Consider the following 144,179-nt stretch of genomic DNA (forward strand, 5'->3'; position numbering starts at 1 on the left):
GGGACACAGATCGGTCTCCTCTCCAGAGACAGCACCGCTGTCTCTGTGTAAAACGGCAATGAGAGATGATCTCATATGTTTACATATGAGATCATCTCTCATTGGCCGCACAGATCGCATCGCAAACGGCCACTCTGATTGGCCGTTTGCGGCGATCTGTAATTGGCTGTGTCCAAGGGACACGGCCAACACAGAGTTTCCCCGCTGCGCGATCTGGAGCACGCGCAGGGAACGCCCAAAGGGGCGGACGTCAATTGACGTCCTGTTGGATTTTGGGATCCACGCTGTAGCCATCATTTGACTATAGGGCGGGTCCCAGGAGGTTAAAAGCTGAAAAAACGCTCCAAAAACGCCCCTCTCCATTGAAATGAATTGAAAATGCGGTAAAATCGTGGTAAAAACGCTGTAAAATCACGGTAAAATCGCTGTGTTTTACCGCTATTTTAACGCTCCGCTATAGGAGTTTCCAGTGTGAAAGGGCTCTAATATACTATATAATTATACCAAGAATATAAACACAGCATTCAGCATGCACAGCAGTCAGTCCGCTTCAAGCCCAATGTGGATTGGTTGAGTGGTGTCACATGACCTGAGGTCACATGTTTAGACATGTGATGTCTTATAAAAAAAAAAAAAAAAAAAGATATTCAGAATGCTCAGCAGCCAATCAGCTTCAAGCTTGATGCTTATTGGTTGAGTGTTGTGAGCAGATGATGTCATAGCGGTGTCCCATGTCTTGGCAGTTGGTATAAGGCAGTGCAGAGCTGAGATCAGTCAGTGTTCTCTGAGTGTGATTAGTGAACAGATCTCTCTGCGATACTCTGCGACATACGCCATCTTTACTTCGATTAATCATAGCAAAGTATGTACTGATTTATCTATATACTTCTATATCTTATATACTAGGATAATATACATTATATACTATGTGTGTGTGTGTATATAAAGATATATATATATATATATATATATATATATATATAAATAAATAAAATGTATGATTAACCCTCCATCACCATCCCATAATAATCAATAACATCCCCCCTCCCCCCCAATACAATATATAATTAACCCTCCATCACCATCCCATAATAATCAATAACATCCCCCCTACCCCCCAATAAAATGTATAATTAACCCTCCATCACCATCCCATAATAATCAATAACATCCCCCCTCCCCCCCCAATACACTGTATAATTAACCCTCCATCACCATCCCATAATAATCAATAACATCCCCCCTCCCCCCCAATACAATGTATAATTAACCCTCCATCACCATCCCATAATAATCAATAACATCCCCCCTCCCCCCCCAATACACTGTATAATTAACCCTCCATCACCATCCCATAATAATCAATAACATCCCCCCTACTCCCCAATAAAATGTATAATTAACCCTCCATCACCATCCCATAATAATCAATAACATCCTCCTCCCCCTTTGTTATATCCTTCATATCTGTTGCCGGGACACAATTACAGTGGGCAGAGCCAGTTACCAGCAGTAATCTGCTCTGATTATTTATTTATTTCTTATAAACTCACCAATCAGAGCGTTTCCTGTCACTTGGCTTCTAATATTATACTATAACCTCTTGACCACCGCCCCATGTCAAAAAGACGTCCTCTTTTTAAAGTTGAATATCTCGATAACGGCAGCAGCTGCTGCCACAACCGAGATATTCATCTTTTCAGGGGGCGGTGGTGTACACGATAACGGCGGTCTCCGCGCCGGATTCGCCGCGAGATCGCCGTTATCGGTGGCGGGAGAGGGGCCCCCCCCCTCCCGCCGCTCTCCCGCGCCCTCCGCCGCTTACCGGAGCCGTCGGTAGCAGCGGAGGGGATCGGATGTGTCCGGCAGCTGAGCGGGGACGGGACTGAAGGAGAAATCTCCTTCACCCGTCCTCATAGCTCTGCTGGGCGGAAGTGACGTCAAAACGTCAGTCCCGCCCAGCCTCTTAAAGAAACATTTTTTTTTTTGTCATTTGAAAAAATGACATTTTTTTTTTTTTTTTTTTTTTTTTTTGCATTTAAGTCTAATTATGAGATCTGAGGTCTTTTTGACCCCAGATCTCATATTTAAGAGGACCTGTCATGCTTTTTTCTATTACAAGGGATGTTTACCTTCCTTGTAATAGGAATAAAAGTGATCAATTTTTTTTTTTTTTTTTCAGTGTAAAAAATTATAAAACTAAATAAAAATAAATAAGAAAACCCCCAAAAATTTTTTTAAAGCGCCCCGTCCCGACGAGCTCGCGCGCAGAAGCAAACGCATACGCGAGTAGCGCCCGCATATGAAAACGGTATTCAAACCACACAAGTGAGGTATCGCCGCGATCGTTAGAGTGAGAGCAATAATTCTAGCCCTAGACCTACTCTGCAACTCAAAAAATGCAACCTGTAGAATTTTTTAAACGTCGCCTATCGAGATTTTTAAGGGTAAAAGTTTGACGCCATGCCACGAGCGGGCATAATATTTTTAAGCGTGACATGTTGGGTATCATTTTACTCGGCGTAACATTATCTTTCACAATATATAAAAAAATTGGGCAAAATGTATTGTTGTCTTATTTTTTAATTCAAAAAAGTGATTTTTATCCAAAAAAAGTGCGCTTGTAAGACCGCTGCGCAAATACGGTGTGACAAAAAGTATTGCAATGACTGCCATTTTATTCCCTAGGATGTCTGCTAAAAAAAAATATATAATGTTTGGGGGTTCTGATTAATTTTCTAGCAAAAAAATTGTGATTTTCACATGAAGGAGAGAAGTGCCAGAATTAACCCGGTGGGCAAGTGGATAATATCTATATAATGATATACTATTTCTACTACACTAATATACTATAAAATTATACCAAGAACATAAACACAGCATTCAGCATGCACAGCAGTCAGTCCGCTTCAAGCCCAATGTGGATTGGTTGAGTGGTGTCACATGACCTGAGGTCACATGTTTAGACATGTGATGTCTTACAAACCAAAAAAAAAAAAAGATATTCAGAATGCTCAGCAGCCAATCAGCTTCAAGCTTGATGCTTATTGGTTGAGTGTTGTGAGCAGATGATGTCATAGCGGTGTCCCATGTCTTGGCAGTTGGTATAAGGCAGTGCAGAGCTGAGATCAGTCAGTGTTCTCTGAGTGTGATTAGTGAACAGATCTCTCTGCGATACTCTGCGACATACGCCATCTTTACTTCGATTAATCATAGCAAAGTACGTACTGATTTATCTATATACTTCTATATTGTATATACTAGGATAATACACATTATATACTATGTGTGTGTGTGTGTATATATATACACACACACAGAGTTGATATATACAAATATATACACTTCTAGTATGTATATTATTATATGCTAGTATAATATATATTTTTATATATATATATATATATATATATATATATATATATATATATACACACGCACATACATACACTTGGTATATATATACACACACACACACACATACATATATATACATATATATATATATATATATATATATATATATATATATATATATATATATATTTAATATACACACTCAGTAGGTCCACTTCACCCCACCCCCAGGCTTTTTTTGGGGGGCACTTTTTGTTTACATGTAACGGATTATTTTTTGCTAGAAAATTTCTTAGAACCCCCAAACATTATAATATATATATATATATTTAAAGCAGAAGCCCTAGAGAACAAATTGGTGGGTTTTTCAAACACCTCACAACTGCATACTTCCAAGGGGGCCAAGAGGTTAAAGCAGGTGGTGAGGAGGCAATACAACCACCTGTTTTAACCCATTGGTTGCTGTACTACTGCACAAGGTTGCAGGGCTCCTCATTCACTCGAATGGGTCATGGTTGGCGGGTACTACACCCACCTACCATGACAGGGCGTATGACTACTGCTGCTCCTGTGACATGTATACACCCCTCCCCCCGACCTCTGCAGCTAATGTGGGAGCGGTTGGCGCAGGGGTAAGCGTAAATATGCAGCCTAAGATCCGACGGTGTAAGACACTTACGCCGGTCGGATCTTAGGGAAATCTATGCGTAACTGATTCTATGAATCAGCCGCATAAATACGACGCCGCACACTCAGATACGACGGCGTATCCGGAGATATGCCATCGTATCTCCTTTCTGAATCTGGGCCTGAGAGTGCAGGGGAGCCATTTTTCAGGCGCTTTACAGGCAATATTTTTAGCCCAAAAGCTCCTAAAAAAAACGCCTCAGTGTGAAAGGGGTCTGATATATATACTCAGTAGTACATTGATTCACCACAGATTTGGAATTGTGGCAGATTTAGTTAACCACTTCCTTACTGGGCACATATACCCCCTTAGGAAAAGTGATTGTCACCGGCGCAAAAATAAGTTCTAAATAATACTATATTGACCTGCTGCAGTGCTGTATAAACCTTCTATGAGGTTTAGGTGAAAAAATTAAAAAGGTGTTGGTACTGCGCTGGTATAATAATGTGATATCAAAAAAAAATTTTTTTTTTTTTAGAATTTTTTTTTTTTTTTTTTTAGTTTACCCAAAATTTTTTTTTTTCTATTTGACCCCTATAGTGATATAGTGCTAGATCCAGTACAGTGATGTACGTGATGGGTCACTATAGAAACAGCTCTTGTGAACATATGTACTAGCGTGATGCTATGTGCATATGCTGTGCCATCAAAAATAAATAAATGAATAAATAAATAAATAGATAAATATGGCTACCCCAAATGATGTGCTTGTGGAACAATATTCCAAAGTGCTATAAGTGAGTCTATAAACTATTATGAATATACATGCACAAGTGTGCGAACATATAAATAATGAATAATATTATTAATATATAAAAATAATAATAAGGTGCGTTGGTGCCAAAAATTAGTTTTTCACAATTCATGTGCGTTCATGCTGCAACACGCCAGTTCACAAATTCCAGTCCAAACAGAAAGTGTTGCTGAGTTTAAATCCTGGTGCTATATTTCATGCATACAGGGTGCTGTCACTTCTTCCACCCGACAAAGATAAGTGCTACCACCACCAACTGCTGAAATGCAAACTCACCAGACCCCAGCTGGTAATGTGCCTCAAAAACGTATTCCGTTAAAGTTGGTGAGTCCTCTCAGGATGTTCCTCAATGCCTCAAAGAAACCAAGGGGCTCATCATGGTGAAATACGTTTAAAAATATATTTATTTAAAATTCATAATAAAAAACTACTCACAAGAGAGGTGCTTTAAAACCAGCACCTGGTGTCTTTGGCAGTGTCAGTCTTTTAGACAGCCGCTGACCAGCTTATCGTACGGGTGCGTTCTTGGCTCCTGCTGTACCTGTGGTCTCACTGGTTAAAATTACACTCCCCCTTGCGCTGTCCACATAGCTTCTTACGCGTTTCGCAAGGGGGAGTGTAAAAAATTTTAATTTTTTTTTCTCAGTCTAGGTCGATACGTATTCTACATATTTTTGGTAAAAAAAAAAAAAAAATCGCAATAAGCTACTGGTTTGCGCAAAAGTTTTAGCGCCTACAAAATAGGGGACAGATTTTTTTTTTTTTTTTACTAGTAATGGCGGCGATCTGCGATTTTTATCGGTACTGCGACATTATGGCGGACACATCGGACACTTTTGACACATTTTTGGCACCATTCACATTTATACTGCGATCAGTGCTATAAATATGCACTAATTACTGTATAAATGTGACTGGCATTGAAGGGGTTAACACTAGGGGGTGAGGGAGGGGTTAAATGTGTACCTAAGTGAGTGTTACTAACTGTGGGGGAAGGGGGGTGACTGGGGGAGGTGACCGATCTGTGTCCCTATGTACAAGAGACACAGCATCGGTCTCCTCTCTCCCTGACAGGACATGGATCTGTGTGTTTACACACAGAGCTCCACGTCCTTGTCTCTGTAACCGCCGATCGCGGGAGCCTGGCGGGCATCGCGGCCGCCAGGCACGCGCATCGGCATTCCAGTGATGCGGCGAGCATGCTCGCGCGCCCCCCAGTGGCCAGGAGGAGCGGATGCCGTACAAACACGGCGGCTCAGAGATTTAGAACCACCCTGCGACCGTATAAAGTCGTACGGCCGTCGGGAAGTGGTTAAAGAAAACTTAAATAAGAATAAGTAGAGATCTTCCAGAAGGTTTCTTAAAGAGTACTAACGTCTATTTTTTTTTTATTTTTTTTTTTCAGTTGTGAAAGTGAAAATGACTACCCTGCAAAAGAGACAGACCACTTTATGCCGGAACTTGGACATCTTCTCCAATGAAGGAACCCGCAGTTGGCTGAGCTCATTTTTCCAAAGGAAAGATGACAAAATGCCTTTGCCAACTAACCAGAATTTAGACGTCTCCTCCAATAAAGGGTTCAGCAGCTGGCTGAGCTCATTTTTCCAAAGGGACAAAAAAATGGATTCCCCAACTAACCAGAGCCAAGAACTGGTGGGGATCGAGACCGACGATGACAAAGTCGAGAGAAAAGAATTACGTGACCAGGCCATTGTAAAACTTCAGTCGCTCATCAGAGGCTATGTGGCCCGGAAACACTATAAATCGTTAATGAAAGACAAGAATCCTCCTCTGAGAGCGATCAGATACTTTTCCCGGCTCCTGGACCCCGTTGACCCAAGCTTTGTTCAGCAGGTTCAGCTGAATGCGTTAAGGGATGAATTTGCCTCTAAACTGAAAACCATCTATGAACAGGAGGAGGAGGTGAAATCCCTAGAAAATGACATTGCCTCGTTAGTAAAGCACAAAGCTGCTCAGCAGGATCTTCTATCCAAATACAAAAAACTGACGAGCAAAAACAAGAATCAAATCAAAGAGGCGATCACCATGGAGAGGCAGGTGGTTTGTGAGACCATAAAGAACAGAGATAGGGTGAATTCCTACAAACACCTCTTCTATTATCTCCAGACCGACCCGACTTACCTGACTAGGCTCATTAGCCAGATGTCTGTCCCTCATGATATGACGATGATTGTAGACAGATTGCTTCACAGTCTGTATAATTACGCTTCCACGCCACGAAAAGAATACCTTTTCGTGAAGTTGATGGAAGCCGCTCTGCGTGAGGAAGTGGAGACAAGACTTGATGCCATTGAGGATTTACTGAATGGGAAATCAATGATTTTAAAGCTAATCGTGAAATTTTACACACACCAAGCCAACTACAATGGCCTAGTGAAGGCGCTGACACCAGCAATAAGTGAGATACTCAGCGTCACATATGATCTTACCACTTCTCAAAACTTGCCTTCCAATAAAAACAAAAAAAAGATAATACTAATGGAAAGAATACTAGGACTAACCTCTCCTGAGACCCCTGCAACAATCAATGATTTCTCTATATACAACATGGCAGACAAACTCTTAGAGTCCATAGTCTCCTCTGTGGACAGCATTCCTTATGGGCTGAGATACCTAACAAAGGTCCTTCAAAAATCTCTGCAAACAAAGTTTCCAGAGGAAACTGAAGATGTTGTGTTGAGGACTGTTAGCCAGTTCCTATCTCAGTACCTCCAGCCAGCCATAGAGAGACCAGATCTCTTTGGTCTCATAGCACCAGGCATGCACTTGGGTTCAATCCAGAGAGAGAACCTCATGTGTGTGTCTAGGATCATCTACCAGACCATGCAATCCCTCGCTGCCAAAACCGTGTATGAACCTGATCTGCTAGTCCATATCTGCAGACCCTTCCCAAGGTTCAGGAGCTTCTTTCCTAATGTTCTGAACGTTCCAGAGCCAGAGGGAAAATTCAACTTTAACAATTTCTTTGAGATTCCTGTGGTGAAGATCCCTGCAGAAGATATCATCTTTACACATTCTCTGCTTTCTAGATATGAGAATGTTGTGTTTTGCGACCCCATGGACATTGCCTGCCAAGTGTTCAAAGATATTGGACCAGTTCCTCACGTGAACGATCTTCTTGCCACGGATGCAGCTGAATATGACGAAACAGAGCAAAGATTTAAAATCTGTCTGTATTTAAGCAGCAAATTTCCTCAACTGCAAGACTTTAATACTGAAATGAACAACCTTATTATTTCCACCAAAAAATTGGCCTTGGATGTGATTCGTCTGGTGCCTGGAGAAACTCTCCAAGACGTTCTGATAACACCTATTTCACTGGCACAAGAAGAGCAGCATAGGACTCTAATAGAAGGCACATCTTCCACCAGGAATAATGATCCACAGGACATCACAGAGTCCTCCTTAATGAAAGATCATGCTCTCCCCCTGCACATTAAAAGTTACAAGATCAGTGCAAACCTGGACACTTTACAAAAACTTTGTGTATTCTCAGAGGTGAGGAACCACCAAGACTTTCTTAACCTAATCGCCCAGGAGATCAAAGAGAAGCACATACTGTGTCTGGAGAGAGAATCTGAGACGAGAACCATCCAGGAGACATTAGCTGTACTTTGCAAAATGTCTGACCATATGCAGAGGCTCAAAGACCTATACACGAGGTACTGGATAAAGTGTGTCGACAACATTCTTTACCGCAAGACATGTCCTGGCGATGAGATCCGGAAGGTCCCATTTGAAGACGATGAGGTGATTACGTACACTGCAAAAAAACTATTGAGAAAAGGAGTCATTGTAGACACACGGAGGGAATTCAGGCAACTGAAAGATGAAGTCCTCTGTATAAAACTCACGCGTGATGTCTTTGATATCAGTTTAGGCATCAAACGTGTCCTCCTTCCAGTTGTCGATGTGCTGCTCCTTCATCATAGCAGCGATCCAATGTTGAAGCTTTTCCATTATGACGTCGATGTTGGCATGTTTTTATTTCTGGTGACCGAGCTTTTTGAGAAAAAACCCAATCCATCACGTTCTTTTCTGAATGTCTGTCTTCCAGCTGAGAGCCGCTCCTACAGACAAAGGTAGCACCTCTCACCTGTCCCTTCTGCCCTCTTTTGAAGGCACCATGTGGACTCTCAGATCCTTGGTGTGATCCATTGCTAGTCTTCATTAACTTCTTCAGCTCCATTTACCTATACTTCACTCCACCAACTTCTGTTATGGATTGTGACTATGCATGGCCTTGCATAGAATTATACCTGGTGGTTTACCACAAGAACCTACAGGATTGTGATGTCTTCTAAGAGACGTTTAGAGGATATCCCATTACATCAGGAGATGTGGAGAAAGCCTATCAGATCAGACTCCCAATCCCCAGCCAAACTCCACATCGGCAAAGAGGGAGTTCATTAGGGCGTGTTTTGTGTTTTGATGTGTATATATTGTGTGGTGTGTTTTGATGTGTATTTACTGTGTAGTGTTTTTGATGTGTATTTACTATATGTGTGTGTTTTGATGTGTATGAGTAGGAGTAGGAAGGCATGGGAGAAAGGGGGGCGGGAGAGAGAGAAAGAGAGGGGAGGGGAGAGGAGGAAGATAGGGGAGAGGAGGAAGATAGGGGAGAGGAGGAAGATAGGGGAGAGAAGAGGGATGGAGAGAGAGAGAGAGAGGAGGGCAGAGGAAAAAGAGGGAGGGGAGAGAGAAAGAGAGGGGAGAGGAGGAAGATAGGGGAGAGGAGGAAGATAGGGGAGAGGAGGAAGATAGGGGAGAGAAGAGGGATGGAGAGAGAGAGAGAGGAGGGCAGAGGAAAAAGAGGGAGGGGAGAGAGAAAGAGAGGGGAGAGGAGGAAGATAGGGGATGGAAGGGGAGAGGAGGAAAGGGGAGAGGAGGAAGATAGGGGAAGGGAGAGGAGGAAGATAGAGGAATGGAGGGGAAGGGAGAGGAGGAAGATAGGGGAGGGGAGAAGAGTAAAATAGGGGAGGGGAGAGGAGGAAGATAGGAGAGGGGAAGGGAGAGGAGGAAGATAGGAGAGGGGAGGGGAGGAAGATAGGAGAGGGGAGGGGAGAGGAGGAAGATAGGGGAGGGGAGGGGAGAGGAGGAAAATAGGGGAGGGGAGAGGAGGAAAATAGGGGAGGGGAGAGAAGGAAAATAGAGGAGGGGAGGGGAGAGGAGAGGAGGAAGATAGGGGAGAGAAGGGGGAAATAGGGAAGGCAGAGGGAGGGGAGGGGGAAAGAGGGAAGGCAGAGGGAGCGAAGAGAGGAGGATGGGGGGAGGGAGTGAAAAAGAGGAGGGGGAGAGAAATAGGGGGAAAGGGAGAGGAGGAAAGTAGGGGAGAGTGGGGGGAAGGCAAGAGGAAGGGAAGGAGAGAGGAGGAAGGGAGGGGGAGAAAGGGGGGAGAGGAGAGGGGGTGGGGTGGGGAGGGAGAAAAAAGGGAGAGGAGAGAGGGGAGGGGAGAATGAGGGGATGCGGGGGTCTCTTCTCTCCTTTTATATCACTAGAGGGGTCACCAGCAGGAGGAAGGAGGTCCGGTTCCTCTATACAGATCTTTATATCACTAGAGGGGTCACCAGCAGGAGGAAGAAGGTTCGGTTCCTCTATACAGATTTTTATATCACTAGAAGGGTCACCAGCAGGAGGAAGGAGGTCCTGATTCCTCTATATAGATCTTTATATCACTAGAGGGATAACCGGTAGGAGAGGGGGGGTGGGGAGTGAGAAGAAAGGGAGAGAGGGAAGGGGAGGGGAGAAATAGGGAAAGTGGGGGTCTCTTCTCTCCTTTTATATCACTAGAGGGGTCACCAGCTGGAGCACATTGGATCATGCTTTGCTGGGGTTGCTGGATCAACTGCCTCACAAGCCAATACACCCACTCATCTACCACCAAGAGGGGACGCTACCACCCTGGGTATGGGGTGAGTGTGGCCAGTGGAACTTCCCCCCAAGTTTCATCTGCCCTCACTCCCCCACGCCCAGCATACTGATAATATCACCTGCCCTCACCTATATGCACTCATCTACCACCAAGCGGGTACGCTACCACCCTGAGTATAGGGTGAGTGTGGCCAGTGGAACTTCCCCCCAAGTTTCATCTTTCCACACTCCCCCACGCCCAGCATACTGGTAATACCACCTGCCCTCACCTATATGCACTCATCTACCACCAAGCGTGTACGCTACCACCCTTAGTATAGGGTGAGTGTGGCCAGTGGAACTTCCCCCCAAGTTTCATCTTTCCACACTCCCCCACGCCCAGCATACTGGTAATACCACCTGCCCTCACCTATATGCACTCATCTACCACCAAGCGTGTACGCTACCACCCTGAGTATAGGGTGAGTGTGGCCAGTGGAACTTCCCCCCAAGTTTCATCTGCCCTCACTCCCCCACGCCCAGCATACTGGTAATACCACCTGCCCTCACCTATATGCATTAATCTACCACCAAGAGGAGATGCTACCACCCTGAGTATAGGGTGAGTGTGGCCAGTGGAACTTCCCCCCAAGTTTCATTTTCCACACTCCCCCACGCCCAGCGTAATGGTACTACCCCCTGCCCTCACCTATATACACTCATCTACCACCAAGAGGGGATGCTACCACCCTGAGTATAGGGTGAGTGTGGCCAGTGGAACTTCCCCCCAAGTTTCATCTTTCCACACTCCCCCACGCCTAGCCTAATGGTACTACTCCCTGGCCCCACCTATATGCACTCATCTACCACCAAGAAGAGACGCTACCACCCTGGGTATGGGGTGAGTGTGGCCAGTGGAACTTCCCCCCAAGTTTCATCTTTCCACACTCCCCTACGCCCAGCGTAATGGTACTACCCCCTGGCCCCACCTATATGCACTCATCTACCACCAAGAGGGGATGCTACCACCCTGAGTATAGGGTGAGTGTGGCCAGTGGAACTTCCCCCCAAGTTTCATCTTTCCACACTCCCCCACGCCCAGCATACTGGTAATACCACCTGCCCTCACCTATATGCACTCATCTACCACCAAGCGGGTACGCTACCACCCTGAGTATAGGGTGAGTGTGGCCAGTGGAACTTCCCCCCAAGTTTTATCTGCCCTCACTCCCCCACGCCCAGCATACTGGTAATACCACCTGCCCTCACCTATATGCACTCATCTACCACCAAGAGGGGACGCTACCACCCTGAGTATGGTGTGAGTGTGGCCAGTGGAACTTCCCCCCAAGTTTCATCTGCCCTCACTCCCCCACGCCCAGCATACTGATAATACCACCTGCCCTCACCTATATGCACTCATCTACCACCAAGCGGGTACGCTACCACCCTGAGTATAGGGTGAGTGTGGCCAGTGGAACTTCCCCCCAAGTTTCATCTGTCCACACTCCCCCACGCCCAGCATACTGGTAATACCAACTGGCCCCACCTATATACACTTATCTACCACCAAGAGGGTACGCTACCACCCTGAGTATAGGGTGAGTGTGGCCAGTGGAACTTCCCCCCAAGTTTCATCTTTCCACACTCCCCCACGCCCAGCATACTGGTAATACCACCTGCCCTCACCTATATGCACTCATCTACCACCAAGCGGGTACGCTACCACCCTTAGTATAGGGTGAGTGTGGCCAGTGGAACTTCCCCCCAAGTTTCATCTGTCCACACTCCCCCACGCCCAGCATACTGATAATATCACCTGCCCTCATCTATATGCACTCATCTACCACCAAGAGGGGACACTACCACCCTGAGTATAGGGTGAGTGTGGCCAGTGGAACTTCCCCCCAAGTTTCATCTTTCCACACTCCCCCACGCCCAGCATACTGGTAATACCACCTGCCCTCACCTATATGCACTCATCTACCACCAAGTGGGTACGCTACCACCCTTAGTATAGGGTGAGTGTGGCCAGTGGAACTTCCCCCCAAGTTTTATCTGCCCTCACTCCCCCACGCCCAGCATACTGGTAATACCACCTGCCCTCACCTATATGCACTCATCTACCACCAAGTGGGGACGCTACCACCCTGAGTATAGGGTGAGTGTGGCCAGTGGAACTTCCCCCCAAGTTTCATCTGCCCTCACTCCCCCACGCCCAGCATACTGGTAATACCACCTGCCCTCACCTATATGCATTAATCTACCACCAAGAGGAGATGCTACCACCCTGAGTATAGGGTGAGTGTGGCCAGTGGAACTTCCCCCCAAGTTTCGTCTTTCCACACTCCCCCACGCTCAGCGTAATGGTACTACCCCCTGCCCTCACCTATATGCACTCATCTACCACCAAGAGGGGATGCTACCACCCTGAGTATAGGGTGAGTGTGGCCAGTGGAACTTCCCCCCAAGTTTCATTTTCCACACTCCCCCACGCCCAGCGTAATGGTACTACCCCCTGCCCTCACCTATATACACTCATCTACCACCAAGAGGGGATGCTACCACCCTGAGTATAGGGTGAGTGTGGCCAGTGGAACTTCCCCCCAAGTTTCATCTTTCCACACTCCCCCATGCCCAGCGTAATGGTACTACCCCCTGCCCTCACCTATATACACTCATCTACCACCAAGAGGGGATGCTACCACCCTGAGTATAGGGTGAGTGTGGCCAGTGGAACTTCCCCCCAAGTTTCATCTTTCCACACTCCCCCACGCCTAGCCTAATGGTACTACTCCCTGGCCCCACCTATATGCACTCATCTACCACCAAGAAGAGACGCTACCACCCTGGGTATGGGGTGAGTGTGGCCAGTGGAACTTCCCCCCAAGTTTCATCTTTCCACACTCCCCTACGCCCAGCGTAATGGTACTACCCCCTGGCCCCACCTATATGCACTCATCTACCACCAAGAGGGGATGCTACCACCCTGAGTATAGGGTGAGTGTGGCCAGTGGAACTTCCCCCCAAGTTTCATCTTTCCACACTCCCCCACGCCCAGCATACTGGTAATACCACCTGCCCTCACCTATATGCACTCATCTACCACCAAGCGGGTACGCTACCACCCTGAGTATAGGGTGAGTGTGGCCAGTGGAACTTCCCCCCAAGTTTTATCTGCCCTCACTCCCCCACGCCCAGCATACTGGTAATACCACCTGCCCTCACCTATATGCACTCATCTACCACCAAGAGGGGACGCTACCACCCTGAGTATGGTGTGAGTGTGGCCAGTGGAACTTCCCCCCAAGTTTCATCTGCCCTCACTCCCCCACGCCCAGCATACTGATAATATCACCTGCCCTCACCTATATGCACTCATCTACCACCAAGCGGGTACGCTACCACCCTGAGTATAGGGTGAGTGTGGCCAGTGGAACTTCCCCCCAAGTTTCATCTGTCCACACTCCCCCACGCCCAGCATACTGGTAATACCAACTGGCCCCACCTATATACACTTATCTACCACCAAGAGGGTACGCTACCACCCTGAGTATAGGGTGAGTGTGGCCAGTGGAACTTCCCCCCAAGTTTCATCTTTCCACACTCCCCCACGCCCAGCATACTGGTAATACCACCTGCCCTCACCTATATGCACTCATCTACCACCAAGCGGGTACGCTACCACCCTTAGTATAGGGTGAGTGTGGCCAGTGGAACTTCCCCCCAAGTTTCATCTGTCCACACTCCCCCACGCCCAGCATACTGATAATATCACCTGCCCTCATCTATATGCACTCATCTACCACCAAGAGGGGACACTACCACCCTGAGTATAGGGTGAGTGTGGCCAGTGGAACTTCCCCCCAAGTTTCATCTTTCCACACTCCCCCACGCCCAGCATACTGGTAATACCACCTGCCCTCACCTATATGCACTCATCTACCACCAAGTGGGGACGCTACCACCCTGAGTATAGGGTGAGTGTGGCCAGTGGAACTTCCCCCCAAGTTTCATCTGCCCTCACTCCCCCACGCCCAGCATACTGGTAATACCACCTGCCCTCACCTATATGCATTAATCTACCACCAAGAGGAGATGCTACCACCCTGAGTATAGGGTGAGTGTGGCCAGTGGAACTTCCCCCCAAGTTTCGTCTTTCCACACTCCCCCACGCCCAGCGTAATGGTACTACCCCCTGCCCTCACCTATATGCACTCATCTACCACCAAGAGGGGATGCTACCACCCTGAGTATAGGGTGAGTGTGACCAGTGGAACTTTCCCCCAAGTTTCATCTTTCCACACTCCCCTACGCCCAGCGTAATGGTACTACCCCCTGGCCCCACCTATATGCACTCATCTACCACCAAGAGGGGATGCTACCATCCTGAGTATAGGGTGAGTGTGGCCAGTGGAACTTCCCCCCAAGTTTCATCTTTCTACACTCCCCCACGCCCAGCATACTGGTAATACCACCTGCCCTCACCTATATGCACTCATCTACCACCAAGCGGGTACGCTACCACCCTTAGTATAGGGTGAGTGTGGCCAGTGGAACTTCCCCCCAAGTTTTATCTGCCCTCACTCCCCCACGCCCAGCATACTGGTAATACCACCTGCCCTCACCCATATGCACTCATCTACCACCAAGAGGGGACGCTACCACCCTGAGTATAGGGTGAGTGTGGCCAGTGGAACTTCCCCCCAAGTTTCATCTGCCCTCACTCCCCCACGCCCAGCATACTGGTAATACCACCTGCCCTCACCTATATGCATTAATCTACCACCAAGAGGAGATGCTACCACCCTGAGTATAGGGTGAGTGTGGCCAGTGGAACTTCCCCCCAAGTTTCATCTTTCCACACTCCCCCACGCCCAGCGTAATGGTACTACCCCCTGCCCCCACCTATATGCACTCATCTACCACCAAGAGGGGATGCTACCACCCTGAGTATAGGGTGAGTGTGGCCAGTGGAACTTCCCCCCAAGTTTCATCTTTCCACACTCCCCCACGCCTAGCCTAATGGTACTACTCCCTGGCCCCACCTATATGCACTCATCTACCACCAAGAGGGGACGCTACCACCCTGGGTATGGGGTGAGTGTGGCCAGTGGAACTTCCCCCCAAGTTTCATCTTTCCACACTCCGCTACGCCCAGCGTAATGGTACTACCCCCTGGCCCCACCTATATGCACTCATCTACCACCAAGAGGGGATGCTACCACCCTGAGTATAGGGTGAGTGTGGCCAGTGGAACTTCCCCCCAAGTTTCATCTTTCCACACTCCCCCACGCCCAGCATACTGGTAATACCACCTGCCCTCACCTATATGCACTCATCTACCACCAAGCGGGTACGCTACCACCCTTAGTATAGGGTCAGTGTGGCCAGTGGAACTTCCCCCCAAGTTTTATCTGCCCTCACTCCCCCACGCCCAGCATACTGGTAATACCACCTGCCCTCACCTATATGCACTCATCTACCACCAGGAGGGGACGCTACCACCCTGAGTATAGGGTGAGTGTGGCCAGTGGAACTTCCCTCCAAGTTTCATCTGCCCTCACTCCCCCACGCCCAGCATACTGGTAATACCACCTGCCCTCACCTATATGCATTAATCTACCACCAAGAGGAGATGCTACCACCCTGAGTATAGGGTGAGTGTGGCCAGTGGAACTTCCCCCCAAGTTTCATCTTTCCACACTCCCCCACGCCCAGCGTAATGGTACTACCCCCTGCCCTCACCTATATGCACTCATCTACCACCAAGAGGGGATGCTACCACCCTGAGTATAGGGTGAGTGTGGCCAGTGGAACTTCCCCCCAAGTTTCATCTTTCCACACTCCCCCACGCCTAGCCTAATGGTACTACTCCCTGCCCTCACCTATATGCACTCATCTACCACCAAGCGGGTACGCTACCACCCTTAGTATAGGGTGAGTGTGGCCAGTGGAACTTCCCCCCAAGTTTCATCTGTCCACACTCCCCCACGCCCAGCATACTGATAATATCACCTGCCCTCATCTATATGCACTCATCTACCACCAAGAGGGGACACTACCACCCTGAGTATAGGGTGAGTGTGGCCAGTGGAACTTCCCCCCAAGTTTCATCTTTCCACACTCCCCCACGCCCAGCATACTGGTAATACCACCTGCCCTCACCTATATGCACTCATCTACCACCAAGTGGGGACGCTACCACCCTGAGTATAGGGTGAGTGTGGCCAGTGGAACTTCCCCCCAAGTTTCATCTGCCCTCACTCCCCCACGCCCAGCATACTGGTAATACCACCTGCCCTCACCTATATGCATTAATCTACCACCAAGAGGAGATGCTACCACCCTGAGTATAGGGTGAGTGTGGCCAGTGGAACTTCCCCCCAAGTTTCGTCTTTCCACACTCCCCCACGCTCAGCGTAATGGTACTACCCCCTGCCCTCACCTATATGCACTCATCTACCACCAAGAGGGGATGCTACCACCCTGAGTATAGGGTGAGTGTGACCAGTGGAACTTTCCCCCAAGTTTCATCTTTCCACACTCCCCTACGCCCAGCGTAATGGTACTACCCCCTGGCCCCACCTATATGCACTCATCTACCACCAAGAGGGGATGCTACCACCCTGAGTATAGGGTGAGTGTGGCCAGTGGAACTTCCCCCCAAGTTTCATCTTTCTACACTCCCCCACGCCCAGCATACTGGTAATACCACCTGCCCTCACCTATATGCACTCATCTACCACCAAGCGGGTACGCTACCACCCTTAGTATAGGGTGAGTGTGGCCAGTGGAACTTCCCCCCAAGTTTTATCTGCCCTCACTCCCCCACGCCCAGCATACTGGTAATACCACCTGCCCTCACCCATATGCACTCATCTACCACCAAGAGGGGACGCTACCACCCTGAGTATAGGGTGAGTGTGGCCAGTGGAACTTCCCCCCAAGTTTCATCTGCCCTCACTCCCCCACGCCCAGCATACTGGTAATACCACCTGCCCTCACCTATATGCATTAATCTACCACCAAGAGGAGATGCTACCACCCTGAGTATAGGGTGAGTGTGGCCAGTGGAACTTCCCCCCAAGTTTCATCTTTCCACACTCCCCCACGCCCAGCGTAATGGTACTACCCCCTGCCCTCACCTATATGCACTCATCTACCACCAAGAGGGGATGCTACCACCCTGAGTATAGGGTGAGTGTGGCCAGTGGAACTTCCCCCCAAGTTTCATCTTTCCACACTCCCCCACGCCTAGCCTAATGGTACTACTCCCTGGCCCCACCTATATGCACTCATCTACCACCAAGAGGGGACGCTACCACCCTGGGTATGGGGTGAGTGTGGCCAGTGGAACTTCCCCCCAAGTTTCATCTTTCCACACTCCGCTACGCCCAGCGTAATGGTACTACCCCCTGGCCCCACCTATATGCACTCATCTACCACCAAGAGGGGATGCTACCACCCTGAGTATAGGGTGAGTGTGGCCAGTGGAACTTCCCCCCAAGTTTCATCTTTCCACACTCCCCCACGCCCAGCATACTGGTAATACCACCTGCCCTCACCTATATGCACTCATCTACCACCAAGCGGGTACGCTACCACCCTTAGTATAGGGTCAGTGTGGCCAGTGGAACTTCCCCCCAAGTTTTATCTGCCCTCACTCCCCCACGCCCAGCATACTGGTAATACCACCTGCCCTCACCTATATGCACTCATCTACCACCAGGAGGGGACGCTACCACCCTGAGTATAGGGTGAGTGTGGCCAGTGGAACTTCCCTCCAAGTTTCATCTGCCCTCACTCCCCCACGCCCAGCATACTGGTAATACCACCTGCCCTCACCTATATGCATTAATCTACCACCAAGAGGAGATGCTACCACCCTGAGTATAGGGTGAGTGTGGCCAGTGGAACTTCCCCCCAAGTTTCATCTTTCCACACTCCCCCACGCCCAGCGTAATGGTACTACCCCCTGCCCTCACCTATATGCACTCATCTACCACCAAGAGGGGATGCTACCACCCTGAGTATAGGGTGAGTGTGGCCAGTGGAACTTCCCCCCAAGTTTCATCTTTCCACACTCCCCCACGCCTAGCCTAATGGTACTACTCCCTGGCCCCACCTATATGCACTCATCTACCACCAAGAGGGGACGCTACCACCCTGGGTATGGGGTGAGTGTGGCCAGTGGAACTTCCCCCCAAGTTTCATCTTTCCACACTCCCCTACGCCCAGCGTAATGGTACTACCCCCTGGCCCCACCTATATGCACTCATCTACCACCAAGAGGGGATGCTACCACCCTGAGTATAGGGTGAGTGTGGCCAGTGGAACTTCCCCCCAAGTTTCATCTTTCTACACTCCCCCACGCCCAGCATACTGGTAATACCACCTGCCCTCACCTATATGCACTCATCTACCACCAAGAGGAGATGCTACCACCCTGGGTATAGGGTGAGTGTGGCCAGTGGAACTTCCCCCCAAGTTTCATCTTTCTACACTCCCCCACGCCCAGCATACTGGTAATACCACCTGCCCTCACCTATATGCACTCATCTACCACCAAGCGGGTACGCTACCACCCTTAGTATAGGGTGAGTGTGGCCAGTGGAACTTCCCCCCAAGTTTTATCTGCCCTCACTCCCCCACACCCAGCATACTGGTAATACCACCTGCCCTCACCCATATGCACTCATCTACCACCAAGAGGGGACGCTACCACCCTGAGTATAGGGTGAGTGTGGCCAGTGGAACTTCCCCCCAAGTTTCATCTGCCCTCACTCCCCCACGCCCAGCATACTGGTAATACCACCTGCCCTTACCTATATGCAATAATCTACCACCAAGAGGAGATGCTACCACCCTGAGTATAGGGTGAGTGTGGCCAGTGGAACTTCCCCCCAAGTTTCATCTTTCCACACTCCCCCACGCCCAGCGTAATGGTACTACCCCCTGGCCCCACCTATATGCACTCATCTACCACCAAGAGGGGATGCTACCACCCTGAGTATAGGGTGAGTGTGGCCAGTGGAACTTCCCCCCAAGTTTCATCTTTCCACACTCCCCCACGCCCAGCATACTGGTAATACCACCTGCCCTCACCTATATGCACTCATCTACCACCAAGCGGGTACGCTACCACCCTGAGTATAGGGTGAGTGTGGCCAGTGGAACTTCCCCCCAAGTTTTATCTGCCCTCACTCCCCCACGCCCAGCATACTGGTAATACCACCTGCCCTCACCTATATGCACTCATCTACCACCAAGACGGGACGCTACCACCCTGAGTATAGGGTGAGTGTGGCCAGTGGAACTTCCCCCCAAGTTTCATCTGCCCTCACTCCCCCACGCCCAGCAAACTGGTAATACCACCTGCCCTCACCTATATGCATTAATATACCACCAAGAGGAGATGCTACCACCCTGAGTATAGGGTGAGTGTGGCCAGTGGAACTTCCCCCCAAGTTTCATCTTTCCACACTCCCCTACGCCCAGCGTAATGGTACTACCCCCTGGCCCCACCTATATGCACTCATCTACCACCAAGAGGGTCCAGAGAAAATGAGGTGCCTTGCAGATACGTTGGGCTACATGCCCAGGTAAAAACAGAACTAACATTTATTTACTAACACGCTGGTCAACATACAATGACTGGCATGCACTGACCTACACTAACAGAGGACGTTCAGATGTACATAAACTGACCGCTCCATGCTTTAGATAGATGCACACAGACAGACAACCAAATTAGGAGAGAGTAGATCGCACACACAGATTATAGGATGAGGCCTACTACAAACATACACCCAACATTAGAAAAAGGATGATTAGCATCCAGTAGGGTAGCTCAGTGTAGTTAGTGTAGGTCCTGCCCTAGAAGAGTCTACCTTGCCGTGGTGGGCAGGCTTGGAATCTCTTGGTCAACAGTGTGCCAGCAAACGGGCGAGAGGATCACTAGATCTTCACTTCTGGCCAATTGATTTTACCAAAGGACTCTTGGTTTAATCAGAGTATATATAGTAGGAAAAGGAAAAAAATTTGTATAGGTCCAGGGCTGGACTGGGACAGAAATTTGGCCCTGGACTTCATCCAGACCGGCCCACTTTAATTTGAAGTGTCCCCCTTGCATTAGAGTCCCCCTTACATCAGTGTCCCCCCATCAGAGCCCCCCTTGCATCAGAAAGTCCCCCTTGCATCAGAGCCCCCCTTGTATCAGAGTATCCCCCATCAGAGTCTCCCTTGCATTAGAGTGTCCCCATCAGAGTTTTTCCTGCATCAAAGTGTTCCCCATTAGAGTCCCCATTGCATCAGAGTGTCCCCCCTTGCATCAGAGATCCCCCTTGCATTAGTGTTCCCCTTCAGTGTCCCCCCTTGCATCAGAGAGTCCCCCTTACATCAGAGTGCCCCCCTTGCATCAGAGTGCCCCCCCTTGCATCAAAGTGCCCCCCCTTGCACCAGAGAGCCCCCTTTGCATTAGAGTGTCCCCGCTTACATCAGAGTGTTCCCCTTGCATCAGTGTCCCCCCTTGTACCAGAGAGCCCCCTTTGCATTAGAGTGTCCCCCCCCCTTACATCAGAGTGTTCCCCCTTGCATCAGAGTGCCCCCTTGCATTAGAGTGTCCCCCCTTGCATCAGTGTCCCCCCTTGTACCAGAGAGCCCCCTTTGCATTAGAGTGTCTCCCCTTACATCAGAGTGTTCCCCCTTGCATCAGAGTGCCCCCCTTGCTTTAGAGTGTGCCCCCCTTGCATCAGTGTCCCCCCTTGTACCAGAGAGCCCCCTTTGCATTAGAGTGTCCCCCCTTACATCAGCGTGTCCCCCATTGCATCAGCGAGCCCCCCTTGCATCAGAGTGTCCCCCATTGCATTTGAGTGTCCCTCATAAGTTTCCCCCTTGCATCAGAGTGTCCCCCATTGCACCAGGGTGTCCCCCATCAAAGTGTCCCCCATCAGTGTGTCCCCCCCTTGAATCAGAGTGCCCCCATTTCCTCCCCCTCCCACATGTACTCATTCACAGCTCTCCAGAAAGGCAGCATTGTTCCTCTCTCCAGTCATGTGATAAGTGACACGTGATAAGGGGAGAGAGGAAGGAAAGTCTGCCGGCTGTCTATCTCCCCCTATAGGGCGGGAGGGAGCAGAAAGGCTAATACTCACTCCAGCAAGTGACGGTTGCTGCTTTTCTTGACAGGAGTGAAAGCGCGATTACTCACTGTCAGAGAGGAGCGGCTCAAGAACTGCACCTGATCAGCCCACCGGGAAACTCCTGGTAGTCCCAATGGCCAGTCCGTGCCTGTATAGGTCCATAATTACAATTTCATAAAAACACAATACAAATTTGGTATATTTACATTTGAATTGCTTCCTCTTTTATTTATTCCTTTCATGACCGGGGGTCATTACCACTTGGATGCACAGGCCACATTTGCAAGGCTGGAAGGGGCTCTATGGCTACTTCTTCCACTTCTGGTGAGTATAGGGATGTGTAATAGGTGTTTATGTATTAACATGTGTCCTAACCATGTATATACTGTATGTACCATATTTATCGGCGTATACCGCGCCCTTTTTTGCCCTGAAAATCAGGGCAAAATCGTGGGTGCGCGGTATACGCCGATACCCGCTTTCCCGTGCCGAGTTTGAATACTGCGCCGGCATATACCGAGCGCAGTACACTCGTGTATAGTCGGGCAGGCTCGGCTCCTCTCGTGCTCACGTCCTGGACGTACAGGACGTGAGCGCGAGAGTAGCCGAGCCTGCCCGACTATACACGATGTGTACTGCGCTCGGTATATGCCGGCGCAGTATTCAAACTCGGCACGGGAAAGCGGGGATCGAGCGGGGAGGACACCACAGAAGGACACCGGACCCGACGAAGAGGACACTCGAAGCCGCAGACGGACACCGGAGCCGACGAGGCCGCCGATGGACGCCGCGCAAGACACCAAAACTGTAAGTACAAAAATCTTTTTTTACAGAATTGTCGGGTCCACTTTAGGGGTGCGCGCTATAGGCCGGAGCGCGCAATACCCCGATAAATACGGTATGTACTGACAAGCCCCTTATGTGACAGTAGTGACAAGGTCCTCTTAATGGAGACATCAGGGGTCTTCTAGCTTCACCCCAAGAATAGGATATACGATTAAATCCTGTAATGAAACATTCCCCTTTACTAGGAAAAGATATCAAGTTCTCAGGGAATTTTATATTATTTTTTTATTTATTTTATATTCCTACACATTCCACTCACAAAATATATAGGGAATTCTTTCCTGTTATCCAGGGCTAGAGGATCTGCTCTATTCCGAAAATGTGTTTTTCTGCCCTCTCAATCTATACTTTAGACTTTAGGCAATCTAAGCCTTTCTCTAGTCTCCAAAATAATTGTAAAATTCTCAATTTTAAAAAGTGACCGTGAGGCCTGGTTCACACTTGTGCGATGCCAGACATCGCTTGTGATTCGCAGTGCACTGCTGTTTACATTACATGCGATGTCAGTGCGATGCGATTTCAGCCATACAGATAGTATGGCTGATATCGCACCGCATTCGGTCCAAACACACACAGGACCCTTTTTTCTGTTCGGACCAGAATCGGATCGCATGGGTGTTCACACATATGTGATCCGATTCATGTCCGAACAGTCAGTTCGCAGTGCGATACGCGAGCTGAAATGGGGGTGTCTTTAATATTTAATGACACTCCCCAGCAGTTCGCATATGGCAGTGTGAACTGTCGTGCAAGTGTCTTGGCAGTGAAGGGGTTAACCACTGGGTGGCACTGAAGGGGTTAAGTGTGTCCTAGGGAGTGATTCTCACTGTTAGGGGGAGGAGCTACCAGTGACACGTCACTGATCACTGTTCCCGATCACAGGGAACAGTAGATCAGTGACATGTCACTAGGCGGAACAAGGTAATGCCTTGCTTAGGCCGGATTCACACTAGCGAATTTCAGCTCTCTTTTCTCTGCAGAGGGATAAGAGAACTGTTCAGCAGATCATCTCCGTTTTAGCTGCGAATTTGGAGACCTGGGAGAAGGGAGGGGGGAAGTGTATTGAGGTGAATGAGAAAAAGCCTGAAGAGAAATGAACACATCTGCGAATCAGATGCGTGCCCATAGAAGATAATGGGCCTGAATTCACACCTGAGCCGCACCGTAATGCCTAGAAAACGCACACATTTTAGGCAATGTGCAGTGCGAATGCATCACACATATGTGAACCAGCCACAGTGAAATAAATGTATTTTATAATGTTATACGAATTGGATGCAGTTTAAGCCGCAACCAATTTGCATAGGTGTGAACCCGGCCTTACAAAGACATCCCGCTGTTCTGCCTTTGCCGACCGCAATCGCAGGCCGCCCGAGAACATCGAGAACACTCGCGAGGCACGCTGGGTGGCAAATTTGAAGGGACGTACAGGCAGTGGTGTATTTAGGTTTTGTGCTGCCCTAGGCCTGACTAAACTCGTGCACCCCTAATTTAAATATGACCCAACCCTTCCTGTCAATGCCACACCCCTTTATTTTTAAGACCTGCCCTGAAATTTTCGAGTGGGGACACTAGTTCTGAGGGCCTGGGGGGTCAATGGATTCCCTAGACTTGCATAGATTTCCTCTCACTTCCTGTTTGGCTATTGGGCAGGAAGTGAAGGGAAATCTCTGCAATGGGACAGGGATGGTAAAAAATAAACTGACAGGGGCTATAACCCTCCCTTACTCTATCCAAAATGAAAAAAAAAGTGTTGCCTATAGTTCCACTTTTAGCACAAATTTCTGATAATTTTATGGAGAGGACTAAGAAGATATAACTATGCCAATGGTGCAGCAGAAAACATATAGCACAGTGAGGAAGGTTTGTTGTCCAGGATGATAGGACAGTCAAAATTAGAAGCAGCGCCCCATCCACCCGGCCACCCGAATACTGTAAACAGTGCGGCCACTTTATTGGAGCGCTAGACTCAGTTGCCTCTCAGCCCAGTCCACCCCATAAGACTGGCACTACACTAACAGTGTAGCACAAGCCGGCGGGGACTCTTTCTGTGCTGCCCCCCTGCAAAGTGCTGCCCTAGGCCTGGGCCTTGTTGGCCTAGGCCAGGATACAGCTCTGCGTACAGGTACGCCCATTTGGCTTCCCGTGCCATTGTGTTGACATATATGTGTGTGTGGCGGTCGGTATGTGGTTAAATACATTAACACCCAAAGAAATGTCACTATAGCTGGTTGGGTGCGCTGTCTCTTTTAAATTGTTACATGGATATAAAAAGCTTTATTGACAATGACAGAATGACAGTGGGACTAGGCCCTGCCCCCAGGCTGTGCTCAAAGCTTTTGACTGACAGCAGCTGAAGCCAATGGCTCCCAATGCTCTAATCCAAGCCTGTGATAGCGGGGAGAGGGGAGAAGAGCTGCTTCAGATGTGCATATCGCTGGATCTAAATCGGGCTCAGTTGAGTATTAAGGGGGGGCTGGGCACTTTTAAAAGGTTTTTACCTTAATGCACTTTCTTTAGAAAAAAAAAACTCCAATAGTACAATGGTAACCAATAGCATTTTGCTTCTCAGGTTAAAGCGGGAGTTCACCCTCAATTTTTTTTTTTTTACATTAGATTGATGCTCATTTTGTCAAGGGGAATCGGGTAGTTTTTTTTAAATCGAAGCAGTACTTACCGTTTTAGAGAGCGATCTTCTCCGCCGCTTCCGGGTATGGTCTTCGGGACTGAGCGTTCCTATTTGATTGACAGGCTTCCGACAGTCGCATACATCGCGTCACGAGTAGCCGAAAGAAGCCGAACGTCGGTGCGGCTCTATACGGCGCCTGCGTACCGACGTTCGGCTACTTTCGGAAAATCGCGAGGCGATGTATGCGACCGTCGGAAGCCTGTCAATCAAATAGGAACGCCCAGTCCCGCAGCCCATACCCGGAAGCGGCGGAGAAGATCGCTCTCTAAAACGGTAAGTACTGCTTTGGTTTAAAAAAAAATACCCGATTCCCCTTGACAAAATGAGCATCAATGTAATATTAAAAATTAACTTTTCGGGTGAACCTCCACTTTAACAACTCATGTTATCTACTTTTATCTATATCATATACAGTATGTCCTCGGTCTCTTTGTCATTCAACTTTTATCAGAGAGGAGTCAAGCATTACAGCCAGAAATATTTTTTCTATTTGCCAGGACTGAGCATTTACTGCTTTCACACGGAAGCATCAGAAATATTTCTGTTGGGCTTGACTTATTTCCCTGATCACCGTTCTTTATTAGAAGGGACTTCTCCATCCTGGTTAGCATATGTGGTGTGACTAAATGGGGTTCTGAACTAAGCTTTTCCTTAACCACTTGCCTACTGTGCACATACACCCCCTTCCTGCCCAGACGAGATTTTAGCTTCCGGCACTGCGTCGCTTTAACTGACAATTGCGCAGTCATGCGACGTGGCTCCCAAACAAAATTGACGTCCTTTTTTTTCCTACAAATTGAGCTTTCTTTTGGTGGTATTTGATCGCCTGTGCGGTTTTTATTTTTTGGGCTATAAACAAAAAAAGAGCATAAATTTAGAAAAAAAACACAATATTTTTTACTTTTTGCTATAATAAATATCCATTTTTTTTTAAAATATATATTTTTTCTCAGTTTAGGCCGATACGTATTCTTCTACATATTTTTGGTAAAAAAAAAAAATCGCAATAACCTGGTTTGCGCAAAAGTTATATTGCCTACAAAATAGGGGACATAATGATTTTTTTTTTTTTTACTAGTAATGGCGGGGATCTGCGTTTTTTTTCAGGACTGCGACATTATAGCGGACACATCGGACACTTTTGACACATTTTTGGGACCATTCACATTTATACAGTGAACAGTGCTATAAATATGCATTGATTACTGTATAAATGTGAGTGGCAGGGAAGGGGTTAACCACTAGGGGGCGGGGAAGGGGTTAAATGTGTATCCTGGGTGTGTTCTAACTGTGGGGGGAGGGGGTGACTGGGGGAGGTGACCGCTCTGTGTCCCTATGTACAAGAGACACAGATCGGTCTCCTCTCTCCCTGACAGGACGTGGAGCTCTGTGTTTACACACGGAGCTCCAGGTCCCTGCACAGTTACTGGGCAATCGCGGGTGCCCAGTGACGCGACGGGTGCACGCGCGCGAGCCCTAGAGGCTTTAAAAGACAGGACCTCGGAAACAATAGAGCATTCCGACCGCCGTCATTTGACGGCGGGCGGATGTTAAGTGGTTAAAGTGGTTCTAAAGTCTTAACGTCATTGTAAAAAAATTTTTTTTAAATTTAATAACAAACATCTCTATACTTACCTGCTCTGTGCAACAGAATTGCACAAAGCGCTGGTGAACCTCCTCTTTTTGGGTCCCTGTCAGCGCTCCTGGCCCCTCCTCTCTGTCCAGTGCCCCCATAGGAATCCGCTTCCCATGGGGACACTCGTACATGCTTAAATCCGAGTCTGCGTCCATTGACACAGACAGCGGGACACGGCCCTGCTCCCCGCTCCCTCGTCACGGGTATGGATTGACAGCACTGGAATCCAAGGGCACAGCAAAGCCAGCGAGACTCAGAATTGAGGGGAGAGAAGAGCAGCAGGCATGCACGGCGCTGGATCGAATGAGGATATCATCTTGGCATCATTCTTTTCAGCCATCGGTCGGCTTTTGTGTAAAAAAAAAATCCTAGCGGCTAATTAGCCTTAGACTACTTTTACAAGCAGTGGGAGGGAACACCCCCCCCCCCAACGTCTTCCATTGTTTTCTCAGGGAGTCTGAGAATGCAGCTGGTGGTTCCACCAGCTGACCATAGAGCTGATCAGAGACCGATAAACGAAAATTCTCGTACGACAAAGGCTTACAAAATGAAACCTCGGCAAGGCAAGGAAGAGAAATGCAGTTGCTATGGGTAACCAAGTGAAGGAACAAGCAACCAGTCCTTAGACGTGGTACCGTGGTACCTGGTAAGGTAGCAGGTCTCCAGTAGTGAGGGGGTCAGTGTTCTGGCTCCTGTCCTAGCAATCCGTTTCCCATGGCAACCGGAAAGCAGACTAGTGCCACAGAGCTCTATAGCCTGGTCAAGGTACGGAAAGGAAGGATTTAGGTGAGAGCACGCATGAGGTCCAGGAGGGACCATATTCTGTTACTGGGAGTGAGATAACAGAGGTACACTGGATTGGTGGAGTGGGTGCAGGCTCAGCACATCCCTTCCAATGCAAACATTCAAGTTGCAGTGTGTAGTGACAGATTATTACTAAAGTCCCCACCTGGTCATGGGCATTGATGAGTGCGTCCGTGAGACTACAAGGAAGCAGGTAGAGGCAGTGGCATAGCGTTTGGGGGGCCAGGGGGGGTGATTGACCTGGGGGCCAAACTTAGAGGGGCGGCAGGTTACCTGCAGCGCTTCTCTTGCGCTGTGCAGTCTAGGAGACTGTGAGCTCTTCCGCTTCGCTATGAGAAATAAGTTGCGGTGCAGTCCCGGCTTAGGCTCCAGCGGTGACACTGACACAGCAGTGAGTAAATGTACACTGAAGACCATCCATGATGATCTCAGGGATTGTGACCGTGCGGAGACTGGGGGGAAGGAGGAGGGCAGTTTAGTATAGGAATCAGGTAGGTCAGTGTAGTGGTCAGTATAGCAATCAGATAGGTCAGTTTAGTGGTCAGTGTAGGAATCAGGCAGGTTAGTATAGTGATCAGGTAGGTCGGTGTAGGAATCAGGTTGGTCAGTACTACTGTACTAGTGGAAGGGAGTGCTAAAAAATCTATGGGTTAGGGGGCGCAAATTTCTTGCCCTGCCCCGGGCATTGACAACCCACTGATTTAGGGTTCCCAAAAACGCATTGTTAGCGGGATCAGCCCAGATACCTGCTAGAACCTGCGTTTAGCCCCTTCGCCCAGCTCAGCCCAGCCCACCCAAGTGCAGTATCGATCGATCACTGTCACAAAACACATAACTGCAGTGTTCGCAGAGTCAGGCCTGATCTCTGCGATCGCTAACAGTTTTTTGGTAGCGTTTGACTCAGTCGCTGACAGTCCGGTGCTTTTTTACCTTTGAATCTTACTAGTCTACCACTAAATTTAGAGCCCAAAATGGCAAATCGAAGGTATACTAGTGAAGAGGCCTACACATTTCTGAGCCTGACAGATAGTGAAGAGGAGGTCACTCATCTGTCAGATTCTAGCTCAGAATACGATCCTGTAGACGACAGCGGCTCCCTGACAGATAGTTCTGACAATGGAGTTGTGGTCCCTGCTAGGGTCAGGCGTACCAGACCCCGATCTTCTTCTGCTGTCGTTAAGGTGCAAGAACCACAGGGCTCTCGTATGGAGCAGAGAAGTACTAGCGCCGCTATTCCTTCTGGTGAACTGGCAAGCACCAGCGGCCTAGTACACCCTGGTCGTACATCCAGCACTCCAGTATCACGTGGTAACGTGGCGAGTCCCATAAGTGCAGTTCAAGCTGGCGAGGTGGCAAGCACAAGTAGTGTCCCGCTGCCACCAAGAAGAAGACAAAGACAGGCCCGTCGTGCCCATAGTGCTTCTGCAACACCCGTACTTCCCCCATTCACTGGCCAACCCACAATTTAGGTGGAAACAGTTGATTTTACATCACTTGATTTTTATTCGCTGTCTTTCACCGAAGATCTCTATATATCTATTGTGGACCAAAGCAATTTGTATGCTGGTCAATTTATCGCCACTAATCCCCAGATGACCCTTGCCAGAGATTGGAAACCAATTAAAACCTTGCTGGGCCTATCCCTCCTCATGGGCATTACTAAAAAAAAATGAGTTGCGGTCATATTGGTCCACTGACCCAATTCAGCATATGGCCGTGTTCTCTGCCTCCATGGCCAGGGCACGATACGAGCAGATCTTGCGGTTCATGCATTTCAATGACAATGAACTCTCTGAGACCGTGGATACGATCGACTCTACAAAATTCGGCCCCTCGTAAACCACTTCAACTAACGTTTTGCAGCCTTGTTTACTCCCGATCAAGTTGTCTGCGTTGATGAGTCCCCGATTAAGTTTTCTGGCCGCTTGTCTATCAAACAGTACCTTCCCAGCAAGCGTGCCAGATACGGGGTCAAGATGTATAAGCCCTGTGACATGGCAACAGGCTATACATCTAGTTTTATGGTTTACGACGGAAAAGATAGTCACGTAGAGCTGGAGAACTGCTCAGATTACATAGGGAGCGCTTCGCCAGAGTCCGGAGGAACATATTGATCTTATCCAAAGAAAAAGGAGGAGTGGGCCTACCAGACCCTATGGGGTATTACGAGGCTTCTCATCTTGCACGAGTTGTGGACTGGTGTTCACACCAGACAAACAAACCCTGGGTGAACCTGGAACAAGAAGTTAGCAATATCCCCATAGAAGGAATGGCGTGGCTGGATATGAATAAGATATCTCAGTCTGCAAAGAAACATCCCATGATAAATGCCACACTTAGAGTTATCAGAAGGATAGGTATGAAATCGAATCTGGTGAAGTGTATTGGCCCTATGACACCTATTCTGGGAAACCCGAGCTTTGAGCCAGGTATAAGAGACCGACAGTTTAAAAACTTAAGACGGAAGGGAGCCAGTAGGCTGATACACTTCATGAGAGAAAACCATGTAATGCAGAGTGAAGATTTAGAGATGGCATACGGAGAAGATATAGACAGTTGGAGACGAAATCAATTAAGAACGTTTCTAGGCTCTCTGAAGATCCATGAGGCAGAAATAGGAAGCCTCTCCAAATTTGAGGAAATCTGTTTAAAAAAAGAACCAATGAGACATACGCTGTCTTATATGTATAATATATTGACTGAAGTTAACGCCCCACAAGAGCTCGTCTTTATGCAGGCATGGGAAAAGGATCTGGGCATCAAGTTTACTGAGACACAGAAAAATAAGATTTTTGCATTCACACATAAGGCCTCAATTGCATCTAGGTATCAGGAGGGGGGATACAAAGTCCTGACAAGGTGGTATAGGACACCATCAATACTAAACCGGCTCTTCCCTAATACGTCCAAAGTCTGTTGGAGATGCCAGAAGGAAGAGGGCACTATGGTACACATATTTTGGGACTGTCGGGTGATAAGAGAATTCTTGGAGATGGTCTCGGAGACGGTCCTGGAAATTTCCGGGATTGACCTGGGACACAGACCCGCGGCGTTCTTGTTACTCGACATTCCCATAGCAATGGAAAAATATAAACAATCCCTAATACGCCATTTGATAACAGCTGCGAAGGCCTGTATACCAATCTTATGGAAGAACACCTCGTCCCCAACCAAATCGCAATGGCTAAGTAGAATAAACGAGATACAGATGATGGAGAACCTCACAATGGGAATACAGGAACGAGAGGAGACCTACTGGAGGGTATGGACTCCATATAGGGAATACAGGGAGCGGAGCGGATAGGGGGGGAAGAGGGGAGAGACTACGGCCGACTTTTTTTTTTTATATATATATATATTTTTTTTTTTTTTGTCTTCTATTTTTATTTTAGTTGTGGGAAGGGGGGGGGGAGGGTAGGGAGGGTGATTAATAATAATTTTGGAGGCACAGGACACCTCTCTGAGGATGGTATAAGAAGACCGTGGGTATATACAAGAGAGGAGACCGGGGCTGTAGAAGGGGGATCAGAAGGGGTACAGGAGGTCGCAATATAAAGCATAAGAAATGTTAAGATAAGGAGTGCAATGTATGATGTAAAGATGAAGCTGTACCTAGTCTGACTTGTATGTAGAAAATATATATAAAATAAAGAATTATAAAAAAAAAAAGATGTATAAGCCCTGTGACATGGCAACAGGCTATACATCTAGTTTTATGGTTTACGACGGAAAAGATAGTCACGTAGAGCTGGAGAACTGCTCAGATTACATAGGGAGCGCTTCGCCAATTAACAGATACTAATACATATTTATCATTAAAATCAGACCCTACTATCCCTTTTTCTAAAGAATTGACCATGCTCCTAGACCGTGCTGTACAATCAGGCATCTTTACTAGCAAGGAAAGAGATCTTTTCATCCCTGTTAACCCCATAATGCTAATTTTTCACCATCTGCCAAAAATTCATAAGGGCTTAGACCCGCTGGTTGGGAGGCCTATAGTCGCAGGAATCGTCTCCCTAAATGAGCGTTTAGGTGAATGGATTGACGGCCAACTACAACCATTAGTTGTGGAACTTCCTGGTCATCTTCGTGACACTAAAGATCTGCTTACCAAACTCCATGGCTTTATATGGTCAGACAAACACAGATGGATAACATGTGATGTCACAAGTTTATACTCCAGCATCTCCCACCATTTAGGGCTAATAGCAGTCAGTTTCTTCCTCAAAGAGTCGGGAAAATTTTCCCTGGTACTTCAGGAATTCATTCTACAGGCCCTTGAATATCTTTTGACCCATAATTTTTTTATGTTTGACGGGGACTACTACCTTCAGAGATGCGAGGCCTCCATGGGAGCCAAATTTTCTCCCTCCCTTGCCAATCTATACATGGGTTGGTGGGTGACACCTCTTTTTATTGTCGCTACATTGACGACTTACTGTTCATTGTATCTGACAGCACAGTTGATCTGGATGATTGGCTTTCTTATCTCAAGGACAATGACCTTAACCTTCATTTTACAGGTAATTTACAAGCTGTCACTATTGAGTTCCTGTATGTTAAACTCTCAGGACTCGGTGGGCAGATTGTCACTGGATTACATAGGAAAAAAACAGCAGGAAACGCCCTCCTTCGGGCAGATTCATCCCATCCTGGACACACCATTAACCTCCCTGGCGGTATGATTCTTTCAGAAAAAACATGCTAAAAGCGGTACCATTATTTGCAAGGAAATTTGGCGTTTTATATTGTAGGTCTGTAATTTTTAGAAATAACTCACTTAAATCTGACCAAACAAGATTCTAATAGGCATCCCGTGTATTACATTTTTTTAAAAACAAAATTATAAATTATAATATAATAAATAATTATAAATAATTATAACAAATAATAATATAATTATAATAAAAATTATTCAATAATGTAATCAAATCAAAATCACTGAAATTTGCTCAGTTGCAGAATTGTCGCTGTCATTACTTTTATTTTTTTATGACGAATTTCCCCACAAATCGCTATCGCACAATTCTGCAAGTGATTATAATTTATTATCGCTGTTTTTTAGCTGATCTAAAACTATTTTTGACATAAAGGGACACTTTTGGTTGCTATGGACAATCTACAGTTTGCAGGGAGAAAAAAAGGTTTTTATTATATAAAATGACATGCAGGACACTGGGCAGACCACTAGGGACAAGGGGGGTGTGTTTTTTTTTACATACAGTACTGTAATCTATAAGATTACAGTATACTGTGTGTATAGTGTTTGTTTACGTTTTTGAATTTGGCGCCGTTCTCCGTCCCCGTGCGTCGTAACGTCGCAGGGAACGGAGATCGGCGTCACACGGAGGCACTGTGTGAATCGAGCGAGGTCCCGCTCGCTCACACAGCGCGGTGGCATCGCTGGATCCAGGGACAAGGTAAGTAAAAAGTGCCTGTGGATCTAGCGAGGCAAGCCCGTGACTGACACGGGGTTACCGATAGTAGCAAGAAAATCTAACCCCGTGTCAGTCTCGGGAAGACCGCCAGGGAGGTTAATGGAGTGCCCTATGGCCAATTTTTAAGGCTTAAACGCCTTTGTAGTTCTTCAGAAGACTTTACTCATGAGGCCATCAACATGTCAAAAAGATTCAAAGAGAGAGGTTACCCAAATAAAATCATTAATAGAGCTCTGTCTAAAGCCAGTGTGGTCCCCAGAGAGTCTCTCTTAAGTAAAAATGCCCCCACCAGCAAAAAATCTTCTGCATCATTTAATGATATTCCAGTCTTTTCTACACCATACAGTCTGGAATTCAAATATATAAAAAACACTATCGACAAATATCTCCCGATTTTTATATAATGATGCGGTTTATCAGAACATTTTGAAAAAGGTCATAAAAACAGTGTCCCGGCGGGCACCAACCCTGGGAAGCACCCTCTCACCTAGCCTATTTTTGAGCACGCCAGCCAGCACTAATTGGCTACAATTTCAGGGCACCTACAAGTGTGGGACTAGAGGATGCAGATACTGTGACCACATAAAAACGGGACAGTTTGTCCACTCCTATACCTGTTAGAAAATCTTTAAAATCAAAGAGTTCATAAATTGTAACACAAAATGTATAGTATATGTCATTAGTTGTAATGCATGTCAAATACAGTACGTGGGTCGCACGATTCGCAGGCTAAGAGACAGGCTCTCTGACCATCTATATGACATTGATAAAAATCATAATACGAATGTGGCTCACCACTGGAACACTGTGCATTCCAAGGATGTAACTAGCTAATCCATACAAGGTATAGAGAAAATTACTACGTCCATTAGATGGTGACAGATTCAAAAAACTATGCAGGCAGGAGGTTTTTTGGATATTTTCTCTCCAAACTAGAATTCCGAAGGGGTTAAACTTCAAATGGGATGTTTCCCATTTCTATGACTATTAAGAGCTATCCCCAGCCTGCCTTCTCTGTTCATGTATACCTTTATTTTACATACATTCCTCTTGTTTGTGTTATTGCTGTCCAGATTCCATCTTCATTTCATGGCTTAAGCACATTTACATGCATTTTTATGTATTTAAATGAACTTTGTGGACTTTCTTGCAGTCGCTACGTTATTTACACATCATACTTATCTATTGAGGGTCCTACTACAACAAAAACAGAAGTATTGGTATGTTCGTTCAGTGAGTTGTCTATTCTAGACCTCAGACTTATGTCTTTTGCTGGGCTATTAACACTAGAAATACCAGACAATTCAGATATCAATCAACACAATTTCCAGCACACATGAGAGAGACCATATTATAGATGCCACCGCAATCATATCTCAAAGGTCTCGTAACACTCCTCTACTTATGTACACAATTTTTTACTTTTCTTTTCCCTTCTTTATACTCATCCCACCTACAAACATATAGTTCAGCGCAAACTGTCTTCTTATATTATTTTGATTATACTCTCATATGCATTTGTGACACTATGCGCTGAGATAACTACATTTCCACATATTGTATCCAGTACAGTCATTATTTACCATCCCTTCTCGACGTTGGTTTCATGAAGTTCTGGAGGGCTTTTTTACTAAGGACCACTCATGTATAGGATCGGCCGATTTATCGAGCCTTTTCTACACAGCATCTATTTTTGGGTGCACATGCTTACTCTATTTTATTATATTATATTATATATATATATATATATATATATATATATATATATATATATATATATATATATATATATCTCAATTATTGCTTATAACAATCCTCTGTTATATGTGGACATACTTTAGTTTTTATATTGGCAGATGTTTATTGTTCAGAGAGTTTCTTGCATGTTGCCCCTGTTCTTCTATATGATGCCTAGTCCACTTACACACTAAGGCCCCTTTGGCCCCGTACACACGACGGGATCTATCCGCTGGGATTTATCCGCGGATCAGTTCCAGCGGATAGATCCGGTCGTGTGTAGGCCCGAGCGGACAATTTTCGGCGGACATTTGTCCAGCCGACGGATTCCCAGCGGATAAAAATTTCTTGTATTTGGACTTATCCGGTCGTCTGTACAGACTCACTGGACAAGTCCATCCGATCCCCATCCCTCGCATGCGTCAGAATGATTCGACGCATTCGTGGAAGTATTTACCTTCCAGCGTTGCGTACGTCGCTGGAAAGCCCGAGGGTACTGTAGGAATCCCTGCAAGAGGGAGCTTGAGAGCACAGACTGTTTACCTTAGTTTAGATCAGGGATAAGCAATTAGCGGACCTCCAGATGTTGCAGAACTACAATTCCCATGAGGCATAGCAAGACTCTGACAGCCACAAGCATGAACCCAGAGGCAGAGGCATGATGGGACTTGTAGTTTTGCAACAGCTGGAGGTCCGCTAATTGCTTATCCCTGGTTTAGATGAATGGTACCATTCCTAGTTTAAGCTATATCCTCTTTATATCAGTTGCTGATCCCAACAAGGGCCCTTGTGGGAATCATTGCCCGGTGTTTGATTGTGATTTTACCTCATGCTTGTTTGTTAAGTCAGCCTGAAGTAAATTTATATCTTTTGATTCAAATATATTTTCACTGTGTGGAGTGTGTTTCTCACCTGGAGGGATTGGTCGTGAAGCAGGTAATACCATTATACTGTTTATCTACATACCTATGTATATATTGCTTGCTATTGTGACTTCAGCCAAACAGGGGTCACAATACCTTACCCATCAGCCTTCTGATGTGTCAAGGAGGGGTTCGAGCTAGTTAAAAAAGGGGTGAGTCAAACCAAAAGAGAGTAGATCCCAAATCATTCAGCGGCTCCTCCGGGGGTAGCGCTACATTTGCATTTAATGACATTGCTCTGTATCACGTATTGTACTTTAGTCATATTTGTATATTTATTGTCACCAGATTTTATTTATGATTTTTTGTTTAATTGAAGGTTCGTGTCTGTTTTATATACATCTTGCACTTGGCTTGTTCACCGTTTTTTAACTTTTCCATCTTATTGCTTACTGTAGCTTTGGGTTCTTTTTACATATATGTGTGTTATACTTCACCACTGATGTGATCCAGCCTCTCAGGTGATCACCATCGATTGTTTTTTACCATCCCTCCTCATTAGCGATGGTTGGCCACAGGTGAATCACATGACTGGTTCAGGTTTGGTTTAGGTGTGTATATATTTGAGTTGTGTATCATTTTTGTTTTAGCTATGACTAAGTGCTGATACCCCAGTGCGAAATGCGTCAGCTATCCACCCCACTGTCTGCTGTGACTTGTAGTGCTGTTTCCATTTTTTACTATTAAAGGCAACATTTTAAGAATTTCGTGGAAGTGCGGCTGTCCAGTCTTTTTCTCCAGTCTTCGCTCCATGCATTGCCTGCACCCACGCTTCTGAGAGGACACTGATTGCTGAGTGCACTCACCTGGAGCGGCAGTTTCCCTTTTCAGTACCCAGTCTATAGGGACACAGCCACTGTTCCAATGTCACATCCATGTGGGTGCAGGGGAGAAGGTCCCCAAACACACCCAGGGTGCATTCAGAGCCATGCACCCGCACAAAATCATATTGGAAGCAGCGGCTCTGTCCGTGCAGCTGCTGCATCCCAACAGATAACAATGGGACTGCCGGCATGGAGATGCACGCAATACGACCCTGCACAGGGCATGCATGTAATCGCCCTGTGTGCTTTAGATATCACCCCTAAATTTTTCAGATTGGTGCTTCAATTAATTTTTTTTTTTTTTTTTTTATAAATACACTGGCCCGGATTCAGAAACATCTGCCTATCTTTAGGCGGGCGTAGCGTATCTCATATACGCTACACCGCCGTAACTTTGAGAGGCAAGTCCTGCATTCAGAAACAACTTGCGCCTAAAGTTACGGCGGCGTAGCGTATATTGGTCGGCGTAAGCCCGCGTAATTCAAAATAGGCTGGTAGGGGGCGTGTTATATGCTAATTAGCCGTGACCCCACGTAAATGACGTTCTTAACGAACGGCGCATGCGCCGTCCGTGAAAATATCCCAGTGCGCATGCTCCAAATTACGCCGCAAATAGTCAATGCTTTAGACGTGAACGTAACTTACGCACAGCCCTATTCGCGTACGACTTACGCAAACGACGTAAACTACGCAAAATTCGACGCTGGCCCGACGTCCATACCTAACATTGGCTACGCCTCATAGAGCAGGGGTAACTATACGCCGTAAAAAGCCTTACGTAAACGACGTAAAAAAATGCGCCGGGCGCACGTACGTTTCTGAATCGGCGTATCTAGCTCATTACCATATTCGACGCATAAATCTACGGAAGCGCCACCTAGCGGCCAGCGTAAATATGCAACTTAGATACGACGGCGTAAGAGACTTACGCCGCTCGTATCTAGGCAACTGTGAGGCGTATCTGATGCTATGATTTAGGCGCAGAGATGCGACGGCCCGCATTCGGAGTTACGACGGCGTATCTGGAGATACGCCGTCGTAACTTCTTTCTGAATCCGGGCCACTTTTTTATTTTCTTAGGTCCAACTCATTGTGAAGAAGGCGCTCTTCTCACCAGTTCCAAAGCATCCAGCACCACAGCAGACCGAAACAGGACAGGAATTATACAGCTTTAATACTCGTTAATACAATGTCATTATAGCCCCTGCAAATCCCAAGGTGTGAACAGGCCTCAAGGCTTAAAGTGAATGTAAACCCGAAATTAATTTTTTTGGCTGTAACAATGTATAGTATAAGGCCCCATACACACCATAGAATCCATCCGCAGATAAATCCCAGCAAATGGGTTTCAGCGGATAGATCCTATGGTGTGTACACGCCAGCGGATCTTTATCCGCGGATATATCTCCCCTGGGATGGATTCCAGCAGATCGAATATTTGCTGACATGCAGAACAAATCCATCTGCTGGAATCCATCCCAACGGATGGATCCGCTGGTCTGTACAGACTCACCGAATCCATCCGTCCGAAGGGATCCCCCGCATGCGTCGCAATGATTCAACGCATGCGTGGAATTCCTTATATGACAGCGTCGCGCACGTCGCCGCGTCATAATCGCGGCGACGGCGCGACACGTCATCGCCAGAGGATTTCGGCGCGGATTTCAATGCGATGGTGAGTACACTCCATCGCATTAAAATCTGCTGAAATCCTCGAGAGGATCCGTATCCGCGGATAAATACTCCCGTGTGTATGGGGCCTAAGATTTCCTATCATCTGTGCCCAGTCTTGCCACACAGAGTTAATCCAGCTCTGAGCAATCCTCTTTTATTGTTCAGTGAAATAAAACGGACTTACAGAGAAAAACCTTAGTCCGTTCCGCCCCCTTGCTGTGAAAGACAGGTTATTTACATATCTCATGCACTAGCCTGAAGACAGGCATTATTTTTTAATTCCCACCCCACTCCTTTTTCTGAAGTCATGTGGTTACTTTTCTGGGTTTTGACTGGATGTTAGTGATCATAGCAGAATTTAGTGTAAGGAACACACACAGGAAAAAATGCATGTTGACAAGGGGAATGTAGAGGAGGGCGGGGAGTCTACTGACATCACGACTCCACCCACAGAGCTCCAGACAACAGACCCACCCACAGAATCTGCAGTTTTTCATTTCTTATAATAGACAGAGGGAAGACATTTGACAGGTAAGGATACACGCAGGAGGCATCTATATCCTTATAGATCAGCACTATGACAATAGTTTAGAAAGGATGAGAGGGGGTTTACATCCACTTTAAGTAAAATACTTGATTACTGTGTCACAAGTCTGGTGTCTGTGTACTTGTATCGCCATATTGAAATAGGATCATACATTGGATACTTATAATCAAGAAAATGAAGAGTCCTTTTTACCAACCAAAGTCTGACTATGTCAACATAAGAAAACACTGAATACAATTCCAAAAATGTTTTTATTGAAGTATTATTTGAACAATTAAATAGATCATGTAAAATAATGAAAATCCATTCTTCATAAGTTACAACAAATTAATTGGGAAGATCATTAACTCCAGACACAAAGTTCATGGTTTTTCAAGCTGTGCCACTCTTGCCTCCTGCAAAATGTCAAAGAAGTAGAGGTGAGTGAGTAGCTGTGATTCTTCATTTTACAATTTACTATTACAGGATTAGTAAAGTTTTCTTTCCCTCATTGAGAGACGCAACTGTTGATTGAAGATCAATCAGGTTAAGCTGCTTGTGACAGACTCACCCGGGACATCCCCAGACCCTCTTATGTCTAAAATCATTCTATGTCCACTAGGGGCATAGGATGACTGATAAATGATATCTTGGACTACCTGAGATGGGATTATTATGTAATTATTATCCACAATATATTCCAGGATATCTGTAAAGAACTATTTACTGTTTGTTGATTCTGATTGTAATTGTAAGAGTGGCTCATTCATAATGTTGGGACACATACTGTTAGATGCTAATGCCATCACCTCCAGCCATCTGTCTGTTCTCTGTGCTAATTGACCATGCTATTGTGTGAAGATGTCCTGTGTTTACACTTATGATAATGTGTATTGTATAGCAGGTGATCGGAGACGTGACGTCTACCCTGAAAGGTCATATCTATGAGTCGCCTAGTCTGGGTAAATGATTAGTTAATTAGCTCATGTTAATTTATGTTCTGGTTACCTCCTCTTTAAACTGTATATAAGGTTGTATTCTTGGTTCTATTAAACACTCCATGTCCAGCAGACAAACAAGTCTTGTCTCGTTGTGTGCTTGTGAGCAGCTGGAATATCTGATATCTATATCCAGACTGATAGGAAGCGGTATGTGACGGAAGCACTCAAACGGAGTGTGGGACGTTCCGTTACACTGCTTATTTCTGCTTCTGACTGATCTTTTGTCATCAGGTGTGTCTCTCGATGAACCATTATTTACCATAATTTTCCTTTTCTGGTGCCTTTCCATGGAAGCATATAAAGCATAGGTATGCTGCCATGTAGGCACCAGGAGATTAATTTTACAAAAGAAAAATTATTTTTTTAAGTTTTGGATAGAATAGAGAATGAAGATTTGTAAGCTGTATATTACAAAATGTTATATTTGTCACAAAAGTTGAGGGTAAATCTTCGAATGGAGATACCTGTTTTGCTGTGAGCTGTCCAAGAGGAGAACTCCACACACTTTATAACTTTTTTTTTCTCTCTCACTTCCTGTTACATCTCCGAGACAGGAAATAAAAAAAAACTTTCCAAGGGGACGCAGACAGCGTAAAAATTATTATACAGGATTTATATAGCGCCAACAGTTTGCGCAGCGCTTTACAACATTAGGAAAGACAGTAGAGTTACAATACAATTCAATACAGGAGGGATCAGAGGGCCCTGCTCGTTAGATCTTACAATCTAGAAGGGAGGGTCAAGTGGAACAAAGGGTAGTATCTGTGGGGGATGATCAGATGGACAAAATGAAAAAACAGTTAGATATGGGTAGGATAGGCTTCTCTGAATAGGAGGGTTTTCAGGGATCGTCTAAAAAAATAATAAAGAAGGAGATAGACAGATTGGGGTAAGGAGTTCCATAGGCTTGGAGAGGCTCTGGAAAAGTCCTGTAGACTAGCATGGGAGGAGGTGATGAGAGAGCTAGAGAGCAGATGGTCTTGAGAAGAACAAAGATAACGATTAGGTTGGTATTTTGAGACTAGGTCAGTGATGTAGTTGCAGGCAGAGTTGTGGATGGCCTTGTAGGTAGGTGTTAGTATTTTGAATTAATTTTGTTGGGTGAGCGGAAGCCAGTGGAGGGATTGACAAAGAGGAGTGGTAGACACTGAGCGGTTGGTAAGGTGGATGAGTCTGGCAGCAGCACTCATGATGGATTGAAGGGGGGATAGAGTATGCAGAGGTAAGCCAATGAGGAGGGAGTTGCAGTAATTGAGGCGAAAGATGACCAGGGAGTGATTCAAGAGCTTTGTTGTGTCATTGGTTAGAAAGGGGTGTATTTTTGAGATGTTGCAGAGGTTGAGGCAGCAAGATTTGGACAGTGATTGGATGTGGGGCTTAAAGGAGAGTTCAGGACTACTCCTAGGACCTTGACATGTGGGGGATGGGCTGATAGTTGTGCCATCAATCTTGACAGAGAGATCAAGGGAAGCGGCACGTGGGAGAAGACAATTATAAGTTTGGTTTTGGATAGATTGAGTTTGGAAGTGGTGTGACAATAATTGTAAAATAACTGGTAAAATAAACTGAAGTTGGTTGTAACCCTTCTATACTCTAGCCCAGTGGTCTCCAAACTGCGGCCCGAGGGCCGGATGTGGCCCTTTGCTTGCCTTTATCCGGCCCTTGGTGCACTATCCCTCCACTGATACGAGACACTATTCTGCCATCTGACACCAACAATGGAGCACCATTTCTCCCACTGACACAACCAATAGAGCACTATTACTCCCTATGATACCAGCAATGGGGCACTATTCCTCCCCCTAATACCAGATGTTTACTAACAATGATGCCAGGAAAAATCCCACTCCCGCTGGCCAAAGTCCGGCCCTTCAAGTGTCTGAAGGACAATAAAACGGCCCTTTGTTTAGAATGTTTGGAGACCCCTGCTCTAGCCAAAACTGAAGAAAAGTATTGAACCTTATTTGTCATGTAGATGGCCAACCCCTTATTTGATCAAGACTTCCAGTAAAGGTGCTATATCCTTTATATCCTAATTCTGTATCAACCAAAAAAGTTGAGCTATAAAGGGGGTTGTAAACCCTCGTGTTTTTTCACCTTAATGCATCCTTAATCTCCCCGTTTTACTCACCTGAGCCCGTTCGTTCCCTCGGCGGAGACGTGCTCTTCTTCTCTGCCCGGGGGTTCTCCGCTCTTGATTTGGATAGATTGATATCAGCGCAGCCATTGGCTCCCACTGCTGTCAATCAAATCCAATGACGCAGGCGCTGGGGGGCGGAGCCGAGTCTTGAATTCTGTGTGAATGTACACAGATGCAGGACTCGGGAGCGCGCCCGCATGGGTGTCCACCTTAAGAGAGCCTTCTCAAATGTGGACACTCGATGTGGGAGTTGCTACCAGCTCCGCTGGGGGACACCAGAAAGTAAGTATGACATGTTTGTTATTAAAAAAAGAGGGTTTACAACCCCTTTAATTTCAACCTCTATATGATGGATAAACAAATTGAACCGCTTTGGCCCCAAGGCAGGACCCTGGGGCACACCACTCACAACTTTAGTCCATTCAGAGAATGTGTCATTTATTACTGCTCTCTGGACCCATTCATGTAATCAGTTCCCTATCCCTGTACATACAATTTCATCAACTTGGTGTATACATGCATTCCATGTCCAATAAAGACCAATTCTTGATGTAAAGGATTTCCTCAAGCATTCTTTTACATGCAAGCACCTTATGTGATCTATGAATCCAACCACCTTCCCAGCACAGGATCATCCAAAAAGTAAACCAGACAAGCATCGAGAGTAACCTATATCTGCATGGAAACAGAAATATTCTCTGCAGGCCTGACTATCCAGTTGCTTGACCTTCTCCAAAATTGGTGTCTTGCAACTCTATCAATATGAGTAATTTGTTCCATATTACTTTTTAAATGTATACAACTCAATACGAAAACCAAATACTACACTCAGAAGGATCTCCATTGGGACTGTATATTCCCCTTTTCTCTTGTTCACTCTCTACTCTAGTTTCCTGATATGCAGCTTGACTATAACTGAGCTAAGTTCCCCAAGAACTCAAGGGTGGAAGGCACCTTGTCCTGGTAATTTTTTTACATTAAGTTTGTCTGGTCTCTTTTGTACCTGGCCTTCTGTCTGCAGCAGATGTGCCTTTGTTGAAATGTCATTAGTAAAATGCCACCCCAGTTATGTTGTTAGGTACATTTTTGTTTTTGGGCTTCTGTTGTAATAACAGGAGCAGGGATTGTGTAGTTTGGTCTGTTCAAGGCTTCACAGGCTAGTTTGATTGCTTCTCCCTGCCTCTAGGAGAAGCTTCTAGAGCTTGGGAAAGGAGAATTGAAATAAGCATCCATAATATTTAGCAGAACCTGTCCAATCCCTGGGTAGGTGTACCCAGATGGTGGTTGGAGATGCTGTTAAAAAGTCTGCAGCCCTGAGGAGATTTTTTCTCCCACCATGGGGATGGAGACTGGTTATCCCTGGACCCTCCTCTCTGGGCTGGAGACTGGACTACCTTGTTTGAGGCACATGTACCTCTGGACTGTCTTTTTGCCAGGATCTTGTGAGTAGAGCCTCTTTATCTGCACAAAAGCTAGTTCATGTTCCTCATTCGTGAACTATATCCTACCCAAACCCATCCTCATGTTATTCTGCTTCATGGTCACCAGCCTTGAGCCACAAAATATTTAAGTGTGCCTATGTTAGTGCTACTACTGCCTAGTGAAGGATGTTGTCTACCATTGCTACTTCTCGTTTGGAGTATCCTACATCACCCCAGATCCCTCCTCCCAAGTTCTATTAGAAAAGAAACTTCCAAAAAAGAAAAAAAAAAACATGACTAATTTTTGAGCCAGAATGGATGGACTAATGTTGGGTGCCTGGCTGCTTTGCACTGTTTTTGGGGAAATAACCTGTCTAATCGGGGCTAGCGCTTCCTTAGTATTACTGTTATGACTATCAGAGACAAATGTTTTACCTGTAAATACTGAAAATAAATGATTCAATAAGCTGCCTTTTTCCAGTCATGCGTGACCACCTTCATCTGCTATGAGGCCTATCTGTTTTTTCTGTTTACTTTTGCTGACCTAAACTTCAGCCTGAATCAACAGTCAGACAAGTAGCATTTTCAGAAGGAAAGCTCAGTAATTGCAGCTTCAATGTCTATCTCAGTACTATAGGAGCATATGGTTACAACTGAATTGCTGCATTTTATAAACTCTCCATAGGAGGTCACTATAGCACTTTGGAACAGAATAGCAAACTGATATTTAAAGTATCGGCATTTGGAGGAAAAAAAAACAGTTGGGAAGAGGTAGGACTGTACTTCTTCATTTATCTTAAAGAAGAACTCCATCTCTCCACAGACTTTACAAGCTGGACCAAATGGTCCCTCACTAACCTGTTCAGGTAGAAGAGAGCAGCCAGACCAAGGGGTAGGGTAAGTAATAAACCTTATCCCTGCACCCACTCACTCTGGGTGCAGCCAGTGGCATCACCGACGCATGCGCTGTGAAGGTCCGGCATACTTTGCCGGAACTTCAGAGCTTCGTGCCGGAACCGAGCGTGACATCATCGCGGCTCCGGCCAATTACACAGCCGGAGCATGCAAACCCTGAAGAAAGACCAGGGGAAGATGTTAGCCCTCTTGGCAGTGACAGCCCGGCGCTGGAGGGCTTTGTTGTAAGGTAAGTATTTCATACTTTGTAAAAATGGGGGGAACCAGTGCTTTAACTGGGCCGGAACGCGGCGTTACTCAGTACCGCCACTTCCAAAAATGGCCCTGGAGAGTACCAGCACCTCTCCGTGCGCCCAGTACGTGGGTTTCCCGTACCGGAACGCACTGGCGCATCGCACCGGGCGCAACATTGGGGGGGGGGGACACAAAATACCGGCGTCCGTGCCACCTTTTTTAAATCAGTAAAATGTTAATACTGTGTCACTGTTCCGAGCACGGCCACCATTTTGCGGCAGCTGGCACCCTGTGATTGGGCGTATGTGGTCATGTGCTGGTGGGGCTGGCCAATCCATGAACGTGGGCGGGCGCATGCCCAAAGGCTGCCCCTGGAGGAGTCCTGCCCGCGTTTCTGTATCCGCTGCCATCTTCTCCTCCACCCTGACAGCGCCGGTTCGGATGTGTGCAGTGGACTTCATCTGGGAGGGACAGCCGGCCAACTCAGTCTTGACACGACAGGTGAGCCTGACGATACATATGGGAGTAGGACTCGGCAGTCGGCACCAGCACCTAGTTGGGGAGACTCAGACTCACGCCACCGCCATGCCACGTGTTAATGCATTGCCCGACCAGGCCAGCCACTCACTCGCTTGAGTAACAACATGCCTGTCTGCCTGATGCCATTGCCAAAAGCCCCCTCCTGCTGCGGCCTGCAATAATTTGATCAATAACAGAGCTTCATGATCTATACCCTCAGGGCTTTCAGCATGTAAGGGGTTAAATGATTAATCCAGTGTAATGCATCCTTCAGGGCTTTCAGCATGTAAGGGGTTAAATGATTAATCCAGTGTAATGCATCCTTCAGGGCTTTCAGCATGTAAGGGGTTAAATGATTGCAAGATTAATCATTTAATCCCTTACAGTAAGGGGTTAAATTATTAATCCTGCAATAATTTAACCCCTTACATGCTGAAAGCCCTGAAGGATGCATTACACTGGATTAATCATTTAACCCCCTACATGCTGAAAGCCCTGAGAGGGATACATTACATAGGATTAAGGATGAGCTCCAGAGTGTTCGCACAGTGCACGTGCAGAGCCCATTTTGTTCAATACCCTTTTGCACATTTTATTTATGTTCAGTAGCTCTTTCTACAGTAGCTCTTTTTCAGGGTACTTTCTAAGGGTATTTTCATGTTCAGTATTGGGGGGGGGGGGGGGGAGCACCGGCGCCTAATAGAGTACCGGCACCTCTTTTGGCCCACTTAAAGCACTGGGGGGAACTAATGCGCAAACCATACAACAGGGACTATGAAATCTAATGTCTAAAACGTGAAAATGAGAAAGCAGCTGCCTCAACCAAAAAAGTGTTCACACACCAAAGATAAAATGAAGATGAGGGGTGTTGAGGCGCTTACTAAAATATGCAACAATACTAATAAAGTGCTGAGTGAAAACAATTGTGCAAATATAAATAAAGTTAGTACAGGAGGTACTAACAACAGTGATGGTCCACTTAAAAAAATATTGAATGAATCCACAGGTGCAGTCCTACAATCCAAGTGAATAATGAAAAAATAAAAAAATATATAAATGTGCTAAACTTCATGTGAAACAATTCAAAATGCGTTTAAGTGTAGCAAAGCAATAATGCAAAAATGGTGCAAAAATACAAATGCAATACTATAAAAAATCCTGACAGTGATGGATAAGCTGACCAATAAAATATATATAAATACTTTGAAATAATAAATATTATAATACAGTCAATGCAATAAAAATAAACATGCAAAACGAATCATGCATGCAGAAAAAAACTAAAATTTGAAAATGTGAGTCTCTGTGCACAATCCACAAAAAAATACACAATATCGTGCAAATAAATCCAGTGGAGGAGAGCCATTGGTGACGTCACACCGCTCGCGGCCGAGAGCGGAGAGATTTAGGGCTGGATTCAGAAAGATGAGCGGATCTTTCTGCGGGCGTAATGTATCTCAAATTTGGGCTCAAGTTCCTAAGTTATGGCGGCGTAATGTATGTGGGCCGGCGTAAGCCTGCCTAATTCAAATGGGGATTTTGTGGGCGTCTTTTATTCAAATTTAAGATGACCCCACGTATTTTACGTTTTTTGTGAACGGCGCATGCGCCGTTCGTGAAAAAATCCCAGTGCGCATGCTCGAAATTATGCCACAAGTCGTCATTGCTTTAGACGTGAACGTAACTTACGTACAGCCCTATTCACGAACGACTTACGCAAACGACGTACAATTTCAAAACTCGGTGCGGGAACGACGTACATACTTAACATTAGCTACGCCTCATATAGCAGGGGTAACTTTACGCCGAAAAAAGCCTAAAGTGAACGACGTAAAAAAATGTGCCGGCCGTACTTACGTTTCTGAATCGGCATAAATACCTAATTAGCATATTCCTCGCGTAACTATACGGAAGCGCCACCTAGCGGCCAGCGTAAATATGCAGCCTAAGATACGACAGTGTAAGACACTTACGCCGGTCGGATCTTAGGGAAATCTATGAATCCTATGAATCAGGCGCATAGATACGACGGCCCGCACTCAGAGATACGACGGCGTATCTGGAGATACGCCGTCGTATCTCGTTTCTGAATCTAGCCCTTATTGTTTACATGCTGGAATACATCTGTCTTAATGTAAGTGTATCCGCTTTGTGTTATTAAAGCTTATTTGACGTTATTACACTATGGAGTTCCCTTTGTTCTGATTGTGTTTGAGAGCCATCCACCCCTGGTAAATTGCTGGTACTTAGAAGTCACTGGTTGATGTGGAGCTAGAAAGGCATGTGTGGAAGCCAGCCAGGAGCCGCTCGTCCATATTAGAAGTTGCAGTGCCATTTAGGAGCCATTGCCATTGGAGATTCTTATAGGCTTATTTGCAAAGCCAGTGGAGGTGAGAGGTTGGGGGAAACAGGGCACCCGGAACACTCTGCACTTGGGAACTGTTGTGGATTTAAGCACTTTATATTGAAGATTATTGTGGACACTGGATTTATTTGCACGATATTGTGTATTTGTTTTGTGGATTGTGCACAGAGACTCACATTTTTGTTTTTTCTTCATGCATGATTCGTTTTGCATGTTTATTTTTATTGCATTGACTGTATTATAATATTTATTATTTATGTCTTTCAGGTGTTTTTTTTTTTTAAACCAGATGCAGTTTACTACTGATTTAATCACCTGCAACTCTGGTTCTGTGGTGCTGCGTACACACGATCTTTTTTCGGGTTGTAAAAAATTACGTTTTTTTTTATGTCATTAAAAACGATCGTGTGTGGGCTTCAGAGCATTTTTCGGGTTCTGAAAAACGGGCAAAAAAAAATTCGAACATGCTTTTTTCATAACGTTTTTAACGTTGTCGTTTTTAGGGTTGTAAAAAATGATCGTGTGTGGGCTTTAACGACGTCAAAAATTTGCGCATGCTCAGAAGCAAGTTATGAGACGGGAGCGCTCGTTCTGGTAAAACTACCGTTCGTAATGGAGATGGCACATTCATCACGCTGTAACAGACAGAAAAGCGCGAATCATCTTTTACAAAATCAGCTAAAGCAGCCCCAAGGGTGGCGCCATCCGAATGGAACTTCCCCTCTATAGTGCCGTCGTACGTGTTGTACGTCACTGCCCTTTGCTAGAGCATTTTTTTTTTCACGATCGTGTGTAGGCAAGGCCGATTTAATGATCACGTTGAAGGAAACGTCGTTTTTTCTAGAGCCTGAAAACCGTTGTTTTCTACAACCCAAAAAATGATCGTGTGTACGCGGCATTACACTTGACTCCACAATCAACAAAGAAATAACTGTCAGACATGGAGTCTAGTACACCAGTTTTACCTGTTACTGCTATGTGAACAAGGGAAATACATTCAAACTGGCCATATTTCATAAAAAAAACAATATTACATAGAATGGGGGGGGGGGGGTTTAAAGTCGTCTGTTTGTGCGAAAATTCAAGAGTCCAATTATAAACTTCTAACAAGATGGAACCTCACCTCCCACCTCCTACACCGATTTTTACCCTGATACTACAGATCGTTGTTGGAGATGTCAAGGGGATAGGGGAACGTTACTCCACATATTTTGGTCATGCCCTAAATTGACTAATTTCTAGACAAGAGTCAGGGAAATAACTCGAAAGTTCACGAAATACAAGACCCTTGGTGATCCGGCCTTTTTCTTTCTACGCGTATCTAATATCTTGGCCAAATGTTATCAAAAATCTATTTTAAGACACCTCCTCAATGCTGAGAAGTCCTGCATTCCACTCCACTAGAAGCAACAGTTACTGCCAACTGCGGCTAATTGGTTGCGTAGGGTAGAGGACGTCAGTAGAATAGAAGACTTAATGTCGACCACACAAAATCAACAGGAAAATAACACCTTCGACTTGGAAACTTTGGAAAACGTTTATTCTGTCCACAGAGGGCCTGGCCCTCCTTAAGCACGATGACCAAACATGAACTCTGCCCCAGCTGTCCGAAGCCAACAATAACCAGTCCTTCCCACCTTTCCCCCCAGATCCCCTCCCCCCTCTACCTATTCTCCTACACTCTCTTCCCTCTTCTTCTTTGTCTCCATTTTTCTTTGTTTCTGTTATTCTTTACTTGTTTGAAAATAGGAAAAAAGTAACGGGTGACTTCGGGTCTTATGCTTGAGTTCTCCATATACATCTCTTTTTGTAGAAAACAAGCGGAAGCATCAGATTGAAACTAGTTATATAATCAATACGTTACTCTGAGATGATTGTAACATTTCAATTGCAAATTATTGTATTTATTGAATGTATTGACCTGATTTCGCCCATTGTGGGTGGTAATAAAGATTATATTTGAAGATAAGGTTAAAAAAGACACAAGTCCATCAATTTCAACCTATGTGTGTGACTAATATTGCAAGTATTAATATCTCAAGGGGTGCGGACGTTACCTTTAACCTGTGGAGTGAAGCACCATGGGTCATTAGGACTGCTGGAGTCGAAGCAGCAGCCTTTGGAATGGCATGCGTTCATAGTGATCCCTGGGTAGCCACAGTCTTGCCTCTGACTGGGAGCCACTGAGCATTGAGCATTATCTGGTAGATAAATTACATTAGACAATAGATCAGACAGATCTCATTTTTTTACTGCCTATATATCCATAAACTGTACACTTCACAACATAGACAAAATGCACGGACAATCAAATACAAGTTATTAGGCCCCATTCTCACCACATGTATATGCATTTTTAAAGCTTGTGACCAATTGTATTATATAGACTTTTTCTAAAGCCTCCACATCTAAGCTAAACTACACTAACCTCCTTCCCCTTCACAGCTGCATACTTACCCTGGTTCTAGACCGGCCTTTTTCAACCCAAAGATTGTATAGAAGGCAGTGGGTGGATGAAGCCTGCCTTTCTAATTACACAAAGCCACAGGTTTTTATTGTTCACCGTTACGACCTTCTAGCTGTCAACCTGCTAACGACCAGTTGATAAGGAGGATGTCAGTCGCCCACATAGCATGCTTGTTTGACCCTCCTCTGCCTCTCTCCATCAGTTTTGGGGTCACATTAGCCGAGTGATGGAGAAGAAGAAGAGAAACATGGGAATACTAGTCAGTACCAACTTGCACCTCTCAGGCCTCGTACACACCACCGAACATGTCTGCTGAAACTGGTCCGCAGACCAGTTTCAGCGGACAGAGTCGACCGTGTGTACAGCCTAGCAGACAGGTTTCCAGCAGACAAAAGTTTTAAAGCAGGCTTTAAAACTTGTCGGCTGGAAACCCGTCCGTCCGACATGTCCGCTGGTTAGTACACCTAACCAGCGGACAGAAATCTCCCGCATGCGTCGAATGGATTCGACGCATGCGTGGAAGTATTTTACTTCCTGGTTTGCGGACGTGGCGGCGTCAACGTCACCATTTTCATCGGACATGTCCCCTCGTCTGTACGGGGCCTAAGGCTTCGCACACACTACCGAGAATCTCGTCGTAAATGAAACGTCATTTTCCTCGACGAGTTTCTTGTCAGGCTTGTCGAGAATCTTGTCAAGCTTTCTTTGCATACAAGGCATACTGTCAAGACAAAATCTTGTCGTTCTCAAGCGCGGTGACGTACAACACGTATGGCGGCACTATAAAGGGGAAGTTCGATTCCACTGGCACAACCCTTGGGGCTTTTGCTAATCTCATGTTACTGCGTGGTAAGTAAAAGTTTGGTAAGAGACGATTTGCGCTTTTCAGTCTGTTACAGAGTGACAAATGTGCGATTTCCATTACGAAAGCTTCTTTTACCGAAGGTGTGCTCCTGTCTCATACTTTATTTTGAGCATGCGCGGGTTTCTAAGCATACACACGAACGTGTTTCTCGTCGTAAACCAGCCTGATGAGAAACATGACGAGGAAATTGAGACTCCCGACGAGAAAAAAGAGAACATGTTCTCTTTTTTTCTCGTTGAGATCCATTTTCTTGATGGAGTTTGTCGAGGAAAACGGTCGTGTGTACGAGGCCTAACTTTGGTTGTCTTAGGTGAGTGGATTTTGCTGCATTAGGTAAAACTATTAGAATCGTTTTTACATTTTAGGATGGGGTGCCTGAAGACTGTCCCTAATTTTGGAGGGTGCCTCAAGATTGTTGATGATTTTAAAGGGTGCCCTGGCTGTAAAAAAAAGGTTAAGAAACACTGTTCTAGACTATGGCTCTTCTATTGTTTACAAGCCATCCAACGAAAATCTCTTTACCAATGACCAAGCTCCCGTAACCTTTAATGGAATCATATACCAAGCTTTTAAACTAAAAAACAGCCTTTCACAACCTGTTTACCCCAGAGAAACCCCTAAAATAATTTTTATTATTTTAATAATAAGTCACAGGGGGAACCCTTATTAAAACCCATACATTGGGAGTGTTGGCACTCAATAGGAATATCAGGAGCATGTGCTGTAAATGTTCCTGTTCTTTGACAGCAGCTGAGCTGATACCAGCATTCTGGTTTTGGCTGTGTCTGAATGTCCATCTGCAAAGTGATTGCTGTGGTCAGTCTCTGGGTGGAGATCAAACCTGATTTAATCCAGCCAAGCCTGCAGTCTCATGCTTGTGATAGCACTGGTTACATGTGCTCAAGCTGCCTGTTAGTCTGTCCTGTTCTGCTGTTTGGATTCCCTTGCTGATGACCTTGGATTGGATATCTGACTCTGCTTGCCTTTTGACTACAGATTGACCCTGACTATTCTGAACCTTGCCTGCCTTGTAGCTGGGCTGCATTGAACCACTCTGCCTGTGTGCCAACCTCAAGTACCTGTTTGCTTTGCTCAGTTCGAGCCTGCCCCGGCGTGTTGGCCAGGCACCATAGCATTGTGTGTAAGTCCTGGAGGCAACTGAGTACATGTAGGCTAGACATGTGCAGATTGGGAAAAATTGTTTAGTTTCGGATCGATTCATTATTTTAAGAATTTTGTTTCGTTATGGAATTAGTTTTGTTTGGTTTTGGAATTTGTTTAGTTTCGTCTTTGTTAACTTTAATTTAGTTTTCGTTAAAATTTGTTTCATTTATACATTTTCTAATTAATTCCAACTTTTCAGAATGATAAGAAATCGGATCGATGTGACGTGACGTCAGAAAGGGGCGGTGCCACTGGGTGATGTAGCCGGGTGGCCCCGCCCTTGCCTATATAAGAACTGTCAAAGCGAAAAGTGAGCAGCCGACAGGTAGCCTCTCAGGATTTTTTCTATTTTTTGGGTCTGGCGGGCGTCGTGATGAACACATCGATTTTTTTTTAATAAAGGGCTTGTCAAAAACTTGTGGTTCTTACTTTCTGAAAAAATTTCTGGTAAATGGGTAGGTGTACGATGTACCTGATACCCATTTCCATAGGAGGGGCGGGATCTGGGGGCTTCCAGATTCCGATAACCCCCACCCGCAGACCCCAACAACCACAACCCAGGGTTGTCAAGAAGAGCCCCCCTGCCCCAAAGCACCCACCCCCAAAAGGGCCTGGTATGGACTGGGGGGGAACCTATGCCGTTTTTTTTTTTTACATTTTTATATTGCCGGGAAATTGTCGGCATTCTTTATCTTAACATTCATCTCTCATTTGTGAAGCCAGCTGACAGATGATGACTCATGGTTGTTAAGGACTTCTTAACAATCAGCTATTTATTCACACAGAATTTGAATCAATCAATCATTTTTCGACCAATCCGTATTCTAATCGTTCTGAAAAGTTGAATTTTTTAATTTTTTATACGGATTTCAACAAAATTCATTACTATTTCATGTGAGATTCGAATACATCCAAATCTCTGAATAACCAATTTTTTTTCCAAATTTGTATTGGTATTAAAACTAATTGCACATGTCTAATGTACGCCCGCTTGCCTTATGGGAAAGAGGGCTGCCTTTAGGTGCAGAACACAGAAGCTAGCTATTGTGTCTGACCACCTGCGTAAAGGGTAAGCGTGACACGGAAGAATGCAACCCTTACAATGGTGGTCAGAATTCCACACTTACAGATAGATAAAAAAGATTATTGGTGTAATTTCGCTTTTCAAGTGGCGTTAGCCCTGGAACTACAAATGCACCATTCGATGGGAGGTCAATCATTCACAGCTCAAGGAACCTCTAGAGCAGCCTTTTTTAAGCCAGTGGGTCAATGGGGAAAATGCTCCTTACATTGGTGGTCGGGGGAAAAATGTAACCCTTAAAGACAGCTAAAAAGATCATTGGTGTCATTCAGTTAGCTCTTTCAAATTGGCATTGGCCTTGGAACTAACCAGACATCAGACCAGACACATTAGTGTCCTCAGTCCTCCGCACATCAAAGTCCCCCACTTCCAGTGTTGCCAACCTACCAGATTGAAATTAACTAGCACAACACCCAAAATTTACTGGCACAGGCAAATTTTTACGGACATTTTACAAAAGTTACAAAATTACAGATTTAAGTGCAAATTTCAGTATTTAGGCTACAAACAAGTACACAATGCAAATAGCAATACGATTTAATGTACATATTAAGGTACAAAAAATGACACTCTTTGGCTCGTGCAGTGCACTCGCCATAGGCAGAGGACAGAGCCGTGATAGCCCAGCGGCCATCTTTTTTTTACGGGCACCCGATGCCCATAACAGAATTTACGGACACCCCGAAAAGGGGGTTACATTTATACGCTGTCCGTAAATTAACGGACGGTTTGCAACACAGCCCACTTCACAGGTTTCCCTTCAAAGTAGTGTTCTCAGGCCCCCTTCACATCACCCCCACCCTCTTCACAGTAGTGTACTGAATCCCCTTTACATAGCACACCCCCCCTTCATTCACAGAAGTGTCCTCACTACCCTTTCAAATCATCACCCCCCCCCACAGTACAGTCCACTGCCCCTTTCACATGACCCCCCCCCCACACACACACACACACACACATACAGCACTGCCCCTTTCACATCATCCACCCACCTTCACATCACAAATACCCCCCCCCCCCCCCAAGCAGTAGTGTGCTCTGCTGCCTTCACATCACCTGGCTCCACATCATCCATCCACAGTAATGCTGCTCTTCACATCACCGGCCCCCTGCACATCACCCTCCCCCCCATCACTACCCCTTTCATATCAACCCACACACACACACAGCAATGCCCCCTTCACACCACTCCCCCCCCCCACAGCACTGCCCCCCCACTTCATGGGAGCGAGAGCTGCCGGCTGTTAACGTTTCATCCGCCCTACATCCTAGCCACCAATCACTTGCTTGTTAAAATGCACGGCAATGTTAACAGCCGGTGTCTTAACGTTCTTGTTCCACCATCTTAGAAGTTCCACAACCGACTGCGCAGACTCAGGGCATGCGCAGTAACAGGCTACGGGCAGGCTACGGAAATAGCCGAACGCAACAGCTGATCGTCAGCTGTTAAGAGGAACACAGCTCGGCAGATCACCGGCGGAATGGGCAGCTGCTGAGAGGCGTGCACACGTCGCTTTTATTTACTTTTTTTTTTAGTTTGCATTCATTTATTTTATACATTGTGTTGTGTCCGCGGCATGCGGGATCCCGGAGCACCGGAGAGGAGGGGCTGTGTGCGGCTCTATGGGGCTGACGGGGCAGGAGGAGCTCACTGACTGACAATAGAGCGGCTGCCATTCCTCTTACACACACACGGCCTGCGTCACCCGGCCATTCAGGGCACCAGTCAGCGAGCACCCAGGTGGGGGAGGCCCCATAGCTGCCTTAGGGAGGGAGGAGGAGGAGGAGGGGAGACTGTGACCCGAGTTCTTGCGCCACCATCTGAGAAGTTCCACAACCGACTGCGCAGACTCCGGGCATGCGCAGTAGCAGGCTACGGAAATAGCCGAACGCAACAGCTGATCGTCAGCTGTTAAGAGGAACAAATACCACAGCTGGAACCAGCTCGGCAGATCACCGGCAGCTCTCGCTCCTATCCAATGCAGAGCTGTGCCTCCCGAAGTCAGTTTATTACCAGCACTCAGCTTATTACCTCCCCCCCCCAATGCAGAGTTCTGCCTCCCACACCCAGCATTTTGCCATCCTGCCTCCCAACATGCAAGAAATGACAGTGGCCAAGGCCAGGGAACAGAAGCAGCTCCTAAATGACGTGACCCGGGTCCAGACGGGACAGTGGCTCGGTCCAGATCCGGAACGCGGTCCGTCATTTAGTGATGCCTGCAATAAAATAATAAATACACATTTTGGCAATACTGGTGCATATATTAATATGTGCAGACAAAGAATTATCCTTTAAGATGTCAGCAGCAGTAGTGCAATAAGTACGTAGACATGTGCAAACTGAAATATTTTGTTTCGTAATTTCGTTTTCGTCAGAAAAATAAATTTATTTAGTTACTGACGAAAATCGTTTTGATTTATTTTCGTTTTTCGTTGGGAATAGCTTTCGTCCGAAAATCCAGATATACATGGTTTCAGTGTCGAATGGTCAAAAAATATTCGACGGAACATCGAAATTTTACGTCGAATCGTACGGTCGTACGGTCGAATATTTCGCCTACAAGAATTCTAACGTTGTATGACTAGTAATAATAAAAATAAATAATTATATTATTATTATTTATTATATTACTAGTCAACCAGCATTAGGCCCCATACACACGAGAGGATTTATCCGCAGATACGGTCCAGCGGACCGTATCCGCGGATAAATCCTCTCGAGGATTTCAGAGGATTTCTATGCGATGGCGTGTACTCACCATCGCATTGAAATCCCCGCTGAAATCCTCTGCCGATGACGTGTCGCGCCGTCGCCGCTATTATGACGCGGCGACGGGCGCGACGCTGTCATATAAGGAATTCCACGCATGCGTCAAATCATTACGACGCGTGCGGGGAATCCCTTTGGACGGATGGATCCGGTAAGTCTGTACAGACGAGCGGATCCATCCGTTGGAATGGATTCCAGCAGATGGATTTGTTGAGCATGTCAGCAAATATCCATCTGCTGGAAATCCATCCCAGGGGAGATTTATCCGCGGATAGATATCCGACGGAGTGTACACACCATAGGATCTATCCGCAGAAACCCATTTGATGGGATTTATCTGCGGATAGATTCTATGGTGTGTATGGGGCCTTAGACATTTTCTATAGCCTATGGGTTGAGCATTAAAAATGTACGAGTGCAGTATATCTTCTCCGTCGAATCTTTTCTCTGCGATTTTCGATGCTTTGTCGAATCTTTTCTCTATAATGTCGAATCTTTTCTTTTCTCTATAATGTCGAAAAGTACAGTATGTGTGTGTGTAGTAGAATATTTTTATATTCTAAACAAAAATGAAAAAAAACATTTTTTTATTACGGATCTCTAGGTTTTCGTTTTGTGCGCTTTCGTTATCGTTTGTTAAAACGATAACGAAAATACCTGAATTTCGGACGAAAATGCATTCGGACGAAAACGAATGCACATGTCTAATAAGTAGTAAGCCTTGCTAGTCTAGCCACAGCAGACATCTGTTCTGCTTACTGCTCTTTCACAAATTGATAAGATGATTTTGCCATGATTACATAAATCGAACGGCACTGCACTGTACCTTGTGCCAGAGAGTAGAAGCACCAATTCACCCCAGGGATGCTGGAATCAAAGCAGCAGTTCTTACTGGCACATAGTGAGGCACTGATCCCAGGATATCCACAGTTCCTCCTCAGATAGGGAGATCCGCCACACACATCTAAAGGCAAACAAAATACACAAACATGGTAATAGCTGGGCCACCAATAGTTTTAACACCGAAAAGATTTGTTATATAATGTCTGTGTTCTTATGTGTCCAGCCTAGCCATGTACTGTAGATTATGATTTATCAGGTTAGAAAAATTATTATAAGTTGATGTTTAACCACTTCACCACCCGGACCATTTGGGTGGTCAAAGACCAGGCCACTTTTTGCGATTCGGCACTGCATCACTTTAACTGACAATTGCGAGATCGTGTGACGTGGCTCCCAAACAAAATTGATGTCCTTTTTTTCCCACAAACAGAGCTTTCTTTTGGTGGTATTTGATCACCTCTGCGGTTTTTATTTTTTGCGCTATAAACAAAAATAGACCGAACATTTTGAAAAAAAATCAATATTTTGAATTTTTTGCTATAATAAATATCCCAAAAAAATCTATAATTTTTTTTATATTTCATCAGTTTAGGCCAATACATAATCGATAAAAATCGAAATAAGCGTTTATTGATTGGTTTGCGCAAAAGTTATAACGTTTGCAAAATAGGGGATAGTTTTATGGCATTTTTATTAATTATTTTTATTTTTACTAGTAATGGTGGCGATCAGTGCATTTTTTCGCGACTGTGACATTATGGCGGACACATCGGACACTTTTGACACATTTTTGGGACCATTGTCATTTTCACAGCGATCAGTGCTATAAAAATGCACTGTTTACTGTGAAAACGGCACTGGCAGTGAAGGGGTAAACCACTAGGTGGCGCTGTAGGGGTTAAAGCGGGAGTTCACCCATTTTTTTTTTTTTTTCTCTTTTCCCCTTAAAATTCCTGCTCGTTTTGTCTAGGGGAATCGGCTAGTTGTTTTAAAATATGAGCAGTACTTACCCGTTTTCGAGATGCATCTTCTCCGTCGCTTCCGGGTATGGGTTTTCAGGAGCGGGCGTTCCTTCTTGATTGACAGTCTTCCGAGAGGCTTCCGACGGTTGCATCCATCGCGTCACTAGTAGCCGAAAGAAGCCGAACGTCGGTGCGGCTCTATACTGCGCATGCGCACCGACGTTCGGCTTCTTTCGGAAAATCGTGACGCGATGGATGCGACCGTCGGAAGCCTCTCGGAAGACTGTCAATCAAAATAGGAACGCCCAGTCCCGCAGCCCATACCCGGAAGCGACGGAGAGGATGCATCTCGTAAACCGTAAGTACTGCTCATATTTTAAAACAACTAGCCGATTCCCCTAGACAAAACGAGCAGGAATCTAAGGGAAAAAAGTATATTGTAGGGGTGAACCTCCGCTTTAAGTGTTCCCATGCATAGTCAAAAATGGAGAGTATTGCCTCTTTTAGACTAGTAATAAAATCAATCAGATGTGCCAACATCCCGTTTAATTTGCAGAAAGTAGAACCTGATGAATAAGGTCCTTTTTCATCAGGTTCTACTTTCTTCCCATGCATAGTGTTTCTTACTGTAGGGGGGGTGGGCTCTGTGTCACATGACACTGATCTTCGCTCCGAGTACACAGAGCCACGATCAGTGTCATTGTCACTAGTCAGAGGGATCCCCGCGGTGATCGAGTCCACGGGACCCGCTGTCCGACTCACGAGGAAGGCGGCAGGGTCGCGAGCAGGCATTTAAAGGGCCACGTACAGGTACGTGATTTTTCCTGTCCGTGCAATTCTGCCGACGTATAGCTACATGGGCCGGTCCTCAAGTGGTTAATATTGCACCTTACCTTGGCCTTTTGGATTGAAGCACCATTTAACCCCACGAACAGATGAGTTAAAGCAGCATCCACTAGAATAACACTGCTTTTCAGTAATTCCTGGATATCCACAGTCTGTTCTGTTGGCTGGACTCACCGCGCACTGAGCCTTATCTGTAGAAAAGTGGAAGTAAAAACAGATTATTAGACTACTGAGAAGGGAGAAATGGGACAGACGGGTAGAAGTGCAGAGATAAATATGGGATATCCACGGTCTATCCTTTCAGCTGGACTTACAGAACATTGAACCTTATCATTAGATGGTACAGCCTCGCAGGACTCCTTTATCGGGGATGTGACATCAAATGCCTGATGAAGGGGTCCTGCGAGGCTCCAAAACGTTGCTGTTTGCTGTATCAATGTGATCGCTGAATAGAGCTTTTCACCCATTTTTCGGGTTAGTTACGCCGCTGTAAATTAGGGCGCAAGTTCTGTATTCAGAAAGAACTTGAGCCCTAAGTTACGGCGGCGTAACGTATGTGGTCCGGCGTAAGCCCGCGTAATTCAAATGGGGATGATGTGGGCGTGTTTTATTTAAATTTAGTGTTTCCCCCACGTATTTGAAGTTTTTCAAGAACGGCGCATGCGCCGTTCGTGAAAGAATCCCAGTGCGCATGCTCGAAATTCCGCCGCAAATCGTCAATGCTTTCGACGTGAACGTAACTTACGTACAGCCCTATTCGCGAACGACTTACGCAAACGACGTAAAATTTTCAAAATTCGATGCGGGAATGACGTCCATACTTAACATTGCGTACGCCTCATAGACCCAGGGGTAACTTTACGCCGAAAAAAGCCTAACGTAAACAATGTAAAAAATTGCACCGGGCGGACGTACGTTTCTGAATTGGCGTAACTACCTAATTTGCATATTCCTTGCAGAAATATACGGAAGCGCCACCTAGCGGCCAGCGTAAATATGCAGCCTAAGATACAACGGTGTAAGACACTTACGCCGTTCAGATCTTAGGGAAATCTATGCGTAACTGATTCTATGGGCCAGATTCACGTAGATCAGCGGATCTTTAGATCCGCTCGATCTACCTGATTTAAGATCCGCTCCCGCAAGTTTGAGAGGCAAGTGGGTAATTCACAAACCACTTACCTTCAAACTTGCGGCGGCGGATCGTAAATCCCCCAGCGGAATTCAAATTCCGCGGCTAGGGGGAGTGTACTATTTAAATCAGGCGCGTTCCCGCGCCGATTTAAATGAGCATGCACCGTCCGCGGAATTTCCCGGCGTGCATTGCTCCCACTGTCGCTAGGACGTCAGTGGTTTCGACGCTTACGTAAACGGCGTCCATCCGTATTTGAGAACGACTTACGCAAACGACGTTAAAAAATTAAAAATCGACGCGGGAACGACGGCTATACTTAACATTGGCTGCGCCTCATAGAAGCAGGGGTAAGTAAACGCCGGGAAAGCCGCTACGGAAACGTTGTAAGAACACTGCGTCGGGTCCGCGTACGTTCGTGAATTTGCGTATCTCGCTGATTTACATATTATTCTACGTAAATCAGCGGGAACGCCCCCGGCGCCATTTTCAAATTGAAAATAAGATCCGACAGTGTAACACAGTGTAACACTGTCGGATCTTAGCCATATCTATGCGTATCTGATTCTATGAATCAGGCGCATAGATAGGACCAGTGTAAGTCAGAGATACGATGGTGTATCAGGAGATACACCATCGTATCTCTTTGTGAATCTGGCCCAATGAATCAGTCGCATAGATACGACCCCGCAACTCAGAGTTACGACGGCGTATCCGGAGATACGTTGTGAATCCGGGCCATGGTGTTCTAGTGACATTCCTCATTCTAACCCCATTCCTGACTGCTCTTGACTGCTGACTTTGGCAACACAGAGGGTCTACCAAAGCCCATGACAGCTTGATAGCCCATACCTATCTCCGAATTTTTTCTCATTTGTGCAATGCACCCCCCTTACCAATAGCCTGTTTCGGAGCCGCGTAGGAACCCTTTATCAGACATGTGACATCATGGGTCCTGTGAGGCTCCGAAACGTTGTGGTTTGCTGTAACGGGGTGATAACTGAATAATGCATTGGACCCATTTTTTTGGAGACCATGGGGGTTGATTTACTAAAGGCAAATAGACTGTGCGCTTTGTGCAAGTAACGTTGCTCCAGAGCTTAGTAAATGAGCTCTGCTGACTTCTATCATCCAATCATGTGCAAGCAAAAATGCATTTTTTTTCCCTTGCATGTGATTGGGTACTCTTTGCAAAGTGAAGCTTTGTCTTGTTTACTAATCTCTGGAGCAACTGCACTTGCAAAGTACACATTATATTTGTCTTTAGTAAATCAACCCCACGGTGTGCTGGTAACATTGCTCATTCTGATTGCCCACGGTTCCAGCTGGTGGTTGCTTCAGAACCCACTTAGACATACAGCCGCTTTCACAGGAACGCGTGCATTGCGAAGAGTGCGTTGGAATCTTAGGAATGAGGTTTGGTAAAATACTCAAACAGGCAGGCAGTCAGCATGTAGGCAGGTGCAGTCTATACTCCCCACTGCAGGTGGTGTGCAACTGAAGCGTCAATGCAGAAGGGGAAGGAAGTGGTGAGGAACTTGGTTCCCCTGTTACTTCCTGTGGTCACAGGGAGATATGAGTCCAATGTGACTCTAGTGGTCATCTTCGGTCAGGCAGAGTCTATTTAAAGCTGGGGTTCACCCTAAAAAAAAATTCTACCATGCCATTCAGCATACTAGCACGAGCTACAGTATGACTTTTTTTTTTTTTTTTTTTTTTGCGCCGTACTCACAGTTTAATCCCTTAGTTAAGTTTCAGACTCCTCACGGGGAGTAGGCGTTCCTAGGCAGAGGGGAACATGAATGACGGCCGGCTATGGCGCGTCACGCTTCCCGAAAATAGCCGAAATAGGACTTGGCTATTCATGGCGCCTGCGCAGTCAGCTCCTAGTCTGTGCGCAGGCGCCGTATAGTGCCGTGAAGAGACGAGTCCTACTCCGGCTATTTTCGGGCAGCGTGACGCGCCATAGCCGGCCGTCAATCATGTCCCCCTCTGCATAGGAACACCCATTCCCCGCGGGTGTCTGAAATTTAACTAAGGGATTAAACTGTGAGTACGGCGCAAAAAATAAAAATAAAGGCATACTTTAGCTGACGCTAGTATGCTGAATGGCATGGTAGAAACTTGTTTTTTAGGGTGAACCTCCGCTTTAAGAATCTGGCTCCCAGGTTTGGTGCACTTCATGCGAGTGACTAGCATAGGGACAGGATGCCCGTCTGTCAGGGAGGTAGTGAAAGGTTCCAATGGGGTAGGGACAGTGCAGGGACTACATCTACCACTCTTCAGGAGCCCTGCCCTTTGGGTGTGGGCCAGGCCGGCCGCATTCAACTCCTCATTGCTGATGCTGTGGGCATCATCAAGTCCTTAGACTGCTGTCATTGTCTTGAGTGGCTCCAGCTGGGCGTGTCTACCCACCAGGCCTGAAAAAGCTGTGTTTGCACCTTTTCTACAAAAAAAAACGTTGTTGCCTGACTTGGACTTGGTGTGTTTACTGCCCACCACACCATGCTGTACCTTGCTCACAAGCAGCACAATGATTGGTGAGCCTTGCTGGTCTATTCGTAACAGATGTACAGTACATGGTGGTCAAACCTGCTCGGCTTACAGTTAGCGAGCTGTTAAGACAACTTTGTCATGATCATGTACAGCAAGTGGCATTGCACTGTACCTTCTGCTTGAGAGTAGAAGCACCAGTTCACACCAGGGATGCTGGAATTAAAGCAGCAGTTCCTGCTGGCGCATTGAGCGGCGGTAATTCCAGGATACCCACAGTTCCTCCTCTGATTGGGCGAGCCACCACACTCCTGGGCTTTTTCTAAGGGAAAACAAAATAAACATAGATGGTAATAGCTGGGCAGCCAACTGCAAAGATCCGTTATCAGGTATAAGTGTTCTCACGGTTCTAGACATGTACAGTATGTTATGATTTCTAATTTTAGAGAAATTATTGCAAGTTTTTGTTTAATATTGCATCTTACTTTGGCCATTTGGATAGAAGCACCATTTAACCCCGGGAAGACTTGAGTTGAAGCAGCATCCCCTAGAATAGCATTCCTTGTCAGAAATTCCTGGATATCCACAGTCTGTTCTGTCGGCTGGACTCACCGAGCACTGAGCCCTATCTGTAGCAGACAAAGTGGAAGTAAGAACATATTTTACTATTAGGAAGGGAGGAATGGGACAGAAGGGTAGAAGTGCACAGATACAGTAGGTATGGGTTATCAAGCTATCTATCATAGACTCTCTGTGTTGCCAAAGTCAACAGCCAGCAACAGTCAGGAATGGTGTTAAAGAAAGTCCTTCAACAGATAGGCCCGCGTACACACGACAGAGAAACTCGACGGGCGAAACACATCGTTTTCCCCGTCGAGTTCCTTGTTCGGCTGCCATAAAATTAGTTGAGCCAAATTTTCCCATTGCCCGACGAGGAAATAGAGAACATGCTCTCTTTTTGGCTCGACGAGTTTCCCGACGGGTTTCTCGGCGAAAAGTGTACACACGACCGGTTTTCTCGGCAGAATACATCTCCCATCGATTTTCTTGATGGATTCTGCCGAGAAAACCGGTCGTGTGTACGCGGCCATAGGCAGAGCAACAGCAAACAACTAAACGCAGTGCCAAATCAATAGGAAAACATTAGTTGTGCAGCTTTAGTTGCCAAAAGCAGTCAAGCTGCAGCAGACATACATGATGTGCAAACTTGCTTACTATTTCTTACTATTTCTTACTATTTCTTTGTAACGTGTTAGCGGCCTGCTAGGACACCCTTGCCTTGCACATCAAGCAGTTTAGTGTAACAGAACCAGATGTAGTTAACAATTTTTGTTCGTGCTTGAGCAACACACAAGGCTTAGGCCTCGTACACACGACCGTGTTTCTCGGCAAAAACCAGCAAGAAACTTGCTGGGAGATATTTTTTTGCCGAGGAAACCGGTCGTGTGTACATTTTCGTTGAGGAAACTGTCGAGAAACTCGACGAGCCAAAAAGAGAGCAAGTTCTCTATTTCCTCAACGGCAATGGAGAAACTTGCCTTGTCGAGTTCCTCGACAGCCTAACAAGGAACTCGACGAGGAAAACGATGTGTTTCGCCCATCGAGTTCCTCGGTCGTGTGTACAAGGCTTACTGTCATTTGCTTCCTTGGAGCCCACCAGGATTCCCGAGGTTGCCAAGAGGAACCCTCCACACATTGAATCTCTAAGACACAATGGGAAAAACCCAGCCTGGCCTGACGACATTTAGCCTGTTCTAGCTGTGAAGTCAAGTCCCAACAAGGCCATACCCAAGAGTAGTCCTCCATTGGTACAAAACACCACACTTGGCAGGAAGTTTACTTAACATTATAATAATAATGTTATAATTGACTGTGATGGACCCCCCGTACTCAAGATGAGTCTGTCCGCCGTATCACTCCTCTGTCCGGTATCACACAATCCAAGACCCCTTAGCTTTCCCATTCACTAGTCGTAGCTCAGTGTAGGGTAAAACATCAGACTGTTTATTAGAACCAGAATATGAGGCCTCGTACACACGACCGAGTTTCTCGGCAAAAACCAGCAAGACCACTTGCTGGGAGATATTTTTTTGCCGAGGAAACCGGTCGTGTGTACATTTTCGTCGAGGAAACTGTCGAGAAACTCGACGAGCCAAAAAGAGAGCAAGTTCTCTATTTCCTCGACGGGAGTCTCAACAAGTTCCTGGTCGGGTTGGTTTCCGACGAGAAACTCAAGCGCGTGTATGCTAAGAAACCCGCGCTTGCTCAGAATAAAGTATGAGACGGGAGTAAAAGTAGCATTTGTAATGGAGATAACACATTTTTCAAGCTGTAACAGACTGAAAAGTGCAAATCGTCTCTCTACAAACTTTTACTTAACACGCAAACACGTGAGATTAGCAAAACCAGCCCCAAGAGTTTTGCCAGTGGAATCGAACCTCCCCTGCCGTTGTATGTGTTGTATGTCACCGCGTTTGAGAACGAGGAGATTTTGTCTTGACAGTGTGTACGCAAAGCAAGCTTGTTGAGTTCCTCGACAAGCCTAACAAGGAACTCGACGAGGAAAACGATGTGTTTTGCCCGTCGAGTTCCTCGGTCGTGTGTACGAGGCCTCAGTCTTATATACAGTTAAAGAGGAGGAGATTCCTACCTCCTGCTCATACTACTCTAACAATACACAGAAACATAAATTAAGATGAGCTAATTAACTAATCCCTTAAAGCAGCCGATGTGACTCCCTAACTACAATACACATTATCATACTTATCAACACAGAACTCATTCATGCAATTGCAGGGTTGATTAGCACAAGCAACAATGGATGAAAGACTCTATGAATCAGTCACTATTTATAATATGACATATACATGGTTCCCAGAGTCTGTGTGTCTTGGGGGGACATGGACCTGAATCCAAAGTAACACCACCTCAAGGGTCCCCGGTCATACAGCTCCGTTCACCCAGGTGCCAGGGCCCATAATCGCAAGGTAAGAAGCTAGCATTCAGTCCCCTCCCAGGTGAGTCTGTCACATTGACCATACAGGATTATGGTGGCACCCTACCTGAACAAGAGTACAGGAGGTCTTAAATCAGAGTGATGAGACTCACATCCTGGCAGTGGGTAGAATATGGTCCTTGGGAGAATTGCATTCTGTCTTACCTCGCCTGGGGGGGGGGCTCATGTTAAAATGACTCCTGGCTGCATTGTTCCTCATGGATGGGTCTTAAATAACAAGAACTGCTCACTCCCTAAACAGGCTGAAGGTTGCAGACACTAACTCTAGCATGCCCCATGCTTTCCACCAATCCTTTTTAATTAACCACCTAGGAACGCTAATGATAGCCAGGGCAAGGTTGCCAAGCAAACTAAAGAAAGATACCACCAGACTTCTATCTCAGTCACTGCCTAAATTACACTTCCCACCACTCATTTTGTGGTGTCTAGAGGACCTACAACAGGGATCCCTCTAAGTACATCACATTCACAACCTGCACTCCTTTATATCAGCACTGTACTTTACCCAGTGCCTGAGAGTAGAAGCACCAATTCACGCCAGGGATGCTGGAATCAAAACAGCAGTCTCTCCTGGCGCATTCGGAAGCACTGATTCCTGGGTAGCCACAGTTCCTTCTTTTGTATGGAGACCCGCCACACTCCTGTTTTGTCCCTGTGAAAATAAAAATTAAAGTATAATACATATTTGGCTACATTGCTATGTTGTAAATATTGGTTGTTTTTGGGTGACAAAAAGCTTTAGGCTGGTTTTCTAGCTGTTTCTTGTATGTTAAAACATGGTGTACTGCTTTACATTGCCATTCACTTTAAATGGCACTTAAACACGCCATGCAAGACGGTAATTCATCCATAACCCACTGGTGATCTTGTAGGCAGATGCAGTCTATTTTCCCCAGAGCAGGTGGCGCTCAGTCAAAGGTTTGCAGGGTCATTGGGGAAGCTATCCTATTGGATGCTACCGAACCCCATGTGACCCAAGCAGCTGTCTTGGGTCAGGCAGAGCCTATTTAGGGCCCTGGCTCCCCAGTTTTGGACACTTTGGTAAGTAGACAGAATAGGGACAGGTACCCCTTCTGTGAGGGACACTAGCAGTGCTAGGAAAAGGTTCTTGACAAGGAGGATAAGCGTAGGGCCTAATCTCTTTGGGCAGATTCTCGATTGGGACCAGATAGCCAGGCCGCATTCTGTCCCCTCTCAATAGACGCTGTCATTCTGTCTGGAATCTACTCCTGTCACACTACAGAACTTTGAGCAAGCCCGGCTAAGTGGCTGTCCTGCCGGGCTTGTTGTGAACTGTTGTTGGATTCTTTCAATACAAGTTCCGTTGCACCTGCCTCTGAGAATTATTGCCTCTGCACCACACTGCACCCCACCTACAAGCTGGGAATGTGGACTAAATATTTAAATTGAAAGCATCAATCTACATCTACATACATTACATGGGAGCAGTTCAGAAGTGACACTATATGCCACTATGGGCAGACAAGCTTAGTTCCAAAATTCTAGTGCACAGGTTCTAAAGCCGCACCTATAGTACATACATTGAAGATGTCCTCAAAAGACCATCTAGCTAATAAGTTCAGTCATAGATTGCCAAAGCTGCTTTTCTGAAAAGACAACCTCCAAACATGTCTTCTTGGTAAGACCTGAAGACCAGTTTGAATACTTTTGATCTAAACCAACCATTCTCAACCATGGTTTCTTAGACCTTTAGGGATCCTCAGAGGTTGCTAAGGGTTACTTGAGCAGTGACAGAGAAGGGATTCTTTCCACTGACCATCACTATTAGGGGGTATTGTCAGTGTCAGATTTATAAGGGGGGCAAAAAGGAAATTTGCTCAGGCCTCCCTGCTAGAGGGGGCCCCAGACTTTCCTTATAAAAAATGTAATAATTAGAGCCTGACTTCAGAGGCAAAGAAAGGGATTAGGGCTTTTGGCAGATGTTTTACATTTTGTTTATGAGAGAAGTGGGTGGGACATGGGAAAAGTAAAAAAAAAATTGGAAAGTGGCAAGCAACAGCCCCGACCTCATCGAAGTGAAGTTAATGACTAGCATTGATTTATCACAGTGAAAAACATGAGCGAGAAACTCACTCTCCCGCTTGACCCTTTTTAGATTGGCCCTATCACCAAGCCCCCCCCTCCTGCTTGCCACCCTTCAACAGAAGAACTGAAGTAATCAATAGAAAATTGTCAGCCATTTTGGGTATTCTGGCTGGTCCTGATTGTCAAGCCTCGTACACACGACCGAGGAACTCGACGGGCGAAACACATAGTTTTCCTCGTCGAGTTCCTTGTTAGGCTGTCGAGGAACTCGACAAGGCAAGTTTCTCCATTCCCGTCGAGGAAATAGAGAACTTGCTCTCTTTTCGGCTCGTCGAGTTTCTCAACAGTTTCCTCAACGAAAATGTACACATGACCGGTTTCCTCGGCAAAAAAATATCTCCCAGCAAGTTTCTTGCTGTTTTTTTGCCGAGAAACTTGGTCGGGTGTATGAGGCTTCAGAGTACAATTGCTGCAGTAGAAATGTTGTCCATTCATGGAAGGAATCTTATAAAAAATTAAACTGTATATGGTCAGCTTAATGGTCCTCTTCACCCCTTCCGAGTCTTCCTGCTCCCTAGCTCTCTCATCGCCTTCCCCCATGCTCGTCTATGGCTATCTCCTATCATGACCATCTTTAGGCAATCTCTGAAAATCCACCTTTTCAGGGAAGCCTATCCTGCCTCAAAATTGAATTATACTTTCTCCATCAACTCATTCCCCCACAGTTATTACCTTTTTGTATCATGTCCTCCCCAAGCTCTCACAAGCAGATCCCACCTAACCCTCTTGCCTTGTATTGTAATGTAACTGTACTGTCTACCTTTATATTGTAAAACACTGCCAAAACTGTTGGCGCTAAATAAACCCTGTAAAAAAATAATATTAATGTAAATCATAGCATTGAAAAGACCCTTACTGTAGCCATCAGGGTAGAAGCACCATTTGACCCCAGCGATGGATGAGTTGAAGCAACATCCTCTGGAATAACATTCTTCGGAACTAATTCCTGGATATCCGCAGTCTGTTCTGTCAGCTGGATTTACCAAGCACTGAGCCTTATCTAGGAAGAATAATTTAAAATATTATTTTTGAAACAGGACATACATTTTTTTGGGCACTTATGAGGAACTATGGGGATATCTTCTTCCAAATGTGTGATTTAAGGTGGATGTAAACCCTCCACACACCCAGTGAAGTGAACAGCCTCAGATGATACACAGGGATGAACCTAATCTCCCTACATAGGTTTTACATGTATGTCTGCTGTCTTCCTGTTTATATACAGTTTAGAAATTTCAGATCGTATTAAGAGATTTTCTCTTCCTGGTTAACACAGAGTGTGATGTCAAAATAGCTAAAATTTCTGATTGGAGGAAAGGCACACACCCCCTCTCATCAAGGACAGACTCTCAGAGGTGTTTTGTAATAGGGCCAGCTGCCTGCTAATCTATTTATAGCAACCTCCCCCGACAGAAATATCAGGCGGCTTTTATCTGATGTGTCTGGGAATTTGTCAGAAGTTCTTATGCTGATAACCGAGGAATGGGTCAGGAGAGAGCTAAGGGACTTAGCTCTTTGAAGAGAGAAAACAAAATACTGCAGGTATATGTGCCCAGCTCAAATTTGTGAATTGAGTTTATATCCACTTTAAAGAATAAATGCTCTTAGACAAAGTGCGCTTATTCCTTTTGCCCCTTTGCCCTGACCTAAATGATCCCACCCTGACTCAGATGAGATTCATGAGAGTTCATGAGGGTGACTAATTGATATACTGTTTTCCTGCTAAGTGGCATCTTTGTAAGTGCTCCTTTAAGTCTTGGTTGGTGCATGTAGGGGGATAATATGTTTTGTGACATGGTTTGCCCTGTATGTATGTCACTTCCCAATAAACAGGGCATAAATACAGGAGAACTAACCTAATCTTGGGCCTTCCGGTGTGGGAGCTGTGCTGAGAGGACAGTTTACTATGTAATTTGTTTCACTATCCATACAGTGGGGATCGAAAGTTTGGGCACCCCAGGTAAAAATTTGTATTAATGTGCATAACGAAGCCAAGGAAAGATGGAAAAATCACCAAAAGGCATCAAATTACAAATTAGACGTTCTTATAATATGTCAAAAAAAGTTAGATTTTATTTCCATCATTTAGGCCCCGTACACACGACCGAGTTTCTCGGCAGAATTCAGCCAGAAACTCGGTTCAGAGCTGAATTCTGCCGAGAAACCCGGCCGTGTGTACACTTTCGGCCGAGGAAGCCGACGAGGACCTCGGCGAGGAAATAGAGAACATGTTCTCTATTTCCTCGTTGTTCAATGGCAAAAGTCGGCCCGCCGAGTTCCTCGGCGGCTTCCACACTGAACTCGGCGAGGAACTCGATGTGTTTGGCATGTCGAGTTCCTCGGTCGTGTGTACGGGGCCTTACACTTTCAAAATTACAGAAAGCAAAAAAATGGTGTCTGCAAAAGTTTGGGCACCCTGCAGAGTTAATATCTTGTACTGCCCCCTTTGGCAATGCATTTTTATAGCACTGATCGCTATAAAAATGCCAATGGTCCCAAAAATGTGTCAAAAGTCTCCGAAGTGTCCGCCATAATGTCGCAGTACCGATAAAAATCGCTGATCGCCGCCATTACTAGCAAAAAAAAAATATTAATAAAAATGCCATAAAACTATCCCCTATTTTGTAAACGCTATAACTTTTGCGTAAACCAATCAATAGACGCTTATTGCGGGTTTTTTTTACGAAAAATGTGTAGAAGAATACGGCCTAAACTGAGGAATTTTTTTTATATATATATTTTGGGGGGATATTTATTATAGCAAAAAGTAAAAAATATTCTTTTTTTTCAAAATTGTCGCTCTGTTTTTGTTTATAGCGCAAAAACGAAAAACCGCAGAGGTGATCAAATACCACCAAAAGAATTTGTGGGGAAAAAAGGACGCCAACTTTGTTTGGGAGCCACGTCGCACAACGCAATTTTCAGTTAAAGCGACGCAGTGCCGAATCGCAAAAAGGGGCCTGGTCATTGACCAGCAATATGGTCCAGGGCTGAAGTGGTTAAGTCATGTGTCAGGACAGGTAGGAACAGATCATGTCACTGGCTGAAGAAGTGAAGAGAAAGACATGGTATTTCGCGCAAGGTGGGATGCTGTAAGTGCATTGTGACATTAGGGCTGAAAGTTTATGTGAGACCCCAAATTTACTGAAGTGTATGAAGAAGCTATCATAATACTCCCGAGTGGCCCCTAGGGGGCAAAATTCAGGGGGCTACAGCTGTCTTGAGCTGCTCATACGTAGACTCCAGAGCTTGTTTACATTCAGTTGTAAAAGGCTCTCTCTCCTGGCCACACCTTCACATTATAGAAAGTAGATGAGCCCCATAGAGGTGGGGTCGCATTAAGCAGGCATGACCATGGTGCTTTTCACCGCTGCTCTCTAGCTACTTAATCACATACTTCCATGCTTAGGATGGATTTAAGGCCTCTCTTTTCCTTTTGAATCCCCTACCTTATCTATGTAGCACCCACTAGTGTGCTAGGAGAGTAAAGTGTTTTTTTAGGACAGGTAAATCTCCAGGCTTGGCTGGCAGCCAGTGTGTACACTTTTCATTGAGGAAACTGTCGAGGAACTCGTCGAGCCAAAAAGAGAGCAAGTTCTCTTTTTTCTCGACGGGAGTCAAATTGGCTCGTCGAGTTCCTCGTCGGGCTGGTTTCTGACGAGAAACTCGAGTGTGTGTATGCTAAGGAACCCACGCTTGCTCATAATAAAGTATGAGACGGGAGTAAAAGTAGCATTTGTAATGGAGAGAACACATTTTTAAAGCTGTAACAGACTGAAAAGTGCAAATAGTCTCTTACCAAACTTTTACTTAAAGCGGGGGTTCACCCTTAGAGGGCACTTTTCCCCCTTAGATTCCTGCTCGTTTTTACTAGGGGAATCGGCTATTTATTTTAAAATATGTGCAGTACTTACCCGTTTACGAGATGCATCCTCTCCGTCGCTTCCGGGTATGGGCTTCGGGAATGGGCGTTCCTTCTTGATTGACAGTCTTCCGAGAGGCTTCCGACGGTCGCATCCATCGCGTCACAATTTTCCGAAAGAAGCCGAACGTCGGTGCGCAGGCGCAGTATAGAGCCGCACCGACGTTCGGCTTCTTTCGGCTACGAGTGACGCGATGGATGCGACCGTCGGAAGCCTCTCGGAAGGCTATCAATCAAGAAGGAATGCCCGCTCCCGAAGACCCATACCCGGAAGCGACGGAAGAAGATGCAGCTCGAAAACGGGTAAGTACGGCTCATATTTTAATACAAATAGCCGATTCCCCTAGACCAAACGAGCAGGAAGCTAAGGGGAGAAAAAAAAAAATTTAACAAATGGGTGAACTCCCGCTTTAACACGCAAACACATGAGATTAGCAAAAGCAGCCCCAAGAGTTGTGCAAGTGGAATCAAACTTCCCCTGCCGTCCTATGTCTTGTATGTCACCGCGTTTGATAACGAGGAGATTTTGTCTTGACTGTGTGTACGCAAAGCAAGCTTGTCGAGTTCCTCGACAAGCCTAACAAGGAACTCGACGAGGAAAATTATGTGTTTCGCCAGATGAGTTACTCGGTCGTGTGTACGAGGCCTGAGTGTGTTTTGTGATCTGGGTTAGATGTGGCTCGGATTAGATCAGGGTGACTCACAGGTGGCATCACTAGGACCTCCTACTTCTTTCTAGAATCTTGTAGTGCTTTCTGGAAAGAGAGGCTGGAGGGGAGGTGGAGCCACCTGGAATATTCTAGGGAGCCCTGGACCATTCCCAACTTGGATTTTTAGGGGGCAGGCCTCTTTAAATACTCAGGGACAGCCCAGCTGGGGAGGAGTTGATCGGGTGGAAGATAGAGTGTTAGGCTGTCGGGGCCTTGGAGGGAGCTCCCCAGTCTGGGGGGGGGGGTGATCTTGGGCCTGGGCTCGGGTGTGGATGGGGCCCTCCAAGAAAATGTGGAGGTGTCCTGGACAGGAGGAATAGGAGGAGCAAGAGAGGAAAGTAGGAGAACACTGCCGGGCAAGTCTCCAGGAGTTCCAAAGAGACATTCAGGAGGGCTGGTAAATGAGCATGGGCAGTGGAAAGCAGCAGCTGCAGCCAGGGGGCTGGCAGTGCCTGAAGAGGTGTTGCTGGGACCAGTAGCCACAGAGACAGATGGCACTGGGACTTTTTCTATTTTTCTACACCATATGGGCCCCTGATCCCTGCCTGTATTGAATGTAAACAAACAATGTTTGGTACGATTGTTTAGATCAGGGGAGAGCTAAAAGAATAAGGGCACTAATTTTTGAAAGCTGAAGCCCAGGCTAACAGTTAAACATATATATGAAATATTTACAGTGTGAGCAGGTCAGGCCAGTTCCTTATTAGCGCATGATCACTGTAGCATACAGTATATGAATGGCTGTTTAGGGTGCTTCTTTCTCTACCAGTCTTCCCAGAGTTCTTTTATATAAGGGATTGTAAGGCCTCGTACACACGACCGTTTTACTCTACAGAATCCATCAAGAAACTTGGTGGCAGAGCTTTTTTGCTGAGGAAAATGGTCGTGTGTATGCTTTTCATCGAGAAAACTGTTGAGGAACTCGACGAGGAAAAAAGAGAACAAGTTCTCTTTTTCCTCGACGGGAGTCTCAATTTCCTTGTCGTGTTCCTCGTCGGGCTGGTTTTCGACGAGAAACATGTTTGTGTGTATGCTTAGAAACCCACGCATGCTCAGAATTAAGTATGAGACGGGAGCGCACCTTCGGTAAAAGTAGCGTTTGCAATGGAGATAGCACATTTGTCACGCTGTAACAGACTGAAAAGTGCAAATCGTTTCCTACCAAACTTTTAATTAACACGCAGTAACATGAGATTAGCAAAAGCAGCGCCAAGGGTTGTGCCAGTGGAATCGAACTTCCCCAGCCGTCGTATGTGTTGTACGTCACCGCGTTTGAGAATGACGAGATTTGGTCTTGACAGTGTGTACGCAAAGAAAGCTTGTCAAGTTTCACGACAAGCCTAACAAGGAACTCGTCGAGGAAAACAATGTTTAATTTACGAAGAGTTCCTCGGTCGTGTGTACGAGGCCTAAGAGGCTAATACCAAGTCGAATTCAGGTACTTACACTGGTTGTTATTGTGCAGCACTGCAAAAACTATTGGCACTATAAAAATAGTGTATTATAATAATAAAAATGGAAATGATAGCATATGAAAAACCCTTACTGTAGCCATTGTGGTAGAAGCACCATTTGACCTCGGGAATAGATGAGTTGAAGCAACATCCTCTGGAATGGCATTCTTCTGCACTAATTCCTGGATATCCACAGTCTGTTCTGTCCACCGGATTTACCAAGCACTGAGCCTTATCTAAGAGTTACAATTGAAAATATTATTTGTGAAATAGCAATTAATAATGTCTATAGACAGCACATAAAAGGTTTGTGTGTTTAAGAGGAACAATTAAGAAATTTCCCACCAAATATGTGAACAAAGTGCGCTTATTCTTCTTGTCCCTTTGCCCTGACCTAAACAATCCCACCCTCATCCAGATGAGATCCATGAGAGCACATGTAGGAGGGTGTCTACTTGACAGCATCATATTAAGTGTACCTTGAAGTCTTGGCTGGTGCATGTAGGGGATTGATGTATTTTGTGACATGCTTTCCCTTTTATGTGTGTCAATTCCCGTTTAATAGGACAAACTGTAAATACAGGGGAACCAACCTAGTCTGTGGCCGTCCGGTGTGGGAGCTTTGCTGAGAGGACGGTGTACTATGTAATTTGTTTCACTGCATGCCCCTCCAATGGCATCCATTACCAGGGCAGCTTCAGCAATGGACTTTATCCTTCCTGACTCCATAACTTTTCAGGTGTGAACATCACCACAAATCAGTAGCATACCACTATGCACAGCCAAAAATATGCACAGCCAGTATGGTGTATTATGTTTTATGCAGCCATGCATGCAAAGTAGATGTACTGATGTGCTACCTCAAATATAACTTTATTCATGTTTAGTAAATAGAGTTTTGTTAAAGAAAAAGTTGTCTGTGTAATTTGCTGGGAAGCAGCGGCAGCCCGTCTATTAGGGGCGCACAGGCCCGGCTCCCCTATCAATGCATGGATTCCAATGGCAGAGGGGTGTGTTTTTTTGACGCTCTAATAAGCTTTAAAAAAGGGTGGGATCCCATCTAGTTATGTGACAATAGCGAATGAATATTCGCTATCGCCACACTGATCCTTCTCCAGGTCAATCAGAAAGCGGGTCTTGAGACCCATCATCCGATTGGCTAAAAGGACAGGCAATACTATTGGATGCCTGGGAGGAGGTGGGAGGAGCCACACAACGGAAGCCGCCATGATACAGAAAAGGAGAGGACATTGGAGCCGCTGCCCGCCCGTACGAGCATCAGACACTGAAAGTGACGACAGTGACAATTCTGCGACTGAGCAAATTTCTGTGTTTTTGATTTGATTACATTATTGAAGAAAATGTATTATTATTATATTATTATTTTTATATTTATTTATAGTTATTTATTATATTATAATTTATGATTTCATGTTTCAAACTTCATCATACCTGGGATGTCTAGACTCTTGTTTGGACAGATTTAAGTGAGTTATTCTTAAGAATTACAGGCCTACAATATAAAACACCAAATTTCCATGCGAAATAATGTACCGCTTTGAGAGGCAAAAATCAGACATAATCATACCGTCAGGGAGGTTAATCTGGTTGTTTGCGAAGAAGCACCATTTGACCCCGGGAATAGATGAGTTGAAGCAGCATCCTCTGGAATGGCATTCTTCTGCACTAATTCCTGGATATCCGCAGTCTGTTCTGTCAGCTGGATTTACCAAGCACTGAGCCTTATCTAAGAAGAAGAATTAAAAAGATTATTTTTGAAATAGCAATGAATAATGTTCACAGACTGCACATATATTTTTTCAGGTGCTTATGAAGAACTAATTTGTCTAACCAAACATACCCCTGGAGGTGGCGCTGTAATGTGCAGACGCAACCAAGAAAGGGAGCCTTTCATCATTGAATGTAAACAAACAATGGAGGCCACAGCTATTGGATCATGGTAAATAGGATAGCATTGTTTAGGTCACTTACTCTTGCAAAAGGGAGGTAGCCCAGGTAAACAATTAAACATATAGATGTAATACTTTCATGTAAGTGTGAGAAGGTCTGGCCAGCTGTGCCCCCCCCCCCCCCTTCTAGTGACTGAACAGTAATAGGAGAAACAGCAGACTGATGAGATTATCTCTGTCACTCTACACACTCCTCCTATCAGCATGTTCCTTGTTAGCACATGAGCACTGTAGCATACAAAGTTACATACAGTATATAGCTGGCTGTTTAGGATGGTTATTTCTCTCTAATGCCCCGTACACATGATCCGAATATCATACGTCACATCGTACAATTTTATTTGCTTAATAGTCGCAAGTAGAAATTAAATAGGTTATTAAAGTCACAAAAATTCTCGTATGATAGAAAAAAAAATTGAAAGTGATGTCATGTGTTGTAATGTATTTGTATTGTCGTACGCCAACTATACTGACTAAATGAAAATCATACAATCTGGTATCGTACGAGGAAAAATTTTGTGCATGTCCGATAAAATAAACTGTCATGATCGGCTCTCGAAAGCTCTTTACTAACGATCCGATTATCGTACGATTCTTCCTCGGATGACATTTTTCGTACGATATTCGGATCGTGTGTACGGGCCATAAGTCTGAGTTCTGCTACATAAGGGATTGTAAGAGGCTAATACCAAGTCAAATGTGGGTACTTACACTGGTTGTTATTGTGCAGCACTCCAGAAACTATTGGCACTATAAAAATAGTGTATTATAATAATAAAAATGGAAATGATAGTATAGAAAAAACCCTTACTGTAGCCATTGTGGTAGAAGCACCATTTAACTTCGGGAATAGATGAGTTGAAGCAACATCCTCTGGAATGGCATTCTTCGGGACTAATTCCTGGATATCCACAGTCTGTTCTGTCCGCCGGATTTACCAAGCACTGAGCCTTATCTAAGAGTTAAAATTTAAAATATTATTTGTGAAATAGCAATTAATAATGTTTACAGACAGTACATAAAAGGTTTGTGTGTTTAAGAGGAACAATTAAGAAATTTCCCACCAAATATGTGAACAAAGTGCGCTTATTCTTCTTGTCCCTTTGCCCTGACCTAAACAATCCCACCCTCATCCAGATGAGATCCATGAGAGCGCATGTAGGAGGGTGTCTACTTGACATCTTCATTGTAAGTGTAACTTGAAGTCTTGGCTGGTGCATGTAGGAGATTGATGTATTTTGTAACATGCTTTCCCTTATATGTGTGTCAATTCCCGTTTAATAGGACAAACTGTAAATACAGGGGAACCAACCTAGTCTGTTGCCGTCCGGTGTGGGAGCTTTGCTGAGAGGATTGTGTACTATGTAATTTGTTTCACTGCATGCCCCTCCAATGGCATCCATTACCAGGGCAGCTTCAGCAATGGACTTTATCCTTCCTGACTCCATAACTTTTCAGGTGTGAACATCACCACAAATCAGTAGCATACCACTATGCAACAACACAAGCAAATGCACAGCCAAAAATATGCACAGCCAGTATGGTGTATTATGTTTTATGCAGCCATGCATGCAAATTAGATGTACTGATGTGCTACCTCAAATATACTTGTGATACATTTGCCTATATGTCTCAGTGTACTGCTCCCTGCTAGCCATGGGTAGAGGTAGAAAGGAATTTCATGTGTGATTCATTCCTCTGACAGGTTATTGACGTGCTAATGTCCCCTCACTATTCTAAAGGTTAATTGATCTATTGTGTTGTGTAAAGAAGATCTGGGTTTACCCTTAAAAGATGTGTATTGTATCATCAGGCTAAATGATTAGAGAAGTAGTATGTTAATTATTCTGATTGCTTCAGTGTAGTAATTAACTCCAGTGATGTCTTTATCTAAAGAAATGTGTCTGCATGGTCGGCTCCGACTTGTCTCCTATAATCTGTATGGGAAACCCCACTGTGTGAGGGGGGCGTTCCTAACAGGCTGTAACCACATATAAGCTGAGTTTTTGTGTCAATAAAGTGTCTTGGTTCCAGCATCCAGTCTTGACTCATGTGTGGGGAATCCTGTGATGTTCTTGTATGGAGAGGAGGGAATGCTTGACGGGGATATCATACCGATACCGTCACAAATTGGTTGGCAGCAGCGGGATCTTCCCTTCTACTCTCCTTCACACCCGGATTCCAAGCAGACACTGGAAGAACTACTGGAAGGATTTCTAGCGACAAAACCAAGCGGGTCATCATAGCGGAATCAATGGAGATAGACCAGGAGGACGGGATTGCAGCAACGCCAGCAGTACAAGAGATGGATACACCAGTGATTCAGGAGGAGGAATCGCCAGCCAACAAGCTAATGAGAGAGAATCTAGCGTGGTTCGGCCCGAACCCAACGCCGGATGTGGTGCTGAAAGTGATGGACCTGTTAGTAAACGCAGAGCTACAGAAGGCTAAACAAATAAGGGATGCAGAACTACAGAAGGATAAACAAATAAGGGACGCAGAACTACAGTTAAAACTGGCAGCAGTCCAACAAGCAGCCGCACCTTCTCCGAACAGTGAGTACAGCACAGCAGACGCAAGGAAGATTCCGTTTAGCGCTTTTAAAGCTTTTGATGAAAAGGACTGTGAAATTGATAACTACCTGGCGGATTTTGAGCGACAATGTAACCTGCACCGAATAGCTAGAAGAGAGTGGGTTGCAATATTGTCAGGCAAACTGTCAGGCAAAGCTTCTGATGCTTTCCGGACCGTGCCAGATCAGGATATCCATAGCTACGCCAGGGTTAAAGAAGTGCTCCTGGCTCGTTATGCGGTAACTCCAGAGTCCCACCGACAGAAGTTCAGGGACTCACGCAAAACCACGAAAGACTCTTACGCAGAATGGGCATGCCAGTTGTCCCTGTCGGCCTCTAACTGGGTTAACAGCAGCCAGGCCACCACCGCAGAGGACATTTTGCAACTAATGCTCCTGGAGCAATTTTACAATCACATCCAGACGGACGTCAAGGATTGGGTGAGAGATCGCAGGCCCATGACTCTACCAGAGGCCGCGAAGTTGGCGGATGAATATGCGGATACTCGCAAGACAAACCAGGTCACACCACGGGTACAACCCCCACAACCAACGGCGCCCTCACACCCACCAGCCGCTAGATACCAACCGCCTAACAGACCGATGACATATAGCCCTCGCTACCCACGCCAGGAGGACAACGAACAACGCTGCTTCCGGTGCAAACAGTTGGGTCACTTCAAGCAGAATTGCCCCATGAATGACAACACCAGGTCAAATTGGTCTCAACCTGGGTACCGCCCACCAGCAGCAGCCCATTGTGTAGACTCGGCTTGGGATCCCCAGGAGCTGGGTCAGGAAGAACCATTGGGCACCCCTTACGAAGCCCTCATGGTACAATCTGTTATTACGGACAACAGGGAACACCATTGTCAGCTGGTCATGGGCGACAGCCATGAGCCGGAGGGGCCTTGGAGGGAGCTGGGCAGAAAGAGGCACCGCCAGCTACCCTCCAAGAAGAAGAGGTCCTGGAAGTCATATAACCAGCGGACCTGGGAGGAGAAGAAGCGACTGGAGGAGATGGAATCGCAGCGGGCGCCCCAGATGCGGGCCGAGATGTTCGCCAAGGGCCCACCGGTGGCCCCTTACACCACCACCCAGTTCCTGATGATGAAGGACCACGTGGAAAGCCTGCAGGACATGAGCAAGCAGGATCTGATCCGTGAGTACATAGAGCTGGAGGAGTGGATAAGCCGCATGGAGGAGGAGAACAACCACCTGAGGTCACAGCGGGCTGACCCCCCCAGGCTCCATGAACTGGAGATGGAGCTGGAGAAGCTCAAAGAGGAGAACCGGCGGCTGCGGAGGGAGCAGGGGGTGGCTGACCTTATGGGGCTCTGAGTCCCCTCTTCCCCCCCCCGGACTCTGAGCACCAGTGCTACAGCATTTCAACAAATATAACTTTTTCTTTTTATGAATCTCCTGTGATTGTCACTTCAGAGCCATAACCTGCCCCTCCCATAGCGGGACACCTAGACGGCGGCGCACAGACCCATTCGCTGTCTTCACACTGACTTCTGGTGACTTTGCAGATCGCACAAAGACTTGGGGACTGACCGGCGTGTGATCTGACGACCCGGTGACATACCTGAGTCTGAAGCAGTTGCCAAGGGAGGTCAGTCATGCCAAACGGAGTTAACCTCGGACTAAAAGCTCTAAACCCGTCAACCCTACTGGACCAGGAAAGGTCCAACCGGATTTGCCGGAGCAGGGAGCAAAAGGGGGGCCATTGTGATACATTTGCCTATATGTCTCAGTGTACTGCTCCCTGCTAGCCATGGGTAGAGGTAGAAAGGAATTTCATGTGGATTCATTCCTCTGACAGGTTATTGACGTGCTAATGTCCCCTCACTATTCTAAAGGTTAATTGATCTATTGTGTTGTGTAAAGAAGATCTGTGTTTACCCTTAAAAGATGTGTATTGTATCATCAGGCTAAATGATTAGAGAAGTAGTATGTTAATTATTCTGATTGCTTCAGTGTAGTAATTAACTCCAGTGATGTCTTTATCTAAAGAAATGTGTCTGCATGGTCGGCTCCGACTTGTCTCCTATAATCTGTACGGGAAACCCCACTGTGTGAGGGGGGCGTTCCTAACAGGCTGTAACCACATATAAGCTGAGTTTTTGTGTCAATAAAGTGTCTTGGTTCCAGCATCCAGTCTTGACTCATGTGTGGGGAATCCTGTGATGTTCTTGTATGGAGAGGAGGGAATGCTTGACGGGGATATCATACCGATACCGTCACAATACTTTATTCATGTTTAGTAAATAGAGTTTTTTAAAGAAAAAGTTGTCTGTGTAATTTGCTGGGAAGCAGCGGTGGCCCGTCCATTAGGGGCGCACAGGCCTGGCCCCCCTATCCATGCATGGATTCCAATGGCAGAGGGGTGTGTTTTTTGAAGCTCTAATAGGCTTTAAAAAAGGGTGGGATCCCATCTAGTTATGTGACAATAGTGAATGAATATTCCATATCTCCACACTGATCCTTGTCCAGGTCAATCAGGAAGCGGGTCTTGAGACCCATCATCCGATTGGCTGAAAGCACAGGCAATGATATTGGATGCCTGGGAGGAGGTGGGAGGAGCCACACGACGGAAGCCACCATGATACAGAAAAGGAGAGGACATTGGAGCCGCTGCCCGCCCTCTGCCAACTGCCCGTACGAGCATCAGACACTGAAAGTGACGACAGCGACAATTCTGCGACTGAGAAAATTTCTGTGTTTTTTATTTGATTACATTATTGAAGAAAATGTATTCTTATTATATTATTATTATTTATAGTTATTTATTATATTATAATTTATGATTTCATGTTTCAAACTTCATCATACCTGGGATGTCTAGACTCTTGTTTGGACAGATTTAAGTTATTCTTAAGAATTACAGGCCTACAATATAAAACACCAAATTTCCATGCGGAATAATGTACCGCTTTGAGACGCAAAAATCAGACATAATCATACCGTCAGGGAGGTTAATCTGGTTGTTGGCGAAGAAGCACCATTTGACTTCGGGAATAGATGAGTTGAAGCAGCATCCTCTGGAATGGCATTCTTCTGCACTAATTCCTGGATATCCGCAGTCTGTTCTGTCAGCTGGATTTACCAAGCACTGAGCCTTATCTAAGAAGAAGAATTAAAAAGATTATTTTTGAAATAGCAATTAATAATGTTCACAGACTGCACATATATTTTTTCAGGTGCTTATGAAGAACTAATTTGTCTAACCAAACATACCCCTGGAGGTGGCGCTGTAATGTGCAGACGCAACCAAGAAAGGGAGCTTTTCATCATTGAATGTAAACAAACAATGGAGGCCACAGCTATTGGATCATGGTAAATAGGATAGGATTGTTTAGGTCACTTACTCTTGCAAAAGGGAGGTAGCCCAGGTAAACAATTAAACATATAGATGTAATACTTTCATGTAAGTGTGAGAAGGTCTGGCCAGCTGTGTCCCCCCCTTCTAGTGACTGAACAGTAATAGGAGAAACAGCAGCCTGATGAGATTAATCTCTCTGTCACTCTACACACTCCTCCTATCAGCATGTTCCTTGTTAGCACAGGAGCACTGTAGCATACATAGTTACATACAGTATATAGCTGGCTGTTTAGGATGGTTATTTCTCTCTAATGCCCCGTACACATGATCCGAATATCATACGTCAGATCGTACAACTTTTTTTTGCTTAATAGTCGCAAGTAGAAATTAAATAGGTTATTAAAGTCACGAATATTCTCGTACGATAGAAAGAAAAATCGAAAGTGATGTCATGTGTTGTAATGTATTTGTATTGTATTTTCTTACGCCAACTATACTGACTAAATGAAAATCATACAATCTGATATCGTACGAGGAAAATTTTTGTGCATGTCCAATAAAATAAACTGTCGTGATCGGCTCTCGAAAGCTCTTTACTAACGATCCGATTATCGTACGATTCTTCCACGGATTACATTTTTCGTACGATATTCGGATCGTGTGTACGGGCCATAAGTCTGAGTTCTGCTACATAAGGGATTGTAAGAGGCTAATACCAAGTCAAATTTGGGTACTAACACTGGTTGTTATTGTGCAGCTCTCCAGAAACTATTGGCACTATAAAAATAGTGTATTATAATAATAAAAATGGAAATGATAGCATAGGAAAAACCCTTACTGTAGCCATTGTGGTAGAAGCACCATTTGACTTCGGGAATAGATGAGTTGAAGCAACATCCTCTGGAATGACATTCTTCTGCACTAATTCCTGGATATCCACAGTCTGTTCTGTCTGCCGGATTTACCAAGCACTGAGCCTTATCTAAGAGTTAAAATTGAAAATATTATTTGTGAAATAGCAATTAATAATGTCTACAGACAGCACATAAAATGTTTGTGTGTTTAAGAGGAACAATTAAGGAATTTCCCACCAAATATGTGAACAAAGTGCGCTTATTCTTCTTGTCCCTTTGCCCTGATCTAAACAATCCCACCCTCATCCAGATGAGACCCATGAGAGCACATGTAGGAGGGTGTCTACTTGACAGCATCATTGTGAAGCTTTGTACACACGACCGAGGAACTCGACGGGCGAAACACATCGTTTTCCTCATCGAGTTCCTCGTTAGGCTGTCGAGGAACTCGACAAGGCAAGTTTCTCCATTCCCGTCGAGGAAATAGAGAACTTGCTCTCTTTTTGGCGCCTTGAGTTTCTCGACAGTTTCCTCGACGAAAATGTACACACGACCGGTTTCCTCGGCAAAAAAATATCTCCCAGCAAGTTTTTTGTGACATGCTTTCCCTTGTATGTGTGTCAATTCCCGTTTAATAGGACAAACTGTAAATACAGGGGAACCAACCTAGTCTGTGGCCGTCCGGTGTGGGAGCTTTGCTGAGAGGACGGTGTACTATGTAATTTGTTTCACTGCATCCCCCTCCAATGGCATCCCTTACCAGGGCAGCTTCAGCAATGGAGTTTATCCTTCCTGACTCCATAACTTTTCAGGTGTGAACATCACCACAAATCAGTAGCATACCACTATGCAACAACACAAGCAAATGCACAGCCAAAAATATGCACAGCCAGTATGGTGTATTATGTTTTATGCAGCCATGCATGCAAAGTAGATGTACTGATGTGCTACCTCAAATATACTTTATTCATGTTTAGTAAATAGAGTTTTGTTAACCCCCCTGGCGGTATTCCCGAGTCTGACTCGGGGTTAGATTTTTGTGCTAGGATCGGTAACCCCGAGTCAGACTCGGGCTCGCCTCGCTGGATCCACAGGCAGTGTTTACTTACCTTGTCCCTGGATCCAGCGATGCCACCACGCTGTGTGAGTGAGCGGGACCTCGCTCGATTCACACAGCGTCCTCCTGTGCCGCTGATCTCCGTTTCCCTGCGACGTTACAACGCACGGGAGCGGAGAACGGCGCCAAATTCAAAAATGTAAACAAACGTATACTGTAATATTATAGATTTCAGTACTGTATGTAAAAAATACACACCCCCCTTGTCCCTAGTGGTCTGTCCAGTGCCCTACGTGTACTTTTATATAATAAAAACTGTTCTTTCTGCCTGCAAACTGTAGATTGTCCATAGCAACCAAAAGTGTCTTTTTATGTCAAAAATGGTTTTAGAGCAGCTAGAAAACAGCAATAATAAATTATAATCACTTGCAGAATTGTGCGATAGCGATTTGTGGGGAAATTTGTCATAAAAAAATAAAAGTAATGACAGCGACAATTCTGCAACTGAGCAAATTTCAGTGATTTTGAGTTGATTACATTATTGAATAATTTTTATTATAATTATATTATTATTTTTTATAATTATTTATAATTATTTATTATATTATAATTTATAATTTTGTTTTTAAAAAAAATGTCATACCCGGGATGCCTACAAGACTCTTGTTTGGTCAGATTTAAGTGAGTTATTCCTAAGAATTACAGACCTACAGTATAAAACTCCAAATTTCCTTGCAAATAATGGTACCTCTTTCAGCACCTTTTTTCTGAAAGAATCCTACCGCCAGTGAGGTTAAAGAAAAAGTTGTCTGTGTAATTTGCTGGCAAGTAGCGGCGGCCCGTCCATTAGGGGCGCACAGGCCCGGCCCCCTTATCCATGCATGGATTCCAATGGCAGAGGGGTGTGTTTTTTTGAAGCTCTAATAGGCTTTAAAAAAGGGTGGGATCCCATCTAGTTATGTGACAATAGTGAATGAATATTCGCTATCGCCACACTGATCCATCTCCAGGTCAATCAGGAGGCGGGTCTTGAGACCCATCATCCGATTGACTAAAAGGACAGGCAATGCTATTGGATGCCTGGGAGGAGGTGGGAGGAGCCACACGACGGAAGCCGCCATGATACATAAAAAAAGAGGACATTGGAGCCGCTGCCCGCCCTCTGCCAACTGCCCGTACGAGCATCAGACACTGAAAGTGACGACAGCGACAATTCTGCGACTGAGCAAATTTCTGTGTTTTTGATTTGATTACATTATTGAAGAGAATGTATTCTTATTATATTATTATTTTTATATTTATTTATAGTTATTTATTATATTATAATGTATGATTTCATGTTTCAAACTTCATCTTACCTGGCATGTCTAGACTCTTGTTTGGACAGATTTAAGTGTGTTATTCTTAAGAATTACAGGCCTACAATATAAAACACCAAATTTCCATGCAAAAAAATGTACCGCTTTGAGACGCAAAAATCAGACATAATCATACCATCAGGGAGGTTAATCTGGTTGTTGGCGAAGAAGCACCATTTGACTCCGGGAATAGATGAGTTGAAGCAGCATCCTCTGGAATGGCATTCTTCTGCACTAATTCCTGGATATCCGCAGTCTGTTCTGTCAGCTGGATTTACCAAGCACTGAGCCTTATCTAAGAAGAAGAATCAAAAAGATTATTTTTGAAATAGCAATAAATAATGTTCACAGACTTGCACATATATTTTTTCAGGTGCTTATGAAGAACTAATTTGTCTAACCAAACATACCCCTGGATGTGGCCAGCTGTGCCCCCCCCCCCTTCTAGTGACTGAACAGTAATAGGAGAAACAGCAGACTGATGAGATTATCTCTCAGTCACTCTACACACTCCTCCTATCAGCATGTTCCTTGTTAGCACAGGAGCACTGTAGCATACATAGTTACATACAGTGTATAGCTGGCTGTTTAGGATGCTTCTTTCTCTCTAATGCCCCGTACACATGATCCGAATATCATACGTCAGATCGTACAACTTTTTTTTGCTTAATAGTCGCAAGTAGAAATTAAATAGGTTATTAAAGTCATGAAAATTCTCGTGCGATAGAAAAAAAAATCGAAAGTGATGTCATGTGTTGTAATGTATTTGTATTGTATTTTCGTACGCCAACTATACTGACTAAACGAAAATCATACAATCTGGTATCGTACGAGGAAAATTTTTGTGCATGTCCGATAAAATAAACTGTCATGATCGGCTCTTGAAAGCTCTTTAGTAACGATCCAATTATCGTACGATTCTTCCTCGGATGAAATTTTTCGTACGATATTCGGATCATGTGTACGGGCCATAAGTCTGAGTTCTGCTACATAAGGGATTGTAAGAGGCTAATACCAAGTCAAATTTGGGTACTAACACTGGTTATTATTGTGAAGCACTCCAGAAACTATTGGCACTATAAAAATAGTGTATTAGAATAATAAAAATGGAAATGATAGTATAGGAAAAACCCTTACTGTAGCCATTGTGGTAGAAGCACCATTTGACTTCGGGAATAGATGAGTTGAAGCAACATCCTCTGGAATGACATTCTTCTGCACTAATTCCTGGATATCCACAGTCTGTTCTGTCCGCCGGATTTACCAAGCACTGAGCCTTATCTAAGAGTTAAAATTGAAAATATTATTTGTGAAATAGCAATTAATAGTGTCTACAGACAGCACATAAAAGGTTTGTGTGTTTAAGAGGAACAATTAAGAAATTTCCCACCAAATATGTGAACAAAGTGTGCTTATTCTTCTTGTCCCTTTGCCCTGACCTAAACAATCCCACCCTCATCCAGATGAGATCCATGAGAGCACATGTAGGAGGGTGTCTACTTGACAGCATCATTGTGAAGCTTTGTACACACGACCGAGGAACTCGACGGGCGAAACACATCGTTTTCCTCATCGAGTTCCTCGTTAGGCTGTCGAGGAACTCGACAAGGCAAGTTTCTCCATTCCCGTCGAGGAAATAAAGAACTTGCTCTCTTTTTGGCTCATCAAGTTTCTCGACAGTTTCCTCGACGAAAATGTACACACGACCAGTTTCCTCGGCAAAAAAATATCTCCCAGCAAGTTTCTTGCTGGTTTTTGCCGAGAAACTCGGTCGTGTGTATGAGGCCTAAGTGTACTTTGAAGTCTTGGCTGGTGCATGTAGGGGATTGATGTATTTTGTGACATGCTTTCCCTTGTATGTGTGTCACTTCCTGTTTAATAGGACAAACTGTAAATACAGGGGAACCAACCTAGTCTGTGGCCGTCCGGTGTGGGAGCTTTGCTGAGAGGACGGTGTACTATGTAATTTGTTTCACTGCATCCCCCTCCAATGGCATCCCTTACCAGGGCAGCTTCAGCAATGGACTTTATCCTTCCTGACTCCATAACTTTTCAGGTGTGAACATCACCACAAATCAGTAGCATACCACTATGCAACAACACAAGCAAATGCACAGCCAAAAATATGCACAGCCAGTATGGTGTATTATGTTTTATGCAGCCATGCATGCAAAGTAGATGTCCTGATTTTCTACCTCAAATATACTTTATTCATGTTTAGTAAATAGAGTTTTGTTAAAGAAAAGGTTGTCTGTGTAATTTGCTGTGAAGCAGCGACAGCCCGTCCATTAGGGGCGCACAGGCCCGGCCCCCCTATCCATGCATGGATTCCAATGGCAGAGGGGTGTGTTTTTTGAAGCTCTAATAGGCTTTAAAAAAGGGTGGGATCCCATCTAGTTATGTGACAATAGCGAATGAATATTCGCTATCGCCACACTGATCCTTCTCCAGGTCAATCAGGAAGTGGGTCTTGAGACCCATCATCCGATTGACTAAAAGGACAGGCAATGCTATTGGATGCCTGGGAGGAGCCACATGACGGAAGCCACCATGATACAGAAAAGGAGAGGACATTGGAGCCGCTGCCCGCCCTCTGCTAACTGCCCGTACTAGCATCAGACACTGAAAGTGACGACAGCGACAATTCTGCGACTGAGCAAATTTCTGTGTTTTTGATTTTATTACATTATTGAAGAAAATGTTTTCTTATTATATTATTATTTTTATATTTATTTATAGTTATTTATTATATTATAATTTATGATTTCATGTTTCAAACTTCATCATACCTGGGATGTCTAGACTCTTGTTTGGACAGATTTAAGTGAGTTATTCTTAAGAATTACAGGCCTACAATATAAAACACCAAATTTCCATGCGAAATAATGTACCGATTTGAGACGCAAAAATCAGACATAATCATACCGTCAGGGAGGTTAATCTGGTTGTTGGCGAAGAAGCACCATTTGACTTCGGGAATAGATGAGTTGAAGCAGCATCCTCTGGAATGGCATTCTTCAGAACTAATTCCTGGATATCCGCAGTCTGTTCTGTCAGCTGGATTTACCAAGCACTGAGCCTTATCTAAAAAGAAGAATTAAAAAGATTATTTTTTAAATAGCAATGAATAATGTTCACAGACTGCACATATATTTTTTCAGGTGCTTATGAAGAACTAATTTGTCTAACCAAACATACCCCTGGAGGTGGCGCTGTAATGTGCAGACGCAACCAAGAAAGGGAGCTTTTCATCATTGAATGTAAACAAACAATGGAGGCCACAGCTATTGGATCACGGTAAATAGGATAGAATTGTTTAGGTCACTTACTCTTGCAAAAGGGAGGTAGCCCAGGTAAACAATTAAACATATAGATGTAATACTTTCATGTAAGTGTGAGAAGGTCTGGCCAGCTGTGCCCCCCCCCCCCTTCTAGTGACTGAACAGTAATAGGAGAAACAGCAGACTGATGAGATTATCACTCTGTCACTCTACATACTCCTCCTATCAGCATGTTCCTTGTTAGCACAGGAGCACTGTAGCATCAGGCCCGTCGCTACAGGACAGGCAAGGCAAACAATTGCTTGGGGCCCCGAGCTGGCCTGGGGCCCCCAACTTCCCCTTTCCAGGCTGTAGCGTGGCCAAGCTCCTCTTCTTTCCTCCTGTCAGTCTGGCCGAGTACCGCGCGGTACAGGAGATTCAGTGTCCAGTTCCCGGCCGGACTGACAAGAAGTGCACACTGAGTGCTCACTTCCTTTCAGTCCGGCCGGGAACAGGAAACTGAATCTCCTGTAGCGCAGGGACCCGGCGGTGTTCTGCCGAATAAGTTCTGCCCAGGGGATAAGGACCCCCCTTGTACTGCGCATGCGTGACGCAGAGTCTCCGAAAATACAGCAGGACACCTGACTGACAGGAGGAAGAGGAGCTCGGCCACGCTATAGGTAAGAAGGGGAGGTGAGAATAGAACAAAACATGGGGGGGATCTATCATTTCAACCTTGCTTTCCATGGGCAGCCACTATTCTCTCTCTCTCCAAGACCAGCCTTTGGCCAGTATACTTCTCTCATTAAAATTCTACTTGGTGAAACTTAACACAGTGGGGCAGGCTGCCTGTCTGTTATACTTCTACTATGTCACTATGATGACACTAAACTACAGTATGTTTTTCTTTTTTTTTTACTAAAAAAGTTTAAAGAATTGAATGAAAAAGGATTATTATTTTTTTTACATGCTGTCACCAGTATGTAAAAAAAATAATTAAATGCAGCCGTCATATGATGACGTTGCACTACACTGGTGACAATATGTAAAAGAAATTGTGAATAAAATGAAAACACAATCACAAGTTGTAACAAATGATGCTATATTGTGAGAGTCTCTCAGTGACTGTGAATAGAAAGAAGAGAGCTCACTGGCACACTAGCACAGCCGGGTAGATGGAAAGTGATCACAAAATGGTAAAATATGAATAAAAGCAATGTGGGAAGCATAAAGATGCTGGCATCTTTATGCTTCCCACATTGCTTTTATTCATATTTTACCATTTGTGATAACTTTTATTGGCTATATTTACACTGATTTGTAAGATATTTTTTATAAATAAAATTCATTGGTTGATCTACACCATTTGGAGCCCTCTTTTATATTTCATGCTATGCTGGGGCACTAGTAATTCATCTTGCCCCACCATCACCCCTTCCATCCACCCGGCTGTTGGTTTTCTGCTTGCTGTGGTTCTGCGATGTGCGCGCGGTGGGGGGGGGGGGCCTCCATGTCCATTCTGCTTGGGGCCCCCTAATTCCTTCAAACGGCCCTGTGTAGCATACATAGTTACATACAGTATATAGCTGGCTGTTTAAGATGCTTCTTTCTCTCTACACATGATCCGAATATCATACGTCACATCGTACAACTTTTTTTTTGCTTAATAGTCGAAATTAAATAGGTTATTAAAGTCACGAAAATTCTCGTACGATAGAAAAAAAAATCGAAAGTGATGTCATGTGTTGTAATGTATTTGTATTGTATTTTCGTACGAACTGTACTGACTAAACGAAAATCATACAATCTGATATCGTACGAGGAAAATTTATGTGCATGTCCGATAAAATAAACTGTCATGATCGGCTCTCGAAAGCTCTTTACTAACAATCCGATTATCGTACGATTCTTCCTCGGATGACATTTTTCGTACGATATTCGGATCGTGTGTACGAGCCATAAGTCTGAGTTCTGCTGCATAAGGGATTGTAAGAGGCTAATACCAAGTCAAATTTGGGTACTAAAACTGGTTGTTATTGTGCAGCACTCCAGAAACTATTGGCACTATAAAAATAGTGTATTATAATAATAAAAATGGAAATGATAGTATAGGAAAAACCCTTACTGTAGCCATTGTGGTAGAAGCACCATTTGACTTCGGGAATAGATGAGTTGAAGCAACATCCTCTGGAATGACATTCTTCTACACTAATTCCTGGATATCCACAGTCTGTTCTGTCCGCCGGATTTACCAAGCACTGAGCCTTATCTAAGAGTAAAAATTTAAAATATTATTTGTGAAATAGCAATCAATAATGTTTACAGACAGTACATAAAAGGTTTAGGTACTTAAGAGGAACCATTAAGAAATGTTCCACCAAATGTGTTACTTAAAGAATAAGAGTACTTTTAACCTCCTGGGCGGTGTACCCAAATCTGACTCGGGGTGAGATTTTTGGGCTAGGATCGGTAACCCCGAGTCAGACTCGGGCTTGCCTCGCTGGATGTACTTACCTTGTCCCTGGATCCAGCGATGCCACCGCGCTGTGTGAGCGAGCGGGACCTCGCTCGATTCACATAGCGTCCTCCTGTGCCGCCGATCTCCGTTTCCTGCGACGTTACGACGCACGGGGACGGAGAACGGCGTCAAATTCAAAAAAGTAAACAAACACATTACATACAGTATACTGTAATCTTATAGATTACAGTACTGTATGTAAAAAAAACACACCCCCCTTGTCCCTAGTGGTCTGCCCAGTGTCCTGCATGTCATTTTATATAATAAAAACCTTTTTTTCTCCCTGCAAACTGTAGATTGTCCATAGCAACCAAAAGTGTCCCTTTATGTCAAAAATAGTTTTAGATCAGCTAGAAAACAGCGATAATAAATGATAATCACTTTCAGAATTGTGCGATAGCGATTTGTGGGGAAATTCGTCATAAAAAAAAATAAATAATGACAACGACAATTCTGCAACTGAGCAAATTTCAGTGATTTTGAGTTGATTACATTATTGAATAATTTTTATTATAATTATATTATTATTTGTTATAATTATTTATAGTTATTTATTATATTATAATTTATAATTTTGTTTTTAAAAAAAATGTCATACCCGGGATGCCTATTAGAATCTTGTTTGGTCAGATTTAAGTGAGTTATTTCTAAAAATTACAGGCCTACAATATAAAACGCCAAATTTCCTTGCAAATAATGGTACCGCTTTCAGCATGTTTTTTCTGAAAGAATCATACCGCCAGGGAGGTTAAACAAAGTGCGCTTATTCTCCCTCACTCGGATGAGATCCATGAGAGCACATGTAGGAGGGCGTCTACTTGACAGCATTAAGTGTACCTTGAAGTCTTGGCTGGTGCATGTAGAGGATTGATATATTTTTGACATGGTTTCCCCTGTATATGTGTCACTTCCCATTAAATAAGACATACTGTAAATAGAGGGGAGCAAACCTAGTCTGTGGCTGTCCGGTGTGGAAGCTTTGCTGAGAGGACGGTGTACTATGTAATTTGTTTCACTGCATGCCCCTCCACTGGCACCCGTTACCTTTTAGATCAGCTAAAAAACAGCGATAATAAATTATAATCACTTGCAGAATTGTGCGATAGCGATTTGTGGGGAAATTCGTCATAAAAAAAAAATAATAATGACAGCGACAATTCTGCAACTGAGCAAATTTCAGTGATTTTGATTTGATTACATTATTGAATAATTTTTATTATAATTATATTATTATTTGTTATAATTATTTATAATTATTTATTATATTATAATTTATAATTTTGTTTTTAAAAAAATGTCATACCCGGGATGCCTATTAGAATCTTGTTTGGTCAGATTTAAGTGAGTTATTTCTAAAAATTACAGACCTACAATATAAAACGCCAAATTTTCTTGCAAATAATGGTACCGCTTTCAGCATGTTTTTTCTGAAAGAATCATACCGCCAGGGAGGTTAAGGGACTCGGCAACCAGTCACAGGCCACAATGAGCAGAGCGGGAGGATGACACTGCATTTGAAGAGCAAACACGGACACAGCTCACAATCTATGAGCCCTCTGATCCACCCAGAAGGAAGGGGATAGATCCCCTACTGTTTTTTTTTTAACGGATAGAGTTGGAGGTAGGCGGGTGTAAACGGTTTATTTACATCTGCCGCTCCATAGAGGTGGATGGAGAGTCCGATTGGCTGATTGCGTGAAAAGGGCCTAAGGCCCCTTTCACACTGATGTGCTATGGTTTACCACACGAGGCAGGTGCAGCACAGGGCACCTGTGGCTTTCCTGCGGGCTAGCTGGACTTTGCCATAGACTTGTATTATATCCAGCAGGTGTAGTGCACTTTCTGAAAGTGCACCAAACCCATAGATAATATTAGAAGTCTATAGCTCAGTGCAGGTAACCCGCAGGGGCACTGCAGATCAGATTGAAAGCAGCGCAATAACCACTGCAGAACAGATATGCCCATATATACATTGTGATTTTAGTAATATATTTGCCTTTAATAACAGTCTACAATTCAGGTATCACCAGATGTTACTGTCCCAGGCAGAGTGCATTTGTTATCACTCTGCCTGTGACAGGAGCTGGCGCTATACAGGAAGCAATAGCTTATGCGCCTCTGCTCCCTCCGCAGCTACTTGCTTCCTCTATCGGCAGTTTCATTCACAACACTGAGGCTCTGGGATGGAGGGTCGGCAACCTGCTATCTGGGCTTGCCGACCCGCCATCCCAAAACAAGTGGTCGCGGGCTACATAAGAGGGCTCCGCAGGCCACGGTTGGGCACCCCTGATGTAGGGGATTGATATATTTTGTGACATGGTTTCCCCTGTATGTGTGTGTCACTTCTCATTTAATAGGACATACTGTAAATAGAGGGGAACCAACCTAGTCTGTGGCCTTTAGGTGTGGAAGCTTTTCTGAGAGGACGGTGTACTATGTAATTTGTTTCACTGCATGCCTCTCCCCTGGCACCCGTTACCTAGGGCAGCTTCATCAATTTACTTTATTCTTCCTGACTTCCTAACTTTTCAGGTATGAACATCACCACAAATCAGTAGCACCCCTATGCAACAACACAAGCAAATGCACATAAAAAAATATGCACAGCCAGTTAGGTGTATTTTGTTTTAGGCAGCTGTACTGATGAGCTATCTCAAATTTTACTTTATTCATGTTTAGTAAATAGAGTTTTGTTAAAGAAGAAGTTGTCTGTGTAATTTACTGGGAAGCAGCGGCGGCCCGTCCATTAGGGGTGCACCCCCTATCCATGCATCTGACCCCCTATTCCTAATTATTCCTAATAATTACAGGCCTACAATATAAAACACCAAATTTCCATGTGAAACAATGTACCGCTTTGAGACACAAAAAAAATCATACCGTCAGGGAGGTTAATAATATAGTTGTTGGCAAAGAAGCACCATTTGACTTCGGGAATAGATGAGTTGAAGCAGCATCCTCTGGAATGACATTCTTCTGCACTAATTCCTGGATATCCACAGTCTGTTCTGTCAGCCGGATTTACCAAGCACTGAGCCTTATCTATGAAGAATAATTAAAAATATTATTTTTTAAATAGCAATTAATAATGTTCACAGACTGCACATATATGTTTTCAGATGCTTATGCAGAACTCATTCTTCTAACCACACATACAGTAACCCCTAGAGGTGGCGCTGTAATGTGCAGACGCAACCAAGAATAGGAGACTTTCACTATTGAATGTAAACAAACAATGGAGGCCACAGCTATTGGATCATGGTACATAGGAAGGGATTGATTAGGTCAGGGGAGAGCCAATAGAATAAGAGCACTAATTCTTGCAAGCTGAAGCCCAGGTAAACAGTTAAACATATAGATGTAATACTTTCATGTACGTTTGAGATGGTCTGGCTAGCTGTAACCCCCCCCCCCTAGTTTCTAGTGACTGAACAGTAAAAGAAGCAACAGACTGATGAGATTAAGGCCTCGTACACACGACCAGGTTTCTCTGCAAAAACCAGCAAGAAAACTGATTCTTGCCAAGATTCCCATTCGTGTGTACGAGGCATTCAGGTTTCTCATCAGGAAATCTGGCCAGAATCTCGACGAGAAGAGAACCTGCTCCCTTTTTTTCTCGTCGAGATTCTTGTCGGCCTGTTTCCCGAATAGAAAACCGATCGTGTGTATACTAACCTGTCGCCATGGAAACCCGTGCATGCTCGAAATGACTTCTACGCATGCGTGGAAGCTTCCAAGGCATAGGTAGGGTGAAGCAAGATGGCGGCGACGGCTCTTTTGAAATGACAGTCAGTACACTCCGGCGGCAAGAGTTTCTTGCCAAGAATCTCATCAGGGAAAACGATGGGTTTTTCCTGACGAGATTCTCGGACGTGTGTACGAGGCCTAACTCTCTGTTACTCTACACAATCCTCCTATCAGCATGTTCCTTGTTAACACATGAGCACTGTAGCATACAGTACATGACTGGCTGTTTAGGATGCTTCTTTCTCTCCAAGTCTGAGTTCTGCTACATAAGGGATTGTAAGAGGCTAATACCAAGTCAAATTCCGGTACTAACACTGGTTGTTATTGTGCAGCACTGCAGAAACTATTAGCACTATAAAAATTGTTTATTATAATAATAATAAAAATGGAAATAATAGCATAATAAAACCCCTTACTGTAGCCATTGTGGTAGAAGCACCATTTGACTTCTGGAATAGATGAGTTGAAGCAACATCCTCTGGAATGACATTCTTCTGCACTAATTCCTGGATATCCACAGTCTGTTCTGTCCGCCGGATTTACCAAGCACTGAGCCTTATCTAAGAGTGAAAATTGAAAATATTATTTGTGAAATAGCAATTAATAATGTTTACAGACAGTACATAAAAGGTTTAGGTTCTAGAGAGGAACCATTAAGAAATGTTCCACCAAATGTGTGACTTAAAGAATAAGAGTACTTTTAAATAAAGTGCGCTTATTCTCCCACACTCGGATGAGATCCATGAGAGCACATGTAGGAGGGTGTCTACTTGACAGCATTATTGTAAGTGTACCTTGAAGTCTTGGCTGGTGCATGTAGAGGATATATTTTTTACATGGTTTTCCCTGTATATGTGTCACTTCCCATTAAATAAGACTGTAAATAGAGGGGAGCCAACCTAGTCTGTGGCCGTCCGGTGTGGAAGCTTTGCTGAGAGGACGGTGTACTATGTAATTTGTTTCACTGCATGCCCTCCACTGGCACCCGTTACCTAGGGCAGCTTCAGCAATGGACTTTATTCTTCCTGCCTTCCTAACTTTTCAGGTATGAACATCACCACAAATCAGTAGCACCCCTATGCAACAACACAAGCAAATGCACATCGAAAAATATGCACAGCCAGTTAGTTGTTTTTTGTTTTAGGTAGCCATGTAGATGTACTGATGTGCTACCTCAAATTTAACTTTATTCATGTTTAGTAAATGGAGTTTTGTTAAAGAAGAAGTTGTCTGTGTAATTTTCTGGAAAGCAGCGGCGGCCCGTCCATAAGGGGTGCACCCCCTATCCATGCATCCGACCCCTATTCCTAATTCTTCCTAATAATTACAGGCCTACAATATAAAACACCAAATTTCCATGTAAAACAATGTACCACTTTGAGACGCAAGAATCTGACATAATCATACCGTCAGGGAGGTTAATATAGTTGTTGGCGAAGAAGCACCATTTGACTTCGGGAATAGATGAGTTGAAGCAGCATCCTCTGGAATGGCATTCTTCAGAACTAATTCCTGGATATCCGCAGTCTGTTCTGTCAGCCGGATTTACCAAGCACTGAGCCTTATCTATGAGGAATAATTGAAAATATATATTTTAAATAGCAATTAATAATGTTCACAGACTGCACATATATGTTTTCAGATGCTTATGCAGAACTCATTCTTCTAACCACACATACAGTAACCCCTAGAGGTGGCGCTGTAATGTGCAGACGCAACCAAGAATAGGAGACTTTCACTATTGAATGTAAAAAAACAATGGAGGCCACAGCTATTGGATCATGGTACATAGGAAGGGATTGATTATGTCAGGGGAGAGCCAATAGAATAAGAGCACTAATTCTTGCAAGCTGAAGCCCAGGTAAACAGTTAAACATATAGATGTAATACTTTCATGTAAGTTTGAGATGGTCTGGCCAGCTGTGACCCCCCCCCCCAGTTTCTAGTGACTGAACAGTAAAAGAAGCAACAGACTGATGAGATTATGGCCTCGTACACACAACCAGGTTTCTCTGCAAAAACCAGCATTAAAACTGATTCTTGCCAAGATTCCCATTCGTGTGTACAAGGCATTCAGGTTTCTCATCAGGAAATCTGGCCAGAATCTCGACGAGAAGAGAACCTGCTCCCTTTTTTTCTCGTCGAGATTCTTGTCGGCCTGTTTCCCGACGAGAAACCTGATCGTGTGTATACTAACCTGTCGCAGTGGAAACCCGCGCATGCTCGAAATGACTTCTACGCATGCGTGGAAGCTTCCACGGCATAGGTAGGGTTAAGCAAGAAGGCGGCAACGGCATCGAATGTGACGAGCGCATGCTCGTCATACGCGATGACGTCACCGCGTTCTTTACTTTCAAGAGAACCACGGTTCTTTTGAAATGACAGTCAGTACACTCCGGCGGTAAGAGTTTCTTGCCAAGAATCTCATCAGGGAAAACTACTGTTTTTTCCTGACGAGATTCTCGGACGTGTTTATGAGGCCTAACTCTCTGTTAGGCTTCGTACACACGACCGAGGAACTCGTCGTAAATGAAACATTGCTTTCCTCGACGAGTTCCTTGTTAGGCTTGTCGAAAATTTGACAAGCTTTCTTTGCGTACACACTGTTAAGACAAAATCTCGTCGTTCTCAAACGCGGTGACATAAAACACGTACGACGGCACTATAAAAGAGAAGTTTGATTCCACTGGCGCCACCCTTCTGAGCATGTGCGGGTTTCTAAGTATACATGCGAACCTGTTTCTCGTCGAAAACCGTCCCGACGAGGAACACAACGAGGAAATTGAGACTCCCGTCGAGGAAAAAGAGAAATTGTTCTCTTCTTTTCTCGTCGAGTTCCTCGACAGTTTTCTCGATGAAAAAAACATACACACAACCATTTTACTCGGCAAAAAAGCTCTGCCACCAAGTTTCTTGATAGATTCTGTCGAGGAAAACGGTCGTGTGTACGAGGCCTTACTCTACACACTCCTCCTATCAGCATGTTCCTTGTTAACACATGAGCACTGTAGCATACAGTACATGACTGACTGTTTAGGATGCTTCTTTCTCTCTAAGTCTGAGTTCTGCTACATAAGGGATTGTAAGAGGCTAATACCAAGTCAAATTCCGGTACTAACACTGGTTGTTATTGTGCAGCATTGCAGAAACTATTGGCACTATAAAAATAATGTATTATAATAATAATAAAAATGGAAATAATAGCATAGTAAAAACCCTTACTGTAGCCATTGTGGTAGAAGCACCATTTGACTTCTGGAATAGATGAGTTGAAGCAACATCCTCTAGAATGGCATTCTTCTGCACTAATTCCTGGATATCCACAGTCTGTTCTGTCCGCCGGATTTACCAAGCACTGAGCCTTATCTAAGAGTAAAAATTTAAAATATTATTTGTGAAATAGCAATTAATAATGTTTAAAGACAGTACATAAAATGTTTAGGTACTTAAGAGGAACCATTAAGACATTTTCCACCAAATGTGTGACTTAAAGAATAAGAGTACTTTTAAACAAAGTGCGCTTATTCTCCCTCACTCGGATGAGATCCATGAGAGCACATGTAGGAGGGTGTCTACTTGACAGCATTATTGTAAGTGTACCTTGAAGTCTTGGCTGGTGCATGTAGAGGATTGATATATTTTTGACATGGTTTCCCCTGTATATGTGTCACTTCCTATTAAATAAGTCATACTGTAAATAGAGGGGAGCCAACCTAGTCTGTGGCCGTCCGGTGTGGAAGCTTTGCTGAGAGGACGGTGTACTATGTAATTTGTTTCACTGCATGCCCCTCCACTGGCACCCGTTACCTAGGGCAGCTTCAGCAATGGACTTTATTCTTCCTGACTTCCTAACTTTTCAGGTATGAACACCACCACAAATCAGTAGCACCCCTTTGCAACAACACAAGCAAATGCACATCGAAAAATATGCACAGCCAGTTAGTTGTTTTTTGTTTTAGGTATCCATGTAGATGTACTGATGTGCTACCTCAAATTTAACTTTATTCATGTTTAGTAAATGGCGTTTTGTTAAAGAAGAAGTTGTCTGTGTAATTTTCTGGAAAGCAGTGGCGGCCCGTCCATAAGGGGTGCACCCCCTATCCATGCATCCGACCCCTATTCCTAATTCTTCCTAATAATTACAGGCCTACAATATAAAACACCAAATTTCCATGTAAAACAATGTACCACTTTGAGACGCAAGAATCTGACATAATCATACCGTCAGGGAGGTTAATATAGTTGTTGGCGAAGAAGCACCATTTGACTTCGGGAATAGATGAGTTGAAGCAGCATCCTCTGGAATGGCATTCTTCAGAACTAATTCCTGGATATCCGCAGTCTGTTCTGTCAGCCGGATTTACCAAGCACTGAGCCTTATCTATGAGGAATAATTGAAAATATTATTTTTCAAAAAATTATATATTTACAGACAGCACATAAAAGGTTTAGGTACTTAAGAGGAACTATTAAGAAATGTTCCTCCAAATGTGTGACTTAAAGAATAAGAGTGCTTTTAAACAAAGTGCGCTTATTCTTCCATATGAGATCCATGAGAGCGCATGTAGGATGGTGACTACTTGACAGCATTATTGTAAGTTTACCTTGAAGTCTTGGCTGGTGCATGTAGGGGATTGATAGCTCTGAGGCAAGATATGCTTCCCTGAAGATATGAGTTATTAAATCTGCATTTAGGCTCCTTCCCATTCATCCATATTGTTTTAATTCCCTAGGTTTTTTCTTTGAAAACTAATTTTACTTTGGCTAATGTTTACCAATGGGCTGTTCACTTTCTTGTTTTTATTTTGAAAGTTTTTCAACTTTTTTTTAGAATGGGTGGTTTCTTCATTATCTGGCTCCTCATTCTTAATACATTATTTGGATGATTTTTTATTTTTAGGCCCCCGGGTAATTCAGACTGTGTTTTCCTTTTAGAATGCATTTTTAAAGTTTGTAACAAATTTGGCGTGCCTTTAGCAATGGAAAAAACTACACACATGCCTGGAATTTTTGGGACCAACTATAGATACAGTGAGAATGGGGTTCAGGTTACCTCAACCAAAAATAGAAAGGATTAAGGTTTTATTATATTGGATTATTAGGAATAAAAAAGTTTGTTTAATAGCGGGATGAAATCCATGTTAGGTTTATTAGCTTTCACTACCAGGGTTATGCCAATTGGTAGGATTTTTTTCAGGAGAATTTACATGTTAGGGTCACAAACGACATGAGAGGGGATCTTTTAGTATGGACTTCTAAAGCACTTTAATGGTAAAGCAGTGTGGCAACCCGATTTTATTTTAGACTCAGACTTTAACCTATTCACAGACTCTGCAGGTTCCATTGGTTTTGCAGATATCTGGTAGAATCACTGGTAGAATCACTGAAGGTCATTGTAATTCTCACTGGCAGGTAAAGGATTATTTGTGTAATATAGTATTGTTGGAGCTATTTCATATTAATGTAGCTATTGAGATCTGGGGCTCTGAATTTAAGAACAGAAGAATTACGATCAGAACTGACAATAGTGGAGTAGTTTATGCAATTGATTGTTTGTCATCTTAGTCTCTGTCAGTCATTATTTTTCTTCAATATTCAATTTTTAAGTGTTTAAAACACTTAAAAAATTGAACTTCTGCTTTAAGTGCGGTTGACCCCCTGACATGCCACATTTGGCATGTCATTTTTTTGGGGGGGGGAGCGGATACCTACTTTTTAGAGGAATCCAGCTCCCACTTCTTCCCGGGGCACCGCAACGCCGGAAGGAAGTTCACCTCTCCCCCTCCCTCTCTGCAATCATCTGGGATATGTCACAGGTCCCAGATGATTGCCCGGCCAGTCAGAGTGCACAGCTTGGCTCAGCCGGGCTACCACAGTGTCAATGCCAGCGCTGCAGAGAGAAAGGGTTGAGGAGCGGGGCTTCGTACACCCGCAACCCTGGACCGTAGGACAGGTGAGTGTCTGATTAATAAAGGTCAGCAGCTACACTTTTTGTAGCTGCTGACTTTTATATGGGTGGAATTCTACTTTAATATATGGATCAAGGCATGTCATGTGGCAGGGAAAAATAATGACCTAGCGGATTCATTATCTCGCTCACAGATGGACTATTTTTCTACCTTTTGCCAGAAACAGATACAATAGGTTTGGAGTGCCCATCCCATCTTTGTGAGTTAATTTGGAATTGACTGCAGATAATCTACAGAAATCATTAGCACCTGTGACCTGGGCTGGATATCAGTATGCCTGGTTCCTATGGTTGTCCTTTTTGGATTCATTACGGGAAGACTATAGTGCTTTCTCTGAAAACTTAAAGCTGGGGTTCACCCCCAAATTTTTTTTTTAACATTAGATTCAGGCGAGTTGTTAGAAGCACAATTGGGTGTTTTTTTTTTAAATCGTTGCCGTACATACATTTTATAGATATATGTTCTCCGCGGCTTCCGGGTATAATCTGCGGGACGGGGCGTTCCTAATTGATTGACAGGCTTCCGACCATTGCATACAGCGCGTCACGAGTTGCCGAAAGAAGCCGAACGTTGGTGCGCAGGCGCCTTATAGAGCCGACTCGCAGTCCGGCTTCTTTTGGCAACTCGTGACGCGTTGTATGCGACGGTCGGAAGCCTGTCAATAAATTAGGAATGCCCAGTCCCGCAGATTATACCCGGAAGCCGCGGAGAACATATATCTATAAAACGATATGTACGGCAAAGATTTTAAAAAAAACACCCGATTGTGCTTCTAACAACTCGCCTGAATCTAATGTTAACATTTTTTTTTGGGGTGAACCCCTGCTTTAATACTGTTATTTTTAAATAACTTATTTATTAGGAAGTATTCGTGGTCTCATGTAAATTAAGTTGGAGTATCATTCTTTTTAAAGTTACAGAATCTTCCTTCTTGTTTAAGCTGTTGCTAAGCTTGTTTTCTCGATTAAACAGGCAATGAAGGGTTATAAAAAAGGGAATTTTACTGTGGATAAGTGGAAGCCCATTATTCCAGAGGTTTTACAAATGTTGTGTGCTTCAACAATCCAGGTTTGTTTTTCCAATTTTGAAGCCATAATGTTTAAAGCATTTTTTTCTATTAATTTGCGGCACTTAGGATTTCTGAGTTAGTTCCACATAATAGAGTTGGTAAGTATGGTTTACAGTTGTCAGACTTAATTATTCAGGAGAATGTGGTAAAAATCCTTGTACACACACCTTCGTGCTTTGGGCCCAAAAAAGAGCAGCTGACAGGGCATACTCAGAAAATTTAGGTTTTAATCCAGCTAAATTTAAAATGTATTGGAGCGGTAGGAGAGGTATGGTGTGGGTGGATTTAATTTTTGAATTGTTTCATCTGCACAAATTTCTCCCCTCTACAAATTGTTTGATTATTCGTTTAGAAGGGAATGACATAGGTCAATTAAACATTTTGGATTTTATTTTTTACATTAGAGATGATATTATTGGTTTTAAAACATATCTTTCGCAAACTCTGGTTATATTCTCGGAAGTGATTCTGAGGCTTCGGTGGTTGGAATCACCTTCGCTGAGGCCCCTTGGAAAGATTAGAAAAGGGGTGAATAGAGCTGTAGAAACATTTATAATTTCCATTGAAGAATTTTCTTTCAGACATGTAGAGCTGGAAGGAGGTTTTTCTGGTTTATACAGAAATGATGGAATACACCTGACTGACATAGGACTTGATATTTTCAATACAGATTTGCAATCTTGTATTGAACGGGCCACGGTGCAGGGTTTGTTTGACAGGTGGGTGTAGCCCCACCTGTCTTTTGGGAAGTTTAAATATTGAATTGTTTATGATTCAGCTTGAGCCGTGGTGGCTAAGCTGTTTTTGAGTGTTGTCATATATTGAAATAAAGTTTATTATTAAATATATCTTGTTTTTAAACCAACAATAAATGGCTGTGGCCAATTATTATCCAGGTTTTTGTGTCGGTGTATTTTTAATTGGTAAGCTGCCTCCCTGTCTGTTATCCCATGAAAGGAAAGGTAAAAATGTTTCCTCATAGGATTACAACAGGAGGCAGTTTTAAGGCTCCCCCATGCGAACCTGAGGTGCACAGGGGAGCTTTGTTTAGCCTAGTAACCTGAGGTGAGGTCACATGGCCTATAGGGGTACTGTATATACTGTGAATCTTGCCACAGTATATACAGGTTTGTTAAAAGTCTGTTTTGAATTGGTCAATTTTAAATTGAAGTCACATGGCCTTCTAGAGTAGGCCATGTTAAAGGGGTGGTTCCCCCTAAAACAAATTTCTAACAATACATTCGGAAGACTGCTTACACTGCGGGTAGGCTGGCTTTTTTTTTTTTTTTCGTACATACCTCGATATCGCTGTTTCATCCCTCGGCTTCCGGGTATGAGTCTTGCTGGACCTATTTGATTGACGTTCCTCCGACCGGCGCATACTGCGCGTCACGACTTTCCGACAGAAGCCGAACGTCATTGCGCAGGCGCCGTATAGAGTCGGCTCTATACGGCGCCTGCGCAGCGACGTTCGGCTTCTGTCGGAAAGTCGTGACGTCAAGTATGCGTCGGTCGGAGGAACGTCAATCAACTAGGAACGCCCACCGCCACAAGACTCATACCCGGAAGTCGAGGGATGAAACCCGCGATATCGAGGTATGTACGAAAAAAAAAAAAGCCAGCCTACCCGCAGTGTAAGCAGTCTTCCAAATGTATTGTTAGAAATTTGTTTTAAGGGGGAACCACCCCTTTAATTCCAGCAGAATATTCCAGACCCCCCCCCCAGCCTGCCTATAAAAAGGAAGTTCAGTTTACGGAGGGCTCATTCACCTCAGATGGCACAACCATGGTGCTCCCCACCTTCCCAGCCAAAAATTGTTCTTTTGTCTCGGCCAAGATATTTTGGGGTAAGGTCACATTGGATTTAAGAGGGACATTTGAAGTAATATGCAAGTTGGCCTGAAGTATTATAACTGGGTCTTTTAAAGATTTTAAAGTTGGATTTGTTTACTTTTGGAAAGTTTAAATATTGTTTCATTTATGATTCAGCTTGAGCCATGGTGGCTAAGCAGTTTTTGAGTGTTGTCATATCTTAAAATAAAGTTTATTGTTAAATATATATTTTTTTTTAAACCAACACAAAACAGCCGTAGCCAATTATTATCCAAGTTTTTGTGTCTGGTGTACTTTTAATTTGTAAACTGCCTTCCTGTCTGTTATCCTATAAGAATAACAGGGCCTACAATATAAAACGCCAAATTTCCATGCAAAACAATGTACCGCTTTGAGACGCAAAAAATCTGACATAATCATACCGTCAGGGAGGTTAATGTAGTTGTTGGCGAAAAAGCACCATTTGACCCCGGGAATAGATGGGTCAAAGCAGCATCCTCTGGAATGGCATTCTTCAGAACTAATTCCTGGATATCCACAGTCTGTTCTGTCAGCCGGACTCACCGAGCACTGAGGTGTGTCTATGAAGAATAATTAAAAATATTATTTTCGAAAAATAGCAATTAATAAGGTTCACAGGCTGCACATAAACATTTTCAAGTGCTTATGAAGAACTCATTCTTCTAACCACACATAACCCCTAGAGGTGGCGCTGTAATGTGCAGACGCAACCAAGAAAAGGAGCCTTTCACCATTGAATGTAAACAATGGAGGCCACAGCTATTGGATCATGGTAAATAGGATAGGATTGTTTAGGTCAGGGGAGAGCCAATAGAATAAGGGCACTAATTCTTGTAGGCTGAAGCCCAAGTAACAGTTAAACATATAGATGTAATACTTTCATGTAAGTGTGAGAAGGTCTGGCCAGCTGTGTCTCCCCCCTTTCTAGTGACTGAATAGTAAAAGGAGAAGCAACAGACTTAACCCACGCCCCGTGACCTAACCCGGAAGTGACGCTCCACCGCCTGCGCTCCACGGTTGCGTTCCACCACGCTGTCTCACTGCGTCCCTGTATCTCTATGTCCCACCAGCGCTGGATGCCACCTAGGGACATCTACAGATGCCGATGCCTTGACCAGCGGATGAATCCCACAATGTTTCTCCCTGCAGTGGGAGTCTAGAGCATCCGTCCATCCCAGGATCCTAACATCAGCGGAGTCCACCTATCCCGGAAGTCAGCCACGGATGACACCCTATTGTGATATACCTCTGTTTTCTGCAGTCTTGTGAGTAGTACCCTCATAAGAATTGTCCTGTTATTTGTGTTAATAAATCTAATACTACCCTTAGAGGGTGCCGGTTTTGTTCTTTTGTACAGTATACAACTGTCTGTTTAGGATGCTTCTTTCTCTCCAAGTCTGAGTTCTGCTACATAAGGGATTTAAGAGGCTATTACCAAGTCAAATTTAGGTACTGGTTGTTATTGTGCAGCACTGCATAAAACTATTATCACTATAAAAATAGTGCTATATATAATAAAAATTGAAATGATAGCAAAGGAAAAACCCTTACTGTAGCCATTGGCGTAGAAGCACCATTTGACCTCGGGAATAGATGAGTTGAAGCAGCATCCTCTGGAATGGCATTCTTCAGAACTAATTCCTGGATATCCACAGTCTGTTCTGTCAGCCGGATTTACCAAGCACTGAGCCTGATCTATGAGAAATAATTGAAAATATTATTTTTGAAATAGCAATTAATAATATTTACAAACAGCACATACAAGGTTTAGGTACTTATGAGGAACAATTAAATTGTTTTCCTCCATCACCCCTGAACTAGCATTATTATTATCCTTACTTATCAAGAAAGGTAGTCATACACATACTACAGGTGAAACTCGAAAAATCTAAATATTGTGCAAAAGTTCATTTATTTCACTAATGCAACTTAAAAGGTGAAACTAATATATGAGAGAGACTCGTTACATGCAAAGCAAGATAGCTCAAGTCGTAATTTGTCATAATTGTGATAATTATGGCTTACAGCTCATGAAAACCCCAAATCCACAATCTCAGAAAATTTGAATATTGTGAAAAGATGCAATATTCTAGGCTCAAAGTGTCCCACTCTAATCAGCTAATTAAGCCACAACACCTGCAAAGGGTTCCTGAGCCTTTAAATTGTCTCTCAGTCTGGTTCAGTAGGAATCACAATCATGGGAAAGATTGATGACCTGACAGAAACCATCATTGACACCCTTCATAAGGAGGGAAAGCCTCAAAAGGTAATTGCAAAAGAAGTTAGATGTTCCCAAAGTGCTGTATCAAAGCACCTTAATAGAAAGTTATGTGGAAGGGAAAAGTGTGGAAGAAAAGGGTGCACAAGCACAATTATACCATGCCCGCCATACTCTGTCAAAATTTTTCTCACACCCCCTGGAAAGGTATGTCGCTTTGTAGTAGGGCATCATGGAATTCACAAGCCCCTTTCCAGAAAGCTATGCTTGCTGATAGAACACCTCTGAGACGAATTAGAGCGAAGCCTGCGAGCCAAGCTTTCTCGTCCAACATCAGTGCCTGACCTCACAAATGCACTTCTGGAAGAATGGTCAAACATTCCCATAGACATACTTCTAAACCCTGTGGACAGCTGTTATAGCTGCAAAGGGTGGCCAACTCAATATTGAACCTTATGAACTATGGCTGGGATGCCATCAAAGTTCATGTGCATGTAAAGGCAGGTGTCCCAATACTTTTGGCAATATAGTGTATGTGGATTTGAAGATTTAGCCTGACAACTATAACATAGGTAAATCTATACCTCCTATTAGAATGGGCTACCTTGACATAACATATTAACCTGCGACAAAACGCACCTCAGAGAAGTAAAAAGTCCCTTAGTCTAGAGGATTCTTTTTAGCTATGTGATGCAATAACTTACTAAGTTGTTTTGAGAAGAAGCACCATTTAACCTCAGGGATAGTTGAGTTAAAGCAGCATCCTCTGGAATGGCACTCGCTCTCAGGAATTCCTGGATATCCACAGTCAGTTCTGTCGGCTGGGCTCACAGCGCACTGAGCTTTATCTGAGAAAAGAAACAAAATAGCATGAAACTTTGGTGTGTTTTAAATGGGGTTTCCACATCTAAAGAATTTGGAAATCTTTGCCACGTTACTGAGCAAGGAACTACCCTCAAATCAGCTGAAAATGCTAGTTCATTGATCTGCTGGCTTAAATATTAATTGAGTCACTGGCCTGAAACAAGTAGATCAGAAGTTCTGGCCTTAAGGGGTATCTTAACCCAAACACAACCCAAATCTAACCCAAACACAAAGGGCCCGATTCACAGTGGAGATACGCCGTCGTATCTCTGTTTCTATCTATGCGACTGATTCATAGAATCAGTTACGCATAGATAGCCAGAAGATCCGACAGGTGTAATTGTTTTACAATGTCGGATCTTAGGATGCAATGCCGCGGGCGCCGCTAGGCGTCGTAAACCAGCGTCGGGTATGCAAATTAGGAGTTACGGCGATTCCCGACGGATTTTCGCGTTCGCTACGTCGCCGCTAGTCTAGTTTCCCGTCGCAAAGTTAGTCGTCGTTTTGGGTGCCTTAACTTTACACAGCACACGTATGTGCTGTATAAAGTATGGCCGTCGTTCCCACGTCGAAATTTAAAAAATAACGTCGTTTGCGGAATACGGAATTACGCTACGCGTGTCGCCGTTCGAAAAAATGACGTCACGGCGCGCAAAGCACAAGGGAATTACGGAACGCAGCATGCGCAGTAGGTCCGGCGCGGGAGTGCGCCTAATTTAAATGGCAGACACCCATTTAAATTGGCCTGCCTTGCGCCGGAAGGCCGCCGGTGTAGGTTTTCATCGCAAGTGCTTGGTACGATACGTTACGCCCCCGCAATTCTTCGTAAATCTGGCCCAAAAATTGAATTCTTAGATGTACTGGCCGCACCCATGTTTTTGCTTCAGTTTTTTTTTTTTTTAACTAGTCTTGTGATTCTGAAAATAACACATTTCCTGCTTACTCTTCCACTGTATCTGTAGGGTAAGGCAGTGTTTCTCAACTCCAATCCTCAAGGCGCCCTAACAGGTCATATTTTCAGGATTTCCCTCAGATGAAACAGCTGTGGAAATGCCTAAGGCAGTGAAACTGATCAAATCAATTGTGCAAAATAATGTAGAGTCTGAAAACATGACCTGTTGGGGCGCCTTGAGGACTGGAGTTGTTCCTTTTTTCTTTTATATTTTTTCTCATACACTTCACGGCTCTTTCCTCTTGCTCCCCTAAAGGCTGGATACCCTTTCCTTTCACCGCCCTCTCTTCTCTTTTCTCTCTCTTCTTCACCACGGATTGATTCAAAGTTACATCTCACCAGGGGCGCTTAGACGCTCACTTCACAGTGGGCATTTGGCGCCTAATTAAGCTCAAAAATCAATCAAAATCAATATATAGTAGCCTCCTGGTGACCCAAAAACATGCCAAATGTGGCATGTAAGGGGGGAAGGAGTGGATTAAGCGTAAGTTCAATTTTTAGGTGGAACTCCGCTTTAACAACAGGGCACTGTGGCTCCCAATAATTTCAGTGATGGGCACTATTTCTCTCACTGACACCAACCATGGGGCACTATTCATCCCACTAATACCAACAATTGGGCACTATTCCTCCCACTGATACCAACAATTGGGCACTATTCCTCCATCTACTGACCACAGTAATTTTTGAACTTCCACTGACTACCAAGTCTAAAGCCTACATACGATCGGATTTCCAACGTACAAATCTGTGGAATTTTGTGCGAAGGGCGTTGGCCATGAACTTGGTATGCATACATACGGCAGAACTTTTTCAGCCAACAAACACGAACGTAGTGATGTACTAGACATACTACGTGTTTTTTCAGCTCTTTAGCGCCACCATTTGGGCAACTCCTGCTAACGTTGTGCTATGGTTAGCATTGCTTCTAAGCATGCGTGTTTGTACTTTGGATTTTTTGTGTGACGGACTTGTTTATACACAATCAGATAATCTAAAGCACGCATTTGTTGTCAGAAAATTTGAAAGCATGCTATAAAACATTTTGTTGTCGGAAATCCCGACAACAATTGTCCGACAAAACCCTGCCATCACACATTTGTTGGAAAATCTGATCGTGTGTATGAGGCTTTAGGCATTTTCTATTTCCACTGGCCACAGACCAGCCCCCTCCATAGTCTAAAAAAAATGTAACCAGCCCTTTGCTCAGAAAGTTTGGAGGCCTTGCTCTAAGTTTCTCTCAGTGCCGGTTTTCTTTAAGAAACCAGCTCTACTTTCTATTAAAGAAAATTAAGGAACATTCAAGAGTGTTTTAGCAATAATGGCAAATATAGCTTATGATATTATTCTTCGTGGCAGATTGAGGTTATGTTTTCTCTACAGCTCTCTGTGATAGTACTTACTTTCAGAGTTACTATAGAAGCACCAGTTCACCCCCGGTACACTGGAATTGAAGCAACATCCTCTCTTGGCACAGTCTGAAGAGCTAATTCCGGGGTATCCGCAATTTCTTCTATCGAATGGAGAACCGCCACACTCATTCAGTGCTGATTCGTATAGATAAAACCACAATTGGAAAAATTATGTAATTTTTTTTTTTTTATACTAAACATGCCAAACAAGTACATATCCACACGTCCTATGTGTAACTTATAAGATCAATTAGTCTAGTTACAATATTCTTCAAAATACGTATCAAAGGCAACACAGCTAATAAGGGGCTGGAGGACCTCAGTTATGAGAACTAGACATGTGCACACTGAAATATTTTGTTTTCGTCCAAAAAATAAATGTATTTAGTTACTCCAGAAATTAATTTTTATTTATTTTGTTTCATTAAAAAATGCATTCATCCGAAAATCTGAATTAATTAAGGTCGAATCTGTCAATAGAAGGCTTATGCTGTCTGTCGGATGTTCTAAGAAGATTCGACGAAGCAGCTAAACTGTACGACGACGCAATCCTACATCTCCGCCCACAAGCTATAGTAGCATTCTATTGTATGACTAGTAATAATTATATTTATTAATTATTACTACTAGTCAACCAACATTAGAATTCTTCTATAGCCTATGGGCGGAGCATTTGTCTGTATATGTCCGTTCATGGCGATTGTATGTTTTTAGCTGCTTTATCGAATCTTCAGGTCTCTATAATGTTGAATGTTCGGATTCTGCGCGTTCATTATAGTTTGTTAAAACAAATGCAAAAATTCCCTTAAATTCGGAAAAAAATGCATTCGAACGAAAACGAATGCACATGTCTAATGAGAAGTAACTATAAAAATTTAACGTGTTCTCCCTGAAGAGGAGGTGGTTAAGAGGGGATCTGATCTCAAAATACAAGTCTTTTAAAATGGGAACTGTATCATCAGGAGGAACAATTTAACCTAAGGTCTCTAAAAGATGGGGCGCTTTGAGGACTGGAGTTGAGAAACACTGGGGTAAGGGCATGAATGTGCCTGATGTAATTCCCCTTTCTGGCCACTAGACAACACAAGAGATATTTAAAGCCGGGTCCGGGCATAATTTATTTTTTATTTTTAGCAAGCTAAAATTAATCACATTAAATAGTCCCTAAAACATATTAATAGCTCCCCAATCGTTCCAGAAATCATTGCACACACTTGCCTTATATCCTCTAGCTCATGTTGTGGCCGTATCCATCATATGTGTGGGCATGTGAAGCCCAGTTAATTTTTTCCTTCCTGGTTTTCAGGGAGAGGTGCATGATGGGCGATTTTTAGGCACAGTAATGCCCAGAGACTCCTGGGAAATGAGCGTAGTAATTTTCCAGGAGGCAATGGGGTCTTAGGACAGGAAGTTGAACCACCTAGGACCAGGAACTAGGCAGATTACGAAATATGCCTAGTAACAGCCAGATAGAAGTGAGTAAAAAAAAAAAAAAAAAAAAGATTTATTTGTTTACATTAAAGGCGAGCTGTTAATAGAAAGTTCATTTTTAGGGTGGAACTCCGCTTCAATGGATTGGGCTCAGGACCAGTTGGAATAACAGGCAGTGTTAGTGCCATACAAGCCACAAGAGCTCTCCATGGGCAGAATGCCAGTATAGGAAGTACATGGAGTACATGGTGTTAATGCCAACCATTCTTCTGGCACCAGTGGGGCATCTAGGGTAGTAGATTAGCATATAATTGAGGAGAGGAGCTCATACCTTACAGGGGTTGTCCAGAGTCCTGCATTCCTAGTCAGGGATGCATAGCTCCCAATTGTCCCTGATCTCGAGGGACTGTCCCTGATTTGGAACAAAGTCCCTCTTTCCTCCTCGTTTGTCCCTCATTTTGGTCTGATTTATAAAGTGGTAAATAAAATGCACTATTTAGCTTTTAAAGTGTTAAACCATTTATTCAGTTTCTAAATTTCTTCATTGGTAAATGTCAAAAGTCAGTATAAAGGAATAGTAGGGATGAACAGTGCACTTGAGGGTTTAACTATTTTTTTTGTATAGTTCTCCCTTAAGAGGGCATGGCAGGGGTGTGTCCTTTGTATACATACTTTTGCTAATAGGTGTCCCTCATTCCTATCTCAATTTTTTTTTTTTTTTTAAATCAAGTAGTTTTTATTTTTGTTTTTAGTTTTGTTATTGCTCTTTTTCCACACATAGTAGGGACATAAAAACATTTTCCCATTTACATTATATAGTATAAAATACAAAAATGTTAATACAAACTAATATTGTAACAATTAGATATTCCAACAGATTAGATAATAATCAAAAAAAAAAAAAGAAAAGAGAAAAAAAGACCAATAACTCAACAACAGTAAACATCTAACAAGACGATACAACATAAAACATACACCTCTATACATCATTAGGTTCCATCTTTGCTACCAAGTCTATTACAGGTCTTATCTCCTACCTCCGTTCCCCCTGTCCCCCCTCTTCTCCCTCCTCACTGCACATACCATTGTAAAACAAATTGCCAGGGTCAAGCCAATAGGACCATATACTATTACATTTATATGGAGCTCCCCTATGTTTATATGCCAGTTTTTCTCTTTTTAATATAAAGTTAACCTTATTACACCATTGTTTGTGGGTTGGTGGTGCTATATCTATCCATTTCTGTAAGATAAGCTTACGAGCTAAATAAAGGGTTCTAGTCCACATCCTATTCATCTCTATAGGCAGAGATCCAACTGGTACTATGCCCAATATTGCTGTTTTGGGTGCACAAGGTATTTCTGTGCAACATAGTGTATTCAATGTCTGAAATACTTTCCCCTAGTACTTATGGAGCTTCAGGCAGCGCCAAAGCATATGGATTAAAGATCCGTTGGCTATAGAGCATCACGGACATAGAGGGGACGTGTATTTTCCCCAAGCATATCGTTTTTGTGGGGTATAGTGTGTTCTATGGATTATAAAAAGCTGAGTTAATCGCTGCGATAATGAGATGGAAACTTTGGGCAAAACCTCCATAGCTTCCTTCCATTCCTCCTCACTAAGATCTACCAAGTCTTTTTGCCAGCGTATAAAACTATTCGCATGTAAATCTACCCTTTCTAAATTTAGGAGCATCATGTAAAGATCTCCTATTAATCCTCGTTTCATAGGTCGTCGTGACGAGGTTGCCTTCATCAATATCTCTGATGGTTTATACTGTAGAAGGAAAGTTGACGTCTGACTTTGTAAAGCGTGTCATATTTGAAGATACTGGTAGAAGTTCTTATTTGACAATCTGAAACTTTCTTTCAATATGTCGAAGGATAGCAACACATCTCCCTCAAACAATTGGTGCAAAAACATCAGTCCTACACTCTTCCATTCAGCAAGTTACGGCAATTTGTTTAACTCAGGTAGACAATAGTTATCCCATAATGGCATATATTTAGTATATCCCGTATGATGTGTAATTATACGAATTGTTTCCCAGAGCTTATGGATTAAGAAAAAAAAATGTTATCTCAAAAAATTGAGAGGCATGGGGATGTACATACTCCATAAAGTCCTGCTCCTCTCATTGCCTGACATAAGTCAGTGGTCTCCAAACAGTGGCCCGCGAGCCAGATAGGGTGAACATGCCCTTAGTCCCTAATCTGGAACAGTTATACAGGTAAAGACTTTTTTCCTGCATAATGGTGTTAATGGGAGAAATTATGCCTTACTGTTGGTGTCAATGGGATGAATAGTGCCTTGTATCAGTAGGAGTTATAGTACCCCAAGAGTCATGTAAAGGCAAGCAAACGGTTGCAGTTTGGAGATCACTGGGGTAAACCACCCAAGTATGTTTTGACCCCTATTTTTGCTTTTAATGGCTCATCAAAATAACAAATGCAGTAATATTAGGGGTTGGATAAAAAAGTTTAGAGCAGCATAACACTTTTGGTAGTAAAATAGTACATTTTGTATAGGGATATGCAATTCAGAACAAAAAGAAGAACAAATGAGGCTGCACAAGAGACAGAGGCATTTGGTCTCAAATGAGGGACAGTTGGGAACTATGCAACTAAAAACAAAACAATAAAGTCTGAGGCTGTATTCACAAATTTTGTAGTGGCCGGTGTAAAAAAACATTGCTCACCGCAAGGACACCCTCAAAACAATTGTTTTCTGTGCCCCTTTTACACAGCAAGCTGCGATAAAGTGCGAGCTTGCTGCATTTTATCGCAGCGCACTCTACAAGATCGTATGTCACTGTATAGCAGCGCAATGCATTGCGCTATTGTAGAGTGACATGAATAAAGTGTACTTTTTTTTTTAAATTATGTTTATTGGTATTTTAAAAGAAAGCAATACATATAGTGGAGAAATGAACATTAACATTTAGAATTAAAATTCACAATGTATAGACATTTAAATTCCAAATGGATCGAAGCAAAATAGAAATTTATTTTTTAGACAAATAACAAAATAATATAGACGGCTAGGGAAGGAATTGGGGTGGGATAGGTGGGAAAAAGGAGAGGAGCATGTATATGCAAAATGAAGAAAGGTTAAAGCACAGTCAGGTACCATTATAGCATAGAATAATATTCGAGACCCAGTAAAGTAAATGTAAAAATCTATAACTTATTAAATGTGGGATCAATTATTCATCAATACTTGAAATTCCGTTGATTTCGAGAAGTGAAACCAACAAGCCCATTTTTTATTGAAGCTTTTAGAGGAGTCATGAGATTGATGAATTAAGTCTAAAGTGTACTTTTTGACACTTTAAATAAAGTTAAGTGAAAAGTAAAACGCACACCACACTGCCACCTATCGCAGCCACAGTGGTTTACCTCTCACGTTGTGTTTGAACCGGCCCTTAGCTTTCCCAAACCAAGCAAGATTTCATTCCATCAATAGAGAAGGAGCAAGAAAGTGAGGTTCTGCAACAATGAAGCCAAGGAAGGAGCAAAGACCATTGAGTATTGTGGCGGTTGTGTTGGTCATTCTGCCTCCATGTGAGATTCTAGTCAGCCTCATTTCTGTACGTTTTTATAAGTTGTGAGTTGAAATTACTTACAGGGGTCTTCCTCACCGCTGCCAATTTCAGTGGCCAAGCTCTGAAGTCCTAGAAGTGTGCCAGTCACCAGAAGTAGCCATAGCTTGGGTGCCATGATGGTAGATCGATCTGGTCTAGTGAGAGGACCGACTACAACTGGCTATATATATATATATGTAGTGTTTGCATTTATTGTGTGGAGTTATCACCTAAGCAAAAAATATTTCATAAACATACCAGGCAATTTTTCCAACACAATCAATAATCCTGACACAAGACAGATAGGGTTTCTATAGTGTGTATTGTAAAGTGTATTTGCAAGCTATAACAGACATGCGTGCAGATATATTTCAGCAAATAATTCCTATTAAATAAAGACATGTAAAGAGTAAAGGTAGGTGCACCCTAATCAGTCATCAATAGATTATGTAACTGTTTGACAACTACTATTGCTGAAAAGCATGCAATTTGTTTGACACTCTGGGGTGGATCTGTAAACCTGGAAATCCGAGTGAAGCATTTATTGACATGTTTCTAGAGGTGTAGGCTTCAAGATGGTCACCCTGATGACCTTGTGAGTCATGGACCTGTAACAAACATAGGAATGGAGACTATTTGCCTCGTTTTTGGTCATTTGCTAGATAGTGAGGCCAGGACCAGAATTTTACGATAACATTTCAGTTTAAAAAAAAAAAAAGTATTAACCAATAACCATTTGCCGACTGCCTAACGTAGATATACGTCGGCAGAATGGCACGGGCAGGCAAAGCAATGTACAGGTAGGTTGCTTTGAATCTGCCGCCTAGCACGCATGCCGACCATGAGCTCCATGACCCTGCCCGCGGGACCTGTAGACTCGATGTCCGCCGGTGTCCCGCAATCGTGTCACAGAGCAGCAGAACGGGGGGATGCCTATGTAAACAAGGCATTTCCCTGTTCTGCCTAGTGACAGGACAGTGATCTACTGCTCCGTGTCATCGGGAGCAGTGATCACTGTCGTGTCACTTGTAGCCCAGCCCCCACACAGTTAGAATCACTCCCTAGGATATCTATACTGATACAGACTGTTCCTAATGAGACGACAGATGGTGTCCTGGAGTATTTCCTCCCAGATCTGGACCGGAGCATCACCGAGCTCCTGAACAGACTGAGGTGCAACCTGGCAACACCGGATGGACCGAAACATAATGTCCCAGAGGTGTTCTTTTGGATTTAGGTCAGGTGAGCGTGGGGGCCATTCAATGGTATCAATTTCTTCATCCTCCAGGAACTGGCTGCATGCTCTCGCCACATGAGGCCGGGCATTGTCGTCGCACCAGGAGGAACCCAGGACACACTGCACCAGCATAGGGTCTGACAATGGGTCCAAGGATTTCAGCCCGATACCTAATGACAGTCAGGGTGCCATTGTGTATCCTGTAGAGGTCTGTGCGTCCCTCTATGGATATGCCTCCCCAGACCATCACTGACCCACCACCAAACCGGTCATGCTGAACGATGTTACAGGCAGCATCAACAGCGGATCCAGGGGGGGGGGCAACAGGGCAATTCCCCCCCCTCCCGACACAATCAGGTCACACTCCCTTGCTCTGTTTTTTTTTCTGGGGGGGCTTTTTTAAACTGCTTGCTGTGCCTGCGGCTGGCTGCCGCTGCCGAGTCTCTCTCTCACATCAGCCGATCAGCGGTGCCGCCACCGAGAGAGAGAGACCCGTCTATGAAGTTACGCGGCGCAATGTGTTGATACCAGGAGCGGAGGAGGAGGTGGGTGGAGCGCGGCGCACTGTGTTGATACCAGGAGTGGAGGAGGAGGTGGGTGGAGCCTCTTCCCTTTCCAACACTCATTGCTAACGCCTGGGCCGCGTGGCGTCTAGCAACGAGTGACGTCACGGTCAGTGAGTCACGTCGGACTCAGTCTCAGAGCCGACGTGGCGCTGTGGCTGGCCGCTGGTGAACCTATAATTGAATTTGAGCAGCAGATTGAAGCCTCAAATGGGGACGGGACGGTTGCAGTTTAGTAGAGACTGTGTTTATCAGTTGCACAGTGCCACTAAGCCATCTAAGCGGCATCATTCTTCATTCTCTGCCCCTGACTGTGTTGGCCACACCTACCACCGGCACCTCCTCCCTCCATCTTCTCCACACTACAGGCCTAGGCTCCGCCGCCCCTGAGTTAGAGTTGGCTCCACCCACCCACCTCCTCCATCTTTTCCACCTTGCACAGTCTGAAGAGCCAGAGCGATCTGACTACAGGAAGAACTACTCCATTGCTCCTACATGAAAGCCCCTCCCCTCACCAGAGCACCAAAATAAGTGAGTAAAAGAATAAATGAATGTCATGTGTCAATTCGCAAAATACATGTGTGCCATTTATGGAAGGAAAAATAAAATGCCCTTTTAGTCTCGACTTGTTAAATCTTAACCCCCCTCCGAAAAGTTATACCCCCCTTATGACCAGGCCATTTTTTGCGATACTGCGCTGCGTTACTTTAACTGGCTGACAATAGCGTGGTCGTGCAACGTTGTACCCAAATAAAATTGATGTTCCTTTTTCCCCATTCTATATTAAAATGTAATAATAGAAATAATGCGCTTCAATCCTCCTCACACCATAACAACCATGGTGCCGTGATGATTGAAGCGCCAACACCAGCCATTTCACTGATAAATTGCCACCCAAAAAAATCTATTCTGGTAGTGCCCCTCCCGAGACTAGACTCTGGATCCGCCCCTGGGCAGCATAAAGTTCTCTGCGGCTTCTCCAGACCCTTTCACGTCTGTCACATATGCTCAGGGTGAACCTGCTCTCATCTGTGAAAAGCATGGGGCACCAGTGGCGGACCTGCCAATTCTGGTGTTTAATGGAAAATGCCAATCAAGCTCCACAGTGAGCACAGAGCACACTAGAGGATGTCAGGCCCTCAGGCCACCCCCATGAAGTCTGTTTCTGATTGTTTGGTCAGAGACATTCACAGTGGCCTGCTGGAGGTCCTTTTGTAGGGCTCTGGCAGTGCTCATCCTGTTCCTCCTTGCACAAAGGAGCAGATACCGGTCCTTCTGATGGGTTAAGGACCTCCTACGGCTCTGTCCAGCTCTCCTAGAGTAACTGCCTGTCTCCTCGAATTTCCTCCATGCTCTTGAGACTGTGCTGGGAGACACGGCAAACCTTCTGGCAATGACATGTATTGATGTGCCATCATGGAGGAGTTGGATTGCCTGTGCAACCTTTATATGGTCAAAGTATCGCCTCGTGCTACCAGTAGTGACACTGACCCTAGCCAAATGAGAAACTAGTGAAAAACAGTCAGAAAAGACAGACACCTCCACCTGAAAAAACATTCCTGTTTTGGAGGTCGTCTCATTGTTGCCCATCTAGTGCACCTGTTAATTTCAATTAACAGCAAAGCAGCTGTATACACCCCTCACCCTCTGTATACACCCCTCCCCCTCTGCTATTTAACTGACCAGATCAATATCCCAAGAGTTCTGATTCAAAAGTGTTCCTTTAATTTTTGTTGAGCAGTGTGTATTCAAACTACCTTTAACTAAAAAAAAACTTTAATAAATATATACTATAACTCTATGCAAACTGACATGGTAGATCAGTGGTTGTCAACTTATGAGCTAAAGAAGGCCTCAAATGCGGCCCCTGACATTACCAAAGGGCCACATATAGAGGTTGATTTACTAACGGCAAATAGACTGTGCACTTTGCAATGTGCAGTTGCACTCTGCAAGAGCTGTTTCTCCAGAGCTAAGTAAATGAGCAGAAACTCTGCTGACTTTCATCACCCAATCAAGTGCTAGCAAAAATGCATTTCTTTTTTAATTTTCCTTGAACATGATTGGGCATTCTGGCAACACACAGCTGTTTTGTAAGTAACCTACCAGCTTTGCACATCTAGAGGGTGAAATTCTTGCCCATTCTTCTTTGCAAAATAGCTCAACTTCGGTCAGATTGGATGGAGAGCGTCTGTGAACAGCAATTTTCAAGGCTTGCTACAGATTCTCAATTGGAATTAGATCTGGACATTGACTGGGCTATTCTAACACATGAATATTTGATTTAAACTATTCCAGTCTGCTTTTGCCCAGTGGTGCAAGCTGCTGTGTAATATAAAGGGGGTCCAGTGGTGCAGGGTGCTATGTAAAGGGGTCCAGAGCTGTAGGTTGCTGTGTAATGTAAGGGGCCCAGGCTCACAGCGTAAACTGTGCCCACCTGTCCAGTGCCACATCTCATCTATATTGTGTTGGCACAGTTGATAAGATATAAAAACAAAATTCACTGCAATACATAATAGTAGTCATTTGTCTGCCAGGGTGTCTTTGCCTCACAGGGTAAACTGTGCCCACCTGTCCAGTGCCACATCTCATCTATATTGTGTTGGCACAGTTGATAAGATATAAAAACAAAATTCACTGCAATACATAATAGTAGTCATTTGCCTGCCAGGGTGTCTTTGCCTCACAGGGTAAACTGTGCCCATCTGTCCAGTGCCACAACTCATCTATATTGTGTTTGCACAGTTGATAAGATATAAAAAAATAATTCACTGCAACTAGGGTTGTCCCTATACCAGTTTTTTAAGACCGAGTACAAGTACGATACTTTTTTTTCAAGTACTCGCCGATACCGATTACCCATGATAAGAGGGGGGAACCAATGCGCAAGTCACCCTAATCAAGGATAATTTTAAATTAAAAAACTAAAACTAAAATTAAAAAATAGCAGCCACGACGAAAAGTGTTCACACACTCAAAGCAGATAATATAATGTTAGGTGTAATGGCGCTAAAACACTAAAAAACTTAAAAAGACTTTAAAACAATAATCTCATCACTAGGCCCATTAATAAATAAGGAAATGTGTAAGTAGTAGATCCTCCAATATATGTGAATAAATGTGTTCCACTCTGGGTAAAATCCTGGAATACCATCCGTCATTCACAAAAATGTGGAGGGTATTTATAGTGGTAAATAATAATACGTAACCAATAATGCGTGAACAACTGTGCCAAAACACTGCACAATGTTGCAACAATGTAATCAAAAGTGGATAGTGAAAACAAATCCAATAATATTATAACACCAAAACCACTAATCTAATTAAAGTGCAGCGTGCAATGATTAAAGTGCAAAAATATTAGTTTAAGTGATCCATAATACAAATAGATGACATGCAAACTGCAGCATGAAAATAAATAAATGTCCAGTGAGGTAATAGAATATTACCAATGTCTCTAATAGTCCACCAATTGAAGTAGGAGTAGAGACAAAGTGACAATGATAAAGTGTTCCAGTGCATAAAATAATAAAAAATACAAATTCATGGATGAATGTTCAGTGAAAAAAATTGTGCTCCAAAACACAGGTCCTTATATCAACAGCGTTCAGTGATCAAATGCTGGATATGCATGCATGTTAAAACTTCCACCATCAGGCTTCCCAGAAGTGTCGGACAGACTAGGTGTTCCAGCCCCTTACCTCAAAGCGGCTTGTAATCAAGCCTAAATAGATATCTCCCAGGCAGTCTGCTGTTCATCAAACACCTCAATTCCACGATTCAAACACGGCTGCTTGAAGTCTTTCCAGCGGTCTGTTTATAGATATGCCACATCCTCACGTCCTGCCGGTTCCTACAACCGTTATTCAAGTGGCTGCGTGGGTCAAATACCTTTCTTTCATTGGTGAGTATATCCTGTATGTATGAGCCTGGGCTGACAGTAGAACACACTGATAAGTTCATAGTTGATAGAAGCATTCAGAACCTCCCTCATTGTGATGCTCCATTTCAAGCAACAAGCTTATCATTTACATACGCATATAATATACTTGAAATGCATGAGCTCAGTAAAATATGTTGGGCTATTGTCTTCATAGCAGAACACATCCCTGCTAGTAAACAACAAATGTTGTTTACTAGCAGGGATGTGTTCTGCTATGAAGACAATAGCCCAACATATTTTACTGAGCTCATGCATTTCAAGTATATTATATGCGTATGTAAATGATAAGCTTGTTGCTTGAAATGGAGCATCACAATGAGGGAGGTTCTGAATGCTTCTATCAACTATGAACTTATCAGTGTGTTCTACTGTCAGCCCAGGCTCATACATACAGGATATACTCACCAATGAAAGAAAGGTATTTGACCCACGCAGCCACTTGAATAACGGTTGTAGGAACCGGCAGGACGTGAGGATGTGGCATATCTATAAACAGACCGCTGGAAAGACTTCAAGCAGCCGTGTTTGAATCGTGGAATTGAGGTGTTTGATGAACAGCAGACTGCCTGGGAGATATCTATTTAGGCTTGATTACAAGCCGCTTTGAGGTAAGGGGCTGGAACACCTAGTCTGTCCGACACTTCTGGGAAGCCTGATGGTGGAAGTTTTAACATGCATGCATATCCAGCATTTGATCACTGAACGCTGTTGATATAAGGACCTGTGTTTTGGAGCACAATTTTTTTCACTGAACATTCATCCATGAATTTGTATTTTTTATTATTTTATGCACTGGAACACTTTATCATTGTCACTTTGTCTCTACTCCTACTTCAATTGGTGGACTATTAGAGACATTGGTAATATTCTATTACCTCACTGGACATTTATTTATTTTCATGCTGCAGTTTGCATGTCATCTATTTGTATTATGGATCACTTAAACTAATATTTTTGCACTTTAATCATTGCACGCTGCACTTTAATTAGATTAGTGGTTTTGGTGTTATAATATTATTGGATTTGTTTTCACTATCCACTTTTGATTACATTGTTGCAACATTGTGCAGTGTTTTGGCACAGTTGTTCACGCATTATTGGTTACGTATTATTATTTACCACTATAAATACCCTCCACATTTTTGTGAATGACGGATGGTATTCCAGGATTTTACCCAGAGTGGAACACATTTATTCACATATATTGGAGGATCTACTACTTACACATTTCCTTATTTATTAATGGGCCTAGTGATGAGATTATTGTTTTAAAGTCTTTTTAAGTTTTTTAGTGTTTTAGCGCCATTACACCTAACATTATATTAACCGATTACCCATACTTTTTTTTTTTAATGTCATGTGTCAGTATTTTTTTTTTATTTTACAATTAAAATTTTTCACTATTTTTTGTTTTTTATACAATGCTTTCTCGAGGGGGGGGGGGGTGAATGTGTCAGTGTGATTTTTATTTTAATATGTATTATTTTTTACAATGAATTATTTTTATTATTTATTGCTATTTTTTCCTTCTTAGCCCTGTTGGGGGGCTTTGATGAGATATCAGGGGTCTTAACAGACCTCTGACATCTCCCCTTTGAGACAGAGAAAGGGACTAGGGACACAGATTCCCCAGTCCCTTTCTCAGCTGCACTGCAAATGAATGGACAGGAGACAGAGGCTCCTATCCATTCATAAACTGAAGCAGTGTAAACAAAGACATGCTGGTAGGTAAATTGGATCTTGTCCAAATTGGCCCAGTATATATATATATATCTGTGTGTATGATTGTGTGTCCCAAGCGTGTCACGATCCTACGGGGTAAAATGACCGCACCAGCCAAGCAGACCCTGGCTGGAAAAAGCGCCCAGAGGCGATTCAGTTCGCATGAGTAGCGCTATACAAGTCATTCATTCATTCATTCAACACAGTTTACGATGCTCAGTTATATCAATGGAGTCAGTGATCACTCAGAAAAGGTAGGAGCCGGGTTTAAGGGCTCCTACCGCCGCTCTCCATCCTGACAGAGGGGGCAGAGGAGGACATGAAGGGGGACACAGAGCACGGAGGGGGGACACGGAACGTGGAGGGGGGAGAGCAGAACAGAGGACAGCTGCGGCACGGCACGGAGGGGGAGAACAGAACGGAGGACAGCTGCGGCGCGGCACGGAGGGGGTGAACAGAACATAGGACAGCTGCGGCACGGAGGGGGATAACAGAACGGAGGACAGCTGCGGCACGGCACGGAGGGGGAGAACAGAACGGAGGACAGCTGCGACACGCAGGGAGGGAGTAAGCAGAATGGCAGCGGCACAGAGGGGGTGCAAGCATGGAGGAAGAGAGCAGATGGGCAGCGGCACAGGAGCATGGAGGAAGAGAGCAGACGGGCAGTGGCATAGAAGGGGGGGACACAGGAGCATGGAGGAAGAGAGTAGATGGGCAGCGGCACGGAGGGGGGACACAGAGTATGGAGGGAGTAAGCAAAATGGCAGCAGCACGGAGGGGGGGGACACATGAGAGCAGACGGGTAGGGGCACGGAGGGGGGACACAGGAGCATGGAGGAAGAGAGCAGAACGGATGGGGGAACTGGAGATGGTTACAGGGAAAGTCAGGTATCGGTTAAAGTATCGGAGCATTTTCCCCGAGTACTTGTACTCGGGGAAATGCTTGGTATCGGTCCCGATACCGATACTAGTATCGGTATCGGAACAACCCTAACTGCAATACATAATAGTAGTCATTTGTCTGCCAGGGTGTCTTTGCCTCACAGGGTAAACTGTGCCCACCTGTCCAGTGCCACATCTCATCTATATTGTGTTGGCACAGTTGATAAGATATAAAAACAAAATTCACTGCAATACATAGTCATTTGTCTGCCAGGGTGTCTTTGCCTCACAGGGTAAACTGTGCTCACCTGTCCAGTGCCACATCTCATATCTGGTGGCACAGTAGCTTGCACGCATAGTACAACTAAACTAATCTAAAAAAAATGACAGGCAGAGGCAGGCCACCCCGCAGGGGCCATTGTGGTCATGGTGCTGTGATTCCCTTTGGCCCTAGAATAATGCCCAGTGTTCAGAGGCCACGTACCCTGAACTCGAAAAGTTCTGAGGACATAGTCAGAGTTTGGTCTTTCACTGTGAACCCTAACCCTATTACAGACAGGGTTAGGGTTACAGATAGGGTTAGGGTTACAGATAGGGTTAGGATTAGGGTTACAGATAGGGTTAGGGTTACAGACAGGGTTAGGGTTAGGGTTACAGACAGGGTTAGGGTTACAGACAGGGTTAGGGTTAGGGTTACAGATAGGGTTAGGGTTACAGACAGGGTTAGGGTTACAGATAGGGTTAGGGTTACAGATAGAGTTAGGGTTAGGGTTACAGACAGGGTTAGGGTTAGGGTTACAGACAGGGTTAGGGTTACAGATAGGGCTAGGGTTTCAGACAAGGTTAGGGTTAGGGTTAGGGTTACAGACTGTTACAGACCCTCTCTGTAACCCTAACCCTGTCTGTAACCCTAACCCTGTCTGTAACCCTAACCCTAACCCTATCTGTAACCCTAACCCTATCTGTTACCCTAACCCTAAGCCTAACCCTGTCTGTAACCCTAACCCTATCTGTAACCCTAACCCTAACCCTGTCTGTAACCCTAACCCTAAGCCTAACCCTTACACTACCTGATCGATACAACATCATACCTGATGTTTTAAAGCACGTTATTCCAAACAATTTATGAATCTTAGGTGATTTATGCCCTTTATGGATTAAAAACGGACTGCGACAACTACGTAATTTTCCATGGGAGTTTTGCCATGGATCCCCCTCCAGCATGCCACAGTCCAGGTGTTAGTCCCCTTGAAACAACTTTTCCATCACTATTGTGGCCAGAAAGAGTCCCTGTGGGTTTTAAAATTTGCCTGCCCATTGAAGTCTATGGCGGTTCGCCCGGTTCGCCCGTTCCCGAACATTTGCGGAAGTTCGCGTTCGCCGTTCGCGAACCCGAAAATTTTAGGTTCGCGACATCACTATTGGCCAACCGAGCGTTTGTATTAAGGGCATGTGCCTGGATCTTGTCTTGCATACGAATGGTGCACAATTTTCGTGCAACAAACACGAACGTAGTGACGTACTACGAGGAATTTCAGCTCTTGAGCGCCACCCTTTGGGCCCCTTCTGATAATTTTGTGTTTTGTGAGCATTAATTTCGAGCATGCGTGTTTGTACTTTCAACTTCTGTGTGACGGACTTGTCTACTGACCATCATAAAATCTGACACCCAACCGTTGTCCGGTGAAAATTTACTAGCCTGCCATCCAACATTTGTTGGCCGAAAGTTGGACAACAATTGTCAAAAGGAGTGTACTAACAGTGAAATTTTAGGAAACAGTCTGTCAACAGACAATCCCCTGCCAACAACTGGATCGTGTGTATGAGGCTTAAAAGGTTTTCTTCTAAGTTTCCCCTGTATTTCATCCGTTTTCCCATCAAGTCTGACCATCTTCCCTGTCCCTGCTGAAAAAAAGCATCCCTACAACATGATGCTGCCACCACCATGTTTCACGGTGGGGGTGGTGTGTTCGGGGCGATGTCCAGTGTTAGTTTTCGCCCACACAGCGTTTTGCTTTTAGGCCAAAAAGTTCAATTTTGGTCTCATCTGACCATGTTTGCTGTGTTCCTCCACATGGCTTCTCACAAACTGCAAACGGTACTTCCTCTGGCTTTCTTTCAACAATGTTTTGCCACTCTTCCATAAAGGGCAGATTTGTGGAGAGCACGACTAATAGTTGTCCTGTGGACAGATTCTCCCCCCTGAGCTTTGGATCTCTGCAGCTCCTCCAGAGTTACCTCTTGGCTGCTTCTCTGATGAATGCTCTCCTTGCCCGGCGGGTCAGTTTAGGTGGACGATGTCTTGGTAGGTTTTCAGTTGTGCCATACTCTTTCCATTTTCAGATGATGGATTGAACAGAGCTCTGTGAGATGTTCAAAGCTTGGGATATTTTTTTTTATACCTAACCCTGCTTTATACTTCTCCACAACTTTATCCCTGACCTGTCTGGTGTGTTCCTTTGCCTTCATAATGCTGTTTGATTAGTAAGGTTCTCCAACAAAACTCCAAGGGCTTCACAGAACAGCTGTATTTATACTAAGATTAAATTACACACTGGTGCACTCTATTTACCAATTAGGTCACTTCTAAAGGCAATTAGTTCCACTATATTTTAGTTATGGGGTATCAGAGTAAAGGGAGCTGAATACAAATGCACACCATACTTGTCAGATTTTTATTTGTAAAAAAAGAAATTGAAAACAATTTATAATGTTCCTTCCACTGCTGGTTTTTTTTTTTTTTTTTTTTTTTTTTAGTTCAATATGTCTTTATTAACGTTTTCAATAGAGGAAACAAGATACACATTTGGTACAACTCGTCAGAAGTTCCGACTGGAGCAAGTGGAACCCACAAAGAAGAAAGCAGTATAAATGAAACATAGTTAGTCTTAGCAAATGAACAGTATAAAGATAAGACATTGAATGTATCAAACATTTTGAACTCCAGGCGGGGGGAATCAGGGAAGGGGAAAGGAGAGGGGGGGGCACCAGCTGGGTAAGCATACTTGCTGTGTCATAGCATGGAAATGGGAGGAGGTCGTGTTTTAAGTAGAGCATTAAGCAATTACAGAGCATTTGGAATGTGTGAGCCAGGATGACCATTTATATAGAAACTTTTCCATGTTCATGTTCTTTCTAGCAACTAGTCTCTCCATTTCACACTGGAGGTTCAAATCTGTGAGATTAGAGATGGACGGGGAGTCAGAGGTTTTCCAGAGTTTGGTGATGTTCTGTTTTGCTGCAAGTAGTAGGTGTACTATTACTACTCGTGAACTGGGGGGGAATTTTTCTATTCCAAGGTGTAATAATGCTAGCGAGGGATCTGGGGTGGTCAGAATCTGCGATATAGAGGAGATTAGTGCAAATATTTGTTTCCAGAATGAGCTTATGGTCCTACAAAACCATAAAATGTGCGCTATGGTTCCAGCACTACCGCAGGTCCTCCAACAGGTAGAGGGATGTCCTGGGAAGAACTTGGAAAGGCGGTATGGTGTGAGATACCACCTGTGTATTGTCTTCTGGTACGATTCCCAGTGATTAGAGCAGTGGGAGGCTGCATAAGTATGTTTAAAGGCTCGCATCCACATGTCGGGGGTGACAGTAATATTAAGTTCATCCGTCCATTTCGAGAGGGATGCAAGTTGGGAGTAGGGCCGGTTGTCGCTAAGTGCAGTGTACATTATTGATATTCCGTGTTTCGGGTATGTTGTGTGATTGTAGAAGTTATGAATTGGTTCTGGTATTCTAGCCACTGTGGGGATCCCAGACCTCCGGAGGAGGTGCGAGATCCTAGTATATGTGAAGGCTTCAGACTGAGGAAGACCATATTCAGTTTGGAGTTCTGCTAGGGTTTTCAGGGTGACTGTGTCGTAGAGATCTGAAATGTTATTAATCTTGTGTTTCTGCCAGTTCTGCAGGTTGAGATCCTGCAGGTGCGCCATCAGCGCTCTGAGAGGGATTGGCAATACGTGAGATGGGTGTGTTTTGGAGGACTTCTGGGTGAGTTTCTTCCAGACCGTAAGTGAAGCCACGATAGAGGGGGGACTGTCTGTTGTGGCCGGCGGAGACCCAGCCGAAGTGATCAGTAGTATGTCACGTAAAGTATTAGGTTTGTAGAGGGACGATTCTATGATCGACCAGGTTTTATTGGGAGTTGGGTGCCACCAATAGTATAGCTGGTCCAGGACAGAAGCATAGTAGTAGGTCTGTATGTGGGGAAGGCCAATACCTCCTTGTTTATGGTGTCTAGTGAGGATGTAGTGTGCGCACCTAGGAGGTTTAGCTTCCCATATGTAATTTGAGATTCATTTTTGTATGGAGGTAAAAAAAGAATGGGGTATAGGTAAAATTACAGTACGAAATAAATATAGCAATTTGGGGAGGATAAGCATTTTAAAGGAGGCATTCCTACCTAGTTTAGAAAGGCCTGTTGTACGCATGTGATTTAATAATTGGGGAAGCCGTTTCTGGAAGGCGCGATAGTTAAGGTCGTAGAGGCGAGGCAATGATGAAGCTAAGTGTATTCCAAGATACGGAATAGATTGCGTCGTCCACGAGTAGGGAAGAGATCCCTTCAGGCGGGTCATCAGACAATCCGTGAGATTGATCGGAAGTATTAGGGACTTGGAGGAATTAATTTTATAGAAGGAGGCTGCACTGAATTGGGTAAGGATATTTTGGATCGCAGGTAGGGATTGGATCGGGTCTGTGACCATAAGTATGACATCATCGGCAAAGAGGCTTATTTTATGCTCCATGTCGTTATGTATGATGCCTGAAATGCGCTTGTCTCCTCTAATCCTTGCAGCCAGAGGCTCCATAATCAGAGCAAAGATGAGAGGGGAGAGCGGGCACCCTTGGCGAGTGCCATTAGTAATCCCAAATGGTTTGGACAGGTTTCCATCAGTCATTACCTTAGCCGAGGGATTTGAATAAAGTGAGAGTATCGCAGACTGAAACCAGCCCGCGATACCAAATTTCTCTAGCACTGCTTTCAAGAAGCCCCAATGAACTCTATCGAACGCCTTCTCTGCATCCAAAGAGAGAAGCAGAGAAGGCGTTCGAGATTGGGATACTCTATGTATTAAATTGATGACTCTTCTGGTGGCGTCCGGAGCTTGTCTCTCTGGCATGAAGCCGACTTGGTCCGGGTGTACTAGTGAGGGGAGACACTTAAGCAATCTGCTTGCCAGGACCTTGGCATATATTTTCACGTCCGTGTTGAGGAGTGAGATAGGTCTATAGTTGGTCGTGGAGGTAGGGTCTTTATCTGGTTTAGGGATGGTGGAAATAAGCGAACGTAGCATGTCAACAGGTAGAGAACCAGAGGTGGCAGCAGAGTTGAAGAGGGCAGCGAGGTGGGGGGTGACAAGTTTGGCGAAGGTCTTATAGTATTCATTCGTGTACCCATCCTCTCCAGGTGATTTATGGAGCGGGAGGGCATGAATGGCTTTCAGAACTTCTTCCTCCGAGAAGGGTTGGGAGAGTTCCGCTAATTGGGCAGGGGTTACGGACGGGAGATTAATTAAAGATAGGAAGTTTTGTATGGTTTGGTCTGTCGGTTGGGGGGTAGTTGTGTCATTTGCTAAATTGTAGAGAGAGGAGTAGTAATCGCTAAAGGCATTAGCTATATCTTGTGGATTCGTAAGAAGTGCTTTGGTGGTAGGGTGGTGGAGGGAAGCTATTTTGCTTTTAATACGTTGAGCTTTGACCCGGCGGGCTAGTAGGGCTCCAGCCTTGTTACCCAGGGCATAATATGTGGTTTTGGTCAATTTAAGGTTACGTTCAAATTTGTAAAGTAAGAGGGAGCGGAGTTTTTGTTGTTGCTCTAGAAGTGCATTAGTTAGTGTGTGGGAGGGGGCACGTTTATTTTGGTCCTCTAAGCAGGAGATTCGGGATAGGACCTCATCAACTTGCTTAGACCTCTGGTTCTTAACAGTACTGTGAAGTTTGATTAGTAGCCCACGCATGTAGGCCTTATACGCCGACCAAAGTACAAACCTATCAGTGTCCGGCTGATCGTTTGAGTCAAAAAAGGAGTGGTGTTCAGTAGTGAGGTTTTTGACGTTGCTGGGGTCTGAGATGAGAGAAGCGTCAAGTCTCCATATCCGAGTAGTTCTGGGTCTACAGTTTCCCACAGTGATGGAGATAGGGGCATGGTCCGACCATGTGATGGATCCATTCTCTGATGTCGTCACATCTTGGAGGGTGGTCTTGTCAACAAGGAAGAAGTCTATACGTGAGTATGAAAGTTGAGAGGAGGAGAAATAGGAGTAGTCTCGCTCATTGCTATGTAGGCATCTCCACGGATCGAAGAGATCATTTGTTCGAAGAAAGGGATTTAGTGCGGGTCGATGGTTGCTAGCGGAGGATGTAGTGTCCAGATTTGGGTTTCCAATTATATTGAAGTCGCCTCCAATAAGAAGCCTCCCTTTTCGGATTCGTATTACCTTCTTATAGAGTTGCTTGTGAAAACGCAGTTGTTGTTTGTTCGGTCCATATACGTTGACCAGTGTGTAGGTGACTTGGTTGACGTCACATATAAGAATCAAGAAACGTCCTTGGGGATCTGCTATAGATTGGTGCAGTTTGAATTGTAAGGAGTCTCGTATGGCGGTGAGGACTCCACATTTCTTCTTCTGGCCTGAGGCAAAAAAAACTTGGTTGTAGTTTTTCAGGGTAAATGTGGGAGTCTTGGCGGATGCAAAGTGAGTCTCTTGTGCTAAGAGGATATCAGCTTTTTGACTGGTGGCTTCACTGAGAAGTGCAGATCTTTTTTGTGGAGAATTCAGGCCTCTGGCATTAATGGATACTATTTTGAACGCCATTCTGAAGCGGTGAGAGCAGAATATATTGTCTTCAGTGAAGGGAGGTGATTGGCAGATACAGTGCGGGTTGCTGTTCTGTCTCCTCGCTATGTAAACAGAGTGAGTTGTTGCCCGCTTTGAGAAGCAGAGAGTCAGGAATAATTGGTCGACTTGTCAGCGGGGGTGGCTGGTGCTGGATACGGGTGGGGGGGTGTGATTAAAAAAGGAGAGCCGTGTACCAACAGGGACTCGGGCTCAATGTGCAGAAACTACTGCAAACAAAGGTGGGGGCAGTGGTCTTCTGTCAACTGCAAGGGACAGAGATCACTGAGTAGGCAGGCCGGTATCGGATAGTAACACTGCAGTTTCCCCGGCCGTTTGGTAGGCAAAGAGAAGGGAATTCACTGTGAGTTCCAGACAACAGGAGGAGCACCTCCGATCTCCATGTGCGTTGGAGTAAGATCAGAAGGGTTTGGCGTGTCCTCTGGAATTATGCGCCAGGTCTTCAGGAGTTTCAGTCCCGATGAAAGAGTGCGCACTACGTGAGTTTTGTTCTGGTGCGTTATGAGCAGTTTAGTGGGAAAGCCCCATTTATATGGTAGCTTATGGTTTTGAAGCGCTTTAGTTATAGTCGCCAGCTGTCTGCGATTTTCCATGGTGGCTTTGGATAAATCAGCATAGAGAGCGATATTGGTGAAAGGGTCAGGCAGTCTCGCTGCTCGTTTTGCGGCATACATGACTTTGTCCTTCACTGTGAAGAAGTGGATACGGGCCAGGACATCCCTGGGCGTAGAGGGAGGGAGGTGAGGCGGTTTAGGGAGCCTGTGTGCCCTGTCGATTTCCATGTCACGGGTTGTTAGGTCAGGTAAAAGTGTGTGCATCAATGATTGCAGGAATTGGACTAGTTCCGCTGGTTGAATCGACTCAGGTATATTACGGAATTTAATGTTATTGCGCCTGGAGCGGTCCTCCAGGTCCGCGAGCTTTAGATTGATTAATTGAAGTTCATCTTCGTGATCAGCAAAACCATCCACTAATTCATTATGTGCTGAGAACAGGTCTCCCATTTTAGATTCAATATGAGTGATCTTTAGCTCATGACTATGCACATTTGCAGACAGTGTGGAGACAGCAGAGGATAGGTCTGTATACAGAGTTTGCCTCAGTGAGAGCAGCATACTTTTCATAGCATTTTCAGATACTGGCTGATCTGAAGCAGGGAAGGCATCCAGCACTGATGCGTGCTGAGGCGGAGGGAGAGAGAGCAGGCACTGAGCTGTGACAGGCTGGATCTGCTGGGGCTCTTCTGTTCTAATCCTTGTCTTGGCAGGGCTAGCGGTAGTGGGTGAGTTAGGAGGAGAGCACTCACCCTGTGTGTCCAAGGGCTGTAAGAGACACGGAGGCAGCGTGGAGCTGAGGCAGGAGTGTGAGGAGGAGAGCCGCGCTTCCATTTCACGGCCGGCGCCGGCGCCATCTTGGCTGCTCGTCAGGTCCGGCGCGGGATAATAGTCAGTGAGCTTCCTCGGCAGTTTTGAGTCCTTCCTGCGCTTCGCCATGGCACTCCCGGTATCGTAGGGCGTCTGGGTTACAATATGGGATCGTTTTCCCTTCTCTGGCGTCGCTTGGTTAGTCGCTTTGGCCGGTTATACTGCAGAGCTGAGGAGTTAGGCAGCCATCAATACGCGCCGTCAAGCCCACTGCTGGTGTTTTTATTCAATCTTACCAACCATGAACCCTCTTTAAATCCATTTAAACACATCGATCAATGCTTCCTGTGGTTGGGTGTTGCATGTTTCAGGTCTGCATGAAGATGGCAATGTGATTAAACATGTCACAATTTGTCACCGATAGCATACATGAAGCTGTTAATATGTAACTGGCATCAGTTAAGTCTTTGTGATGGAATCACTTGTACACAAAGGAGCTTGTTGCACAAGAGCTTTGGAGTTGCCCAACATAAGTTTGCCAGATTTATTATTAGATTATGCTGTAGAAAGTTTATTGAAAAAAAACGACATGATATGAAATCTCTAGCCACAACTGATATACAATCCAATTCCAAAAAAGTTGGGACACTGTGTAAAATCTGCATAAAAACAGAATGCAGACATTTGCAAATCTCATAAACCCATATTTTATTCACAATAGTAAATAGAAAACATATCAAATGTTTAAACTAAGAAATTTGGGACATGGGCAACAAAAAAGCTGGCAAAGTACCGGTAAGTGGTACTAACAAGGAAGAGCTGTAAAAACATGTTGCAACTAATTAAACCAATAGGCAAGATGTCAGTAATCTGATTGGATATAAAAAGAGCATCTTAAAGTGGAGATCCACCCTAAAGTGGAACTTCCACTCATCGGAACCCTCCCTCCCTCCGGTTTCACATTTGACACCTTTCAGGGGGGGGGGGGGGAGGGTGCAGATACCTGTCCAAGACAGGTATTTACACCCACTTCCTGGAGTCCTCTCTGTGCCATTCTGCAGGTAGTTCGTCACTTTCCGCCCCCGCCCGTTGTGTTCTGGGAAACACTTGTCTCCCAGAACACAGCGGGGACCAGTGAGGACGGCACTGCGCGACTCGCACATGCGCCGTAGGGAATCGGGCAGTAAAGCCGGAACGCTTCACTTCCTGATTCCCTCACCGAGGATGCCGGTGGGGGCAGCAGATAGACGAGCCATTGCTCGTCTTCTGCTGCAGACGTCGCTGGACTCCAGGACAGGTAAGTGTCCATATATTAAAAGTCAGCAGCTGCAGTATTTGTAGCTGCTGGCTTTTAATATTTTTTAAGCTCCACTTTAAGGAGTCAGAGTGTCTCAGAAGTAAGTGTAGTGCCACCCCCGTAAGGTGCGCTGGAAGATGACTGACCCCAAAGGTTGCCTTGCCCTTGCAAGCCTTCCCGACACCTCTGGCACACTGGGTTCGGACATATTTCAAAGTGATAATGCAATTACACAGATACCAGACTGTAGCAAAGTAAACAAGTATTTTACTTAAGATTCTTGAAGAAGATAAGAACAAGAATAACTTGCAGATATCTTTCAGTGTTGAACTCTTACTCTTGGTAAATATGCAAAGGGTCTGCAATGCAAAGAAAATTACAATAAATCAAACAGTAGTAAACAGTAGGTCCTGAAAGAACCTATGACCCCAGGTATAAAAGGGAAGATAATTACCTTTTATGGAGGTTCACCCTCAAAAAAAATTCTGACATCACATGGAGTCGAGCCATCCTACCGACAGAATGCTGGCGTTTTTTTTTTTTTTCTCAGCACATACCTCGTTATCACGATTTTCACCCCCCGGCAATCCCGCGGGACTTGGCGTTCCCAAGCACTGCCTGTGATTGACAGGCTTCCGAACGGCGCATACTGCGCGTCACAGGTTGCCGAAAAAACCCGAACGTCGGTGCGGCTCTATACGGCGCCTGCGCACTGAAGTTCGGGTTCTGTCGGCAACCTGTGAGGCGCAGTATGCGCCGTTCGGAAGCCTGTCAATCACAGGCAGTGCTTGGGAACGCCCAGTCCCGCGGGATTGCCAGGGGGTGAAAATCGTGATAACGAGGTATGTGCTGAGAAAAAAAAAAAACACTGGCATTCTGTCGGTAGGATGGCTCGACTCCATGTGATGTCAGAAATTATTTTGAGGGTGAACCTCCACTTTAACGTACTCTTTGTACATTTTCTGCACACTCTACTCAGAGATTAAGTATTGCATTTCTTGTAACTTGTTGTTTTATAACTGTGCCACAAAATTTGTTGGGCCTGTGGCATCAGGATTTGAAGGAAGCAGTCCTTCAAAACTCGCGGCAGACCTCCGCAATGTCTCCTGGGAACAATGACAAAAGCTCCCGGGAGACATTGCGGCATCGAGGAAGTGACGGAATACCCGCACACTACCCGATGAATCCATATACAGGAAGCAGCCAGTAACATAAAGGATTACTAAGGTTCGCCTGCCCCTGACAGTGACTCGAGCTGGGCATCGCCGCTTAGTGAAGGATTGGCTCGTGCGGCTCGGCTGCTCTAGTCCTGCAAAGGGAACTGAGTTCCTGCTGTGAAAAAAGTGCAGAAACTCCATTCCCATGCGTTCCCGCAGGACTTGAGCCCTGATGTAGATGTTCAGTGTCTTCAGCTAGCTCAACAAGGGCCCAGAAGGATTTCTGTGCAATGGCGATGAACAACAGAAAATATCATGTGCAAAGTATATCCTTTTTGAGACTAATGTAAATAGATGGAATAAAAGTGTCTGCATCCAGTGTCTTTGTGGGTTGTACACAGAATGGGCTTCTGCCCGCACACCAGTCCTGATGATACCAAGGCTCATGGGAACAGGATGTACTTGGCTGTGCACCTAGCAATGCTGGAATTCAGCTGATTCTGTACTGGTGACAATGAAATTGCCCACTGACAGTCACTCGACCAACAGGGTGCTGGCAATAGTGGATCTGCTCACTCACTTACTGGTACTGGAGACTTTCCATGCCGTCTAGGCCGCTGTGCCTGCTCACATCCCCCGAAGCTGCAGGGTCCCTGCTCTCAGGTTAAGGCCGTAGTCCCAAAGGAAAGACTCCTACCCAGACTAGGATATATATGTCCTCCCCCAGCATTCTCCTCTCTCTCCCAGCTGGCTGGGATTGTATTCTGCAGCAGTTTGTCTCCAATGCAAATCCTGGCTCCTCGGACCACATATCCCATGATCCCTTGCTCTCAGCTGTGGTCTCTGCTTGCTCTGCATTCAGGAGATGATGATAGTGTCCAGGTGGAGCACTAGAGGGAAACTGGCTCACTGCAACTGGTGTTACAGAATGTCCCACCATGACACAGGTAGAGTTAGCCAGCACATTAGGATGAACAGATTTTTACCAATCTGTGAAAAGCTATGTCTAAAGATTGTCAAATAATATTCCTCAATGTAAAATTGCAAAGACTTTAAATATATCAACATCTACACAACATAATATCATCAAAAGTTTTTTGAGAATCTGGAGAAATCTCTGTGCACAAAGGTCAAGGCCAAAACACAATACTGGATGCACATGATCGTCGGGCCCTCAGCTAGCACTGCACTAAAACAGGCATAATTCTGTCATCGGCTCAGGAATACTTCCAAAAATCCCTGTCCGTGCCATCCAAAAATGTAAGTTAAAGCTCTATCATGCAAAGTCTTCTCTTGTCCAAAGCTCACTTAAAATGGTCTGTTGCAAAGTTGAAAACAGTTCTTTGGTCCAAATTTGATTTTTTTTGGCAACCATGGGCACAGCATTCCCTAGGAAAAAAGGAGAAGAACCTTCCGGCTTGTTCAAAAAGCATATGCTTCTATCCAAATAACATTTATTATAGGGAAGGCCTTGCATATTTCAACAGGACAATGCTAAAATACATGCTTCATCTATGCAGAATGGCTTCATAGTAGAAGAGTCCAGTTGCTTAACCAAGCTGCCTACAGTCCAGACCTTTCACTAATTAAAAATATTTGGTGTATTTTCAATGAAAAATATGACAAAGAAGACCCAGGATTGTTAAACAGTAAAGCCTCGTACACACGATCAGTCCATCCGATGAGAACGGTCTGAAGGACCGTTGTCATAGGTTAACTGATTAAGCTGACTGATGGTCCATCCCGCCTACACACCATCGGTTAAAAAAACGATCGTGTCAGAACGCGGTGACGTAAAACACAACGACATGCTGAAAAAAACGAAGTTCAATGCGTCCAACCATGCGCCGACTTGATTCTGAGCATATGTGGATTTTTAACCGATGGTTGTGCCTACTAACGATTGTTTTTTTCCCATCGGTTATGAATCCATTGGTTAAATTTAAAGAAAGTTGGCTTTTTTTAACTGATGGTTAAATAACCTATGGGGCCCACACACGATCGGTTTTGACCGATGAAAACGGTCCATCAGACCGTTATCCTCTTGTTAACCAATCGTGTGTACGAGGCCTTAGAATACAATATCAGGCAAGAATGGGACAACATTCCTCTCCCAAATTTGGAATGGAATTTAAACAGCGTCCCAACTTTTTTGGAATTGGGGCTGTACAAATCAGCAAAGAAGCAGCAATCTAGTCACATACAGTTCCTAAGGCTATATTATGTTTATAGTGACAAGAGTTTTTTTCAGTGGCACTCCTAGGGAGAGCCTTTCTGAGATAATGGAGTTTCAGTGTAAAGCATATGGGGTTTTATGGTAAAAGCAAGGGGGTAGATTCACAACGGAGATACGATGGTGTATCTCCAGATACGCCGTCGTATCTCTGAGTATGGCCGGTCGTATCTATGCGCCTGATTCATAGAATCAGTTACGCATAGATTTCTGTTAGATCCGACCGACGTAAGTCTCTTACGCCGTCGGATCTTAACTGCATATTTACACTGGCCGCTAGGGGCGTGTACGCTGATTTACGCCTAGAATATGTAAATCAGCTAGATACGCGAATTCATGAACGTACGCCCAGCCGACGCAGTACATTTACGCCGTTTACGTTAGGCTTTTCCCGGCGTAAAGTTACCCCTGCTATATGAGGCGTATATGCGGCGCACCAATGTTAAGTATGGCCGTCGTTTCCGCGTCAGAATTTGAAAATTTTACGTTGTTTGCGTAAGTCGTTCGCGAATAGGGCTGGACGTAATTTACGTTCACGTCGAAAGCAATGACGATTTGCGGCGGAATTTCGAGCATGCGCACTGGGATTTTTTCACGAATGTTCGTAAAAAACGTCAAATACGCGGGGTCACAGTTAATATACATAAAACACGCCCACATCATCCAAATTTGAATTAGGCGGGCTTACGCCGACACACATACGTTACGCCGCCGTAACTAAGGGCGCAAGTTGTTTCTGAATACAGAACTTGCGCCCTAAATTACGGCGGCGTAACGTATCTGAGATACGTTACGCCGGGCGGATAGATACACCATTGTATCTGAATCCAGCCCAAGGTGTGTACCTAAATTGACCCGTCCCTGCTATATTTTTAGGGTCAAAGCTTGTGGAATAATTTCTATGCCTGACCACAAAGGTTCCTTGGGTATCAACCCAACGGTGGCTTCACTTCTCCTCTTGCAGCACACACTTATTTACAGTACTAATGCTGGTGCACAGAGTTCATTCTTATTTTCTCCTCTGCCTGGCTGTTTATGTGTGACACTGCAATTAACAGGCACCACTTGCCAATGGAAGGAGAAGGAAGCCACAGCACTGAGACAGATGTGAGACAAGAGACAGCTGACTACTATATGAGGAATCTCTTCTAAAGCCGCGTACACACGTCCATTTTTAATGTCCTAGAAAAAACAATGTTTTTTTCAACGTGATTCTTGTCAAGCCTGCCTTGCATACACACGATCGTGAAAAAAAAATGCTCGCGCAAATCGCGGTGACGTACAACAGCACTTTAAAGGAGAAGTTCCATTCAGCTGGCGCCACCCTTTTGGCTGCTTTTGCTGATTTTGTATTAGTAAAAGTTTGGTAAGAGACTATTCACGCTTTTCAGTCTTCGTGCTTTTCTGTCTCTTACAGCGTGACGAATGTGCTATCTCCATTACAAACGCTAGTTTTACCAGAACGAGTGCTCCCGTCTCACAACTTGCTTCGTTTTTTTCCCCGTCGTTAAAGCCTACACACGACGTGAAAAACGACAACGTGAAAAACGACGCGAAAAAATTAAAGCATGTTCTAAATTTTTAATGCCCATTTTTCACGTCGAGAAAAATGCTCTGGAGCCCACACATGATAGTTATTAACCTCCCTGGCGGTATGATTTTGTCTGGAATTACGTACCGAAAGCGGTACAATTATTTGCAAGGAAATTTGGTGTTTTATACTGTAGGTCTGTAATTCTTAGGAATAACTCACTTAAATCTGACCAAATAAGAATCTAATAGGCATCCCGGGTATGACATTTTTTAAAAAACAAAATGATAAATTATAATATAATAAATAATTATAAATAATTATAACAAATAATAATATAATTATAATAAAAATTATTCAATAATGTAATCAAATCAAAATCACTTAAATTTTCTCAGTTGCAAAATTGTCGCTGTCATTATTATTTTTTTTTTATGAAGAATTTTCCCACAAATCGCTATCGCACAATTCTGCAAGTGATTATAATTTATTATCGCTGTTTTTTAGCTGATCTAAAACTATTTTTGACATAAAGGGACACTTTTGGTTGCTATGGACAATCTACAGTTTGCAGGGAGAAAGAAAGGTTTTTATTATATAAAATGACATGCATGACACTGGACAGACCACTAGGGACAAGGGGGGTGTGTTTTTTTTTACATACAGTACTGTAATCTATAAGATTACAGTATACTGTATGTATAGTGTTTGTTTACCTTTTTGAATTTGGCACCGTTCTCTGCTCCCGTGCGTCGTAACGTCGCAGGGAACGGAGATCGGCAGCACAGGAGGACGCTGTGTGAATCGAGCGAGGTCCCGCTCGCTCACACAGCGCGGTGACATCGCTGGATCAAGGACAAGGAAAGCAAGGGCGCGCTGCAGGCTCTGCATAGCTAGCCGGAGCGTGACTCGGGGTTACCGATCGTAACATGAAAAACCCACCCCGAGTCACGCTCGGGAATACCGCCAGGGGGGTTAATGACCATTTTCACGTCATGAAAAACATTTTTTAATTATTATTTTAATATTGTTAACTTTTTTAACCCCTAAATTAAATATATATTTTTTTCTCTTTCACATAAAAAGAACAGACGCAATGGCCATTAGTGGCCTCTTTGGAAGTAGGATGGTGTTTTTTTTTTTTTTCTCCCTCTCTCTTTTTCTTTCTCCTTTCCCCTCGGGGTATAGAAGGACACAGTAGGAGAACACACGACTCAAGACATACTCCACCGGAGCTAGGGGCGATGTGGAGGAGGGGAGGTGAACTATAATTTACTTTGTCAACTTTCCCTTTAATTTAATTATTTTCATATTCATTTTTTTCCCTTTTTCTCGTTTTAGGGGGGTAGAATAATTGATAAGCTTTTGATAAGAAAGTCTAGTTTTTTCTTGTGATGTTCATTTGTGCCTATTATGTAAATGATGGAATATAAGAATGTACAATGTTGTATGGAATGTTGTTAATAATTAAAAAAAAATGGATTATAAAAAAAAAAGAAAAACGGTCGTGTGTACGTGGCATAAGAGGCACATGACAACAACTGAACAGAAATTGTAAAAAGGGATTGATGCTTTTCTCAACCATATTTTACCACAGAAATAAATTTCAGATGTCGGGGAACCCCTGCTAAGATTATACCATCAGGGGTCATAAGGAAAATTACACTTACACTGGTGGTCAGAGGAAGGAATGACCCCTTATAGTGCTGGCTAAAATGCAATCCTTACAGTCATACTACTGTCCCTGCCAAGTGTCAATGGACCTGGAACTCAAAAAACATTGGATCGAAGGTCAATTAACCACAGCCCCCATCAAAAGGTATACATCAGCTGCCAATCAGTGCCCATCACCTGCCATCCTGTCCACCTCTTTAAATGCCTTTCAGTGCCAATCAATGCCCACAACAGTGCCACTCAGTAATGCATGTCAGTAGCTCCTCATCAGTGCTGCCTATCCAGTGCCACCTATCAGTGCCCATCAGTGCCACCTATCAGTGCTGTCAGTGCTGCTGAGAATGTGCTGTTAGTTCGCCAAAGGGTCCAAGTTGAAGTAGCCTAAAGTGTGTGAAGATTGTTCTTAAAATGTTTTTAAATGTTCATTTGATGTCCCATGTTTGTAAGTGCTCATTTGGTGTCTCAGTTGTGTGGCTTTGTGAAGAAAGATTCTAGGGAGGTTTGTGCTGGTTTTGGTGGGATTATCAATTATGCATGCGTTAATGGCGCCATTTCAGAGCTTTTTTTTCTCAAAAAATAGGTGCAGGAACTCAACCACGACCCCATTCAAATTTCACAAACAGTAGGAGGGTCTTAAAGGCATTAAATACCAGGATTGCATTACATACAGAGTGTAGAGTTCAGGGGGTTACACACAGAGTGCAGAGCTGTCACTTGTAAACACAGACACCAGACTTCTGTGTTTACAAGTGATTGTGGTGAGCAGGCACCAAAGGGTCTGAGCCAGAGGTGGTGGAACTGAGTTCCCCCTGAAAAAAAGCCCTGCGCCATTTTGTTGTTGCCCGTGCGGCTTGCTGGCCATCTTGTGGTGGTCCAGATTTCCTCCACCATTTTGTTGTGGTCTGGCTTGTCGTTTATCTTGAGAGGCGCAGTTTCTGTTTGGCCTGTGGGTCATCCTAGAGGGGAAGGTGCAGCCACCTTTCCTTTGGGTGTGATACTATGTGACTGTGCTGTGGCATTCGTCGGCTATCTTGCTGGTGGAATTTTTCAGTCTTTGGGCAGATTTCGATGTTTGGTGCAAATTAAGTAGTGCGGTCTTTTCTGTGTTGGAATCTGGTGGACGCCATTTTTGTGTTCCTTTGTGTGTGTGTGTGTGTAGTACGGTCTATCCTGTTTTAAAAAGGTGATTTGGAGGCGCAGTTCTTGGTTGACTTTTACAGTTTGGCCTGTGGGTCGTCCCAGAGTGGTGAGACACGGAGATGACATACGGAGAAACTGTTTTGTTTAATGTTAAATTTGCTGGTTTAAATTTTTCTTCTTGAGTTGAGTACAGTGGTATCTTGATATAGCGCGGTCTTGCCCTGATGGGTCCCGACACGCTTGCAGACGCATGCACATGCTAGGGCCAATTTATAGACAAGATCTGACTAACCTACCAGCATGTTTTTGGAGTGTGGAAGGAAACCGATGCAGGCACAGGGAGAACATGTAAACTCCAGGCAGATGGTGTTGGGATGTCTCTGTTATCATTTATGATAATGTAAGCTATTGTGGGTTAGCTGACTTTGCAGTATAAGAGTGGAGATTGTTGTATTGAATTTCATTTTTAAGTGAAAACTCTACTTTACGCTGAATTTTGATAGATTGTAAGACTAACTTTAACTGATTTTTTGTTCTCAGTGGTGTGTGTTGTTTTTATTAAATATTTGGGAGTTTCCCAGAGGGCAATTCATTGTTTTTGAAGCTTGTATTGTGTAGCCTGCAAAAGGAGGAGGGGGGTTTGGTTAAACTCTTTGAGCCATCTTTTTGCAGGAGTTTTGTATTTGGGTCTCAAAACTTGTGGTTTGACTTCCAGGGGATGTTTGAATCAGGGGGTATTTCCTCCCATTTTGCAGTATGGGGGGGTTTATTTTTCCCTTTCCTGAACTAAAGGTGTTTTGGGTTTTTTTAACAGAAAAAACGCAGGAGATTCAGTTTTGGCTCTTTGTTTACTGCTGTGTAATATTTAGTTCTCAACTTATGGTTTGACTTCCCAGGGGAAATTGTCGAAATATATATGATGTTTAGCCATGGATTTTTTGATTTGTATATAGACAAGGTGATGGGGCTACTTCTTCCTGTACATTATTATGTAAATAAACCAGTTTGGAGTTTTAAGAGCTGAGCATACAACAGGAAGTATTTTCAGCATTTTATTTATCCACAGGAAGTTGGTGGGAGGAGCTTGGGGTCTTCTGAAAGATGCGCAAGGGGATTTGTGTTTTGAAAGGACAATGGAAAACACTTTGGCATTTAAAAGTGTTTTAAAGTTTAATTTCAGTTGTTTTTGTGAAGTTTTATACTGTAAATACAGTTTTTGGTAGACTATAGTATGTGAGAGCAAACAGGGGGGCATCACCATTATTGTTGTAACATCTAGATGCAGAGAGAAGCCACATTGTTCTGCAGGTGGTAAACGGGTGTAAGTGTTCTGTGTAGTTTAGTCTGGCGACGCAGTGTATGGGTGTATAGTGGAAAACGCTTGTGTATGCATACACTGTGAGGGGTAGAGGCTTAATTTGGGGGTTGATCTGTGGTTGTTGATGAGTCATTTGGCATAGTTACTCTGTAGTTCTGTGCCAAAAGTGTTGGGACAACAAGCCATAGAGTTGACGCCTCGGTTAGGGTTTCTAGTTGGGGGACTGGACCAGATATAGTGGTTGTTGTCCGTCAATCCACCGTAGGAGAAGGCACCGGGAGGTGCTCCCCTGAAATGGGTGCAATGGTTTCACCTTGACGCAGGGTTAAGACAATAAGCCGATTCGAATTGCCATGGACACAAGGAGGTCTATGCAAGGGAAGGAGAGGCTTCCCACAGTTAGACAGTTACATAGTGCACAAAGCCTAGTTTTGGGGGAAAAGGCCTTTAGACCCCTTAAAAGATTGACATGGGTGGTCCAAGGATACTATTTGGGTATCCCTCTGAAGTGGATGTAGGTCAGCTGCGGTTTCAGAAATCTGTAATGATGAGTGTGTTGATGGAGGTGTAGTACACGTTTTTGTGTTTCTCAGAGGAGGAACTATGGTTAAAATTCTCATGCCCAATTGTTTGAACTTTGTATGGCTGGTCCAAGGTTCTCGAGCTGCTCTCATGTTTTTCCCATTGTATTTTCTTCTATTGCTAAAAGAGTGAAGGTAGAATTCTGGCTGTTTTTTTTTTTTCATCTTGGTTTTGGAAACTATGAAGTATCTCCCCCACATTTATATCTGAATGTTTGTATGTAGTAACGTGAATATGTTCAAACTTACCGCACCGATCCTCCGACGCGTCACAGTTGTATTTTTGTAGGAACGGGAAAAGTTGCAGAGGGTTTTGTTTGAATTGGTTTTGAAAGAATGTCATTGACAATTTACCAATGTACAGGAATGTCATTTTTGTTTGCCATTCTTTGCAGGTTAAATATGAAGGATAGAGTAATCATTTTTGCTTATAAGTATTTTTCAGGTTCAAGAGTTAAAGTGTATGTACATAGAGAGCAGGTGTATGTAGACAGCTGTACACATGAATAAATACACAAGTCTAAGGAGGTAAAAGTATCATAGGCTATTTCATTGTTTCTTTTTTCCTGCACCACTCATTTCTTCCCAGTCTGTAAAGAGGAAGAAACCTGTCAATTGTTCCAGGTATTACACCCCAAATGGTAAGCCACGCATAGGTTATGCAGTGACTACAGTCCCGATGTCTGGGTTATTGTTATGAGGTTTGTTTGGAGGTCAACCAAAACCAGGGTCGTACTTTCCTCATTAGTAGGGTTGAGCGAACCCGAACTGTAAAGTTCGGGTTCGGTACGGACTTTGGGTTTTTCCCGAACCCGGACCCGAACCCGAATAATTGAAAAAAGTTTGGGTCCGGGATCGGAGTTCGGGAAAAAAAAATGCGCGGAGGTCCCCGTAAATTCAATAACCAGACCCTTTAGGTCTGGTATGGATATTAAGGGGAACCCCGCCGTCAATTAAAAAAAAATGATGTGCGGTTCCCCCTAAATATCCATAACCAGACCCGTTATCCGAGCACGTTGACCTGGCCGGCCGCAGAAAAGAGGGGGGGACAGAGTGCGCCCCCCCCCTCTCCTGAACCGCACCAGGCCACATGCCCTCAACATTTTTGTTTTAAATTGACGGCGGGGTTCCCCTGAATATCCATACCAGACCTGAAGGGTCTGGTTATGGATATTTAGGGGGAACCGCACGTCGTTTTTTTTTTTTAATTGACGGCGGGGTTCCCCTTAATATCCATACCAGACCTAAAGGGTCTGGTTATTGAATTTGCGGGGACCTCCGTGCATTTTTTTTTCTGAAATCCGTGTCCCATTGACTACAATGTGGTTCGGAGTTCGGGTTCGGGTTCGGACTTTTTTTTTAAAGTTCGGGTTCGGACCCGAACCCGAACATCCAGGTGTCCGCTCAACTCTACTCATTAGCTGTCACTTATATTCTCAGCTGATGGGGTGGGTGCGATCACTGTAACATGAACTTCACAGGGTTCAGGAGTCTCTCCTGGACCCTGACACGGTAATCAGTTTTCATTCTTTCCAACCAGGTGACTGGGTCGTTGTAAAGAAGCTTGAGGGATGAGACCACCCCAGCCACTGCAAGAAGCGGCTCAACCACACCAAAGAAATGAGTAGCATCTTTGTTTATTATGTTTTGTCTCCACAAGCTTTAGTCCCCAGCAATGACAGTGGTACATGTTATTTACGATATTTCCTATTGGTATGAGGAGTTTTGACAAACTAGTGAAGACTCCAAACAGACACTTGTCAATGGAATATAACGATACATTTCTAGAGGGTAAAATTGGTTATAGTTTTAATAGCTCTGCCTCTTGTCGGTTTGGGTATTGGGACAACTAGGAAGTCCAAAAGTGTGTAACTTTAGTTTGGTGTTTATGCGGATCTGGGGTAATTCCCCCAATGCAAGAGGTTCATGCGTGCTGGTGAAGCTGTCCCAGCATCTTATGTCGTGGCCGATCGCAAGGATTTGATGGCGCGAGAGAAATTAAGAATGGCAGGGACAGCTAGAAGGGAATTGTTCACCAACCCCGACCAGGTCTGGGCATGGTTTCCTGCATTTACAAGGTGGGGGGTGGGGGGCTTGAGCTTATGATACGATTGAACAATTCTCATCCATTGAGGATGGGATGTTTCATTTAACTGTTGAAGCTACAAGGAAGTTCCCACAGTCCAAGGGGGGTTTCTGGGAATTTACAAGTAGAGATTGTTATACCTGGATTGGGGATACTGGTGACAGAGTTCAGGCCCATATGGATAAGGTTTAGATCCCTGCAAGGCAAAGCCAGAGCTATAGCTAAGTGAAGGTTGGAAGTCCTCTTAAGGGTCTGGGAATCATTGGGGATTTTAATTTTATTTTACAGTGGATCGTTAAAGGAAGTGGGAATATATATACTCATGTCATTTTTATCTCTATTCTTTCTATGTCGTGATGAATACTTCTGTTGTCTGATTGGACACGTGACCAGAGCCCGAGCAGGTGACCACATCTTCCTTGATGAGACGGCCCGAAGCCGAACCCAAGTACGAGACACAGAGGATCCCAGACCAATCTGCCATTACTATAGCTCACCATGTCTCTTTCCTCCTTATAAGTCATGCTCCTGAAGAACAGAGTCTACATGTCACATCTTCCTTGATGAGACGGCCCGAAGCCGAACCCAAGTACGAGACACAGAGGATCCCAGACCAATCTGCGATTACTATAGCTCACCATGTCTCATGCTCCTGAAGAACAGAGTCTACATGTCAAGCCGTGTTTTCCTTTTTATGGACTCATAGGAACTGTAAGGACTGATTCATTTCCAGGTGTAAGAAGACTATCAAGATTCGAGGGACACATGGGAGCATATGACAAAAAGGGAGGAGCTCTTGTGGAAATTTCAAGATGTATTTAATATGTATTGTCATAAGTGTCACCCAGTGTTAGTACTTCCGCAACCTGCTCAAAAGAGCTGACTGGGGCAGACTGACGCTGGTTGAGATAAACTTCCTGATTTGGAGAAGGGTGTTTGCGGAGTGGGGATGTCGGCCAGTGAAAGGGCCCTTGTGTGATGCACAGACATTCGCCTGGGGGGATGTGTCCACTCTGCAAACTCATTATCGGTTTAGCGGATATATGCTCTTGTCATTTCTGTATGCCTGATCAACATGGATGTGATGACCTGAGCATGCACCTGCAGATAAGCTCTCCTCATCAGGAACTGTGTTCATTGGTTATTGTATTATTATTGTATCGTATTGTTGTTGTATGGTATTGTATTCATGTATTGTATGTATTTAAATAACCCTGTTGGAGCT

General features: G+C 44.4%; 1 protein-coding gene across 1 annotated transcript; it reads right to left on the reverse strand.

The window, feature by feature from the left end:
* Positions 1-39,167: 39,167 nt before the first annotated feature.
* On the reverse strand, positions 39,168-113,536 carry LOC120927992 (neurogenic locus notch homolog protein 2-like). Its single transcript, XM_040339034.1, has 27 exons — positions 113,400-113,536; positions 108,331-108,474; positions 105,816-105,959; positions 104,445-104,588; positions 103,295-103,453; positions 98,224-98,382; positions 97,224-97,367; positions 95,409-95,567; positions 94,418-94,561; positions 93,135-93,296; positions 89,862-90,005; positions 87,402-87,560; positions 85,614-85,757; positions 84,613-84,771; positions 82,046-82,189; positions 80,850-81,008; positions 76,122-76,265; positions 74,929-75,087; positions 73,433-73,576; positions 68,111-68,254; positions 65,654-65,800; positions 62,618-62,761; positions 62,308-62,454; positions 58,555-58,698; positions 56,683-56,820; positions 49,567-49,710; positions 39,168-39,330 (listed from the first exon to the last, which is right to left on the reverse strand). Exons 1-27 carry the CDS (start codon positions 113,491-113,493, stop codon positions 39,308-39,310), a joined length of 3,840 nt encoding a protein of 1,279 aa, XP_040194968.1. The 5' UTR covers positions 113,494-113,536; the 3' UTR covers positions 39,168-39,307.
* Between the last annotated feature and the right edge of the window lie 30,643 nt (positions 113,537-144,179).

This window comes from Rana temporaria, chromosome 2 (genome assembly GCF_905171775.1).
Source record: "Rana temporaria chromosome 2, aRanTem1.1, whole genome shotgun sequence".
Lineage (NCBI taxonomy): Eukaryota > Metazoa > Chordata > Amphibia > Anura > Ranidae > Rana > Rana temporaria.

Excerpts from the sequence above, each read along its gene's own strand:
- LOC120927992 (XM_040339034.1), bottom strand. The coding sequence starts at position 113,493 with ATGGCACCCAAGCTATGGCTACTTCTGGTGACTGGCACACTTCTAGGA. Across the intron at positions 97,368-98,223 it reads CTATATTAACCTCCCTGACG|ATAAGGCTCAGTGCTTGGTA; the intron begins GTATGATTATGT and ends TTTTACTCTTAG. Across the intron at positions 81,009-82,045 it reads CTTCTACCACAATGGCTACA|ATAAGGCTCAGTGCTTGGTA; the intron begins GTAAGGGTTTTT and ends TCTTCTTCTTAG.